A 144,179-nucleotide genomic window follows, 5' to 3' on the forward strand; every position below is an offset into this window, starting at 1 on the left:
GCACCGGATGTAACTTTGACGAGTCGGGTAATGGTAAATGCGCTACTGGCGATTGCGGTGGATTGAACTGCGCCGGGGGTGGCGCACCACCCGTTACACTGGTTGAATTCACCATCGGTACTAACGACAACGACAACAATAAGGATTTCTACGACGTCAGCCTGGTGGATGGCTACAATGTGGGTATGGGAGTACGGCCGTCGGGTGGGACGGGAGACTGCCAGTACGCCGGTTGCCTTACTGATCTCAACGGTAGCTGTCCGGCAGAACTGCAAGTAACGGACACGGGGAACAACGTGGTAGCATGCAAGAGCGCGTGTGCGGCGTTCAACACACCGGAGTTTTGCTGCACGGGAGACCACTCGACGCCACAGACGTGTTCACCCACCCAGTACTCGGAGATGTTCAAAAGTGCGTGTCCGACGGCGTACAGTTATGCATACGACGATGCGTCCAGCACGTGTACCTGCACGGGATCCGATTACTTGATCACCTTCTGCCCTACTACTGGATCATGACTCGATAGTCGATACTTTCCCCCTTCTTTCACTCTGTGGGTCATCCCATGCGAAATGGGAATGAATGATACATGCATGCATCTCACCTCTGGCTTGTTTTTGTCTTGTATCTTCATTTTCTTGATTAATTTTTTTTTTTATTTGATTGTGAAGGGTGGCGTTGGTGCCCGAATTTTATGACCGGAATCGGACATGGTTCATTGGTTGATGATCTCTTGTCTTGTGTAAAAATCGGATATGCTTCGCATCGCATTAATCCCTTCATCTTATGTTTCATTTGGAAGAACACTTGATAATAACTAAAATGAAATTGTTCAAGTTGGTCCTTGGTTGGGATTTAAGACACGTCCCTTTATTTTAGGTTGCGAAGATATACACATACATTCACGTAAAGAAATGAACTAGCAAGCAGCATCTCGTTTTGCCTTCCCTTTTCATTGTTTGATTCAATTCCAAGTATTCAACATTGGAAATGGAAAAACCAAATTAAGCAGTTGGGAACCATGAGAATTCAAGACAAGGGATGGGATTAAACATTAGATAGAGAGAGATCCAAGGCACATCCCTTGGGATAACCTATTTGTTATGTTAACCAATCCCATCGACCCGTACAATACCTTTCTTTGCTTTTCTTTCTTTTCCTTTTTCTACACTCAATTTTTTCTATACGTTTGGACTCCAAATTTGAAAGCCCGAACTTGGAAAACATACCACCCAATCCTTCTTCAAGGATTTCTTTCTGCTGGGTGGGTAAAGGAATACCTACGTGTGGTGATCATCGCACAACATGTGCCACCTTTGCTATCCCTAGAAAAATTAAAGAGGAATGAAAAAAAAAATAGAGGGCGATATGTTAAAACTACTCCCTCTGTGTTACTGTTGCTGCAAATAAAAGCTTCGGATGCGTCTTAGCCACCACGGTCGCATCTCGCCAAATCCTGTGCATTGCCCTTCACCTTCCTCCTCACTGCTGAAGAGGGTCTGATCTGAACAATCAAGGCATGCTCCACAGGCTACATTGTATGACCGGCATGCAGAATGGCACACCCTTAGCCTATTGTCGCCATCCTTGTCACACTTCTGTATGGAGATCTGGCATTTCACAAATTGCTGTAATTAATATTCTCGTTAGGGAGCAGTAATCAGTAAAGCATACCAAGTCCAATTATTTTGCAAAACTAGCACAATGGTAACTTGGCACCACCACGTAACATGTATCTAACCATCCAACAGAAGGAATTCCCTCAAGGCCATTCAAGATCCCACAAACCAATCCAATCAATTGGTGATAGTGAAGCTATACCCCACTCTGGGCAGCATACTTGTTAGATACATTCTGTAAATGGAGGTAGAGATGGGATGGCGGAACAAAAACCCCATTTAATTGTTCTAGATTTACAATTTCGCCAGAACAAATGGAGAATAGCATACAAGATTAAGAGGGCAAATTGAGGAGGCCAGAAAAGAAGCATGAAATGTGAGAAACTTACCCAACAGGCTAGCTGCTTGGCAGCTGCTAGACAGTAGCCATTATCAAAAATGCTAAATAGTGTCCGACTCCCTGGAATCAACCGGTTGTAGTTAGGCATGACCACAGCAGCTTCTAGCTGCTGCAATATGCTTGGTTCACTAGGTGCACAATGTTGCCCCATTGCATCCCTTGCCAGAACATCCCTACAAACAGACAGACTAGGAAGAAGCATGGAACTGTTCTGGCATGTATACCCCGCATAGTCAGAGCAGCGGAACTCGCAGATTCCATTATCACATACCCCACCATGGAGACTGCATTGCTCATCACAAACAGCTGCAATCATATAAAATCATGATTATCTTTTGATGTTCTTTCGATATATACATATCAATCATGGATAGATCTTTTCATACCACTACTTGCAAAAACAGACTAGGCCACCTAGGATGCATAATCAAACAGTATGTACTAAAGCCAATAATCCATCAAAGGTGGCCCGCCAGTTCAGAATGACAGATTCAGAAAATAGGAATTTTTGTTGGCCATAAAACTGAATTTTTGCTTCAAACAAGGGGTAAAAGGCATCAATTATTTGCTCTGTTCATATGTGCAAATAATATGAACTTAAAAAATCCAGTGGCTGGTAAAAAAGTTTTCTAGCAAGAAAAAAGCAACAAGTACTTTAAGAAGACACCAACACAATTTTAGGATGAAAGATATTACCTGTTGAACAGTCAATCCCTGTATGTCCATTTTCACATTTACATATTCCATTAGGAAGGCACCTTCCATGTCCATTGCAATCACTTGGGCAAGAACCTGCAAAAGAATTCATTTCAGATCTAAAACAACAATATTGTAATGGAGTCATTGATCCCCAAAAATTAAAAAAAAAAAAAGGAAAAAAACAATAATGGAGCCTGGGCATGTAAAATCTGAATGACAGAGAGGAATGAATGGGGCAAAGCAATAATCTTTTCGTGTAAATTTTTATTTGAAAAATTGTTCTGGAAATTTGAGGCATTGAGCTATCTCTTTAACTATATTATCAGAATTCATAACTTAGAAATAATATTAAAAGCTCCATCATTCAAAATTTTCTTTAGGTGAGCTGGGACAAAGCCAATGACCATATGGTTGTAACATAAAATGTCTGGACACGTGGTTGTGGGATAAGATGTTTATGAAAGCAACAAGTAATGATCAGTGCTCACGTTTAATGCAGTCGTGACCATGAAACCCTAAAAAGCAGTGGCACTTTCCCTCAATACAGTCTCCATTGAAATTACAAGAACTGGGGCATTGGCCAGAGATGGGTGCTGGCATGGTGTTACATAATTCATGATAAGCTGGACATATGAGTTCCCCTGCACACATTTAGACCAAAAACCTTATTTGAGAATGAAAATAACAAGTGAACTGAATACAGATTTCAACAGTAGGCTGCATAGTTACCATTAAATCCAGGGAACTGAACTGGTCCTCCAGCTTCTGGACATTCTTTCCACAAGCCATCAACAGCAACCTATATAATACATGAATCACATCATATTATAAAGGAGAAGCATGGATCCAAAAAGAATCAAAATTTAGGAAGTAAGAGGCCATTAAGTGTGTGGTGAGAGCAAAAAGTCTTGAAGAGAACTGAATACAGTACTTTAATATCTTTCTTTTTGCAAGCATGCACTCAAGTGTGTTTGTACAGTTTAACTTTTCATATTTAGGAAACCTACCCAGACATCAACAAGAGTGCCATACCTGTAAAGTGTTGTTTACACATCGCTGTTGATAACAACCATTCCCCTGGGCCATGGATCCTCGGACAAATCCAGTACGGACTAAAGATGAACTCATGCACCTATAGTTACAAACAATGTTCAGAGAACCGGACCGAGCATAGAATCGGAGAAGGGAGAGGTTCACGGGTCAGAGGTTCGACCAGGGTCAAGCCAGAGGTCGAACCATGATGATGTGGCATACACATATATATACTATGGGTCATATAAATACTATATATAAGCCTTTTAACTTACACTTTCTTTAAAATACATGCATAATAATGTAATATATATATATAAATATATATATATATAATAAATAGCCATTAATTAGCATAAGTAAAGAGGTGGATTAGTGGTAATTAAGTAATCTGTGAAAATAAGAGGTCTTGAGTTCAAATCTTGTTAACAACATTTTAAAATTTCACTTATGTATGGACCTGGGCAGTTTCATGAAATCGGGACCGGTTCACCGGTTTTCAGCGGGTTTTGAGAAAGTCTGGTTATTGGGGTATGACCGAACTGGTCAGGGCCCGGTCGTGGTTCAACCACTCGGTCCAGTCCGGTTTTCTAAACAATGGTTAAAAATACAGAAATGTTATCAGCCCATACCAGACAGAGGTTGAATCATGTTATGAATGGCAAAAAAATATTCATGTAGCTGACCCCATATAACTACAAATACAGAAATGTCATTAGCCCATGCCAGAGGTTGAGTCATGTTATGAATGGCGAAACAGGATTCATGTAGCTGACCCCCCATATGATGCTGATGATAATGGTGACGATTACTCACCGGGAACTACTTCCTCGCACTTCACCCAACATTCTGTCAGGTGCCCGAGCACTGCTTGTGTCTGTGCATGACCCATCAGAATAAGCTACAAAATAGGTGCAATAATCAGCCAATGATGATTGTCCACCTGCATTGATCAGAGTTTGGTTAATAAACATCATGACCATCTTGACTATATAAGTTAATGATTTGTTAATAGTATTTTTATGTGTTTTCTATATGCTTCAAAACACAAAAATATGGCAATTCTATACATTTGAATGCTATGAACAGTAGAATTTTCAATGAGAAAAGCAGGTCTAAGGAGGAGCTTTTGGAAGCTATCACAGTGAGAGCTGCTTAATGGGTAAACATTGCAGATGTTCTAAGTCTTTTCAGTTAATGACATTATTAGAACTTGGTCTTAAGTTGCACAAACAGACAGACACACTGAAGAGGTGAGAATGGACTGGAAGCTCCCGACTGTAAATAAACTGAAACTAAACATTGATGGTAGCTCTAAGGGCAACCTGGGAAAAGCAGGCATTAGGAAAGTTATTAGAAACCATCAAGGTTCGATGATGGTTTTGTTTTCAGGTCCAATTGGCCTAGGAGATTCAATAAAGTCAGAAATATTTGGCACTTTTACAAGGGGTGCAAATGGATCAGATCATGATCCGATCCGAAATCTGATCCTATTTTGTCATATTCAGATATCCCTATTTCGGATTTGGATCCGATTAAAAATCAGATCGGATTTATATATATATATATATTCAGCTGGGGTGAGAAGGTCTGCAAATGGGGTAGGAGATGTATTAGCTAAACAGGGAGTTGACAGGCCAAATCTTTTCTGGCCAAACTTGTAAAACTGTTACTTACCAAATGGTGTTTGAATCTCCAACAAGTGTATTAATTTTTAATCTTCATCTTTCCTTTTGCTGATCAAAAAAAAACAGTAGCCACTAGCTCCAAATAGAATATTAAGAACCACAACCCTCATTGAGGTTGGACATGCTATTGACAAGTCCCACAAAGAAGAGTTCCTAGTTCAGTAATCAATGGATACAGGATGGTGACCACCATCTGATTAAAGGGCCTTTTTCTGCAGGAGTAAACCAAATTCCAAGACAATGCTATAGTTCCAGCAGTTGAAGTTATTTCAACAAAGATTATTTGCATCCTGGAAGATGTCTTCCATAGAATCCATCAACAGGAGAAGCATGTATATGCAGGGCCAAGCCACAAAACAAAATATTAAAAAGCACTGGTAGGATTATTGTGGCCGGAATTTAAAAATTTCATCTAAAATTTTGAGATTTCAAATTTCAGCCACATTGCTCAAAACTTTTGGCATAATATTAAATAATAAAAATCATAAAAAATATTGACAAAACAGAATTTGAATTTTCCATTTCGTATCAAGGGTCAAAAATGGCCTTTTTTTCAAATTTTTCAAAATTTAAAACCTTGAGCAGGACAGTTACAAGTCTTATGACACAGTTTCCACCTTGAGTCATCATATGTAAAATCAAAATCAACAATTGCATTCAGATTTAACAAGATTAACCCTCAAACTGCATAATTGTGGTACCAAGACAATAGGGATGGACGGATCCAGATTCCTTGACAAGAAAAAAATAGGTAAATAAAAGAGCATTGGATTTCCACCTTCAAAAGTTAAAGTGGAAAAATAGAAGCACAAAGACATGGAATGGGATCTGCTCCTCACACATGGACGCCTCACAGGAACATCCACCATGCATTGGGAACATCTCCCGCGAATAATAACTTAAGTACGGGAGATGTTCCCAATGCATGGTAGGATGTGCGTGTGAGGTCGGTGTGAGGCACCCTGTGTGAGGAGCAGATCCGGTCTCCAAAGACATACCTTTGTTGGACTGCGGAAAGTAACGGGCCCATTGGGGGAGGTCCCTATTATAACTTACAATCGGACAATACCCTTCTGCTTCCCTGTTATATGTACAGCCTGACAATTGCGTTGTGTTGCAACGGTATGCTCCCTTCCAAAGACTGCAAGGGTAGGTGACAAACTCTGTCCCTTGGTTGTGGCCCCAATCAAGATGGTCTGCAATACTATAATTAACCTTGTACCATCCACTATCCTCTAGTAAAGCCAGTGTCATTTTTGAAACTACTGATCTTGTATCCACTGATCCTGTCATAATCTCATTCATCAGAAGCCTCTTCTCCCAGTGAGATCCTGTGAGCAAATTGCAAGTCATTGATTATTAACAACAGATTTTCTGAGTAAAAGAACTTAAAACTGACGAATTGAAGCTGTAGATAATGGGAAAAACTGCATAAGGTCAGTTTTAGAAGATAAAAATAGTAAATGGTGTGATTATTATTGTCCAGTTATGGTCACACAATAAAGTGCGCCATTTATTTTCTTCTATCTTCTACATTATTTCCAATAACACTTCAGAATTTCATGGAAAAAGTTAACAAATAACACTATCAACAAATGTTTACAGCAGTCACTTTTTAATAAAAAAGGAACCAAAGGTTAGGATTTCTATCCAGTCCACCCCTCCCAAGACCCCAGATATTTGGGACCAACATTGGGTAAGGGTAATGGATCTTTCATCAACAAATCTCCAAAGATCTCTGTCTTATACAAATATGTAACATTTAAGAGGTATCTGCCATTATGAGCTCCAATAATATGATTCTATGTTTCAAAGCAAGCTCTAACCCAGTATATGAGAGAGAGAGAGAGAGGACCTGAAGTGCCACGTCCTCCCCCATCTTCTAGCTCTAACCCAGTAAAATTCTCAGAGAAAGCCTGCAGTTAAAGAATTTATCAAGTGTTTATTTTTATAGGTAAATGATCATAAAGAGAAAAAAACAAAAACTTGCATGCTAGACCACTCCAACCCTTCCTCCCACACACACACACACCCACCAAAAAAAAATTCATAATCCAGAAGTGCTTGACTAACCCCATAATGATATCTTGCATGCATGACAACACGTGGAAGCACCACACGGGTCACCATCCGCCCAAGCTTCTCATCCATGGCTTGTACAGTAACCTGAAAATAGAAAGGGTAAGCATAACTGGAAATTTGAATTTGTATGTTTAGAAAAAAAAGGATATGTTCCAAGTTCAAATGAATGACAATTTTGACTTAACCAGCCCTATCATTGGTTCTCCAAATAGTGGCACATCAATTGAGTTCTGCTGTTTTAAAGATGGTAGAGATGCTGAGAAGACCTGCCACTATAGATGGCAGGTGGGATAAAGCATGAAGTTTTCTTATTGCGTCAAATCATCTCATGCAAGGGTGGCAAGTTGCATTCTTTGTTCAGTGCATAGAGAGATGAACTTGCTGATTTCTCAGTGGATGATACTATGTGTGGTTGACATAAGATTTCAAGAGATTCTAATGCAATGTTCTATTTTTATTCAGGCATAATCAGTCATGGGATTGACAGTAGATTAGCCTTGTTGCACTGATTGAAATTAGTGTACTCTTTGAATTTTCGGAGGCTGGAAGTGGATGAATATTCTCACAGGTTATCAGCTGGATGAATGGAAAAAAGGACCTTGGCAGTTACAATGTTAAATCAGAGAGCTCCTGCGTCTAGAGTGAAAATCTAATTCACTTGGACTAGAATTGCAGAAGTATAATTTTGTTTTCTGGAGTGTCCACTTAACATGATAAATATATTTACCTGATTCCGCCTTCTCTTTCTTTCATCCCGAAAATGTGCAAAAGCATGTGGATCAAAACCAAGAACATGCATGACCTGGACGAAATTCAATTTCTGATTAGATTAAGGAAAGTGTGATGGTAAAATCTCAGGACGGCAGGAATTAGAATGCAATAAGGTTCATATACGGTTCAACACTCCCAATACCCCAGATAGCTTGGACCAGCATGGGGTCGTTGACTTCTAGATTAAGTTTATGCCCACTACACTTTTCGTTTGTTTACTTAACAACCAACCTCATGTATGAGAGTAGCAGAAAGTAATTTCTCTGCTTCAGCTGTCAAATGCCGAGGAGCAACATTCACATGTCCTACAAAAGTATACATACAATGATACAATAGTGTCATTAGTTATTATCCATTTAGATATGTCCCACACTGATATGATAAAAGACTGCTCAAAGAATACATCTAGAAGACTACCAGCAATTGCACGACCCCACTGGTCGCGTTCACATGCCACTGCCCATGCAAGAGTATTTCCTGTAGTAGGTCTTGTGGTTACCAAAAGAACTAAATCTGCATCAGCAACACCTTCTGCAAAGAGGATGTAATTGGTTACTTATGGAAACCAACTTAGCATGATTAAATAAAATAAAAACAAAAGACAAGCATGTGTCAAGGCAAGACTACCTTCGACATAATCACGTGGAAGCTGCACACCACCATCCTGTCCACAAGCAGAATATCCACTCAATCGCAAGTTCCCTTTCACAGGATCAACAGCTAAGGCTCTTCTGAACCAGTCAGCTGTCTTCCCTAAAGCCTGCACAAGATTGCTTTTGATAATTATAAGGTATATCTGACTAAGGTGTGGAATCATTCCCTAAGCTAATAGGAAGCTCTAATACAATAAAGATTGCATGATAAAATAATGCCTTCTCCATAAGGAAAATGCAAACAAACACACAATTGGGGGACTATTCTTGGTCCATTTGGAGGGAAAGAAAATTACATTTTTTTGAAGAGGAGAAAATTACATATTTTTCTCCAACATGAAATGGTCTGTTAAGGTGTTGATTGATCTGATCTTCATCAGAGTGGCCCATATTCATGTATGGGGGAGGAGTTCAATGACTGTTCTTTCAATCACATGGTTTGAGGTTGGTGTGATGTTTCCAGATTTTCCATCGTCATGCAGGTTATTCCAAACAACTTCCTCAAGGAATAGGGCCAATAGGCAAGTAGCAAAACTCAATTTTGACCAACTCCTTGTGGTGCTTTTTTGGAGGGAGTGTTAAGACACACCATGGGAGACTGTGGCTTCTATTAGAGGGTGCCATGGTGGAGGTAGGGGGATTCTCATATTGTTATTATGTGGTTTAGAGATTGGCTAACTCAGAGATGGCATCGAGGGGCCTTTGTATTTCTAAGCAAGTGGCGTAACATAAAAGAGACTAGAGTTCTGGCGTCCAGAATGGACATCTTGTTCAGATGGATATGGAGATTGGCTGATTCTTTGTAGACTGTCTAGGAATGGGGAGGAAGGAGCAGAATTGTTCTGATATTGATAATAACCCTTCCTCAGTTTCTTCTTTATCATTGTTAAGATTGACCGTCTTATCTTATTGATCTATATCTGGCTTTCCTGGGTACACAAGATTGCACTACTCTATTTCTTTTTTCTAATTATAAAATTTATATAATCTTGCAACTGATAAAAATTACAATTGATAGGAATAAGAAGATAATTGTAGTAATAAAAACAAAATGTTAAACAATACATTTACACTATTACAGTGTAAGTATAAAACATAATTATATTAAGTACTAATAAATGAAACTAGGGTGACACTAAGTCATTTCAGTGGTCCACTGGAAGCATCAAATGCAACAGGTATCTAGTGATACTTGGACCTACATTGTCATTCCTGTAAATCAAACTTACACACTTTTTATAGTGTAGCTATTGAGGGAGAAATCAATATACTTCAGGACATGTTTGTCAAAATTTAAGGGCTATTCCTTGCTAGTACTGATGAAAATATGCATTATGCTGAAAATCTTTCCTGGATTTAAAAAGAAAATTAAGAAAAAGGATTAGACTGAAAATCTAAACCTTACGAAGGCGATGCCTCTTGTCCTCCCCAGAAATATCATCCAAAGTGCAATTATACCAGCAGTCGCCAAAAATCGGTGGATCTCCATGAGGATTGCAAGCAGGTATACTTGGAAGAGAAGTAACAGGAGGCTCCCCGACCTGGAAATGAAGGGGTGGGGGAGAAAGAAATACAAAGCAGATGTAAATGAATTTCTACAGCTCTATACCAGTAGCATGCTATAAATGATTAGAATACCCACCTTCACAATGTCGCCAACATTTTGGCAATCTCTATCAGAGGAGTGCCCTACAGCATCATAATTTAGATATATTCTAATAGGTTGTCTTACATCCGTCTGTGACTCTGACAATGGGGAAATTTCAAGCAATGACCTTCCCTTATGGAGAAGAGGTCTCAAGATATCAGACTCTTTGTAGACTTGTGGAGTAACAGAATACTCCTTGTGGCCAGGTCGCCTCCTCTGTTCAAGCAGCTGATCATGAATGCAAGAATGTGAGAGGACGCCCTTACCCCCTTCTACAAGACCTTGCCACTGCAGTTGGTTTTCTTGGGATGCGCCATTAGCAATGTCAACTGAGACCAGGATAAATATAACCTAAAGGCGAGAGAGAACACAAACATTAAAAGCACAATGACAAACAAAATGAAAGAAGCTATTATAGGCTTTTCTCCAAATAGAAACAAGCCTCTGATTCCAAAGAAAATTCAAGGAAAGAAAAGCCTGGTGGATAATAGGCAAAATCCACTCCCATGCTATGAACTCATACGCCTTGGTGCATACAGATACTATGAGGAAGCCCGAAATCTCCCCTTCAATTGTATGGGAAAAATGCACGTGACAAACGAATCATTAACATAGTAAGTAATAAATCCAAACACGACCCAAGTCGTAATTCTTACTCGAATTACAGGATTTCTTGCTAATTTTCAAATGTTGGTGAAGTTTTGGCTTTAGGAGTTCTGAAATTTCGATGAACTGATGGGCGAAGGTTCAAATGTTTCAGTAGAGTTTGAAAACCCAACTTACAATAAATACAAACTAAAATTAGAGATGAAATAACTAGCTGTAATCCAAATACCAAGACTTTCTCTTACGAATTCCCTTTGAAAAGCCTCAAAACTCTGAGCAATCCAGAAGTATCAGGGTACTTGGCAAATGTCTCCAAAATGGTCCAGTGAAAAAAAAAAGTTCCAAATAAACCAACGACGTATGTCCCTGACGCTGGGGAAGAATCCACATGAAAATTTTAAAGATGGTCTCAGCTGTTTAAGTGTTTATAACCCTCCAAAACCAAAATTTTATACCATGACAGTCGCAAATGCGCTTAAAAAAATGAAAAACCAAAAAATCGGAATATCTCAAAACAGACATAGTAAGCCAGGATATACCTACTAAAAACCCTACATTTCCTTCTGCCATTTAGCATGGAGAGGAAAAGGCGAAGACGTAAATCTCCAGTTTTAAACTTAAACGTAAGGAAAGAAATGGAGGAAAAGCAAAAAAGGAAAGAAGTTAATAGCAGCGAAAATGCTACCTGAAAAACAAGGGCTGCAAATAGAACAGAACTCCGAAACCTCAATACAGAAGCAGCCAGACATCGACTCAAGACCTTCACCTCCATCAAATAACACGTGAGTTAAATGGAATCCCCTCACTGCCCCTTCCATCAAACCAGCAGCAATTTCCCGATCAGCTCCCACACCCGAAAAAATAGCTGGCTTCTAAGCATTTCAAACCTCTGTCACGACTAAACACGAATAAAAATCCTCCCTGTCGTAAGCCGTTCCCCTTTTCTACCAGAATCAAAGGAAAGAGAGCACAATGGTACAAAAACCAATCAATGCCTCTTTCAGTTCTCCCACGGGAATCTTGTAAACTGATTATTAAGTATTTCTTTCTTTCTCTCTTTCTTTGAGACTGAGGGAGAACGACGATGACGACGGGAAGGGAAAAAAACAGTCCAAGTGAAGTGAAGAAGAAGAACAAGAGGAAGAAGAAGAAGAAGAAGATGAAGAAAATCAGAAAAATTATAAAAAGCGATCGGTACCTTGTCTGTGTACAGTACGACTCTAACCGTAGTGGGGTGGGACCGTGGGAGTGAGTGTAAATTTTGCACTTTTGCAAATAGGAAAATGTATATAATTTCAAAGATTATTATTCATAATAATAATTTAGGATAAATTCACATTTTCACAATATGGATGCGAATATTGTTTTTCAGTTTTGATTGGTAATAAAATTAAAAGCATGAAAAATTCATCCATCTTTTTTCATTTATTTCTATTCCCAATTTAAACTCTGAAATTACTTGTGATGATAATGAAGAACATTTGAATCCATTTGAATATAGCACGGCATCACAAGAAATGCATTTTGGGATGTTTGGATGATGTGAGATCTATGCAGGAATTTATCCTGTGGAGGAGGAGTCGTGCTTCTGCATGCAAAAGCGTTTTTTTTTTTTTGAATTTTGATTGAACAAGGAGGGTACCTCCACGTGTGAGCAGTTGCTTTAAAAGTAAAAAAATAAAAAAGTAAAAAGCTATAGGACTAGAGGCACCACAAATCTGTCTACATCTATTTCATATATCATAAATTCATTATACAAAAGTTGCACCACAAATTGGAATCAACCAATTTAGCCCCAAAATTTTATATGGGTTAGATTTGGATTTTCAATCATTAGGTTAGGTTTGAGTTCAAGATTTTAGGTTTTTTTTTTATTATTTTTTAATTTTTGGGTTCGACCTAAGCCTAACCTCTTAACTCTTAACTAGCATGAACCCAGCTTGAGCCTGAGGATTATATATATTTATATATACATCTATAGATATGTATTTATTTATATAAATATATATATATATATTTGTATAAATACAAGTGTAACTGTGTAATTTTAGAGTAGGTTTATTAAAGAATTTAACTTGACCTAGGCCCGAATCCAATTCAAGTGCATCAAATTTTAATATGAGCTGAGTTCAGATTAGAAAAATCATGCTTGATCTAGAAGTCTATTGGGATTCAAGCCTTAAACCTAAATCTTAGGCTTGGATCTAGATTGACCATAAACCCAGTCCAACCTATCTGATTTACACCCCTAGCCTCTTGAGTTCACATCTCCACCCCACAATACCCCACAGCACATCCCTGCCATATATTGTGAACATCTTCTGATGATAGTATCAGTTGCAGTGATGTCATTATCAGGAGATGTTTCGAATATAGGCAGAAATGTGCTGTAGGGCGGCCCCATTTACTGTACAAGTCTCACTAACTAGGTACTACACTATATATATATATATACATATATATATATATATATATATATATATATATTCAATGAAATTCTTTGATGAATGCAATCCACCACAATGATATTAAGAAATTTGGACAAATATTGGTAAAACCATGATAGAGATGGTTGGGGCTCCAAAATTGCCGTCGATAGAAGGACAAAAAACAAAAGCAGCAGCTCTTTGTCCTTTCATTCTCCCGTTCTTTTCTTTTTGTACAAAGTGAGAAAAAAAAGAATAGAAGAATCATAATTCACAACCCACTTTCATAACTTTGCATCCATGAGACCATGACCATGACCTACTTGTTCAAGAAGATTTTCCAAGAAAAATAGAGTGGGTAGATGCCATTATAATACTCATCCTCAGTCCCATCACCAATCAATATTTATTAATTACCTGTGCTGTGACTGTGAGTGGTTCATCATCTAATTAAGCAATAATCTTATCTCTATTCAAAGCAGGGACCATTCTTTTATAAAAATGTTAGTTAAAATGCAATCAATTTCACAGCCTAATCTTTGGGTGTGTATTTTGTTCAATCAATTCAACTTCTGCCATGTGATTGATACACCTGACTTGTAACCCACTTGATGTGCACATGATGGTAAGCAGCATTATTTACTGTATTGGTCATGATGCTTCTCTTTCAAGACTAGACTCTACAGAGAGAGAGAGAGAGCCTTTGTTTGAATTTGAGGAAGACCACACTGTAAATTCTTCAAATTAGGGACAGGATTTGCACATCTCTGCTCTTTCGTATAGGCTGTGTTTGGTTGCATTGCAAATAAATTTGCACTGATACAAAAGTTGTAACAGTGAAAATGATTTAAGTGTAAATTCTGACCTATTTTTGTCACAAATTGTAATTTATTTTATTTGACTGCAATACAAATGAATTTAATTGAGAGATGAAGCAGAATAAAATAAAATCCAAAACAAAATTAAACAAGGATTTGCATTTTCTACATTTGCACTCCCATGCATTTGTATTAGTGCATATAGATGTATACTGCAACCAAACACAGCCTTTGTTTCTGATTCCTATGAAACATGAAAGATATTTTTTGTGTTCCAGTTTCTTCCTTTTTTTATTATTATTATAAGTGCTTTTCTCGATGAAGACTTTTCCCCTTGGTTTCAAAATTAAAAATCCTTGTGACCATTCCAACATCAATGACCATACTATAACTTGACGTGAAAGGGTTTGGTATTTTATTTTTGCTTGGGAAAGAAAGGAAGCTTGAGCAGTGGTCTCGCCCTTTTGATTTTATTTCCACATGTGTTATTATATTTATAATTTTTAATATATATATATATATTATATTTCTGAAAAAAAAAATTCGTAAGGCAGTTTTTAAGAGATGCATCAAAATAATGGAGCAATTAAGAAGATAAGAAAGCCCCACATAAACCTTAAAATGTATTAATAACAGAATTTCTAAATCTTGATTGTATAAAAACATGAAAAATACATGGTTTACAGTTTATGTGAAATATTTAATACATGGCAACAATCAAAAATATCGGACACGAACCAATTATATTTTGCAACATTATTCATTTGTATGCAGAACACGTACATGAACCCAAGTACCCAACACATAATTTATAAACTTGGAAAAATTTATACAATTATACCATACAAAAGATAGTTTACATAAATTGCTCATGCATTAACTCAAAATGCTACGCATAAAAATTTAATTTCAGCCTGCCTATTGTGTTTACGAATCGAAATTTGTTATTCTGATTCTAACTTTTTGGTCGGGCAGAATCAGAATTCTATTTCCATTCCTGGTGGAATGTCATTGTCCCATTTGAGGGAATGACCATTTTTTTATTTTTTTTTTGGGAATGAAATCTCATTCTTGTTGATTCCAATTTTCATTCCCACTCCTGTCTGAACCAAATAACTATGGGAATAGATAATTCTAATTCCAATTCTGACTGTGAATGAAATGGACCCTATAATTTAAACCTAAAAGCTTCCAATACTAAAAAAATTAAGTTTCAAATAGTATGTCAATCCAATTGAGTTGAGTCGGCCATGTTGTTAATTATACAAATAAATGTTGTAAGGCAAACATAATATTCCCTTGTGGGTAATCGACAGTTGTCTGTCTACTAAGAATTCCCACCAAGCTGGACAATTATATTCAATGTTGATAGGCAACAGAGTAGAACATTGATTTGTTTCCTCACAGAAGATTTTGGGCTCTCATTGTAACCCATACACGCACTCACCGAGTTGGATCAACTACTCCATAATATCTATCTTCCCACATCAGCATAATTTATGTATATATTTTTGGGAAATTCCTGATTAGTATCTTATACTTTGGCTCGAGTGACAATTTGGTTCCCAAACTTTAAAATGTGGTAATTCAGTACTCAAACTTTCAATTTGTGACAATCCAATACCTAGCGTTAACTCACCATCAGTCAACGTATAAAAAGACATAAAGACCCATCAATAACCAAGTTTGAGTCATTTTCAAAATGACAAAAATGATCACTACAATAACCTCTCTCTGCGAGTTTGAGTCATTGCTCTAACTTTCCAAAGAGAACAGTTCTCTATGCTGGTGCTGATAATCGGAATATGCCACTAGAAAAGCTGAAATCAAGGGGAAAACATCGTCGGAGAGCATCATACGAAGACTTTCACCATTTTATTGGAAAAATATCACCAGAACACACACACACACACATAGAGAGAGAGAGAGAGGAGAACTGATCAGGTTTCTAATAAAAAACAAAACTGATAAGGGGAGAGAGAACAAATCAAGTTCAGATTAGAAAACTATAACTGATCAGAAATCTGATTAGTTACTGTTTTTTAATTGGGGGGAGGGGATAGGGATAGAGAAAGAGAGAGAAGGGAGAGAACCAATAGGGGGAGGGGGACAGGGGAAGGGGAGAGAGAGAGATAGGGGAGAACAGTTGTTCTCCTTTGTCATTCCTTCAATGAGGAAAAGATAGAGAGAGAGAGAGAGGAAGGGGGAGAGAACATATTAGGTTTCTGATTAGAAAACTGTAACTGATCAAGAAGAAACCTGTTTAGTTACAGTTTTATGATCAAGGGGGAGGGGGATAGGCGAGAGAGAGAGAGAGAGAGAGAGAGAGAGAGAGAGCTCAGTAGCCTCAAGAGGCACTCCTCTAGACACCCTAGCTGCTGCCCGAGCGGCTCTGACATAGTTGGAAAGCAAAGTTAGTAACTCAGTACCATATCCTTAGCCACCATCATCTCCTTTAACATCATCTTTTGCTCAATCAGGTAATCGGGCCTCAGCTTGTCATGCTTCAGCTCCAGGTAATACAGAACATTCTTGGATGATAGATTTAGGAGCATCCGACCATATGACTGGCTTGCCATCACTTTTTTCTACCTATCATTTATCTTCTGGTAAAGACAAAGTGTCTATTGTTGATGGATCCCTTGTTCCTATTTCTGGCAAATGAGACATCAAGTTGTTTGATGCCATTTTCCTATCCTCCGTCTTACATATTCCTAAGCTTAATACTAACTTGCTTTCAGTTAATAGCATTACAAAAAAAAAAAAAAAAAAACAGAACTATTCAATAACCTTTTTTCCTTATCGATGCGTTTTTCAAGATCTGGAGACAAGGAAGGTGATTGGGACTGGCCATGAGACGAATGAATCTACCTACTTGGAGGAAGTGCTCATCAGGAAGATAGTGAAACTAAAAAGTCCTTTGCTTCTCAATCTGTTTATCAGGTGATGCCTTGGCATAATAGAATGGATCATTTATCCTTTCAGGTCTTAAAAAGTTTATTTCCTAGTTTATTTGAATTTGTCCAGATGTCTAGTTTGAAATGTGAGAGTTGTGAGCTTGCAAAACATTGTAGGACAACCTTTCACCAAATGATTTTAACCCAATTTGGGGTCAAAATTAAAATTTTTAGATCCGATAATGCAAAAGAGTATTTTGCAAACCCATTAGCCTCCTACCTACTTGACCATGGGATTATCCATCAGAGTATATGCCCATATACACCATAGCAGAATGGGATTGCTGAAAGAAAGAATAGATACATATTGGAGATAGCCAGGGGCATTATTTTTACCTCAAATGTGCCTATACGTTTCTGGGGGGATGTTGTTCTTATAATAGTATATCTCATCAACCGGATTCCCTCACGGGTTCTTGACATGAAATCTCCATTTACCCTTCTATACCTTGATAAAGAATTGTTCACCATTCCACTTATAACCTTTGGTTGCACTTGCTTCGTTCAAATCATTGGTCCTCGTTGTTCCAAATTTGATCCTAAGGCTTCCAAATGTATTTTCCTTGGTTATGCACAAACTCAAAAATGATATTGTTGTTATGAACCCACTTCTGAAAAAAAAATTGTCTCAATGGATGTCACCTTTTTTGAGGATAAACCCTATTATCCATGGGTTTCTCCTCAGGGGGATAATAGTGAGGATGGGATTAGCACATTAAAAGTTCCTTTACCAATTCATTTAAGTGAAGAAGGGTGCAGTGGGGAAGGTTGTCAAAGGTGCAGGGATATGAGAATTTATCACAAACAATGGAGACAGGTTGATTTCGGACATTAGCAGTACAGGCCAGTCCCAACCCCCTCTGTAGATCCAAATCTTGGTACCATAGTAGCCCCATTTCCTTCTACAGGTCTAGATCTAGGTACCACAGATACTACAGATGAAAGACATCCTGCCATGGAGCATTCACCTTCACTAGATGATCTTGACCTTCTCATAGTAGTCCGTAAAGGCAAGTGTCGTTGCACCATATCCACAACTCACTGCATTTCTCAATTCTTGTCCTATGATCATTTGTTTTCTTCTTACAAGTATTTTCTTGCATCCATTGCAGATATTCCCATTTCTAGAATAATACAGGAAGCATTGGCAGTACTAGAATGGAAAGACGCAATAAAAGTAGAAATTGATGCCCTCATCAGAAATAATACCTGGGAAATAGTTGATCGGCCCAAAGGAAAAAAACCGGTTGGATGTAGATGGGTATTCATTGTAAAATATAATGCTGATGGTTCTGTTGAAAGGTATAAGGCCCAATTAGTTGCAAAAGGATTTACTCAGACATATGGTATTGACTACTTAGAAACTTTTGCACCAGTAGCAAAGATGACCACTATCAGAGTCCTATTATCTCTTGCAGCTAGTTACTCTTGGTCATTGAATCAGATGGATGTTAAAAATGCCTTCCTCAACGGAGACTTGCAAGAAGAAGTTTACATGTAGTTGTCTCCTGGACTTTATGGTACGGAGATAGAAAAAATGTTTGTCGATTGAACAAAGCCCTATATGGACTAAAACAGTCCCCTAGAGCTTGGTTTGACAAATTTATACGAGCCCTTGAAAGGTTTAGATATGTGCAGGCCCAGTCAGACCACACCTTGTTTATTAAAAGAGTGGCTTCTTCCGTAACTTTGCTTGTTGTGTATGTGGACGATATTGTAGTGATAGGAAGTGATGCTAGTGAAATTGAGTCTCTTAAGCAATTCCTTCATCAAGAGTTTGAGGTAAAAGATCTGGGAGAACTATGATACTTCTTGGGCATTGAAGTAGCTAGATCCAACCATGGGATTTTTGTCTCTCAATGAAAGTATGTTCTTGATCTACTAAAAGAAACAGGAAAGTTGGGAGTTAAGCCTGCAGACACACATATTGAATAGAACAACAGGATCAGTGCAGAAGGAGGAGAGCCTCTTGAAGATAAAGCTATGTTCCAACGATTAGTTGGAAAACTTCTCTACCTTTGCCTCACACAACCAGACATCAGTTGTGCAGTTAGTGTACTTAGTCAGTATATGCACTCTCCTAGAACTACTCATCTCCTTGCAGTTGAGAGGATATTAACATATCTGAAGGGGTCCCCAAGCAAAGGCATTTTGTTCAAGAATAATGACCACATGAAGATAGAAGTCTACACAGATGCTAATTGGGCTGGGTGTGTTGATGATCGAAGATCTACCTCTAGATATTGTACCTTTGTAGGAGGTAATCTGGTCTCTTAGAAGAGTAAGAAACAAAGTGTTGTTTCTCGCTCCAGTGCTGAAGCTGAATATAGGTCCATGGCAAATGGTGTGGCTGAGATTCTATGGTTAAGATCATTACTTGAGGAATTGGGTATTGTTTATGAAAAACCTCTAATGTTGTATTGTGATAATCAGACTGCCATTAATATATCTCATAATTCAATACAATACGACAGAACTAAGCATATTGAAGTGGACCGGCACTTTATTAGAGAAAATGTTACATCTCAAGAAGTATGCCTTCCCTACATCACCTTTGACATGTAGCTTGCAGACCTTCTCACCAAGGCTGTTTCAAGGAAGTAGTTAGAGGAAGATCTATGCAAGTTGAGAATGACAAACATCTACTCCCAACTTGAGGAGTGTAGGAAACAGTGGACCCCACATTAATGTACTCGTGGGACAGCATAGATTTAATTAAGTTTTAATTAGGATTAGCTTTCCTAGTAGGATTAGTTTTAATTTTATCTTATCTTATCTTGCCATGTAAACATTAAGTCCTATTACAATTATGAAAGCATGTATATAAATTCAAAGGGTGAGGCGGCTGTTTATGGCAACCAACCACTCTCTTCTCCTAAAACCCTTCCACGAGTTCTTCTTCTCCATCTCTCTTTTTCTCTTCTTCTCTTCTCCTCTTCTCTTCTAATTTTCTTTTATTTTTTGTTATCAATGTTAATAGCCATATTGGCATTTTCCCTTTTTTTTTGAGTTTTATTGGAACCAGATCTTAATGTAACTCCCAATAAGTGTCTTTAGTGTGTTTAAGTTTCTTGCAATGCTTACACACTAGGTCCTTCTTAGCCTCTTTCTTCATATCCCTTTCCTTATCTCTCCCAAACTTGGGTTTAACTACTGCTAGAGCAAATTCGAAAGGTTGTTGCTGCAACATAACCTTTCTCCTAGTCTCCTCACTATGCACTAGGGAATAGGCTTGAGACAGAGTCACACCCTCTCTTGTCAACAGCTGTTGTCTTATAATATCATACTCAAAATTTAGACTAGCCAGGAACTTAAATACTCTATTAGTTTCAACTTGTCTTTTGTAAGTTTGTGCATCTCTCTGATTTTCCCATTCTATTGTCTCAAGATGGTCAATTTCATGCCATAGAGATTTTAGGGTTGAAAAATGAATAGAGACATGTTTCTCTCCTTATCTGAGATTTCTAACTTCTCATTTCAGCTCATAAGCCTTAGCAACATTAAAAGGTTGAGAGTAGGTTTCTTTCACAACATCACATATTTCTTTAGTTGTTTTTGCCCATAAGTAATGTTGGCTGATGTGTGGCTGTATGGAGTTGCACAGCCATGTCATCACCAAATAATTTTCTTAAATCCACCTAACATAAGTGGGATCCTTCTTAATTGGTTCCTTCACATCCCCCAACAAGTAGTTCAGCTTACCTCTTCCCCCAATGGCCATCATGGCTGATTGGGCCTACTCTAAGTAGTTTGAACCATCAAACTTTACAGTTGTAATCTGGAAGGTGTTTTCAGATGTGCTACCTGAACCAGTCCCAAAAACACCCTCCCCTTGGCTTTTAAACTCCATTAATGATTAGTAAAAAAACTTCCTAATTATTGTACCAGTTGGCCTACTAGGTCTGCAGCAGGTAATAGTAGTAAAAGAAGCCCTAATTTTTGTGACAGTCGGCCTATTGAGACTAATAGCAGTAAAAAAAAAAAAAAACAGTTCGGTTGTAATAGTCCTGCTGAAACAGCTCTATTGGATCTTCCAAAGAGCAAAGAAATCGAGGGAGACAAGTCCTAAAGCAATAACAATCCTGATACTTGAGGGTTTTCTCTTAAACCCTAAAAAGGACAACATAAATCTTTTGGAGTTTTTTTTCGTACCTCTTATATCAAAGTATTCTTGCTGCCGATCTTAAGAAAGATTGAAAAACTTACCAGAAAATTCTGAAAAGCTCTGATCTTGATGAAAAACTTCTAGGATTTTGATTGTCTCTCTCAATCTTGAAGAGAAAAAACTTATCTTGAACCATAAATCTTCTGAAATTCTGATTGCCACCTCTAGTCTTAATCAAGAACTGATCTTGATCCTCTAATCTTGAAGGGGAAATTCTGATCTTGAACAAAAATCCTCTGAAATTCTGATCACAACCTCTAGTACTGATCGAATAGAAATCCTTTGAAATTCTGATTGCCACCTCCAGTGCTGATCAATGATTGATCTTGATCTTTTTCTCTTCCTCTGATTCTTCCTGGTTATCAAAGATACGATCCAATCTTTGGACTGCTGCTGTAGATAACCTCCAAGAATCAGCCGAAGAGAGCTTTCTCTATTCTTCTAGCCCTAGGCAACTCTCATGTGGTTGGCTGGATCAAACTCACATAAGAATCCCTAATCCAAGCTCTGATACCAAGTAGTCGTACAAGACTACAAATTTGAACTAAAAAAAAAATTAGAAGAGAAGAAGAGAAGCGAAGAAGAACTCGTGGAAGGGTTTTAGGAGAAGAGAGTGGTTGGTTGTCATAAACAGCTACCCCACCCTTTGAATTTATATACATGCTTTCATAATTGTAATAGGACTTAATGTTTATATGGCAAGATAAGATAAGATTAAAACTAATCCTACTAGGAAAGCTAATCCTAATCAAGACTTAATTAAATCTATGCTGTCCCACAAGTACATTAATGTGGGGTCCATAGTTTCCTACAAGAGAGAGAGAGAGGGGGGTGGGGAGAACAGTTGTTCTCCTCCTTCAACCTGCACGTGCTTGGAATGAATAACAATCGTTCCTTTAACCTCTATCATTCCTTCAACCCAGTTTCAAGAGAAAGGGACGGAATGGGGTAAGCTTATTAATAAACGGTTGGAGTACCTTCTTACCACCTCTATGTGCTCTGAATGAATAACGGTTGGTCAGTTAATGCCACCTTTCCTTTGTCGTTCCTTCAACCCAGATTGAAGAGAAAGGGGAATAGGGTAAAAAGAAAGGAAAAGGGTAAAATGGTTTGAATATTATCATAAATGTTAATTTTGGTATTATAAAATTATTTAAGTTGCACCTGATCTCACGTGATGGCCCTGACTGATGGTGAGTTAATGCTAGGTACCAGATTGTCATAAATTGAAAATCCGGATATTGAACCATCGCATTTTAAAGTTCAGGGGACCAAATTATCACTCGAGCCAAAATACAAGGTAATAACTGGTATAAAAGCTTGCAATTGAGTGTCCATTTGCAAGGGCTTCTTTTGTGAAAATTTGGGAGGCTTTCTCGGGGCTTCTAGTCCGAATTGGATTCCACATGAAAATGTTAAAAGTCGTATTTGGTGAAAATGCAGAAAGCGTGTCACTGCATATAGAACGCGAAAAACATACAAAGCTACTCTAGAAAGTTTCTTGAAAACATAGGTATCCAACCATTATTTGTGCTTGTGGGTTGGGTTGAGAGGGTGAGGTTTGTGTGTTTTTTGTATTTGGGTTTCGGGGGAAGGCAGGCTACGTCTTCCCCTCAGTTAATCTTTTTTTTTTTTTTTTCTTACAATAATTAATTAATAAATTTTAAGGTAACCACCCCTCCACCACCGTCAACTACCACGGCAATTCACCTCTAACACAGAAAGTCCTACCAAATGGGCTCTGATTTATAGATTTGGAACGAAATTGAAAACTTTTTTTTTCTTAATAAACTCTACCCAAAACACCCTAATTAACATAGTTTGTCATATATGTCGGCTCCATGGAGGCAAGGGAAGGTGAGTTGGGGCCATTGGGATTTAACAAAAAGGGGACATTAATTAATTCGGTTCAACGAGCAATATTGTATTTGTCACTTTCTTTTGGAAAGTCATGACCAGCGTGCCAGCATCTTATGACAGGTTGATAGAGAAACGTGTTGACGTGGAATTACGCTTGGTTCTTAAGATTATATATGTTTTAATTTGAAAGAGTGTGAATGCTGGTTATTTGATAATAATGCATTTATGCATCGATAATGACAGAAAATACAGATTTCAAGTCATATTTGCATTCAAAATGTTAAAAATGATATAAATTTTTGTAAAGATATATTTCAATCTTAGGATTCGTATTTATATCCATTACAACTAAAACACATTTAGCAAGAAAGTAATAAATTTATCAATGTCAAATTAAACCAACTTTACATTTGTATGGGCTATAATGCAGCACTCTACAATCTACATATTTGTATTTATAGTTTATACTCTATTTGCACTCTTCCCAAACAGAGTCTAAAGCTAGTTACTTCAATCGTTTCAAATGGCTAATGCTTTCTGATTTACAATGTTAGCTAAGGCTCAGTTTAGAAATAATATAAATACAACAATTTGCAGTGCAAATGCATATAAAATAATACAAAATATAAACTTCCAAACTGAACTGAGAGTATAAATATAAGTACATACAACATAATATAAAATACAAGGTTTTGAACTCTACATATTTGCATCGATGGATGAAAATTGAGACTGGATTGTATTCATGTCAAGGAAAAGCTCTAAATATTTACTCTTTAAGTTTACTTGTCAAAAAAAATATTTACTGTTCAACAATTAATTTTGACTCATTGACCTAGTAGTCGTAGCTTCATATATGTTTCCTATGTGTAAGTTAGGTTTGGTTTCACTTAATATGCAATATTGGCCTTCAGATTTGTCTACAGTCTACCACCATTAATATAACATCTTTTTTTTTTCATTTATTTTAAAGGGTTGGAGCTTAGCTTGTGTGGTCTTACTTTCACAGTAATAGTCTTTTCCATGGTTCATGTACAGAGAACAGTCTAGCTTAATTAGTAATTGTATGGCCAGGTTTAATTTGTTTGCCCTGATTTATAGTATTCATAAAATTAATTAGCCATCTGTTATAATGCCCACACCATCTTTGAGAAAACCATTTGCATGTTGATTTCCTAAAGAAAAAGGCCATTCCTGTTTTCAACAACATGTAAACCAAAAATGAAAACAGAACGCGGTTTGAAGGCTGAACTCTCCAAATCAACAGTTTCTAGGATTTGGTTTGGCGTTGACCTGATCCAATGTAGGGTTCAAATATTAGGACTTCAATTTGATTGTTAATGATCTGCTACGTGGCCATGAATTTGGGCATATCATGATCATTCATCAAAGGGTGATCGCCTCGGTGCGTTGGATGAATTATCCCACTGGTAGTGTGCAGTTTCGTATCCCACTATTATTATCTCTGTAAGGCTGTTGATGTGATATTGTATTATTCATTTAAAAGAGTAAATGATTCCTATGGGGTGCGAGGCAGTAATTAATACGACAAAAAAATAAATAAATAACAATCTCTGGCTCTAGCCTTAGAGGTGTTAATCAAGTAAGAATCTCTAGTTGTAGCCCTAGAAATGCTAAAAATAAGTCATTTTAGACTTTGTTCATTTGTCATTTGTCATTTGTCAGTATTTAAACTTAAGTTGGTCAACTGGTAAATTGATGATGATCTCTGTGTTTATTTGCCACAATATTAGGTCCCATGGCAACCGAAGTATCAATTGTCTGGTAATTGATACTTTCTTGCAAAGTGGACAAGTAATTTACCCAAATAATGCTCTCTCCCTCCTGCCTCTCGTTTTACCCAAATAATTTGTATCACACAATAACGATAAAACCTCACTTACCCGTCATATTTTTATCTGAAAAACACTTGCCCGGATGATCTAAAATGAGTAAAAATGCGTGCCTTAGCATAATCTAAAATGAGAGCTTATCTCTTGTCTGTCTTGTAGGCTAAGAATTAAAAGAAAAAAACACATGAATATAGAGAGACTGTACTTTAAGGGAAGCAATTATAGGAAAGGATTTCCTTTTTTAATCAAACATAAATATTTGAATAAAAGCAAAAGTAAGAAACAATACATTCTTCATGTAAAAAAAAAAATATTAGAGAGTTGGTGAGAGAAAAAAAAATATAGTTAAATATATGAGAGAAGACTCAAAGAGTAACCACCGACACTGACTCAGGTGTTGGTTCTGGCTGTCGGTGATCATTGTCAAGGATGATGAGACTTCTGTCTTATCGTAACACACCACAGTTGACTGTAATACTACCATTCCTTAGTATTTCCTAAGGCTCAGTTCGAAGGAGTATAAATATGAATATGTAAATTACAAAATATTCTAATTTGTATTATTTTGTATGTATTTGTATTATATATTAGTATTTATATTTTTTGCAAACTGACCCTAAATGATTAATTACTACAAATTAATCATCAGGTTCTAAAAATTAAAACATGTAAATTAATTTATTTATAAACAAAATTAAAGCTGAGGTTGAAAGTTTTGTTTTTCTAAAAACTAAAACATGCAAATTTATATATAAACAAAATTGAAGCTGAAGTTGGAAGATTTTCTTCTTATTTTTTAGCAAAATAAGAAGCGGTTTAGTCATTGAAAGATAACTTCCCTACATGACACATATCTCACCATCCCCACGAACCTAATCCTCATATAGATTATCTCCATAGACCTTTGGAGCACAATTAATGCACTAAATTAAATCTATTTTAAAGAAATATATTTATGGAAAAATTCCCGATTAGTACCTTATACTTTGGGCCTAGTGCCACTTTGGTCCCCGAATTTTAAATTGTGATGATTCAATACTCGAATTTTCAGAATGTGTCAATCCAATATCAATTGTTAACCAACTGTTAATTAGCCGTTAAGTGACATTTGAAAAAGATACAAATGTCCTTTGAGTGTCATTTAATTTTCTTTATCAATCATGCTAATGTTGACAAAAAATGAACAATCCCAAATCTTTGCTTCTTCTATTTAAGAAAGTTGAGGTCATGTCTCATTGGGAATTCTATTGACCCCAACTTTCTTGAATAGAAGAGTTAAAGATTTGAGACTGTTCATTTTTTGTCAATGTTTTGAGGGTTGATAAAGAAAATTAAATGACATTCGAAGGACATTTGTGTCTTTTTCAAATGCCACTTAACGGCTGGTTAATGACAAGTACTGAATTGATACATTTTGAAAGTTTGGATACTAAATTGTTACATTTTAAAGTTCATGGATCAAAATGACATTAGGCCCAAAGTACAAGGTATTAATCGAAAATTTTCCTTATATTCATCTAAAGCAACGACAAATTATGAACATGGGATTCCTCCTTATTTATGAAGATAAGTTGGATTCCAACTTCTGTGCCCATACAGTATGGGCCATACTCAAGCTAGTTGTGTATTCCATGCCTAAATTGAAGTTAGGAAAAAACTACATACATTTGATTAAATCTATTTGGAAAATCACTGATGGACGATGATACGAGTGGTGTACGTTTTGTCAATCGTTCAATTTACTGGACCCCATCCAGTAGAAAGCCCATTTGGAAAATCAATCCAATCCAGCTCAACGATGTGAGCTGAACCATTCGAATAACTTCTCGAGACCATTGAGATTAGTTCATGGACTGATCGGAGCCGAACCTTGCTTCTTATATTTGTAAGTGTAGCATTCCCCATTCAAATAAACACTGCTTCAAGTTTCAACTGGTAGCAATCACTTGTTGAGGAACAATTGAACAAAACAAGGCAGGTTTATAGTCGGTGAGTCAATTGGACCAGATTCGGTCCAATCCGATCCAGTTCAATAGGAGTCCATTACAGATGAGCTAAGTTCAATTTAAATACTTTGGATCATTTTAGATCCATCCAATTCAATGTGCAGACCATCTAATCTGTTCAAATTAGTATTAATTTAAATTGATTCCAACTCAAACCTGATCTATTGATCCTAATGTTCATTTCAATAAGACACGGACAACCATTCTATTGGCTATATTTGGCTAATTATGTTTTTTGTATAAAAAAAGTGTTAAGTGTATTTTTGGAATAAAAAATCATGGGCCTAATGGCAAAACAAACACTCTTTAGTGAAAGGTTGATTAAGTAAATAAGTTATAAAATATATGAGATATTTTAATGAAATAAAAACTATAATGTATGTTTAAATAAATATGTAAAATTATAAAATGTGTTCTATTAAATGACCCTAATTGAGTCACATAAGAGTATACAATTGTTTTATATTTTCAACTTTTTAAATAATTAATAATTATTCATATTTTATATACTACTTTTATTAAATTTTTATAATACAAAAATAACAATAATTAATTTCAATTAGGTTTATTCATCAAACTGATGAAACCGACCAACCCGATCAACTCAACCTGAGTTGGTCAGTTTTCTAGTATTTTAGGTTGGGCTTTGGATAAAAAACTTCCCAATTCAACCAAGTTGGATCAATTTCACTTTGGCCATTTGTAAACCAACCAAATCGAACGACCTACCCATGGATATATATTAATATTTTATATTTTAAATATAATTTTTAATATGAAAAAGTGAGAAATTTTCCATATTTCTTAGTCTAAAATGTTTTATTTTATAAATTATTTTTTTAATAATTGCATTGAAATTTTTGAAATTAAATTAAAATTTTAAGTTTAAATCTTTTGAACCGACTGACATATAGTGAAAACCGACCCAAACCGATACAACTTGATTGGGTCGGTTTTCACAAAAGGTCAATCGATTTCAGCTAACCAAATTTTAATCTCCAATAATTATTGAAAGTTTTCTATTAAATAACAAAACAAAATAAATTTATACATAATCATTGAAAATACATATATCACAAAAAACAATAAATAATTACTGAAATACAATAAATATTAATTTTAGTATATATAATTATATAATAAATACAAATTAAGAGTGTATATACATATATATAATTTTAGAATATATATATATAATTATTAATAAATATTAATTTTTTTGAAAGTTATTTCCTCGAATTATTACATGATATAAGTAAAATTAGTTATTTACAATATTATGTAAAAATATTAAATTATTATTAATTTCAATATTATGTTATAATTAATTTTCTACTTTTCATAATTTTTTAAATTTATTACATAATTTCTTTATTTTAACTATTTAAAAACTAGTTATGTTAAATATTTTGTTATTTAAATTCTTAAGTAGTATGTAAAATATTTAAACTTTAAAATATTAATTATTTATTGAATTTAATTATCCATAAAATAATAATTTATACTATTATTACATAATTTCATTATTAGTTTTGTAATATATTAAATTATTATTAATTTCAATATTATATTATAATTATTTTTCTACTTTGAAGAAATTTTTTAAATTTATTACATAATTATGTTATTTTAACTATTTAAAATCTAGTTATGATAAATATTTAAATAATCTATAAAATATTTAAATTTTTTTGTTATTTGAATTTTATTTATTTAAATCTATTATATATTATTAAATATTTGAAAAACATTTAAATTTATAATCTGGAAAAACATAATTTATATTGTTAGTACATAATTTCATGATATATTTTGTAAAAATATAAAATTATTTTTTGTGTTTTTAATAAGTATTTTAAAGTTATTATATAATTTTGTTAGAATATTTAATTCTCAAAATTTTTAATCCAAATGTTCTTTAGATATATATAGATAAATAGTAGGGGAGAGGATAAATAGGAATTAGTAGACCTGGTAGTTGGATTTGGTCAAGGTACTTCGGGTTGATTTTCGGGTTGGGTTGTCAAATGCTAGACCCTAACCCTAAATGTTCGGGTTAGGGTTGACCCATGGGTCAATTCGGGTCATCCCAAAAAATAATTGAACTTAAAAAAAATAAAGAAAAATTACATGAAAAATGTCAAAATTAAAAGAATTAACCTTAAAATTCCAAATATAAAATAAAAAACTTGAACATTTAACAATTTAAAGAGTAAACAATAAAAGCAAAGACTAAATAGAAAAAATTAAAGAGTGGAAACTTCTAACAATGAATAAATAATCCCAATTAGACTTGACAATCGAGTCAGCGGGTTGACTAATGACCCAACCCAACCCAACCCAGTTTTTTTCGGGTTGGGTCAGGTCGGGTCATTTTCACATTCGGGTAGCTAAATATGAGACCCTAACCCTGCTTTTTTGAGTTGGGTTGGGTCTGGTTCGTAGGTTGGGTCAACTTTTTGATAGGTCTAGGAATTAGAGATAATTTAGGAGAGAAACTCTCTACTAAATTAGAGATAATTTTGGAGATAAATAGGAATTAGAGATAATTTAGAAGATAAATAGGAATTAGAAATAATTTTGGAGAAAGTGGGGGAGGTAGTTTAAGAGAAATTTTAGGAGAAGAGATTATTTAGGTTATGGGAAAGTGCATCTCATTGGTTGTTTCAAAAATGACATGGAATAAAAAAATATAAAATTCAAAAAAAGGAGAAAATTTCTTGACCGCTTTGTTTTAATATATATATATAAACAGTCCACATCACCATTCCTCGCTCCATACCTCCCTTCCTAATTTCCTGTTTTTTTTTGAATTTTTTATTTTTTAATTTCGCATAATTACACATTAAACCAATAAGTAAATAATATAGGCTTAACTATTTCTAACAACCATAAAGAAAGAGGGATTTGCTTTTCTAATGTTTAGCCAATTGGCACCACTTTCCCTTGCTTTCTTCTAAATTCTCTCTAATTCCTATTCATCTCCTAAATTATCTCTAACTCCTATTTATCTCTTAAATTATCTCTATTTTAGTCTAGAGATTCCCTCCTAAACTATCTATAATTCCTATTTATCCTCTCCCCCACTTTTTATCTACATCCATCTAAAGAAAATTACAATTAAAAATTTCATAATTATTTAAATATTATAACAAAATTATATACTAATATTAAAATATTTATTCAAAACACAAAAATTAATTATAATATATTTAATAATATTCATATTATTAACAACTCTATATTTTTACAAAATTCATCATGAAATTATGTAGTAACAATATAAATTATAATTTTACAAATTATTCAAGTTAAATATTTCAATATAAATTATAACATCAAAAAATAAAACATTATCTAAATATTTCAATAGCTAAATATCTTAAATAAAAAAACACTAAAAATAGCTAAATAAGTATATAACAAAATATTTAATATTACATAATCACATTAAAATAAATAAAATTCAAATATTGAAAATTTTTAAATATTTTACATATTATTTAAAAATTTAAATAACAAAATATAACAGGACTTAAATTTTAAATAATTAAAATAACGAAATTATGTAATAAATTTTAAAAAGTTCTTAAAAGTAGAAAAATAATTATAATAGATTTCATAATTTTCATATTAATAATAATTTATTACTTTACAAAATTAATGGTGAATTATGTAATAGTAGTACTAATTATAATTTTATAGATTATTAAATTTAATAAATAATTAATATTTTCAAAATTTAAATAAAATATTATTTAGATAACTAAATAATATTATAAATAACTAATTTCACTTTTATCAATTAATAATTATAGAAAATAACTTTCAAAAGAATAATATTTATTAGTAATAATTTTACAATAATATTGTACATTCATTATATATTAATATATATACTAAAAGTAATTGTTATTTTATTTTCAGTTATTATTTATTGTATTTTTTATAAATATGTTTTCAATAATTATTTATAAATCTAATTTTGTTTTTTTATTTAACAGTAAATTATCAATAATTATTGGATATTAAACAACTATTATTTAACGTTTGAAATTTAATTTATCATATTTATGGTATTTTTGTTATAAATTTATTTTGATAATTATGTATTTTTTATAATTTATCAATTAATATTTATTAGAGATTAAACTATTATTTGAGATTACACTATCGATTAATCAGTAATTATTGTATTTTCATTATAAATTTATTTTTAATAATTATATATTTTTGCTATAAATTTTCAATAATTATAGGAGATTAAACTATTATTATTTATTAGATATTAGACTATCAATTTAGTTGAAATTATGAGTGTTCAATGATTGATTCAATTCGGTTGTAGGCTGTTTTGCAACCAAATTGACTTGATTAGGTTGGGAGTTTGTCACCCAAAACAATTGACCATTAGTGAAAACATGCCAACTTGAGTTGTATCAGTTTGGTTTGTTTGTTCAAAAGATTTATGTTGAAAAAATAAATTTAAATTTAATAAATTACAATGGTATTGTTAACAAAATTAAATTTATGATATAAAATATTTTAAACTAAGAAATATGAGAATTCTTCACTTTTCTGTATTAAAAAATTATATTAGTAATGTAAAATATTAATATGTCTATGGTCGAGTCAGTTCAGTTTTGATCAACTTAGTAATGGCCAAATCGAAACTGACCTAACTTAGTCGAATTACAAAATTGTTAAACTAAATCCGGGACAAGATTATGTTTTGTGACTTTTGCCTCTGCCCAAGTCTATGCAGTTGTTCGATGTAATTATCAACAGATGAGTTGTTCCTCCATACTGAACACACACAAACAAAAAATCAGCCATTAGCTTTCTCAAAATCAAAAGCCAGTTGTTGGCCTGCAATAGAAATTTGTTGACTATAGGCTATGGCAAAGAAAGCTTCTACCCAGAAAGGCTTAAAGTGGAAGCAACCCCAGACGACTGGATATTCCAATTAATTATATAGAGATAAAGATTTGAGACTACTGTCAAACAATTTGTTCCAATCAGGAAATAGAATTGAATTTGGTGCCTTTAGCCTTTTAGGTGAGGTCGGCCCCATGGAATGCTTTTTTCTTTTTTTTCTTTTCCTTTCTTTTCTGGGTCACAATTTGTTGTATGTGATGATGTTGCTTAAGGAGGATGCAAGAAAAATGGTGCTGACTGGTCGCTTTCAAATTTCAATGAAGGGAGACAAATCATTAACATGGATATTTTACTTTTAAGAAGAAATTAAGATAATGGATAACTTGTACAAGAACATAGTTAGCAATGTTTTAAAAATTATTATATCGGGTGATGAATGATGAGTAAACTAAAATAATGTATAAATATGTTTTAGATATGTTATATATATATATATATATATATATATATATTTTAAATTTTAATTTATGTTTTAATTTTTTATTTATAAAAAATATTAAAGATTATAATTTGAGATAAAAAAAGGGTTTTTTTTTCACGAAATTAGCGGAGTAGGCACCTTGGGATACATAGATCTCGAAAAGTTACCAGAATAAAAAAATAAAATCACTCAAATTGGACATCGGAATGCAACATTATGTCCTCTGAAAGTTTTGCATGCATTGAATGTGTAACCCACATCCCAGTCATCGGGTCAAACGGATCAACAGTCAAACTGGCCAGGTCGAATAGTTCTTGACCATATCAACAATTTTGACCGTCTGACGGGTCTTGACTGAACTGAACCTGAAATCCTGACCGGATGATAATTCGAACAGCTCAACCAACTAGATCAACGACAGGTTGAAAACATTGGAGCAAGCTGTTCAACCATTCCAACATTGAATGCATCAAATTAATAGATCATAATGAAATAATAAAAATGTAGAAATTTTGAAAATAATACAAAAGATGGGACATATCTCTAATATTATATGTTGATCGTATCAAATAAAATTAAGCAATATAAATAAGAATTCTTTTTATTAATGCAGATATGCATAAGATTATTATGATGGGTTCACCTTCCTTATTAGTGAACATGAAAGTGGGGGATTCGACTCACTTGTAATATATTATAAAATTAAATAAAGGAGTTTAACTGTTTAACAACCTGGAATGTAAAATTACTTCCGTCTCTTAAACTGAAATTTCATTATTTTTGCCCATTAAATAACACAACAAGGTTCAAACAACTACCATTAAAACCCGTTATTTTTTTTTTATAAATTATTCAAAAATTTTGATTGAAATAAATATACTATATCCGCAAAATTTTTAGTTTAACATTTTGGTATGACTTGTTGAAATTAACATTTCATGGAATTTTATTGAAATTCAAAGCTATGGCTTTAATTACTCAAAGAAGTTACCTGCAAGGAATCTCATATATATCTATTAAAGGGATACGGGTGGTCTCCCCTGTTGGTTTCGGGTCGATGGTTTCACCGTCCGGTTTGAACGAATGGTCCATTCTAATAACAAAAATTATAAGTAAAAATTTATGAAATTGTTCTGGCCACCAGTTTTTGGGTTGACGGTTCGATCGTCTGGTTAGAATAGATTGCCTGTTCTGACAATAAAAATTACAGGGAAAAAATTGAATGTGAGGTCCATTAAGCAGTATCATATATGTTATGTCACTCGAGTGCATGACTCATACGACCCAAAAACGGAACCGTTCTGGCCACTGGTTTTTGGGTCGACGGTTCAACTGCCCAGTTTGAACGTACAACTTGTTTTGACAACAAAAATAAAAATAAAAAATAAAAAAAGGGCAACAAACCATTGAATGGGTCAATGGGTCAATGGGTCGTTGACTGATTCAATGGTTTTTGGCCAAGGACTAGGATTGGGGTAAAACGGAACCAGCTGCTTGGACGGTTCCCAATTAAAAAAATAAAAAATGGCGGTTTGACAACCCGGTTCGAATGGATGGTCCATTATGACAACAAAAATTAACAGGCAAAAAATTGAGTGTGTGTGGTCCATTAAGCAGTATCATACGTGTTATGTTATTCGAGCGTGTGACTCATACAACCTGAAAACGGAACCGTTTTGGCCACTGGTTTTCGAGTTGACGGTTCGACTGTCTGGTTTGAACAGGCGACCCATTCTGACAACAAAAATAAAATAAAAAATAAAAAACAGCCAAAAACCATAGAACGAGTCAATGGGTCGATGGTTTGACCGCCCGAGTCAATGGGTCATTAACCGATTCAATGCTTTTTGGCCAGAGACCAAGATTGGGATAAAACGGAACTGGTTGCCTAGACAGTTCCCAATTAAAAAATAAAAAAATGGTCAAAACCATTGAGTGGGTCAACGGGTCGACAATTCGACCGCTTAGGTCAATGGGTCGTTAATCGATTCAACGGTTTTTGGCCAGGGACCGGGATTGGGGTAAAACGGAACCGGTTGCCTGGATGGTTCCTGGGCTGAAATGTCCGTTTGTCCGAGTCAACGGTAGTTCAAAAACCATGGTTTTTTATGCTTTTGGATTTTTACTATTCAAAGGTTTCTTCTACTGTTGGCTTTATTCGACCGTGTGCGATATATTCCTTTTTTTTCATTTTCTGCTTTTGTTTTGTTTTTTTTTTTGGTGTTTGGTCTTCTTCTTCAACAAAAATTACAGGCAAAAAATTGAGTGTGTGAGGTCCAAGCAGTATCATACGTGTTATGTCATTCAAATGTGTGACTCATACGACCCGAAAACGGAATCATTCTGGCCACTGGTTTTCAGATCAATGGTTCAACCATTTGGTTTGAACGGACAACCCGTTCTAACAACAAAAATTAAAAAATAAAAAAAGGCCTAAAACCATTGAATGGGTCAACGGGTCGAAGGTTTGACCACTCGGGTCAAAGGGTCATTGACTGATTCAATGGTTTTTGGCCAGGGACCGGGATTAGGATAAAATGGAACCGGTTGCCTGGACGGTTCCCAATTATAAAAAAAAGAACAGTCAAAAATCATTGAACGGGTCAATAGGTCAACAGTTTGACCGCCCGGATCAATGGGCCGTTGCTCGATTCAACGGTTTTTTGCTAGGAACAGGGATTGAGGTAAAACGGAACCGATTGCTTGGATGGTTCCTGGGCCGAAATGTCCATCTGTCTAGGTCAACAACAGTTTGAAAACCATGGTTTTTTATGCTTTTGGATTTTCACTATTCAAATGTTTCTTCCATTGTTGGTTTTATTCAAGCGTGTACAATTTAGGGTTTACCACCATTTTATTTATTCTCTTTTGTTTTTTCTTTGGGTTTTCTTGTGTAATGTTTTTTTTTCTTACAAGACGATTTGCTTTGTCTCTTTCTTTGATTGCATGTATGTTTAGCTCTGTCTCAAATCGAAACTTTGGACTCGATTTTCTGATTGTTTTTTCCTTGGCTTTTCTAGTTTGGCGGATTTAGCGCCAATTTTTTCTGTGTTTAAGGTCACTTTGGATTTATCTTTCAAGGTTTCAGAATCCCTTGCAATGTCCACCCTTCCCATGACTATGACTACAAAGTTATTTCATCTAATTATTGACATCTAGAAAAAATGACCTCAAAACAGAACCGTTCTGGCCACCGGTTTCCAAGTTAATGGTTCGACCGTCCAGTTCGAACGTGATGAAGGGAAATTTGGCCCGGCCTCGCGGTCGCCCGACACGTGGCAAAGGCAAGCAGCTCGGGACAGTAGAGCACCCAAAGTGAACATCGGAAGCAAGTCCAAACTCACTACTGAGCCCGAACTCCAGACCGCTGTACTTAATCCGAGCTCCTTGTTAAGAGCAAGCTCCCTGTCAAAGGTCCGAGCTCCCTAAAACCCGAGCTCCCTAAGTCCGAGCTCGGCACTAGGAGCCCGAGCTCCCTAAGTCCGAGCTCGGTACTAGGAGCCCGAGCTCCCTGTCAAAGGTCCGAGCTCCCCAAGTCCGAGCTCGGTACTAGGAGCCCGAGCTCCCTAAAAACCCGAGCTCCCTACTAGGAGCCTGAGCCCCCTGTTAAGAGCGAGCTCCCTACTAAGAACCCGAGCTCCCTGCAAGGAGCACGAACTATACTGGGCCCCAAGCCTCACAAAGCTGACCCGAGCTGACCCGTGACAGCTCGGAACACTCCAAACCGAACTCAAGGCACCTCGCTCGCCACTCCAACACTTCACTTCCAAAGCACCAGGCCAGCCAAACATACCCGACACCAAGGACGTCTTTATCCAAGGGCGACGTACCTGACTGATTTGGGATCTGACGCCTGACAGCCGCATTTCAAACGGCTTCCTGCCACCGCCACCTGCAACCGTCGTCACTAGCCGCAGAGACGGCTCCGACAAAAGGAACAGTGGCGGTTCTGTCCGACTAGAGGAAATGACACCCGAACTGGCAGGAGTTCAGAAGTAATCATGCCCGACCTGACGGAGGCCTAGAAGTGAGTGCGCGAGGTGGTTATAAAAGGCTTCTACCCCCCAGGGACGAGGTATGCTAACTTCCGCGCTATCTGGTTATTCTTGCCTTTGAAGGATTCTAACTTGAGCTTCGGAGCCCTTACGCCGGGTTCTCCCCGGAGCTTCTCTTCTCCTCCCGTTTCAGGTCCCTGTTACCCATTTCAGAGGCAAGGTCATCAACAGCTAAGACCGGCCAGATCGTGCATCATCAATTGGCGCCGTCTGTGGGAAACGCTTCAAAAAGCCTCCCTCCAAAATTTTCATACCCTTTCCTTCTTCTCTAAAGAACTCATTACTTATGGCCTCATCCAGCAACGCCGGACGCGGCACAGAGACAAACACCACCGGGGAACAGCTCCAAGTCCCCGTAGTGTGTGTTGGGCAGTTCACCATCCCCCTCACGGTGGATGGAATCCCCAACCTGACTACGCCACAAACGGTGGCACCTATAAGCCTGCCCTCCGCAAACATCTCCTTCCCTCTTCCCATCGAGACTACCTTCTCCGAACCGACCGCCGTCCCCTTGGCAGCTAGCCAGAATCGGTTGGACGACTTAATGCAATGCATGCAGGCAATGCAAGCCCAGATGCAGCAGTTCCAGCAACACCAGCTTCACCAACACCAAGTGTTGCACAACCTCTCCCAATACCACTATCAGCAGCAGTTTCCCCAACTGACACCGAACCAACTGCCGCTTCCACCTCGCCACCCTGCCCCGAAGCCAGTAAAGGCCTCTCCGCAGGATGGGCGCCTTCACCAAGGAAAGGCCTCCAGGCCCCAGAATCCCCCAAACAGCCAGGCCTCATCCCCACGCCGGAGAGAAAGAAAAGTCATCCCCGCCTCGCGGCTCGCAGGCGGATCAGGAACCTCGCCCGCGAGGTCAGCACCTCGGGTCTCAAAACCGGAGTCCCCACTGGTGGGAAACTGATTCGGCGCGCTGACAGCAGCAGACTACCGGAACTCCGAGCCCATCGAGCTCGGCAACACGGAGGCCAGCAGCGCCAGCACAAGGCCCACTCAGCAGCGGAGACGCCGTCGAAGTCGACGAACCGCCACCCGCGTCTTATCCGAGCTCAGAGGCAAAGGCGAGACGAGCTCGGACGAGGTAGGAATCGCCCCGATTCTCTCAGTTCCTTCCCCCCTCGCCTCAGAACTCCTGGCAGTCCCCTTGCCTAAAGATTTCAAGCTCCCGCCCCTAGACAAGTACGACGGATCCTTCGACCCCAACGACCACGTGGACGCTTTCCAGTCTCAAATGCACCTCGCCAGGGCCAGCGAATCATGCATGTGCGTGGCCTTCACCACCACCCTCAAGGGGGTAGCCTGCACTTGGTACAGGAACCTGGCCCCCGAATCGATAAAGTGCTGGGCTCAGTTCGTATAGGTCTTCATGGCGCACTTTGTTACCAGCAAACGGTGCCCCAGAGCAGAGGAAAGCATCTTCGGAGTAGTCCAAAGAGAAGGAGAACCCATACGGGGCTACATCAAACGATTCAACGAGGCATGCTTACAGATACCTCGGTTGGACCCCGCGGTACAGCTCGCCGTAGCAAAAAGAGGGGTGACGCACAAGGAATTCAAGTGGCACATGGTAGCTAACCAGCCCGCGACCGTGGCCGATTTCCTCAAGCTCACGGACAAGTTCATGAGGACGGAGGAAGAGGAAATCAACCAAAGAACCGAGGGCGGAAACGAGAAAAGAAAGAGGGACGGCGAGCCCTCTAGCTCGGCCGACCGGAAAAACCCGGCCCGGGACCCGAAACCAAACCAGTCATTCCGAGCTCCCCTCCCACCTCGGACAGATTACACGCCACTGAACACAAGGCGGACCGAGATCCTAATGACGATCAAGGACGCCCCCTTCGTGAAATGGCCACCTCGCCTAAAGGGAAATCCGAACGAAAGAAACAAGAATTTGTATTGTAGTTTCCATAGGGACCACGGTCACAGTACCGAGCTATGTAATAACCTCCGAGACGAGATAGAGGGGCTCATCCGTCGCGGTTACGTAAGAAACTTTGTACAGCACAACAATAATAGCAATAAAGCGGATCAGCCGGGCGAACACTTAAAAGACGCCCCGGAGACTAGCAGCAGGCCCGCCAAACCGATGCAGTGACAGCCTCCGGCAGAAAGGCCAATTCGGGGAACCATCCATGTAATTGTAGGAGGTTCGGTGGTGGCGGGATGCACATCAGCGGCAGCTCGGACCTCAGTTCGCGAAGCGGTCCTCGAGGAGCGGAACCCCCCAAAGAGGCTGAAGACCGAGGAGCCGATCCTCTTCACAGAAGACGACGCGCGGGGAGTTCGCTACCCTCATGACGACGCACTCATCATTAAACTCAGGATCAGCGACTTCGAAGTTAGGCGCGTGCTCGTAGATTCAGGCAGCTCGGCGGACATCCTATTCAAGTCGGCATTTGATCGGCTACAACTGCCAAGGAGCGACCTAAAACCTGCAAGCACTCCCCTGGTAGGCTTCAGCGGGGAGGAAGTCAGACCCCTTGGAAAGATAACGGTGCCCGTAGAGGTCGGCACGTGGCCTTGTGCGGTCAGACTCAACCACGATTTTCTGGTGGTCGCGACCCCCTCCCCATACAACGCCATAATAGGACGGCCACTCACGCATATCCTGCGGGCGGTAGTCTCTACCTATTATTTGGCAATGAAGTTCCCTACAGACTTCGGTGTGGGGGTAGTGCGGGGCGACCAGCTCGAGTCCCGCAAGTGCTACGTCGCCGCCCTAAAGGGCAAGTCCAAGCCGGCCGGCGACCTCGACCTGGAGCGGCCTACGGAGCAAGGCGAAGAACGAGCCTCTTCGACAGAAGAGACAGTCGCGATCCCGACCTTACCTACGGACCCATCTCGCGCACTCCAGATTGGTGCTTCTGTCAAGGAACCCCTACGGGCCGAACTGGTAAGTTTTTTACTCCAAAATTTAGATATTTTTGCATGGTCCGCGGCCGAAATGCCCGGCATTGACCCTAATCTTATAACTTACAAACTTAACACTGACCCTTTAGTCAGACCCGTTAGACAGAAGAAACGGAACTTAGCCCCGGAGCGCTGGAAAGCAGTCGACGAGGAAGTCGAAAAGCTCCTCGCGGCAGACTTCGTAAGGGAAGTCCATTACCCGAGCTGGGTGGCCAACCCTGTGCTGGTGAAAAAGGCGAACGACAAGTGGAGCATGTGCATCGACTACACCGACCTGAACCGAGCTTGCCCGAAAGACTGCTTCCCCCTTCCTAGGATCGACCGTCTAGTGGACGCGACCTCGGGACACGAATTGCTAAGTTTCCTGGATGCCTACTCAGGCTACAACCAAATCCGGATGGACCAGTCCGACGAGGAAAAAACCAGCTTCATAACCGAATTCGGTATATACTGTTACAAGGTCATGCCCTTCGGGTTAAAAAACGCCGGGGCGACCTTCCAAAGACTTGTAAATAAGCTGTTTCGGCCCCTGATCGGCACAAAGGTAGAGTGCTATGTAGACGACATGGTCGTCAAAACACAGTTTTCGCAAGAATTAATACAAGACTTAGATTCTGTCTTCCAAATCCTGCGTCAGTATAACATGAAATTAAACCCCCACAAATGTGTCTTTGGCGTCACCTCGGGCAAGTTCCTGGGCTACGTTGTTAATCGACGTGGCATCGAGGCCAACCCGGACAAAATACAAGCCATCCTAGATATGAGACCACCTCGGAAAATAAAAGAAGTCCAAAGGCTAAACGGCCGCATAGGCGCCCTAAGCCGCTTCATGTCCAAATCGGCAGACTGTTGCCTACCCTTCTTCAAAGCGATCAAAGGCAAAGGGTTCGAATGGACCCAAGACTGTCAGCTCGCGTTTGACGAGCTAAAAGGGTACCTCGCCAAAGTACCAACCTTAGCTCGGCCCGAGGAAGGCGAAGTCTTAGAGCTATACCTCTCAGCCAGCGACGAGGTAGTCAGTTCGGTACTAGTAAAGGAGGCAGACCGGGTCCAGCGACCCATATATTATGTTAGTAAAATCTTGCAGGGAGCAGAAACAAGGTACCCGCAGATAGAAAAGCTAGCATATGCCCTGGTGATAGCAGCACGGAAACTCCGCCCGTACTTCCAGGCCCACACCATCATCGTCCTGACCGACAAACCTCTGAGGCAAGTCTTACTCAAACCCGAGATTTCCGGCCGACTGACGAAGTGGTCCATCGAGCTCAGCGAGTACGATCTCCAGTACAAGCCAAGAACTGCCATCAAGGCCCAAGCCTTGGCAGATTTTATCGCGGAGTGCACATTCAACCCCGGAGCCCCTGAACTGGTCAAGCCCGAGGTCCCCAGTTCGGGCGAACTCGGAGCTCTCAAGCCAAACGAGTCTGAGCCTTGTGAAGTAGCAGCCAGCGTGGCTTCCCTCCTGGTTAGACCAAGCGCGAATTGGGATGAGGAGCCCTGGATCCTTCATGTGGATGGCTCCTCGAACCAACAAGGCAGCGGGGCTGGAATAGTGTTACGCGGCCCAGGCGGAACAAAACTGGAATACGCACTACGCTTTGAGTTCGCGGCATCCAACAACGAGGCAGAGTACGAGGCACTGATAGCCGGGCTAAACCTAGCGCGCAAGGTCGGGGCAAAGCACGTGGTTATCTGCAGTGATTCCCAGCTCGTGGTCAACCAAATTACAGGCGAGTACGAAGCACGCGAACTCACTAAATTGCGTACTTGGCAAAAGTAAAGGAAGCTCTGCTCAACTTCCAATCACACTTCATCAAGCACATCCCGAGGTCCGAGAACGCTGAGGCCGACGCCCTGTCCCGACTGGCTAGAACGAGCCACAACGCCAGGAGAACCGTGTACGTAGAGGACTTGCCTCGGCCCAGCATTCTCGGGGGGGCAGAAGAGGTCGCTCCCGTCACCGAAGCAGAGCTGAGCTGGATCGACCCACTCGCAAGCTTCTTGTTAGACGGAACCCTCCCCGCGAACCGCAACACAGCTAAGAGGGTGCAGCGCCAGGCAGCCAAATACGTCAGGATAGACGAACGGTTGTACCGACGATCCTACACGCTCCCCTATCTGCGATGCTTGCGCCCAACCGAAGCCGAGCTGGTACTCCGCGACATCCATGAAGGCTTGTGCGGCGGACACCTGGGGGGCAGAGCCCTCGCCCAAAAGGCACTTCGACAAGGATACTACTGGCCAACGATGAAGACAGAGGCAATCGAGCTCGTCAGAAAATGCGGCAAGTGTCAGAAGCACGCCAGCATCCACCATCAGCCCGCGGCCGACCTCAAGTACCTCACCAGTCCATGGCCCTTCGCCCAATGGGGCATCGACCTCCTGGGGCCATTCCCACCAGCGACAGGCGGGAGAAAATTCTTAGTGGTGGCAGTAGATTATTTCACAAAATGGATAGAAGCCGAACCCCTGGCAATAGTTACGGCCCGAAACATACAAAACTTCTTTTGGAAGAACATCGTATGTCGCTTCGGGCTACCTCGGGTACTGATCTCCGACAATGGCAAACAGTTCGAAGACATCAAGTTCCAAGAATGGTGCCGAAGTATGGGAATTAGTCAGAACTTCACATCGGTCGCACACCCACAGGAAAATGGCCAAACAGAAGTAATGAACAGAGCCATCCTCCGCGGACTAAAAGCGCGATTGGACCGAGCCAAAGGTTTGTGGGCAGACGAATTACCAAGTGTTTTATGGGCACACCGAACCACGAAAAAGACCGCCACGGGTGAGACCCCCTTTAACCTCACCTATGGCACCGAAGTAGTGATCCCGGCGGAAATCGAAGTGCCTACGTTACGACTAGAAGCGTACGACGAACGGACAAACGAGGGCGAGTTGCGCACCAACCTCAACCTACTGGACGAAGTGAGAGACCTCGCGCACATCCGAACCGCGGCTTACCAACAAAAGGTAGCTCGGTACTACAACGCGCGAGTCAGAAAGAGGGACTTCCGCGTCGGCGACCTGGTTCTCCGTAAGGTCATGGTGCCCGAACCCGGCGTAGGGAAACTTGGGCCGAACTGGGAAGGACCCTACAGAGTAATAAAAACACTCGGGGGGGGGAGCGTACGAGCTCGGAACCCTGGAGGGTAAACAAGTACCCCGAGCATGGAACGTTGTCAACTTGAGAAGGTACTATCTGTAGGCCACCAAAGCAAGTATGCCGAAGTCATTTCATAAAACAAACTGAGGGACCGAAATGGTCAGTTCGGCACAAAACATAGCTCGAAGACACCAGTACATGAACAAAAAGACTTTTCATTTCAAAACAGATGTGTACATTTCATTTCATTTCATTTCACAAGCCCGGGGCTACTTCATCGTTATCAGAAGCCTCTCCGACAACGCCCGAAGGACCTGCCTCCCCCTCGGAGTCTGGTTCGGCATCCGTGGCATTTGCCATCTCCGGAGTGATGCGCGAAGTGGATATGGCGCTGGTATCGAGGTCGGGGTACGTATTCCGGATCATCCACCGACTCAGCTTGAAACCCCTCCTGTAGGAGTCTACCATCAGGTCATCGAAATCCGGCGAAGCAATGTAATCGCTGACAGCCTTCTTCCTCGCGTCTTTGATGCCTTGAGAGAAGATCTGAGTCCTCTCCCTGATATCCTCCTGAAGATATTCGACCTGGTACTCCAGGTCCAGCTTCATTTCCGCCATACGCTGCACCACCACCCCCATGGCCTCGGCATCCCTCTGGGACCTCGCCTGCCTAGACCGCGCACGGCGATCAGCAGCACGAGCATTTTCCTCGGTAGTCCGAGCGGCCTCCTCGGCAGCTCGCGCCTGCCGCGAGCACTTCTCCACCTGGTTCGCCAAGGCGTGAATGGAGGAGTTCACCTATCAAAGGAAAACGAGGTCAGAGAAACGAATGTAAAAATAGAAGCCAAGCTCTGAAGAAGGGATCACTTACCACCATGGCATGAGTAACGGCACGGCAGGCCACTTGGTGCAGAGGGAGTTCAGTCCACGCTGCGACTTCCTCAGGAAACATCGCCTCCTTACTCCGTTGAAGAGCATGCACAGGCGACAGCACGCTCCTGAAATCCCCCGGGGCCTCCGAGCCCGACGGCCTAGCTCGCATATGAGCGGACTCGGAATAGGCGGGAGCCCCCGTGTGTGTGGTTTCTGCATAAGGACCCCTCGTGTGTGTGGTTTCGGCATAAGGAGCCCCCGCCGGCCCCTGCATAGGAGGAACCACCTCAGGCCCCTCTGCCGGACAGTCTGGCACCTCAGGCTCCGCAGCTCGGGATGGCTCGGCGCGAGCTCGCTTGGCCACCCGCTTTCTCCTCTTCATCCCCTCGAACAAGTGCGCACCTCGTGACCCTCGAGAATCCATTGTACCTGCGAAAATGAGTTCGGCGTCAATAAGACGTAAGCGAAGAACAAGACAAGATCACTAGGAAAAGAACCTACCCGAACTCAAGCCCGCAGCAATAAGCTTGGCCTCCGTCAGATACCATTGGCAATCCAGCCCAAGCCGCGCCCATTGCCGGAGGCCCTTCGCCGTCTCCTCATCAAGTGTGATGCCAGAATCAGGAGCGGCCACTCCCCAGCCGGTCTAAAACGGCCACCCCATCGCACTTCGCACCCCGAAATAGTCCCGCTTCCACGCCGGGACCTTATTGGGGAGTCCGTGTAAGAGCTTGAAGCCCGGGCGAGGGGACAGGTAGTATGCCCGCCTACGCCCAGGAAGGGGACCCACTTGCTTTTTCAACATTAAGATAGAAGAAAAAATCTCCAGATCCAGAGGGAAGTTTTCGTCGCAAAATAAAGAGATCGTTCCCACTAAGTTCCTAATAGAGTTCGGGTGAAGCTGGCCAACCGTCACACCGAAGTGGTTTAGGACCTCGACAAGAAGAGGGTGGAAGGGCAGTCGCAGCCCCGCGGCGAGCTGTTCCCGGAAAATCACCATCTCATCGGGGCCATGTTCCCAAGGAAAGCTCCCCGTAGGGATAAAATAACCGTACTCACTGGGCAAATTATAGTAGTCTACGAGGGTTTGAAGTTCCTCAAGCGTCATGGTCGAAGGGCCGAACTGATCTACAACCCGGCCACGGCGGGAGGTGGATGCCGACCTACCCGAAGCACCTCGGGTGGTAGGATCGACCCCTCCCTCAGGACCTACATCGGGCTCGCTTGAACTACCGTGGGACGCAAACTGGTTCGTAGAACCCACATCAGACCCGCTTGAACAGTCTGAAACCTCCAAACCAGACATCGTGAAACGGAACAGGATTCCAAGAAATACTCACCCAGGAAGAAGACAAGCAGACCGCGAGAACTCGAACAAGCAAGACCTGGGACGCGAACTGAAAAGCCTGGACGCGAGCTGAAACTTAAGGCGCGAGCTCAAGATATACGACAATAGCAAGGACGCCCCCCCCCCCTGCGCACTATTTATATCCACAGCGTACGAAAAGCGACGGCCCAGATCAAAGCCAATCCAACGGCCCACAACCGCGCTAAGACGCACGTCTTCCAAAACCAATCGGCGCACGTCTTGTCAGAGGACAGGTGTCGGCACGCGTCTTCCCGAAACTGACGAAGCAACGGCACACGTCCCCTCGCAATAAAAGCGTCTGCAGCGTAACTCCCGAATAACTGACGTCACGACTTCCGAACGCGTGCCCCTTTTTGAAAATCAAATTGGAGCGAGCGCGCTCAGTACGGACCAAAACCCTCCCACTACCTTGCAAACTCCCTGCGCCAAGACGGAACCGTTGTCACACGGAGTGGGGGGCAATTGATGAAGGGAAATTTGGCCCGGCCTCGCGATCGCCCGACACGTGGCAAAGGCAAGCAGCTCGGGACAGTAGAGCACCCAAAGCGAACATCGGAAGCAAGTCCAAACTCACTACCGAGCCCGAACTCCAGACCGCTGTACTTAGTCCGAGCTCCTTGTTAAGAGCGAGCTCCCTGTCAAAGGTCCGAGCTCCCTAAAACCCGAGCTCCCTAAGTCCGAGCTCGGTACTAGGAGCCCGAGCTCCCTGATTAAGAGCGAGCTCCCTGTCAAAGGTCCGAGCTCCCCAAGTCCGAGCTCGGTACTAGGAGCCCGAGCTCCCTAAAAACCCGAGCTCCCTACTAGGAGCCTGAGCCCCCTGTTAAGAGCGAGCTCCCTACAAGGAGCACGAACTATACTGGGCCCCAAGCCTCACAAAGCTGACCCGAGCTGACCCGTGACAGCTCGGAACACTCCAAACCGAACTCAAGGCACCTCGCTCGCCACTCCAACACTTCACTTCCAAAGCACCAGGCCAGCCAAACGTACCCGACACCAAGGACGTCTTTATCCAAGGGCGACGTACCTGACTGATTTGGGATCTGACGCCTGACAGCCGCATTTCAAACGGCTTCCTGCCACCGCCACCTGCAACCGTCGTCACTAGCCGCAGAGACGGCTCCGACAAAAGGAACAGTGGCGGTTCTGTCCGACTAGAGGAAATGACACCCGAACTGGCAGGAGTTCAGAAGTAATCATGCCCGACCTGACGGAGGCCTGGAAGTGAGTGCGCGAGGTGGTTATAAAAGGCTTCTACCCCCCAGGGACGAGGTATGCTAACTTCCGCGCTATCTGGTTATTCTTGCCTTTGAAGGATTCTAACTTGAGCTTCGGAGCCCTTACGCCGGGTTCTCCCCGGAGCTTCTCTTCTCCTCCCGTTTCAGGTCCCTGTTACCCATTTCAGAGGCAAGGTCATCAACAGCTAAGACCGGCCAGATCGTGCATCATTAGAACGAATGGCCCATTCTGACAACAAAAATTAAAAAATAAAAAATGGACAAAAACTGTTGAACGGATCAATGGGTTGATGGTTCGACCGTTCGGGTCAATGGGTCGTTGATTGATTCAACGCTTTTTTTCCAGGGGCCGGGTTTGGAGTAAAACCGAACCGGTTGCCTGGACGGTTCTCGGGCCGAACGGTCCTACTATTTGGGTCAACTAGTATCTCAATGTGAAACAAAGGACAGCTATGAAGTAGAACTAAGAACTATCACTGTATGATCGTATTCTTTTATATGAGATGCTTTTGAAGCAATATTTAAAAAACGAGCACATGATGATCTTTTTTAAGTCTTTATATGAGTTTCAAGACTTGATTACTTATAATTGCAAGTTTCTTATTAAGAAACCATTGTCTTTTTTAATGTAACAAATAGCAAAGTTGCAATTCCATTCCAACCCCTGTGAAGCAGGGTCCCCTCCGCTAGTTATATAGGAAAGGAAAACAATTTGTGAGTGCAAAGCGTCAAGGATCTTCTTCAAGCATTCTTAATCCATGATATTTAGGGGGAATTTATTTTTTGAATTTTGAGAGGGAAAAAAGTTGGTCAATGGGATTGATGAAGAAACTTATGTTCTTTTTTCAGATTTATGTGGGGACCAGGAAAAGTTTGTTTTCCTAGGTATCATTTACCTGGAGGTGGGTAAATAACTTTTCCACTTGGGAGAAAGTTGTCAATACTTTGATGGAACAAAAGATGCCCATTTTAATAATGGATTTTTTTTTGGATAAAATGGTCATTGGATTATTTACTTGGGAAATAAAACAACATGGGTAAATGCACTCACCCGGGTAAGTAACTTATTGAAAAAAGAAAGAAGCCTTAACATTACAAAGAAGGAAGGAAAGTCAAAGGCTACGAGCAAAGTAATTAGGTAGATCCAAGGATTGAAATATCGATACAATACATCTGATACGGGATGTATCATATCGGTATCAGTAGCATCCAGCACGGGATATGCTATATATGGAAGTGTATCCTACCAGTTGTGTGTATCGGACCGATACAGATATGTATCGATCTTTGTCGCATTGTATCAACCAATACATATCAATACAGACCAATACTTCACATCGCCATGTATAAGACGCGAATGCACGTGCAACACTGAGGTGATTTGAACTTGGGCCAATAACCATTACATGCCTAACACACTCACTCTTAAGCCATGAAGCTATCCCACCACTTATGTTAATATGTAAAATAAAATAAGTGTTATTGTTATTGTCGAAAGGCAATCCAAATAAATATTAAATATTTATGTTTAACTCCAACTAACAATAAAAAAAATAATATTCAAATTTAGTATTTTATAAAATGATTGAATAAATAATATATCAAATCCACATTTGTTTCAAGAGATTATTTCAATTTCAAGAAATTTATAAAAATATAATATTAATAATAGAAGAAATATTTTAGTACTTAAAATTTATAAATTTGCACAGAATATGTATTTTACTTATTTTTGTATAATTTTAAATTATTAATTTTTTTTAATTTACATTAAATTACAATATATTTATTATTTACAAAAATGAAATTTGTTTATAAATTATTCAAGAATATAATATTAAATTGAATCTATCAAGTCTACTAATCTACATTTATATAAAAAAAGATTTTTAATTTTAGAAATTTATAGAAATAAAAGTGTTAATAATGAAATAATGATTTTAGTAGTTAAAAATTGTGAATTTGCATATGATATGTATCTTAGAAATTTTAATACATTTGATATAATTTAGGTTGAGATTATATTTTCATAAATTATTAATTGAATTTTAATTTACATTTGATAATTTAATATTCAGTTGACTTCTTTGTTAATGTAAAAATGTAAAAAATAGTAAAATACAAAATAACTGATATAATAATTAAAATATAATAGGAGCATATTTTTTGCATTTTGGATTCTTGATTGATACATTATCAATAAAATTGTTTGGTATCTATGCATCTTATTATATTAATTATAATATATTCTTTCATATACATCATCAAAATATACATTTTATATGTATTTATACATTATTCATTGTTATTTTACCTTAAATTTAATATTATTAATATATTTATGAAATTTGTATATGTTTTCCTATCACATCTAAGCATTTTCATATTTTTCATCCGTATTCATGTGTTTTCAAAGTGTATGTGTATGTGTATCCATATCCGTATTCAAGTTGTTTAATACAATATCCGATATCAATACTGTAATCCTTGGGTAGATCTACATAGTGTATGGGCTTTTCGAAGTAGCTTCTAAATGTTTGGTGTAACATTTTAAATGGGCATTTTCTTTATAAAAATTGCTTATCCAAAAAGTAATAAGCAATATGTTGAAATTTATGGTTTTTTTCTGAATGGCTTTTTGGGTGAAAAAGTGCTTTTTTGGGTGCTTCAAGAATCTAATAAGCAATAAGCAAAATAAGTGCTAAAAGAAGCACTCCAAAACATGGGCTTAAACTTCTACTATGACATGGAAAAGATATGATATCTAAAAAACTTCAGACCAGGAGTCATAAATATGATAGCCAATCAGGTGTTATTTATCAAAATTCATTGGTGGGTTTTGATTGGTCAAAACTCTTCCCATACCATATCTTTTCTGCATCATAGATTTTCCCTCTACATATTGGTATATTACTTTTTCTTTTTCTTTTTTTTTTTTTTTTAACTTCGCTTACCGCTAAGAGATTAAACTTCTACATATTGGTATATTACTTTTTCTTTTTCTTTTTTTAACTTCGCTTACCGCTAAGAGATGTTCTCTCCATAATTGGTGAAGGTTGTGTTTTTCGGTATTCCTTTCTGCCCAACTGCCCATTGCTCAGCCTGGCCACCGGGCTTGAAATACACCTCTGGGAAGCCTTTTATTAGGGGTGCAAGTTGGGCTGGGTTTATGGTCAATCCAGTCCCAACCTTAAAATTTGGACTTAAGGCTCGAGCCTAGATTGAGCCCAAGGTCAAGTCTGATTTTCCTAACTTGAGCCTAGCCCGCATTGTAATTTGATGCATTTGGGTTGGGTTCGGGTCCGGGCTGGCTTGGTCAATGAACCCACTCTAAAATTATATATATATATATATGTATTATGAATGTATATAGTTGGACTGGACTCGGGCTGGGTTTTGGCTACCTAAGGGCTAGCTAGGCCCAGACTCGACTCAAAAAAATAAAAACCCCAATTTCTTAGACCCGAGGCCAGCCCAAGGACCAAAAACCCAAGCCTAACCTGTGTAAAATTTTGAATTGGATCGATTTGGACTCGGGCTGGGCCTGCCCAAATTAAACCCCTACCTTTTATAATTATGCATACACTATACGTAATATTAGATTCTGTTTTCTCTACAGAGATCGTCCATACCCCATTTCGTTATTAGTATATATATAGATTCCAAATGAGATTTGTTTGAGAGAAAGACAAGGGAAATGCGATGGAAATGGACACAAGTTTATTTAGTACGTTGGTATGAGCCCATCAAATAAAAACTAGGCCCATCACGACCAAAGATTGGGTTGGGCGGGCGAGAATCGCGAGACTGCTCTTCACAATCACAACGACATAGAGCTGCCCCTCAGACAGTCAGACCTTAGTCCTTCCTGCTTCCTTCCCAGTTCCCCTGGCCTGACCTGGTGCATCTGTCAATTTTAGAGGCTCCACGCTTTCCATGGACCGGTTATGTACATGTATTGGGCTTCTCCAGTGGGCTACCTCTGTGTTTTGGGCTCTCCTACATCCTACTTGGAGATTAACTATCCGACTGATTAACACCTTCCATGCAAATGGCCCTTTCTTGCAGAATAGATGGGGATCCGGTTCCATGAATCTTGTTTTGCTGGTCTGTGTCATATTCATTATTGAATTATTAAGTTATTAGCGTTTAAAATTATTTTTTGTTATTAGGGATTTTTAGACTGCACTCAACCTCAGAATTCTGATTTGAACTGCAGACCTACAACCATTTATAATTTAAAACAACTCCACCTATAACACTCAAACCTGTTCTTGAATTGACATCAATTTCAAGCTGGAACCTACCCCAAATGTACGTTGGAGTTAAGATTTATGGAGATGGACTGAACTATAAAAACCCCTTTTTATTACTTTCATCCAAATCCTTGACTCTGCCCCTAGCTCTTTAGCTAGGTCTGTCAATGGTACCAGATACCCCCACCTATAAGGCTATAACATCAACACCTGCCTGTGTATTGGCATCAATTCGGAGCTAGCACCTATCCCAATTGTACGGTAGAGTTAAGATTTATTGGGGGTGGACTGAACAATAAAAGCCCCTTTTGAATTTGGATGATGTGCTTATATAATTCGATCATGTTCGGATTTTGCAAACTGCATCTAATTAATAATCAAATTAGATTTGGATTTGATTCCATCCGATCTTATTAAAAGCAGAATCGAATTATATTATAATATTTATTGATTTTAATATATAGAATTTATATAATTATATTTAAAATTATAGAAATATATTTGTATATATTATATTATATATGGATTTATATATAATAAATTCAGTTATACTTACATTAATTTATTATATATAAAAGTTAAAAAATAATTAACTTTTTTAATTTTTAATATTTTAAAAAATTAAAACAGAATTGGATAAAATCCTAATTTGTTAGGATTTGAATTCAAATCCAAGGACTTCAAATCCTATCAGATTTTGGATTGGTTTTGGAGGTAAATAATCGGATTTTTGAATCCAATCCAAATTCGATCCATTTGCAGCCATATTTGTAACCTTTCATTTGGATCAGCTTTGAATGGTATAAATAAATTCTTAACAAAAGAAATGAAACTTGCATAAAACAGATTTATTACTTTGAAGAGTCTCAAACCAAAAGATTTTTATTAAAAAACAATGAGGGCCTGAACTAACTCTACTAATAAATATATATGTTAACTCAAATGTAGCTGATCCAGACCACATATATAGAGAACCTCCCGGGATGACCTATTCACGTATATGCTCCACGTCAGTTCATCTCATGGTTTTTAAAACCGACCCTAAGATTGAACCGGTCATGGTTCGGTTACTGGGTTGAACGGTCTAATCATTCGAATCGAACGGTCGGCCTGTTTTGACAAAAAAATAAAAAATAAAAAATAGTTAAACCGTTTGAACTGTTCGAATGGTTAACCACCTGAGTCAGCAGTTTGCTGACCAAAATCAACGGTTTTTGGAGAAAATCCAGTTTTGGGGAAAAACAGAACTTGTCACCTGACCGGTTCCAGTTTTTCTGGTCCGGTTTTGAAAACCATGGTTCATCTATTAAACATCTAGCATTTGTTTGGCATCGATGCCATTGTTATAGAAAACAACGACACATCAGCACCACGTTGGAAAAAAACGGTGCTCCAGGAAATGCCTGTTTGTTTGGAACCTGTTCTTTAAGCCACACTTTGGAAATCGGGAAGGCATGGCTTAGAGAACGCCAAATTTGACATTTCCTGGAGCTGCAGCTCGTTGCTGCCAACAGGGACATGAGGTGGCAGTGACAGGGACATGATTTGGCACTGGATAATATGTACCAGTGCTAAAAACGTTTCTTGGAGCATTGATGCCAAACAGAAAACATTGTTGTTGTTCCAGGAAATGTCCTACTTGGCAGCAACGTTTCCAAACAAAAAAAAGACACCATTTTCTCAGAAAATGATACTTCCAATCCATACATCAACAGCACCATGTATCTGCAGCATCGATGCCAAACATATACCTAGTATTTCAGAAATGTTTTAATTTTTATAATTATTATTAACATATGGCAAATCTTTTCTGATAAAGTTTATTCCATAGATATCATGAAAATGATGCAGAGAACGGTAGGGTGTAGGGCACCCCAAAGTAAAGAAAGTTGCCACGTGGAAATTTCTTTTCCCTACACTATATAATAGTAGACCTGAAAATTGGGTTGGGTGGTTTGGGTTTGGGTTGAGTCAAGATACTTTGGGTTGATTTTGGGTAAGGTCGGCAAAATGCTATACTTTAATCCAAACATTTAGGGTTAGGGTTGACCCACTGGTCAATTTGAATTATTCTTAAAAAATAAAAAAAAAAATACATAAAAATGTCATAATTCCTTAAAATTCCAAGCATAAGAAAAAAAGATTGAGAACATTCAACAATTGAAAGAGTAATCGAGAAAGAGTAGTAAAGCCTAAAGAGTAGAAACTTTTTTTCTGATAAAAGGGAGAAAAAGATTACACAAGACGAGGGAATGCTCTCCTGGCCAGATCTAGGAAGGAGATGAACCGAAGATCCCAGGGGAAGTCTCGACAAAAATCCTTGAACCTCTGCTGACCCTTGCTTGCTAACCAGTCTGTAGTGCAGTTTCCTTCATGATAGGTGTGAACATATTTGACTCCTCAGGGAAGGCTCCCGACGATGGTCTTACAGTCGTCTTGCATCGCCAGGGGGGAATGGAGCTTTGTTGAAGAACTCCAATCCTTGTAAGAGAATCCCCTTCTATTGTTATTGTTATTGGGCATAGTTGAAGAATTGGGCTATTTTGTGGGCTTCGAAAGCAGCCCATATTTCTGTTACTGTGATTAAAGTTTGCCAAATGGAAACTTCTAGCAATAGCAAATAGCAATACATAAATAGTCTTAATTACACTTACTAATTGGGTCAACGGGTTAACTCATAACCCAACATAATCCAGTTTTTTTGGGTTGGATTGGGTCGGGTTATCCTCTCATTCATATAGTTAAATATGAGACCCTAATTCTATTTTTCAGGTTAGGGAGGTCTAAATTCAATAGCAGAGGGAGGGTCGGGTTGAATTGTTAAATTTCGAACTTAAGCTGGGTCTGGTGCAGTGGAAAATCTTCAACCCGGGTGCTTGAGTGTGCACGAGGACATGATTTTCACTTCTCAGTCCCCTCAATTTAAGGGTTCCAATCCAACCATTTGGGAGTGCTTCTTCAATGGGTATCTTTGTTCTTCCTTTTACTTTGGGAAAGCCAAAAAACCAATTGAAGGACGGGAAGGCTCGACCCCTGATCGTGCTGTTTAGTTCGATATTCCAAAAGCTCATTGGAAAAAGGCCTCATCCGGCCAATCTTCAGGGCATCTAAAACGTATCTGTTAAAAATGGGCAGAAATACTTTTCACTATTCTTCCTGTGTTGATATCTCCATTTTTTTGGTAATTAAAATAGACTAAAATACAAAAATCTCTCCTGAAGTTTCTGACAATCATAAAATCTTTCCTATAGTTTTCTTTTAGTAAAAACCTCCTCTTTATTTTTTATAAAATTAACAAATAGGGAGTCAATTACCAAGATGGAAAATGTTAAAAGAGATGATATTTTTTAAAATACCTATTTTGCCCTTTCTCAAACATTGTTCTTCTTCTCCGTTCGAACCCAAAAGCAGAAGCAACGGCGGCACCCCTCTAAATCCGATCTCTTCCTCTTCTCTCATCTTCTTCGGCTTCTTGTTCTTTTCTGTTCTTCTTCTTCTTTTGGCATTGTCTCCTTCCATTGCCCCTATTTTCTACCACCACCACTGCAACTCTCAGCAGTGGCGGTGCTTCATGCGAAACCTCTCCCTTTCCGCCATTCTCTCCCTCTCAATCTCTCTTTCCTATTGCCCCTCTCTCCCTCAACATAATCAATTGAAAAGGCACTATTCATCCCCTTCCTCGTTTGAACCCAGAAGCAAAGCAGCGGCGGCGACACCCCCTTTCAGCCACTCCCTTCCTCCCTCTCTCCCTTTCTCTCACTTTCTTTTTCTTCTTCTAGTCAGTTGGAAATACCCCCCGTTCTTTCCAACAACGTAATTTCAAGCGCATTACTGGAGACAATCGGAGGGTTGAAGAACCTTGAGTTTCTTAACCTTTCTGCTAATGCCTTGGTGGGAAAGATTCCTCAGAACCTCACTGCTCTTCAAAATCTTACTATCGTTTCCTTGAGCAACAATTACTTCTCTGGCGGTGCTCCAAGTGTGTTCGAAGCTGTTCAAGTTTTAGATCTGTCTTCCAATCTGATTAACGGGTCGTTGCTGCCAGATTTCGCTGGAGTCAGCCTCCGTTACTTGAATCTCTCGTACAATAGGCTCGTCGGAAGGATTCCACCAGAATTTGGGAAGCAAATCCCGGGGAATGTCACGCTTGGCCTCTCGTTCAATAATCTCACAGGAGAAATCCTAGAAAACGTAGCTTTTCTCAATCAAAAAACGGAATCATTCGCTGGCAACCCAGATCTATGTGGGAAGCCACTGAAGAACCTGTCTGTCATGACTTCCGTTCTTTCTACTCCACCCAATGTCTCTGAAATTACTTCTCCTCCTGCATTTGCAGCTATTCCGAACACCATAGACTCGACACCTGTAACTGGGTCATCTGGAACGATGAATGGGACTCAACAACAAAGGCAGAGGGGTCTCAGACCAGGAACAATTGCAGGCATCATCTTTGGGGATTTGGCTGGTATCAAAGTTCTAGCTATGATATTCTGTTATGTTTACCAAATAAGGAAGAGAAGGAAGAAGGTGGTAACTGGTCAGTAGTATAGGATGCGCAGAGAAGAAAGACGAAATGGACGGGAAAGATATCTGGCCTTTGTCATCAACGGAACTGAAAGGGCCGGCATGCTGGTGCCTGGGAAAGAAAAATGACGATGGTGAAGAGACGTCCAAGACAACGAGCACTGATAGTGATGAAGACAAAGAGGAAAAGGTGGGTGGTGAACAACAGAAAAAGCAGCAAGAACAGAAGGGAGGGTCTCTTGTAACTGTAGAGGAGAAACGGAGTTGGAGCTGGAGACTCTGCTGAAAGCATCAACTTATATATTGGGAGCGACTAGTTCGAGCATAGCATACAAGGCCGTGCTGGAAAACGGGACGACGCTGGCGGTGTGAAGGATCGGTGAGAGTGGTATAGAGAGATACAGAGATTTCGAGAATCAGGTCAAGCTTATAGCTAAATTGCGCCATCCCAATCCGGTGCGCATACGAGGGTTCTACTAGGGTTCCGAGGAGAAACTCATCATCTATGATTACGTCCCTTGTGGCAGCCTTGCCAACTTCAGTTACAGTAAGTTCCTTCTCTTTCTCTCCTCGTTGTCTGATTGTCTCTCTCTGTCTGTTTGGTGCATAGTAGCAAAAACTAGTAAGGTTGTACTAAAATGCACGGTAATGCTGGTTTCGCTGTGTAAAGGTGCAACCGTGGAACTGAGAAGTTATTCTCAATGCCCAGAAAGCCAATTGTCCATGGTAGGCCGTTGGCCAGGCTTTGCAAAGCCCTCTGCGGCTAACGATGCGAAAAGTTTATGATTGTCAGAAAATAAAATGCAATATCGCCCATTACAAGATAATCTGGGCTGATTGGTAATCTGTTCTGTTTTCATTGGAAATGCATTGCTCTTTCTCATGTCCTAGTCTGAACCACCATACTGCTGTCACCGGTGCCGTCGCTCCCTCTGCTTTTGGGTTCGAATGGAGGAGAAGATGAGTAGTGTTAGAGAAAGGGTAAAATAGGTATTTCAAAAAAATAATCATCTCTTTAAGGTTTTTTGTCTGAAGTTAAATATTTGTTAATTTTATAAAAAATAGAAGAAAAGTTTTTGCTAAAATAAAATTATAAGGGAGGTTTTTATGATTGTCAGAAACTTCAAGAAAAATTTTTGTATTTTACCCATTAAAATAAAATAAGAATTACAGAAGAGGAAAAAAACATTGCATGTGGAAGTGATGTGGTGGTACTTGTAAAGTGTCAATTGTTATGTTAACAAATTAACAATTGTTAATAGCAGAAGCTTCAATGTTGAAGCAAGCTTGAGGCATGATCCAATTATTCGACAAAGTGTTGAAATTTGGTAATATTGAAATGGTTAGAAAGTACGTGTGCTAAAGACGTACTTTCATATATGTGGTGGGCTCAAGTTAAAGAGGGACCATTCGGGATTTTGATTCGCGTATATGCTGCTCCAAGCACTGAAAATATGGTTGACAAGAAAAAGTACAAGAGGATAATATTATTCCACTCCATATCCATATCAGGGAGAGGGAGTGGACTATTAATTAGTTTGAGGCCATGAGGAGCCTTCCTTCTAAGGTTCCATAGTTTATTTAGGGCTGTCAACTGGTCGGATTTAGGTAGAATTAGTTTCCAACCAATTATTAATTAGGATAAAATTATAGATTATTAACTGTACTGATTAATCAGTATAGTCTAGGGTTAGACCTCATTATATTGAAAATTATATTTGTTTATATAACTTAAAATTTAAATTTTGATAATATAATATGATGTAACCGGTTCTAGTCATGTATCATTTTTTTTTTATTTTTTTGGCTAAGTACCTTATCATTTGACTTGGTCCTAGGTGACCTATGACTCAGAGGATGGTGGTACTCCCTGGTGGCGAACTACCTGGGGGAGAGCTATGCCGAGCTCCCTGGTGGTGAGTTACCTTGGTGGACTCGTCATTTGCCCTGCTCCTAGGCAGTCTGTGACTCAGAGAATGGTGGAGCTCCTTGGTGTAGCGCAACCCGACTGCCCTCTGCATGAGGTGATCTTCTCTCCTTTGTAGGCGGCGGGAGCTGAGGGACCTGCGAGAACTCCATCTTTTCCTCCTCTTTGTAGGCGGCGGGAGCTGAGGAACCTACGAGAACTCCATCTTTTCCTCTTCTTTGTAGGCGACGGGAGCTAAGGAACCTGCGAGAACTGAATCAGAGGACCCGGGGGTCTTTGCCCGGCGGGGACTCTCCGATGCTTAAGTTAGCACTCTGATTGTAGAGAGCTTGAAGATGATATTGGAGAAATGAGAGAGCCAGAGAGCAGAGAGTACCTCCATTTTTTTCCCTCTCTTTGTCTTTAGGGGTCGGAGCCCTTATATAGTGTGTCTTGTCAAATCAGGTGTAACAGCCTCTGTCAAGTCAGGCATAACCGCCTCTGTCTCTCTGCCGCAGCCGTTACTGCCAGAGTTGAAGTGGTGGGTGTAGGCAACTGTTGCAGAGTACGGCTCTGCCAAGCAAGGGACAGCTCTCAGGGCTGGCAGGCACGGCGCCGCCTGGCGAGAGACGTGGGTGCAGGTCTTCGGATCTGTCAGGTATGATTATCAGGCAGGAGATCTTCCTGCGATATGCCGAACTGCTCTTCTGTACCGAGCTACCCTGCAAGTGGCGAGCTGCCTGGGGGGGGGAGCTATGCCGAGCTGCTTGTGGCGAGCTATGCCAAGCTGCCTGTGGCGAGCTGTGGCAAGCTCTGCCGAGATGCCTGTGGCGAGCTATGGTAGGCTCTGCCAAACTGCTTGTGGCGAGCTATGTCGAGCTGCCTAGTTGTCAAGAGGCTGCACTTGACTTGCATAAGATGCCAGGTGTCACAATTTCACTGGAAGGCCAAATCCACCCTTATCATAATATAATCTTAATAAAAAAGATAGAAAATTATTAAATTATTTATATAATAATAAATTAAATATTTTAATTAATATTATTATCTATCAATTATTAATTTAAGACAAAATCATTATAATTGATTCGATCTCATAGTAATGCCAAACCTCTAGTAGATGGAAACCAAAAGGGAATAAAAAAAGAAGGAAATTAATTAAGACAACTTAAAACGAATATGTGGTCTGCATCGGGTGTTCAGTTGGAGCTGATGCTTGTCATCTTTTCCCAGAAATTATAATTGTCAAAGGCAAAAGCAAGAGCTAGGGCATATAATTAAGTAGATTCGTCCCGCGTCTACAGCCTGTTATCTTGTTTATTTTTATTTTATTTCCTTTTCGGTTGGACCTGACACATTGTCTCAAATCTCAAAGTTTTTAATTAATTGCGTGCCTCCTCATAACCCGTGCTTAATTAAATAAGTTTGTAGCCCGCAATTATAACTGAGTGGCTTTGCTTCTTTGAGTAGGCTTCCACTGCAGTTCAAAGTTCAAACTTAAACATGATCGATTCCAGTTGTTACTTCAATCGAGTAAAGTCATCTTCTTTACTTGGAATCTCATCTCATATTTTCTCAATTTGTATAATAAGAAAAGATGGGGATGATATTGGTTTGGGAAAAAGATGGACGATTCATAACAATGAAACCGGTACAAAGTATTTTTAGAGTTTCTTGGTAGGAGCAAAGATAAAGATATTGTCCGAATAGGCAAAGTATGAAAATCAATTTTTTGGATTGCTCTAAAATTTAGCATTATTAAAATAAATTTTGATGTCTCGTAATAGCGATGGAAAATGTTTTGTGACTAGTATTGTTAGTGATCATCTTGGTCGGGTGCTAGCGGTTAAAGCATATAAACTTGGTACATGTACCATCAACCAAGTGGAAGCATGGACTGTATGAGAAGCACATACTCAAACAACAAATTGTAGGGAACATCCTATTATAATAAAGGGTGATTCATTATTGGTCATCTCGTGCCTCAACAAAAAGGTGGAAGTTCCTTGAAATTTGAAGGGTAGTATCTCTTGTTGCTTGAGGAAGAGAGTTATGTTCAAGGGAGGTCTTCAGTATGAGCATATTTTCAGAGAAGCTAACTAGGTGACAGATTGGCTTGTTCATGAAGCTCTTTCTTCTTCTACCCCTTTCCTAGATTTTTGTATCAACTCTCTTCCCCCTTCCCTTCTGTCAAAATGCTGTGACATTTTCTATAGTAGCACTTGCCCACTTGGATGTCAATGTCATGGGAGGTCCTTGATCCATTCTAATTGTTTATTATTCATTAAAACACAAACCAAGAGTTAATACAAGACAGAGATACAAAAACAAAATGTCTGTTGGCCATGGTGGGAAAAAAGAGAAAAGCTCTCCGTTTTCTACCAGAAAGAAGGCACATTTGTTTTTGCCCTATTTTCAATCAACCGCTTTTTTATTTTTTAAATTTATTTATCAGAATGGGCCATCCATTTAAATAGGATGGTCGAACCATCAACCTAAAAATCAATGGCTAGAACGATTCTATTTTCGGATCATTTTTTAAAACCATACTTTTAATAAAAAAAAAAAAAAAAACTCTGGAAATGGCTAGCGTGCATATTTGTTTTTGGACAAATGTTTTCTTGTGGAAGACAAGGGTATGGGGCTTTACTAGGGATGCAGTAGCTCCCTCCCCAATAACGCACCCAACCCAAAAATGGTTGAATGTTGATTGCTCTTTGGAGTAACATATCTTGTTATCTTTTGTGGTTGCCCACACCACACCAGACTCCACCAGAGAACAACCCGAAATAAAGTGAGCAGACCTGACCCAGTAAATCAAACCTGACCCAGAAATAAACTGAGCAGGTTACACCTAACCCAGTAAAGCCCCGGGCAGGATAACTCGGGCAGCTGGTTGGTTGGTCTAGTCATCTACAAGTCCACAACTACCACATTTATTCATTGAAGGCGATTTCAGTCGGACACCCAAATTGGAATGTTCATTACTGGTGCTGTGGTGAAAGAATACTGACTCTCTGATCTCTGTGTTTTCTTTTGGTAAGCTATAAAAAAACCACGTGATGAGTCAGTTCAACACACATTTTCGAAAAAAAAAAAGTCAGTTCAACACAAAATAATATTAGAATGACGACGACGACGACGACGACCCATTTAACGGTCACCGGCTGATTATCTTTGTCTTTTCTTCGCCTCACACATTAGCCTCCAAACATGGAAATTAGAAAAGAAGCGATCGCATACTAATAAGTAATCAATAGTGATACGAAATCGCTCCCCTCCTTCCTCGAGATATGCTCTGTTCCAATTAAGATATCCAGTTTTGGATTTTTTGTTAATAGTTTATTATTAGATTGAAAATAAAAATAAAAAAATAGATAGAACATCTCATTCACATCTATTATATATAAATATAATAAATATGGATTGAATTGGCTTCACGAGGCAAGCAGCAGTGTTGTTCATATATATCCATCCCCACAAGAAAGCTGAAGATGACTGTGAATGAGTAGATGAGGATGAGGATTGGTCTGAGTCTGACTAGAAGAAGCTAAAGATTTTAAGTAAGAAACGGACCAAACGCTAAGTTCTCATCATTTGTTTGTTAAATAATCATAATCCGCGCCATCGCTCCGCCGCGTTACCACCTAACATTAATTAATTAATTCCTGATGTGGTATCAAAGAGGATGTTAATCCTCATTCATACATGGTGAGAATGGGATAGGTTATAGGTAGGCGTTGGACTCGGAAACTCTTAACAGTAAACCCAATTATAATAAAATAATAAATTTGGTTAAATGGCCGATCTGGTTAGCTCCATTCTCATTTCTTGAATTGTGCCCTTGCTGCATGCAAATTGCAATCCTTTAGCAGAGTCTGAATTTGCTGGAGACAATCATGCACACCGGGCTGGGCAATAATACATCAGTATTGCAGTGTTGCCTATTCATAAGATGTGGGTCACACGTGGATACCTTGTATATGGCACACTAGTGAGTTCACTCGTGATAGATTAATTGCCCAGCCCGGTGTGCGTGATTTTGTTTGTAATCCATCCATGTGCCCATTACAACTCTTCTAGACCTGTAAACACATTGAATTCAGCCAGATATATCCAAATTTCATTGATTATATATTCACATATTATATGTTATTAATAAATTAAACTAAAAAAAATCAAAATATTATATTATTAATACAATGAATTAAAAAAATAGAAATTTTATATTTCATGATCAAAATAAATTGAAATTTGTTTGAGTGACACTTGAAAGTCTAATTAAAGTGCTTAGCAAATAAATAAAAAAAAAAATCAATCACATTAAAAATCATCTCACACACTATTTACTTTAACTTGGGTGAAAGACTTAAGCATATCCTAATTTTTTCAAATAGATTTATATATATCTTATGACATGATCTCATTGGACTTAACTCTTAAGCATACCCTCATTTGTTCTCCCGTTTTATATAACTTCTTTTAACATTTTAAAATTGCTATTTTACCCTTTGAAAAGATGGCCTTACTGTTCATCTTCTTCTATTCTTCCTACCCAACTAAGAACCAGCTGCATTGGTTCAAGAAGGTCCTTTATGAGATGTTGTGGGGGGTGGTGTAGAAGGTGATTGTTACTTTGGTTTGGTCTCTTTGGTGGTATTCATTGGGGCCTAGGTCTTTTTGGTTTTTTTTTTTTTTGAAAATTTGGAGACTGATGAAGGGTGAAAAGTCCTTTTAAGGTCATAAGGAATATTTAAGTTTATTTAAAAAACTCAGGGTATGTTTAAGTCAATTTATAAACTCATGGTATGTAGTAAGTCTTTTTCCCTTTTAAATTGATTCATGCTTAAGTGCTTCACAAGGTGTACTTAACATTAAAGACTTTAACAATGTAATGTTACTTGTGAATCTCAATTTATCACAAGTATACTTTTTTTTTGCTTCATGGGCGCGTCTTCCAACCCATAACAGGCTGATTCAACCCCAAGTCTTCACTACAATCAGCTAAAGAACTTACCAACTAGCTAGTTGGTACCTTGCTTTTTATTGCCTAAACTTGAACATATGATAATTTAGTTTTTTTTTTCTTTTTTTCTGGAAAGCTAATTAGACTGTGTCTATTCACCAATTCATGAAAATGCACACACCCCTCAAACTTATAGATTCTGGGAAAAAGGGAAATGAACCTAACTAACCAATCTAGAACACTTTAAAAGCATCTCTAGCTAAGAGTTACAACAATAAGACCAACTTTACTATGATATTATATAAACTTTTAACTATATTAGTAAGCATGCACATGCTTTTCACGTACCAATTTTATATGATGATAATGATAGTAATAATGTATCAAAAAATTTATATTAATATGTATTTTTATTTTTTGTTTTTTTGTTTTTATATTTTAATTATTAATAGATTGCAGATTGCAAAATCCAAATCTGATTACATAAAAAACCCCATCCAAATATCATTGGATTAAGTTTGGAGCTTTACATATCATTGATAGGCCTACCTACTTGGTTGGATTCTTTTTTTTTTTTTGTAATGTTTTATCTTTTTGGTGTATCTTATTTTTTATTCATTTATCAAAGAAATGTAAGATTTAAATAGAGATAATTGAATGAGGTGAATGATATTGTTTGATCCAAGGTGTCAAGCTGAACATACAATAGATAGTCCTGCCAATTGGACGAGGTCGAGGTGGAAGGACGAGGTTGTGCACCGTAGTCTACAAGCATAGAGAGAATCAAGGGCCTGAGGAATTTATCCCTAGTTAGGCACTTCGACGCTCAAGTTAGTAATAAAGAGAGAGAGAGAGATCAGTTGGGCTGAGCAAGTAGACAACTGGTCCAAGCTGAGGAGAGTAATATGTGCTAGATCCCAGTAAGCTTACCTTGAGGTGTAGATGCCTTTATATGGACCGAACACCCATGTTGTAGTCGGATGAGATTCGTGGGGTTGTCGGGATAAGGTCACCACCGAGGTTCTTAGGAGGTCCTACTCTCCCTGGCGGGCTACGTCTCTTTGTCCGTGCGAGACTCTGCTTCCTCATGAGGCCTCTTCATGACACAGTTATGATGGCACATGCTGACGTGGTCCAAAGTCACTAGCCACGGAGGTAGATCACGTGATAGCTTTGGCCAGCTAAGGTATCACCCAAACAATGAAAAAGTAGTAGTAAGGGTGTCAATGGACTGGTTTTGGACTGAACCCTATCCAATTCAAAATCTATTTTGATTAGACAGACCAACAAGACATATTGGATTGGACCAATCCGGTCCAAAATATTTATTAGATTGGATTGGACCTAGTCCATCTGTAATAAATTCATATTGGATTGGGTTGGATTAAGTCAATATCTGGTCCATTGATATAAGATAAGAATATAGGTGCCAATGGACTAGGTTTGGGTTGAAACAAATCTAAATTAAAACAAATTTGAGTAGATTGGATAGTCTAAACATTAAATTGAACAGGTCCAAAATATTTACGGTATCCAATTAGACCAAATCCAATTCAATTGACACCTCTAAGTAATAGTTCAATTTACAATTTAAACACCACAATTAAATAGAGACTTAATTCAAAATTGAGTATTTTAGTTAAAAGAATGTTTAACAATCTTCTTATTCATATTTTTAATAGTAGTGTAATATAGAATTATAGGTGTGTTCAATTTTTTTTTATAATTTTTTTTGTATTTCCATGTGTAAAAAATAACTTTGATATGTCACATTTACTTCTTGTTTAATATTATAATTATATGATATTGTACATGTGCCTGAATGTTTTTTTTTTGTAAAATTTGTTCATTTTTTTTCATTTTGTATTTTTATATTTTATTAATTTTTATTGATTTATTTATGACATTAAACACTTACAAATTTGACCTAAAAGTTGAACTATTGATCTTTGCCAAATAGTAAAATAATTTCATTTTTGCTTAATTCTAAGTTATGTATTTAATTTTCATTATCAATAAAAAATATTCTTGTTTATTACACTTATTTGTTAATTTCATAATAAAATATCATAAATGTATCTAATTTTGTTTCTATATTTTGTTTTTTATATTTACTTATATTTTAAAAATTTTATTACCCATGACTATATAGGTTGATCAATTTTACTCGGATGGTTGAATTTCTTAGATACTACTTTGATAAAGAATGGATTGGTTATTAAGTTAGTTTTAAAACATATGGGTTTATAGTGTTAAAAATATTGGCATAGATCTAATTAGTATCATTTATTAGTGAGAAATAATTTGATATATGTTTTAATAAGAGAAAATTGGAGTTAATACTTTAAATTATAAGACTTAATGAGAGGAGATTAAATGAGATGAAAAGTAATAATTGAAATTACATTTTCAACCTTTACAATTAAAGATGCACTAAATAGACAAATATGAGCATTTTAGTAGTAATTAAAATTGAGATTAAAATTATAATAAAATAACTTTTATACCATTTTTCAAACAATGAAATAGAAAATAATTTTAGTCCAAAACTTTGCATTTCCACTTTTATATTATATATATATATATATGAGGTTATATTTTTTTTATATCGAATCAAATGATGTTCTATATCGGCTTGGGGGGGCATCCTTATCTGAAATCAAAAGATCAAATTCTGATCTTGCAGCCCTAAATTCGATTCTTCCAGGTTGCAGTATATAACTTTCATTTTCTTGTGTCTCTGCAATCCTGATCTGCTAGAAACAGAAAAGTGTCAGACATCGATATTGTTATCAGATCAAAATATTTGGCAATTATACATGCCTGCCTCCTCGCTTTTTTGTGTGTGTGTTTGAGGAGATTAAACTGGATGTGGCTTATGTTAAGAAATTAAAATTAAATCAGAGGGTTTAGATTATGCTCTTCCTTCCTTTCTTCTCTGTTTATTTTTTTCTGAAATTTGTTTATTTGAGTGGTGGAAACAACAAATTTATAAAAGCTCCAAAAAGCTACCGACAGTGAGCGTATATCAGGTGGTCAAAAGTCATCCCATCAATCTTACTTTTGTCTTTAGTTCCAGCAGGGTCCTTTCTTGCCGCATCCTCCAAGTTTATGATCCATAAAGATGCTAAACCGTCCATTGTGTTTCCCCCTGCACTTCCACACTTGATTTGAAGTGATTTGAGTGTCAGGATTCACTTTTAACCAAATGATCAGGCGTTCGGTGCTCTTCCCCTGTTCTGGTCTCAATTCTCATATTTGGTGTTCTAAATCATGCCACCCTGTGAAAGCAAAATTTTTATCTTCTTGGTAACCCCAAAATTAAGTTAATCTCCCATGGGATCTTTTAATAGTCCCAGATTAAGCAATGTTATGCATTCAATAGTAAGACATGATTAGGATGGATGAGCGATGGGCTAATAACCCAAATTTTGCTAAGTCTATTAAAAAAAAGTAAACAAAATTTCTTTTCTTTTATAGCATCTCTTCTTTCTTTCAAAAGATATTATTATGATGAATGATGGAAGACACCCAATAACGTTCTTCCAGAATTGTCAAACGATGAAACCGGCTCTGAAGAGAAGGATGAGGAAGGATAACACAGTCTCCTGAGCTGCTTAAATCTTTCCATATCGAAATTCTTTCTCTCCATTAGCCGCTTCTGCTTCGCACTGAAACGGCTCGCATAGAATCCTTCGAAGGAAGGATCTCTTGATGTCCTAAGGAAGAATGCATAGCCCGCCATACAATAGATCGACGTGACATAGAAGCAAATGGGCTCCATCACGTCCCAAGATAGCTCCCAGAAAGTAAGCCTCATGAACCCCGCTGTCTGGACTATGAGAAAGCCCAGCCCAGCCCACAGCTCTCTCCGAACCTGCGCCTCTGCTTTTTCATCGATCTCCATTTTCTCCTTCTCCATTCGTTCGAGCTCTTTTCTTCTTGGGTCGTTCTGGTCAACCATCGACAGAGGAATTATGCTCTCGATCGCTTTTGTCACCTGTAATAAAAAATGTGGAAAAAAATCTAAACTTTGGGTAACTCCACCAAATGAATTACTTTTGGTCATCAGACCGATTTTTTTATCGGCTCCCAAATAAAGTTACATGGAAAAGGTCCAAACCCAAACCAAACAGGGCCTATCATTGATGCGAGGCAGTCTTCTGGTTATTTTTTTGGTGGGTAAATTCTTTTGTTTTTCTCGCCGAGTGACCAAAGCGGCGGTGGGAAACTAGAATATGCATTGGGCATTCCTTTTTTGAAAATTTAAAGTTCTCCATTTTCCGAGAGAAAAAAGAAATAAATTTTATTTTTTAAGGTATTTATTTAGTTGGAAGACAGGGAAGAACTTGAGCCAGCCAATAGCAGACGAGGCATCCACGTATCTCTCTGGACAAAACTTGTTAGAGGCAACCAGGATTTATTCACTGTGCCAATCCTGCTAAAGGAGGTTTAAGGCTTTTATGGTCTTTTCACCTAAGGTTAAAATTGGGTATCAAACATGTAACCTTTGTACACGTTTTTCTAGATCTGGCGACTTCAGGTTTCCTGTTGAAAAGAAGACATAAAAAATAATAAAAGAAATATCAGACTTAATCACAAAGAAGAAAAAGAAAATCTGAAAAAGAAAAAGAAAAAGAAAAAAATTACGTGTTGCTGAGGTTTCTGGTCTAGAGGTTCATGAACAGATTGAACTCAATCCTGTAAAAGAATATTAACCTAAAAGAGAAAATAAAGAAGAAAAATAAAGAAGAAAAATAAAGAAAAAGAATATTCACCTCTTCTGGCCGGAGGAAGACGCAGTCACCTAGAACAATAACGGTTCCAGATTGATCCAACATCTTCGCAAACTCCACACCTTGATCGGAATTAGAGCAACCTTCCATACAGATCTGAACAAATTCCGAATATGGAATAGAACTCTTTGGGATCTGTCTCAGTTTCGACTTTAACATTTCCAACTGCGATAGCCTAAGCAATTTACGCGCGTCTTCGACCGAAATCCCATCCCTAGAATCCGTCTGCGTCACTGGAGGAATCAAACCGTCTAATCGAAGACGGTCTTTGTTTACGCCCATTCCTCTCAGCTTCTCCATTAACTTATCTCCGATTGGCAGAGAACGAAGCTCTGACGACATTGCTGGTTGAACTAGCGGTCTCTTATGAAGGAATCTCCGGAAGAAGCCACTCTCGCCGGAATCCGTTGAGGTGAGGAAGTCGCGTCGGAAGGTTGGGGTGGCGGGATTTGTGGGGACAATGTTTTCAAACGACTGAGAAGAGACAGGGGAGTGTGTTAATATTAGATTTGGGGAGGAGATTTTGGTTACATTGAAAAGACGGTGAACTAGGGTTTTTCTCAACGCCATTGATTTACAGAAGAACAGAACCAAAAAGAAAAAAATCTATATACAGAAACAGAAGAGGGAGAGGTGGAATGGGTTTCCTGTTTGGAGCTCCAGTTTTCGAGGATGTATTTGTTTGAACTGCATGAACAAAGGAGGCGTTGGGACTTGTTTATATAGGTCCCAAGGCGAAGGAAGTTTTAAAGGAGAAGAAGAGAGTATTTTATTAGGAGATTGAAAATTGGAAATAGTATACAATATTTTGAGTTAAAACCAAATACCCAATATTCTTCTTTTCCAAAGAAAATATAAGTAATATATATCATATTCCAAGGGAATTATGCTTCCTAACTATTTCAATTTATCGTATCTCGCGATAAAGAAAATAAATCGTTACATATATATAGAAAGATTTCGTCATTGGGGAAAAGAAAATTAATTTTCTTTTCTTTTTTTTTTAAGATGAGATTGTCTCTACGTGGTTTGGTTGGGTCCACGGCCACGAGGCACGAGCGAAAGACGGGGAGCTTGAAAAATCTGTTGAGCTGTTGAGAACCTCCTACACACAAACAAACCGTTTCCGGCAAGTCATCAGAATGGGATAGTGTTACGCGATTCACGTGAACCGGTGATCCAAGGCATTGGCACCGTTTGTTTTTTTTAAGTGGTTATATCAGAATAGTTGGGGATGGAGATGAGTCAGATGACTATCAGAAAATCGGTGGTTGGGATCAGACAGCTATGGCATATGATATGAGTTATGAGTTGTGAGTATGAGGAGATGATGGTCAACGATATCTGGATTGAGTGGAGGATGGGTGTACATGTCTATCATGCGGTAAAAGAAAGGAATAGATAAGTCGGGATTTACGTTATAAAACCAGTGAGGCATTGGCTGAAATTTGACGTGTCGCCACATAAGCGGTCTGATTTGTGAACTGAGCACATCCTTAAGCCTTAAGCAACAATTTTTTTTCTTTTAAAGCCCTAGGCCAAATCGATTCTTCAACATGATGCAAATACATTGTACGGATATTAAATGAGAAATCTATTACTGATAATCTGGGATATCTCATTCTTATTTATCATCAACGGTGAATGAAGAAATAATCAAATAGAAAAGAAAAAAGTAGGGATTGAAACTTGGGAGTAGGACCGTAGGACGGTAGGATGGGGTAGAATTGTAGAAACTAGAATTCTCCAGAAATGTTTAGAAAAATGAGTAATGAGAGCGCTGAACGCCTCCACTTGTCTCTGCTCCATCAGCCGCTTTTCAGCTTTCACTCGGTAATTCAGATTTCACTCGTGACTCAGAGCCATCTCAGTGATCTCTCAAGGCTCCACACTCGTTTCGTTTGTTCTTATCTTCGTTTCTCTGCCACAAATAAAATATCCTTCCCTCTAACTTGCTACACGGTCTATCCAGGCGGATCATGTCTAGCATTGATTAATAATAATAATAATAATAATAAGTTCGGCTAAGATTATGAGTTTGGACCATAAATTAGGAATGAAAGAATAATTTCTTTGTCATGTATTCAAATAAAAGGGGTATAAGTTGATTTTTATAATGGAGCAAATGTTATAGTGGCAAATGCTGTAAGACTTGGGATCAAATCCCAAGCCACCGTTGATTCATGGTCAAATTATGATCTTGAAAACTCTTCAAGAGCTAAAAAGGAGATGAGATAAGGGTTTTTATTTTTGGTGTAATCGAGTCTAGTTGAGTATCAAGCTATTCGAGCCCAAGCTCGACTAAAAAACATAGAGTTTGAAAATCAACTCGAGCTCGACTCAATTCGAGCTGTTTATAAATAAATTAATATTATAAATAAAAATCTATTTTGAAAATCAATTATAAATGTATTTATTTATATTATAGATAAGTTAATATCAAAAGATTAATATTTATTTATATTATAAATACAAATATATTAAGAAAATATTATTTTATTATTAGTTCGATTAGGCTCGCGAGCCACTCGAGTCAGTTATTGTGAATTTCAAACTCGAACTCAAACTTGACTTGACTTGAACTTGAACTTGATTACTCCAAGTCAAGTTTGAGTATTTAGTGAACCGAGCCCGAACAACTCGCGAATAGACCAGATTCGCTTACACCCTATCTTGAATTAGGCTGTTTAAAGATCAATGTAGATGGAGTCTTGAATAAAGAAAAGGCTTCTATGGTTTTGTAGTTCTTAATGCTGGTGGTTGTTGTTGGGGAGCTGGCTTTAGGCAGACTACTGTTAATTCTACATTTTTGGTTGCATCTAATGCTCTATTGGAAGCAGTTGTTTTCGTGATTGATAATGATTTGCAAAGGGTGATCTTTGAATTAGACTATGCTGTTTTAGTGGACAGCTTATCAGGAAATAGTTCTTGTGCACCTAATGATCTATTGTTTTGTGGGGAAGATGTTAAGGCCCCTTTAGCGGGAAGAAATTTCAGCTTTGTTAAAGTTTTTAGGGAAGCTAACTCTGCTGCCTGTGTTGTGGCAAAGTGTGGCTTCAATTACAATTTCAGATCTAGCATTGCGATCCCTTTTTGTCTGTCATTATCTTTAAGTTCAGACTTTGTAGGTTCTAGCTAGTTTTCTCTCTATCTTTGTTTTTGTGTAGTTTTTGTTTTCTGTCTTCTGCTTTGTGCCCTGTTGTTTTTCTTAATGCAAATACTTTCATATCAAAAAAAAAAACTCAATCTGTCACCAGTCACCACAGCCAAGTACATGCTTCTCTAATTTAAATAACAAAGGGAACAGCAAAAGATTAAACCAGCCTGTAACCTCATAGATTTGGAAAAGTACCCCCCATAAATTTTATTTTTCTTTTTGTGATTCAGATGCTTATAGCCTGTAAAACATGTTGCAGGTATGGGGGACTGAGAAACACATGAAGCGGGGATGAGTTAGGAGACCCCATAATTTGCCTCTGTTACTTGTTTCTGGACTATGATCCACTAATCACCATAACATTTTGCTCCAGGATTTTTTCTTAGGAGGGGCCAAAAGTTGGTAAACATGGGTTAAGGGACCAAATATATGGATGAGAGCCAAAATATAAGTGGAAAATAAATGGGGATAATGGGAATTTTTAATAAATATGGATGACAGCCAAAATATATGTATTATTTTATATTTTTTATTACAGTTTTTAATCGTTAGACTCTTGATTGTTGTTTTCTTACTTATGAACATGGTAAATTCTTTTGTTTTAGGTGTATACCTTTTTAAAAGTATTATGACTTCTTAAACTAATACTTGACAGGTGTAGGATTGAACAATGGTCGCTCTAGTTTTAGATGGTTTTGTGGATTGTTTGTTAAATAGTGATGGATGGTTTTATGAATATATAGTTTGGTACTTGTTTTTTAAATGCTATTGTATAGATTGATCATGTGAATGGTATTAGCGGTTCAGGTACACCTTACTTCCAATAAATTAATGAGAATGCCTGGAATCCTTCTTATATTGACAATTTAACTAAGAGGGTAGTGTTGAATGATGATAAATGTCCTTATTGCAATGGAACTTGAGAGGAAAGAGGAAATGTATCTCTCCAAGACACCTTATCATGATAACATTTTGACTGAGTTAGAGTATTTGAAGAATGTCATTTGCAATGAAGGTAGTACGTGCTTGGAAATGTTTAGAATGACTCTATAAATGTTAATTAGCCTACTAGGTGGATTGAGGCAATGAGGGTGATGAAAGATAGTAGATATGTATTAGGTGATGAATAGGTTGAAATTCTTTTAAAGGTCATAGGACACGCCAAATCAAATTAATATATTGCATACCATTTTATGCCAAGGAGTACTTTAATTATGTTCGTTATTCATTGAAGAATGTCATAGAATGTTGCTTCGATGTTCTAAAGGCAGGATTTTTAATACTAAAGTTGATGCCACCTTGTTTGCTTTATAAGCAAATTATAATTGTGTTTACTTGTGTGTTGCATAATTTGATAAAATTATCAAGAAGAATAGTTTCCTTCAAGATGGTGTTCCTGTTGAAGGAGAGGGAAGAATGTTTCATGGTGTAGCACTGACAACTATTGAAGTAGAATCTCAAGCATCTAGACAGATGGAACAAGTTTGAGATGAAATTATATTCAAATGACTGATTATTACAACTTACATGTAGGGGTGAAAATGGATCAGATCATGATCCAATCCGATCCTATTTGGTCAAATTCGGATAACCCCTATTCGGATCTTTGAATCGGGTCGGGTAATATGATTCGAGTAGAATCGAATCGGATTCAGATCACCCTTATCCGATCCAATACATATTACATATATATATATATATATATATATGTTATTTATTTATTTATAAATATATTTTTTGTATTATATTTGTATGAATTTGTTATATTATTTATTATTTTTATAAAAAACATATATATATATGATGAAAATAGTTAAAAAATACTTGTATTTTTTGTTTTTACTTTATTTAAATTAGTATATTTTAATTTTCTTTTAATAATTTATTAATTTTTAAATAAAACAAGTCGGATCGAATCAGATCTGAAGATCCGACTTACCGATAGGATTTGAATTCAAATCAAGTCCTATCAAATCTGATCGGATCGGATCCAACATGAATAGTGTTGGATTGGATTCAAATATACCTTGATTCGAATCTAATCCAATCCGTTTGCATCCCTACTTACGTGTTAATCAAACCTGTCTAAGAAGTAATTAGAGGAGGTAATCCAATTAGTTAGGGATTTGAAAGAATTCTTAAACAATTAATGCTTGTGTATTTTAAGTATAAGATTGTAACATTTGGTGTGTATTTGAGTGAAAGTCATGTGCTTATATTTTCAAAAATAATTTGTTAAGACATCTAAACTATTTTATTGTGATATGATGTTCAAATGTTTTGTTATTTAGTTATGGTTTTATAAATGTCTAACTGGCGAGATATTAATCTAATACATAAAGAAACTTATTTATCAATATTTGTGCCTAACATGGATTGAGAAATATTAGCACCAAAAATTTCTTCTAACCACATGAATATGACTTCGCCTGGGCATAGAACTACACCCCAGAATAACCTGAAATCCACATCATTGAACAACAAAATATTGCTCATGGCCATGCAAACATATATATGGGGTCCACTGTGGAAAATATGTGGAGTCCACAATATGGGGTATGCATAGATGGACTTACATGTGGGGTCCATTTGTGATAATTGCATGTGGGGCCTACAAGTGTGATATGCCCATATGGACATGTATGTGGGTTCCACATGTGTTAAATGAAAGGTTAGTTGGTCCACATGCAATATTTCATGTATATGTAACACATATTTTCATCACATTACCAAACAATCTTTAGCTTTTATGGTCTTTCATAAGATCTATGAAAAATATTTTAGCCAAACAATCTTTGGTCTTTCAAGATCTATTTGCAAAAGCTCATCATGTCTTTTAATTGTCAGCTCTAGCTATAGATCTTCCGAAAAAAGACTTGCCAAAGGGGTACTAAGCCTTGTCTCCTACCTCCATTTTATTTCATGGAAGGTGGGGATGTCGTATTACTTCTTACAAACAAATAAGACATAATCAAATTTAAAGCAAAAGTAAACCATCATTTGCATTCAAGGTTCAAAATATCACAATGTATCTATATTTAATACCGAGTCTCTCATTAGTGTCGTTTATTTAAGTCTAATTTCTCTTTCATTAATTAGTCAATTACTCTAAGAAAAATATAAATTTAAATTTGAATTTTAGTGCCTAATTCAAATTCTCTCATTAATTTCTGTAATTAATGATCCCCTATCATTAATTTCATTTTATTAGTGTAAAAACTTCAAATTTTAGCTATATAAAGATTTAAACCTTGGTCACTTGACTTTAGTAACCACAAGTTCATCAATGAGCCACACATATTTGTTTATTATGATTATATGTATTATTAATTTTAAGTAAATTTTCACTTTTCTTAATGAGTGACAAGTTTTTATTAATAAATGATAGAATTAATTATTAAAATTTATATACTAATAAATATTAAGATTATTATATTGGTTTTTGAAAATTGACATCCACATTTTATTTTTTTAAGATTTATTTGAATTTTTTACCATATTTATGCATATCTTGATTTTTCGTCCATATCCATACGTATCCAAAGTGTATCCCGATACGTCTCTTAAAATTATCTTTCCAATACACCTTGCATTTCCGATACTTTGAACCTTGTTTGCATTTCCAAATAAAAGGAAGCAAAATAAATTTGAAAACAAAAAATGAACCAAAATTTGCATTCCTCCTATCGATCCCCAAATTAAATAGTCTTGATCCAGTATGACAAGATAGGTTTAGTTGACTTAATTAATATCTCTTTAACAAGCTCTGGAACTAATAATAAGGCTCCACACCAGTCATAAAATACATGAAACATACACATATTTGACCTCTCACTGAGGGTCCTATATATTTTATCATTGGCGTGTAATTATCATTGATTCCATAGCCTATTACACAATTAAAGCGTTCAAGTCGAAAAAAAGAGAAGAAAAAAAACCACTGAGTTGACTTTCTGAAGGGAAAATCAACACTTCTTCTAAACTTAAGCAACAAAGCTAGTTGAAAAAAAATGGCGAAGCTAGTCATGGGTTGGCAGTTGACACAAACCCTTGCTGCAATTTTGGTAAATTGCCTACTCCTTTAGATTTGCACTTAATTAAGGGGACTAAGGACCTTGTTTGCAATTGACATCAACTTCTGGAAACTGTTTTTGATCGTTTTTCCAAGATTATATCACACAATAATATACATTTTAGTAATTATACCTGATGAGGGATGATTTTCCCCTCTAATTGTATTCTACATGTGGTGACGGAAATACTTTATGGCACCTCGATAGCAAACAAGATTTCCTACTCGCTTTTCCTACCCACTCTCTACCCGCCATGAATTGCAGCCACACATCTGTTTTATGTATTGAGAGATGTGTGACTACAAGTCACACCGGGTAGAGAGTGGGTAGGAAAAGTGAGTAGGAAATCTAGTTTGCCTTAGTGGCATATGTGACAGGACCTTGCTTGAGCGCACCTTGATAAATCGGCTTATGAAACCCGAGTAAACTCCAACCTCGCTTAAGAGCATCTCAGCAAATTGGCCTATCGACCTGGGGGACATGTCTGATTTAACTACACCACACTTCTAACCTACTTGTTTGACCTGGGCAGGTCGTGACTTGAGGGACCTCTCCGATCTTGGAATGCCTCTGACCTACATGGCACACACTCTCTCTCTTCTTTGTCTGCATAGGATAGCTAACCCAAGACGTATGCGAGCACGATACTTAGTTGGCAATAATAAGCCAGCTTGCCCTCGCTTTGCGAGGAAGTGGATAAGGACATGCACACTGTCGTGCGGGCGCATCCTGGAAGTAACAGACGAATAGCCATCAACAACCTAAACATGTTGGACACGTCTGAACCAAGCCTCGAGGCCCATATAAGGGTGAGCCTTCACCCTTAGAAGATATGTTTAAACACATACACACATTCATTCTCTGATTCCTGCTCACTTATTTGTTCACTACATCGGAGAGCTCGACCAATATTGACTTAAGCATTGGAGACCCTTGCTCGGGACATCCACCAGGCTCTATAACATCATTTTCTTACAAATCAACCATCACAGTTAGGGTTGGATTCGAGCCGAGTCGAGCTGAATATCTGTCTATTCGAGCTCGACTCACTAATAAAATACCAAGCTCGAGCTTGATTCGAGCTAAAGACTTGAGCTTGAATTCGACTCGAGTTAAAAGCTTGGAAGTTCAATCTCGATTGTGAATTAAATGTTCTATAAAAATAAAAATATACATATAAAAAATTATTTTTATTTGACATACGAAAAGTTAAGAATTACAAAAAATTAATTAAGATTATAAATAAAAATTAAAATTTTATATATAATATTTTATATTTATTATTTTTATATGTATATATATGCATATATATATATATATAATATATGCATAATATAATATTTTTATATGTATAATATAATATTATATATATATATATATATATATATATATATATGTAAAAGATCGATTAAGCTCGCGAGCCTCTCGAGCCAAGCTTTATTAGGCTCGAGCTTGACTTGATTAGTGGACAAGCTTATATACTAGGCTCGAATTCATCTCAAAGCTTGATTTAGACTGAGCCGAGCCGAGCTTTTCATGAGTCAAATTCGAATAGATCATGAAAAGCTCGGTTCGTGGCCACCCCTAAATTCACAGTTTGCATCCGAGCTCCAAGGTCATCTCTACCAGTAGGGATCGTAATTTTCTAAGTCCATCAACACCACTTTATCCAATTGGATTGATTATCGTATTGGCCTCAGATTTACCTAGATTTGATCCAATTCCGTTTGAAATGTACCCATAATTTTCGACATGTGAAGTGTGCATGAAGCATGAATTATTTATAGCAAACACAACTGTGGTGTGGAATTCAGGCCTAAATAATGGAAGGAGAAACACCACTTTTATGCTTTGAAAAATTGTAGCAATTGAAGCGGTCTCTCACCAGACATGAAGCTGTTTAGTATAGCCCTCTTGCACAAAACCACATTTGCTACGATAAGATTTTAGATATGAGTCCAAATCTTCTATACAAGGTTGCAAGTTTCGATACGATGCGCCTGATACAGGGGGTATCGTATCGTATCTTTAAAAGTTCAATACGAGATACGAGGGAAAATCAGCGGTATCATCTTTTTTCCACCGTATTGGGGCATATTAGAGGCATATTAGGGTGTGTTTAGTCGTATCGACCAATACACTACAAAAAATATACGACCAAAAAATGAAAAAAAAATAAAGGGGGAAAGAAAGCTTATTTCCCTTAAAATAAGCATTCTTTTACCCCCAAACAACTCTAAAACTCCAAACCTCATTCATAAAGTGCTAGATATGCAAAAATTTGCAAGAAACAATCATGAATTATTAATTTTTTAAGATTTTTCAAAATTAAAAAAAATATAGAAAAAATATGTAATTTTTTCAATCTTTTATAATATCTTGTGATTTTTTTTCTTAAATGTTTAAGTGTATGTTGATCTACATTTTTTACATTCAAAATCATAATTTTTCTTTTTGTGTTATGACTAGATATATGGAAGTTTCATGAAGATATTTGGGAAAAATATAAATTAACAAAAAATTTGAAAACATAATATTTTCTCTACCTATAAAGACTTAATATGGTTTAGATCTACGGATTTATCCCTCATATCCATAGAGCAATTGAAATTTCTTCTTTATTTTTTTTATTTTTTATATTTTTAGAATTAAAAAATAATAATTAATTATATTTTATCATTTGATCACAATGATTAAATATATTATAATTCTATGGATGATCTATCATATCCATAGAGTAATTAAAATTTTTCTTTAATAATTATTTTTTTTGTTTTATATTTTTAGAATTAAAAATAAGTAATAATTAATTATCTTTTATCATTTGATCACAAAGATTGAATATATTATAATTCTATGGAAGATCTATCATATCCACAAAGCAATTGAAATTTCTTCTTTAATAACTATTTTTTGAATATATTGCATAATGTTTATTTATTTTTATTTTTATAATTTTTAAAAATAGAAGTAAATAATAAATATTTATTAATTATATTTTCACTTAGAAGTTGTTCCCTTGTATGTTTTATGATTGGATAGGGCAGTTGGGTCTTTCCTATCCCATAAAACTTAAGAATTTTAATTTATAAATTATAGTTAAACATAGATTTTTTAATGAAATTATAATTAACTACTGTGTATTTCTTCATAATACCATTAAAATATATTTATTTAATATATATGCACCTCATTAAAGTCTTATATTTAATGTTATTAATGTATTTTTGTGATTTATTAAAGTATTTATAGTATTTTCATATATATCTTAATTTTTCTCCCATACACATGCATATCTAAAACATATCCTATTTATGTCTCTTAAAATTAATTTTCAGATACAACGTCACCCACTCACACCTACATTTTGAGAGAACCTGACCAATCAAAATCATCCCGTGAATTTTGCCAAATTCTGGTTACTTAGTGAAGTCTAAGAGATCCGCAATTCACGGTTTTTTACACGTGACTAAAACCGCACCGTAGGAAAGAAGAAGATGATCTAAATGGACGGGTAACGGACAAGTGTAGTCGTCTAGGTCTACCTTCACGGGATGATGATCGGTAGAAATATAGTTGGATTGTCAGCTTCAGCCTTCAAAGTCTCCAATACAAGTGTCCGGTCCGGTGTCCCTTCTTCAGCCTTTCCTGTTGTCTACCGGTACCCTATCTCACCCGCAACACTTAAAATATCAAATATAGAAAAATCTATGATGCCGGAGAGAAAAATACCTTTACTTGCAACACCGATACAATTATGCGTCCGAAGGTAGACGACACACTCAAAGGCAAAATAAATAAATAAAACTAGTTTTTTTTTTTTTAATTAATAGAGAATGCTCCCTCTGCTTTGACAGTACTGGTTGTGTCAGCTCACTCTAGCTGTCTGATTAAAATCAAATGGCTGCAGTCTCTTTATTTGGGTGCAGATTTATTTTGTTAGAAATCGCTTTATTTGTTACATCTTTCTTCGAAATTTTGTTAATATAATATTTGGGGACGCAAGGTTGTGAAGAGAGCAGTACAGACAGACATTTCACACGCACCTAATATACATTATAGCACAGCACATGTTATCTTCTTGGATTGTTATAAAAATAAAAACATCAATGACTATTATTATATAAAATGCTAAAGATAACCCTCAAACTTAATATTCATATTTATTTTATTAATTTTTCTTATTTTAAATACTTTTTCTAGATTATCCTCATTATCGCCTCCCCACCTTCCAAAAGCAAGGAAGAGAGAGAGAGAGGGAAGACCGCTTGTCATGTATTCATGGTTCCGTACTCTGTTCATACCTAATCGCATCTCTGATGTATGCTTTAACTTAATTGTTTTTATAATTAAGAAAATATTCTTGTAGATTAACGGCCTCTCTCTCCGTACGTCTGCGGTTAACCATGCCATGACTTAATTAAGATTGGCTCGACGGTTCCACAAGCGGGTCGGAGTAACGAGGAAAATGGATCAATATATAATTCCGACCAGGAAAGTCATGAATTACAGATGTCGGATCCAAACTCATAATCAATCAGCTGGTTGATAATGATAAATGATAATGCCAACCCAATGATCGATCCGAAAGAGGATTAAGCTTAATTTCAAGATTTTTTGTTTTAATTGCTCCTTAATTTGACAATAATCATTTTGTCAATCGTCATCCATTTGTTCTGTCCACATCATATAAAATCCTATCAATCTATCATCATAGATATAGTAGTAACTAGTAAGTAGTTCATACGCAAAGAACATCAGTAATAAATTTGTGATAATTAATTGGTAGCAGGTAGCACTGTGGTGTGGGAGAGGTAGACACGGAAGAGGGGTCGGTCCCTCTTTGAGTCATGATCAAGATTCATGTTGTCATCCAAACAGTAATCCTTGTTGGTTTAATTAATGTCGCAACACAATTAAGTAAAGAGATCCTAATAGCCAAAATTCAAGGAATCTAAGAAGGAAAAGGGATTCTGCTCTGGTAAGAGAATCTCAGAAGACACTAGTGGAATGTCTACTACTCCCATTTCCCGTCATCTATGGAATGTGGAGCCCCAAGTCGGGTCACGGTCTGATGTTAATTAGCTATGTGTCCTATTACGTCAAGACCACTTGCTTGACATTTAACAGACAGAAGCCCATTGGAGAATTAGTAAGACACTCTGTGCGTGCAGACGCAATAAGCACCATTAAGCAGGCATTTTCCAAAGTTGGGGAGAAAGGAGGGGCGCTGGGGTATCCTATTTTAATGGAACACTCTGGCAGGCATACTCTGGACGCTTGATCCATCACTACTTATTTCGTAGCCTTGAGTTCTTGTAATTAGGTTGGTGGAGTTGGTGGGGAATGGAGATTCATCTTCATGAAATTGGATTAGCTATAAACAATTTGGCTGTGGAACTAATGATTAGCTTCAATGTCAGTCAAAGCGTTCAGCTAAATCTTGCTCCATCTTCATGCCCAACTTCTGCCTCGAGCCACAACCTCAACAGGATGTTTAGTTTTCCTTTTATCATTGGAACAAACCCAAGACTGAAAATAATTGGCAAAGAAAAATAGACAAAAGCAAGAAAAAAAACATAAATAGAGAAATTCAAAAATAAATACAAATTTATATGGTTCACCTTATAAGCTATATATCCAATGATAAAGGAGAAAATAAAATCCACTATGAAAACACCAATGGAAAAATATAAAAATATTATACAAAACACAATCTCTCCTTAAAACCCTAAACCTCACAATGCATTTAATCTCTCTCTCTCTAACACTTGCTCTCTATCTTTTTGCACAAGTCAAAGATACATAAAAGTAAAAAAAGCCCCAATAAATAACAATATAATGTATTAACCAATTTATTTAATTTCACCACAAATCACAATAAAATTTTACCTTTTATATAATTTTTCTCCACACAAAACAATACAATAAAACAGTAAGGTGGCGTTTGATTGCATTTTTCAGAGGTTTGAATCTGAAAATGCTACATTTTAGACCTCACCCCTTGTTTGGTTTTACCTCTTAAAATTGGTCTGAATTTTATTTTCAGATTTGAAAATAATAGACCTTGGGTCAGCTCTTAACGCGCTCAGATGCGTTTCAGAGCCGGTGCATAGTCCAAAATATCCTTACAATATTTTGGAAATGATGCGAGTTACCCCTAATAACCCCAAACCCAGAAAACCTAAACATTTGACTTCTCTCTCTCTCTCTCTCTCTCTCTCTCCCTCCCCTATCTTCCCACCACCGCCACCGCTACTACAAGTTCCCGCAGCGACTCTCTCTCTCCCCCTATCTTCTCTCTCGCTCTCGCCCCCTGTCTTCTCTCTCTCTCTCTCTCTCCCCCTATCTTCTCACCATTGCCACTGCCGTTGTAACATGTAGTAGCGATGGTTCGATGAATAATAATAATATTTTTATTAATTATTAATTAAAAGTATTTTTACTAATTATTAAATATTTTAATATTTGTATTAAACATTAATTATTTTTATTAAATTTACTTGTGTTATTTATTAATTATTGATTAATTTTATTAACTAGTACATTTTAATTATTTCATTAATTTTTAAAAATTATTTTAATTTTTATTTGTGTAAATTATTAATTATTTTAATATTTTTAGAGTCATTAATTATTTTTTAATTTTAATCGTTTCATTTATTACTTAGTAATTATTAATTTTTTATTTTGTATTTGTATTGTTTCAATATTATTTTGAGGTTGAAAATTAATTTTTATGAGATAATGCAAATTGAATTCAACATTTTCAAATAGTATGTTTTAGGGGTAAAATAATAAAATCAGTAAATTTTAGATGGTAAAGAGTTGATCCAATACAAATAAACTTATGGATTCAGACCCTTTAAAAAATAGAAAAGCATTTATGTTTCTTTTCAGATTTCAGACATTTAATATTTTTTTAATTTTTCAGATCTAAATTTTCAGATTTATCAAACACCACCTAATTCTGCTGAGCTAATTCAACGAAAAGCCTAGTTGATCAATGTGGACAGCGTGGTCGCAAAAGGATGTAAAACGTAAGCCCATTAAGTGAGAAATGGTTAGATTTTAAGAAAGTAAAGAGCGACTGACACGTCAACGATGGCCAAATACAAACTTTTTAGATTGAGGTCCATTTCTAACCCATTTAAGTGTAGGTGACGACAACAGGTCCAGTCCCACGTGGAATCACCAAGTGTGAAATTTACACCCTGACCCTAGCTAAATTGGTTTTTATGTGTGACTACATCATCCAAAGCTCCTATTATTCACCTTTTCTTCCCGTATCCGTATCCTAGTTAAAGAAAGTCGATGATTGCGACAGACATTGAATATAATTCAAGGATGGTGGAATTCTTGCTCAATTATACGAATCATTGCACCTTAGTGCAATCCTAATATACATGATATAAACTTTACAATTTAAAATAAGTGGAGTGTTCATGCAGATGAAACCTTTTTGGATGACGCTGCCCTCCTCGTCTATACAGTTTATGCAACTGCATCATTATTAATTATTTCTCTGTTTCTTTAAACTGAAGCATTTTTCTCATCTTTTAGTTTTATCCCATTTGCTTTTTTATTTTTAATTACCATTCGGTCTGAACCTTTTTTTAATTTTTTCGTCTGCTTTACCAATTTAAGGGAAACAAATCAAGCTCCAATGAACCCTAAACATGCATGAATGACAAAAATCAAGTATGAAAGATGTTTTTAAACATGGCTGAAAGTATCAAGGTTGGTGTGAGATCGATGCATTCTGTGAAGACCAAATATTCAGATTCCATTTGACATTCTGGCTCAATTTGAAAAGAGTATAAATGCAAATATGTACAGTATAAATTCATACAAAATAATAAATAATACAAGGATTTGAACTCTACATATTTGTATTTGCACTCCTTCCAAACTGAGCTTCTGTGCTGATTAGTATATAAATACAAACATGAAACAGATGTAAGTTGGAGCCACCTAAACATAGAGTGGACCATGACGCTTATTTAGGTCAATATCAAGATTTCCACAACTTACTTCCAATGCAACAGGAACACCCATTACTTTTCCACTATGGTGTGGAGCATCTTGCAAATAAATATATGGAGCAATTGGATAGGAAGAAAATGCCTAAAATGGAAAGAAATGATGGAAACCACACAACTTTCTAATTTGTTTCTTTTTTTGAATTTCCTAGTCTTAGTAGAGTTTTTATTATTTGTTTGTTTTCTTTTACATTATTAGTTAGGAAGGGTGTAGGAGTTGCTTCCTTTCCTATTTGTTTCTTTAGGAATTGGTTTCCTAGTTTGAGTAAGTTTGTAATTCAAGGCCTATAAAAGGGATCCTAAGCCTTTGTTTATAGGCAGTGAATTTTAAATACAAATTTTTCAGAGAATTTCTCTTATTTTTTGGTGTATTACCAAAGTTTCAACCAAGTGGATTCTAGGTCTTTTCTTATCAACGTGTAATTTATACGATATCATGCTTAACTACGGTTTCTGTCCTACATCACACTCTCGGCCATTTAGCTTTAATTTATGTGATGCAAGAATGTCACCATATCCATTAGTTTGCAATGGTGGGCCCTCAGTCCAATTTTAGTATTGGTGTCACCATATCGGCAAATATGGGGGAAGAAATAGGATGACATCACCAATAATTCACAAACACAAACCAATGTTTTGAAAATCGTAATCGTATCGTATATTATAGAGAAAATTGAATCGAATCGAATCGTGAATTGTATCATAAATTGTAAGATAATTTCTATTTTTTACAAAATTGTCAAAAAATTAAATATAGATGTATTAAAATGCTAACTATATATAGAAAATTGACTTCATCTTAATCTATATCTACAATATATGTACTTGAAACAATAGAATTGACCACGTATACAATAGAAGCCTAAAATGATATCATCAAGTTTGACTTAAAAATCAAATAAATCTACATACAATGGCCCTTTAACTTACTTATGGTAGAAAATAACCTCAATTTCTAGTCTTGAATAACGTAAACAAATTTTTTAGTAAGGGCTTTAAAAAATGTCTCTTATGGAAAACTAAATACAAAAAAAAAAAAACAAAAATAAAATAGAGAACTAATTCTTAATTGAACTTATTTGAATCGTAATAAATCATATAAATCATAAGATTTATGAATCAAATCATAAAATTCAAACAAAAAGCATAAGATTTTTGCAAAAAAAAGGATTCAGGCATTCAGACCCTTGAAATTTATGATTCAAATCGTAAATCACAAGATGTTGACAACATTGAAACATAGACAAACAAAAAAGAGAGAGATTTGTGTAAGGTTGACATTTTCTGCTGTCAAGATTGAGGGAGAATCAACCATAAAAGCAGGTAACCAAAGGGATTATCATCGTTTAATTTGTCATCTCCCCGTGCTAATTAGAAGAGGTAATGACGCAGCATCGGATTTGGGGGATTATTGCGAGATCCAATTAAATTCGGGACCCCCTGTTAGTTGGACCAAGACTAAAGCAAAGAAAGTAGGTGTGGGACGGATGGTGCATGTAAGCAAAATTGGACTTTTTATACCCGCAATATAGATGTTGTAATCCACGTAAATATTCGGGAGCTTTACAAATTCTAATTTGCTTATAGTAATAGGGGATGTTGACCCTTTAGACTCTGAATTCTGGAGTTTGGAGGAGGAGATGCAATCCAAAGGCTGACCTCTCGACAACACACCTTGTGAGGAAATGGCTATTAGTTTTGCTTTTTGGAACAATTCTTTTATTAATAATATATAGAATAAGATGAGCCTCAACTTTTTTATTTTCTTCATGGGGCACAACCCATTATACAATAATATTGATTTCAAGATATTTATGCAAAATTTTGTGCTATTGGTCCACTGGCAAGTCATTCTCTAATGGGGGTGACTGCGTGGACTTGCATCTATTATTCCATATTAGATCTGTTCTTCATAGAGCGCGCCTCACATAGACCTAACAGTACGCTTCAGCCGTTCTATGTTTCAGATGTTAAAGTTTTTAAAATCGAAACCGGATAATGGACCGGTCAGAGGTTCATTTTTGGGTTAAATGGTTCGATCATTCAAACTAAATGAACCGCCTGTTTTAACAAAAAAATAAAAATAAATAAATGTCAAACTGTTGAACGGTTTGATTTGCTTTTGAAAATCATGTCAGATAAACCATCCCGTCCGATTTGCTTTTGAAAATCATGTCAGATGCACAGTTAAACGTTCTGTAAGGTCGGTGGTGTAAGACATGCTCTGTGAGGAGCACATACGAACTCCTATTATTCATTCTATGGCAATCGACAGACAGTTACAGAGTTGAGCCCCATTTTGATACATTAAAGTAAAGAAAGAAAAGCAATGAATCATTCTTGTTGAAATTTTGGGATAAATAAACTGCACTCTACCTCAGAATTTTAAATTTAACTGTAAATTTATAATAATTTAAAATTATAAATACCTCCACCTATAACAGTCATATCGACCTGTAAATTGACATCAATTCCTAACTGGCACCTATACCAACTATACAGTGGAATTAAAATTTTTGGGATGAATTGAACAGTAAAACCCCCTAGAATTTTTTTTAACAACTTTTTCAGACTTGAAGCCTGAATTGATGCAAGCAACTGTCAACACTCAACATCTGGACGGGAACAAGCTCCTCACACTTGGCGCCTCACATGCACATCCACCATGCATTAACAGTTATGATATGGCCACCGGCGAATCTGGATCTGCTCTTCACACGGACCTCACAGCCCCATCCCATCTTGTATTGGAAACATTTATTATCCTTTGTATTTTTATTCATGGGGAAATATTTACAATATATGATGGATGGGGCTGTGAGGTCTGTGTGAGATAAACTCTGTGAGGAGCAGATCCTGATTTGCCACTGGCATGACGTTTGGCGGGGTACCATGTGCAGCAAAAAGGTGGAAGTAAAATTTCATAATCTAACATTAATAAGGTTGAAAAAAAATCAGAAATAAAATTTCATGTAATATGTGGTGGAAGTAAGGCGATATATAATTATACTGCTAATATGGTTTTAAAAAATGACTCGGAAATGGAATTATTCTGGTCACCAATTTTTGGATTGACGGTTTGATTGTCCGAGTCAACGGGTCGTTGACTGATTTAATGGTTTTTGGCCAATGACCGGGTTTGGGGTAAAACGGAATCAATTGCTTGAATGACTCTCGGGCCGAACGACCCGACCGTCCGAGTCAATAACGGTTCAAAAACCACACTGCTAATGGAATTACAGTTTAGTTAGTTGCGCTTGGACATTCCAATGGCAAAAAGGTGGATATGGCAAATTGTATGATATCACAAACATGTGAGTATTGCATTGTAGGTCAGATGGAATCACAAGTCATCCGGACTCTCAATAGTTTGATATAGTAGCCTGAACTTGTTAGTTGGACTTGCAATCTGGTTCTTGATATTTTTGTGGGGCCAACCCAATTTAGGGTCTTTTCATAGAAACTAGCAGGGCTTGTGATGGGGCACTGCTCCTTGTCCCTTGCCCCTGTAGTCAAGACACTCTATCTCATTTCTGTTTTATCCTCGGTGGTGGGCGCGAGTTGGAGACGAGGCACACATTTCTTGTCAGGGATGAGGAAATCCCTAAATTTTCCCCACCCCTAGGCAACCACCTAAATATAATATAATTTGTGGATATTTTACAAAAAAAAAGGATTATGGGAACTTGGGGGTATTTTAAGAATTGGATTATAATAATTTCTGGGTATTTTATAAATGAAATTCTAGGATCCTACGATTATAAGAATATGAGGAAAACTTAGAGATATTTTAAAAATCAATATTAAATCTACTCATATTTTACTAATTTACCATCGGGTTTGGAGAATTATATGCAAACCCCGTCCCTTCCCCATCTCCACCCTGTCTCTTCACTATCCCTATTTAAAATTCGAGAAAACTTGCCCCATTCGAGGTAGGGCAGGGTAAGGCTCTAGTTTTACAAGGAAAATTGCCATCCCTACAATTCTAATAATTTTCTATAACTAATCAGCTAATAGTAAATTAAATAACAATAAGTTACAATCTTTTATTATAATTTCAAAAAATTATTGAAATTGTTGTTGGTTAGCAAACATGTATAGTAAATTAGTTATTTACAATAATAATAAATTAATGTGAATTAATGTAAATTATTTACTTTTAACCCTAAATTGTTTACTATTAATCAATGTGATATAATTATAGTATATTAATGTAATTATGATAATTCATTAATTTTAATTAAAAAGTAAATTATTTGTTGTTAATTAATGTAAAGCCAAGAGTGGTTGAAGTCAACCAAGTGGTCTAGACTGGTGTGGATAGATTTAATAATTTTCCTAAATTATTTCATAATTATTTATTAAAATAATAATAATAATAATAATAATAATAATGGATTGTTATTTAAATAAATATATAACAATTTCTGATAGATTAATTTCTTAATTTAATTTTCCTAAATTTTTTAATAATTATTTAGTTGAATAGTAATAATGGACTATTATTTAAATAATTTTGGAGAATATTTTTTTGTAGATTAATTTCCTAATTTCCTAATTATTATTTATTTAAAAATTATGGATTATTAGTTAAAGAGTTTCCCTGAATTATTTGGTAATTGTTAACTATAATTATTGATTTTATAGAAATTAGTAAATTACACCAATTACTAATATCTTTTATGAATAAATAATTGTTGTAAAAATTTAATGAAAATTCATTAAATTACAATGATGAATTTAAATTACATCGAACATTAAAAATTTGAACATTTATTAATTAACCAATGGTTAGTTTTCACTAATGGTTGGCTAGTTTCGAGTAACCAACTCCCTAACCCCGACCAGATCAGTTTGGCTAGCCAAACAATCTCCAAACAAATTGAATTTCTTAGTGAACACTCTTAATTTTAGCTAAATTAATATTCTAATCTCTAACAAATAACATTAGTTTAAACTCCAATAATTATTGAAAATTTATAGCGAAAATACACAATTGCTGAAAATATATTTTTAACAAAAATACAATAAATGACTAATAAAAAACTTTAATTCCTCCAAGTTATTTAATCTACTTCCACTATTTTAATAATATTTATTTTTCATTTATTTATATTTTATATTCTTATTAAAGTTACAACAGAATTTTGTAATTTGATCTATTTTTTTTGTTTTTAAATAATGTTTAAAATATGATTTAGTACTCAATTTTTTTTATATTGAAAGCATTTAAAATTTATTTAAAAATAGTATATAAAACATAAGTCATTTTTAAAAAATAGTATATAAAACATAAATAATATCCTGCCCCACCCTAAACAAGAAAAGTTTTCTCAAATCTTAAATAGGGATGGGGAAGAGACAGGGTGGGGATGGGGAAAATATTTTTGCTCCAAATTAGGGTCAGGGAAGGGACGAGGTTTGCATATAATTCCCTAAACCTGATGATAAATTAGTATAATATCAATAGATTTAATATTGACTTTTAAAATATCTGTAAGTTTTCCCTCATATTCTTATAATCTTAGGATCCCACAATTCCATTTATAAAATAGCCCCAAATTGTCATGATCCAATTCCTAAAATACCCAAAATTTCCATAATCCTATTTGTAAAATATACACAAATTATATTATTTTTAGGGAGTTGCCTTGGGGTGGGGAAAATTTGAGGATTCTCCATCCCCAACGGGGAATGGGTGCCTTACCTCCAACCCACCCCACCACCAAGATGGGGCAGGGATGGGGTAGAGTGTCTTGACTATGGGGGCAAGGGACAGGAAGGGGTGCCACATCCCTACATCACATGGGCCCCCGCTAGTTATAATTACTTTTGTGATTTTGATCATTTTCTAAAGTTATAACATAACTTTGTTATTTAATCTATTTTTATTTTTGAAATAAAAAATAATATATAAGATATGGTTTAGTTATTAATATTATAATTATTTAATTGATACCATTATTTAAAATGTTTAAATATTAATTATTTATTAAATTTAATAATCCATGACATTATAATTAATACTATTATTAGATAATTTAGTTATTAATTTTGTAAAATATAAAATTCTTATTCATTCAAAAAAAGTTATGAAATCTATTATAATTATTATTCTACTCTTAAAAACATTTCTTAAATTTTTTAAAATTTATTACATAATTTCATTATTTTAACTATTTAAAATTTAGTTATGTTAAATATTTCATTATTTAAATATGCAAAATAATATGCAAAATATTTAATATTTTTTATTTAAGTTTTATTTCTTTAAAGTTATTATGTAATTTTAAATATTATGTTACACAATTATTTATTTATTTTTAATATTTTGTAATTTAAATAATTTTTTATTTATGTTTTTAAAATACTATTTAGTTATTAAATTGACTAATCCACAAAATTATGTTTTATTTATTCATTATGAATTTCATAAAAATATAAAATTATTAATAATATGAATATTATTAAACCTATTGGATTTTTTTTGTGTTTTTAATAAATATTTTAAAAGTTACTAACATAATTTCATTATAATATTTAAATAATTGTTAAATATTTTAATTGAAATTTTCTTTAGATAGGATAAATAGGAATTAGGGAGAGATGGAGATAATTTAGGAGAAAGTGGGGGATAGTTAGTTTCCTAATAAAAAGGAGGGAAAAAAAAAGAAGATAAGTCATATTAAGTGGCAACTCATAGTGCTTTTAGAAGGAATCTTGCACCCCCTCTAGAATTGCTCGATTTGGGTAATGGAGCAAAGAGAGGTCTGCTCACATGGCAAGCTCTACTTTAGTATATATATATATATATATATATATATATATAGATAGATATAGATATAGATATATAGATAGATAGCTTTGTATATTGCAAATTAAGAAATGCATCTTGTATCTTGGGAGCCAAAAGAAGAGGGCAAGAGAGTGTGTGAGAAACAAGCGAGAAGGAACTTTAGATGTTTTGGGAGCTAGGGTTGAGAAACTATGAATATTATAAATGAAAGGGAAAATTTCCGATTAGTACCCTTTACTTTGGGCCTAATGTCACTTTGGTCCCCAAATTTTCAAAATGTGTCAATTTAGTATCTACCGTTAACTAATTGTTAATTAGTCATTAAGTGGCATTTGAAAAGACACAAATGCCCTTTGAGTGTTATCTAATTTTCTTTATCAACCATCCAAACATTGGCAAAAAATGAACAGTCCAAAATCCTTGCCTTTTTTATTCAAGAAAATTGGGGTCATGTCTTATTCCAAGTTTTGTTAACATAACAACATTTTCTTTCTGCCCTACCCATGCCTTACACTTTCTTCAAGGCTTTTAAAACCAGACCGAACAAGGAACCGTTCTGGGGTCCGGTTCTTGGGCCGAATGGCCCGACTGCCCAGTTTGAACGGAAAACCCACTCTAACAAAAAAAAATTAAAAAAATGGCCAAAAACCATTGTCTGAATCGACGGTTCAACTGTCCAAGTCAACGGTTCACTAACTAAATCAAGGGTCTGGTTTGGTCTGGTTTTGAAAATACTTTTTTTAAGACAATGAAACACATGAACTGTATATTTGACCCGAACTGTGATGAATAAGTGTACTCATGTTGAAGCTTGAAGCATTTAATCACGCAATCAATCGATTCCCAAGGTACACTTGGGCACAATTACGACAGTGAACTCTTGGATTCATTGGAGATGCTGCACTTGTTTGTGCTAAATTTATGCTGCACTTATATACAATTTTCCATGTAACAAGAAGTGGGCACAATTTGGCCATGGATTCACAATGATTCAGTCGAGATGCTGCACTTGTTTGCAGTGAACTTATGCTGCATTTATGTACTCATGTTGAAAGCTGGAAACATTTAAGATGGGGTTCTATAACATGGAAAAGAAATTGGTGGATGTGAAATGGTCTATATCACATTAATGTCTAAAATTGTTCTGAACTACGAACAAAATTGTGTAAGAAAAAATTATCCACACCCACAAGGGCATTACACCTGTTGATTCCATACATCTCACATACAGTTTTTGAGACATCGTTGATCATGAATTGAAAAAAAAACATAATTTAATTTAAAAATAATTTAGAATAATAATATAAAATAATAATGAATAAAATAAAATACCAATACATAATTACTAATAAATATATTTGTCATTTATATCAATTATTAGAAGATAAACGTATATATTATGAATTTATGCAATAGTACAAAACCATTTTAATGAACAAAAAATGGTGATAAAATTAATTAATAATGGTTTAATGTTTAGAAAAATCATTTTAATATTATTATCAAAAATAAAGAATTTAAAAATGAATTTAATTATAAATGAAAAAATGTTAAAAGATTAACAAAAATGAGGGTGATTACGCCCGTGGAGTACAAGTGCATTACACCAAATCCTTCCCATAAATTGTCTACATCATGGTGTGCTCCATCTGCATTAAAATGCTGTTGCCAATAAATTAGGTATGGCTCATCCCTATCTACACTATTTTGTAGATGGGGGCGGTCCACATGAAACCAAACACCCCATTTTATTGTTGGTCCCATCCACAATATAGTAGTCAATGATTCCCACACATCCACGCAACAAGAAGTGGGCACAATAAGGACAGTGAACTCTTGGATTCAGTCGAGATGCTGCACTTGGTTGTGCTGAACTTATTGTGCACCTGCGCTCATTCCTGCCATAGATTGAATGCAAGTGCAGGATAAGTGCTCTCCAAATAAAAGTGTAATAAATCCGGATTCATTTCAAATGGCATTAAGGTAAAAGTCTAAAAGACTTAAAACTCCCCTACTGTTTATTATAAAATCTAAATACTAAGACGGTAAGACCTTCCCTGCTCTCTTTTCAAGTCGGACTTAAACCTCCTGGGAAATTATGAGAAAGAGACCTCCCCTCCCTTACTAGTCTGTCAAGATCCATTTATACATGATATCTCTTACAATTGATTTTTTTTTTTAATCTCAAATTTGCCCTCTTATGGTCCTTTTACCTTCTTGACTAGAAAAAACACTCGAAATCCTGGAAGGTCTGTTATGACAATTCTTATTTGAAAGAGGTCTGGGTTTAAGAATCATTTTCTTGCCACTCACGATCATCAGTATTAGTATTTATAGAGTGAGTCCACTGAACTAATGAATTCTCTCTGTTTTCTCTCCCAAGACCTCCGCCTATGATTCACTACTCCCTTCAATTTTAGTTCACTACAAATTGTATTAATGGGTGGACTGAACAATAAAAAACCCTTTATTTTTAATTTCAAAGTTAGAGGAAGAAACAAGATAACTCCACAGAATTCTTCTTTTATGTTCAGATCAACATTGAAACTTTCAACCTGCATTTGTTAGTGGGCATCAATCAAATCTAGCCGTGACATATGGCTTATTAAACTGCTCACTTTCTTCTTTTTTTTTTTTTAATTAAAATGTGACCTTTCAAATCGATCAACTTGATTGAATCTTCATCTGCAGAGTACTGAAACTGGAATTTTTCCGTGAATCAAGAACCCAATTGGATTCCCATTAATTTCAAAACTATATATTAGTTGTCATAAAAAATTTAATGACATCCCAGAACTTTTCTGAAAAAATTGATATCAAAAATCTTGAAAAAGCAAAACAAAAAATGGGCTGAAAGAAGGGACTAACCAGAGAGGAAATAATGAGCTCTCTCTCAAGTATACAAATAAAAGCTTTTGAAATTAAAAAGAAGGATTTTGTTTCACTTGATCATTATGTCCTTGTACAAGGCATATGATCTGGGATGATTGGCAGCACATTGATTTTTCTCTGGACTAGGCGTTGGACAAACTGAAATAAAGAGGTATTCCTTCTCAATGGAGGTCTGAAATGGTGCATCTCCTTTTTCATTTAGAATTTTCACTTTTTTTTTTTAGTACGAATGCTCATCTTTTATTTCTTAACTTGTGCTTGAGAATAAATATCCGTTGATATCCAAAACTCTCTTGTGACAGTTTTCAAAATTTAAAAATTTGAAGAATCAACAAGGACAAAAGAGATATTTTAGTTACTCTGTTAAACATAACTTTAATAGGGGAAGTCTTCCAATTTAAAATGAGAGAAGGTTTCAGTATTTAAGAGAAACCAAAGGAGATGTTGAAGTCTTTTACCCATGTCATTACTATTCTCAAACTCCACTAAGAGATAGGCCCAACAAAGCATTCTGAACGCACCCGTAAAACGAACAAACCCCTACAAAAGCTAAAAAGTTGAGGAAAGAAAGAGATGAGAGGAACGAACAAAAAAAGTAACGAGAGCTATTGTGTAATAGGCAACAGTGACGTTTAGACCTTTTTTCTCTCTCTGTAAGCAAGATTCAGTTAAAAGAAATCAAGAAACACACATCACAAAAACTGACCAATCCTCCTTCCTTACACTATCTCTTAGCCATGGTGGGATTTCTGTCTGGGAGCTGTCATTTGGAATTGAAATACTAAACATTCAGCGAGAAATCATTTTTTTTTTTTTTTTTACTCAGAAGGTAAAATATTCATTAAATCAAGGACATTACATGCATTGTAGCATTTGTTTGGTTGCTCCAATTTTCTACTATCCTATTATATTTACATGCATTGTAAGCCATTCAGCGAGAAATCTTTACAAAGTCGTCTATGGCTTTGTTTATTTTGATAGGAAAAAAAACAGAAAATTATTAATTCCTTGAGGAATAATCTCATATACCTATATGGCTAGCTGAGCACCCTTATTGGTTCATCCCAGTTAACATCTCCTTCCTCCATTGGTGTTTGTATTAAAAATGTAATGCATTCTAGATGATGATGATGTCAAAAGGCATGCTTCTGTGGTACAACCAAACTGACTTTCATATCAAATAAAAAAGACCCTAAACTCAAACTGATTAGAAATCTCTTTACCACCTTTTTCAATGTAGTGGACTATGACAAAATTATCCAACAGCTGTATTTCTTGGTTATGGTGATGGCAAATGTCACACTAACAGTTAAATATCAACTCCTTTTCATGTGAAAATTTATTTATTTTTAATAATTTCCTGGTGAGTTTTACATCTTCCTTGTGATGTCCAAGCAGAAAACTAAAAAGAATATTTAACAAAAAATTGAAAACAATAATCAGGCAAATTTTGTGGTGCATCAACTGCACGGTGCAACTAAAAATGTGTATCAGTGATAAATCGACATGTTACAATTGACATATTTAATATTGTTACAGTCTTGGCTACATCTTATAAAATGTGAATCAATGAAATACAGGTAAACTTTATGACATCTTTACTGTAATTGGTTGAAATATTGACTTAATGTTGCAAAGATTAGTGAATGCACCTGTTTATTTTTATGACTTTATATCAAATATCCAATTCCATATTTATGTAATCTAATGGATTTCAAAATCAGTAAGACCTATTTAACTATAGTTATAATGGGCCCATTCTCTAAATTGTCAATGGCATGAATTGAACGTTACAGGTTTACCCAAAAAAAAAAAAAAAAACATGAACGTTACAGTGTGCTGGGGTTTAATCTTTGAGAAAATGGGATTTTAGCTAATTAACCAATCTGGCAAGGTACAGAGCTGCCATTTCTTCCTTGAAGGTAGTTCCAAGGAGGATGAAATGTGAAAGATATGGGCTCACATTAAGGATTTAGAAATGAATGTTTGACCAAAGATGCTCACCTTTTGGCTTTTTGAGTCGGAACATTCATTCAATTATACACCTTTGCTATTACTTGGTGAAAAGAATGCCTAATGGGATTCAAAAAAGTCGTATGGGTGGAGTGCAGCGTGGAAGAAAAAGGACGGACCATAGACGTTCAGAATACAACAAAGAACCAACTAAAATAATGATGATGACATAGTGAGAGGGTGTTGAATTTATTGTCCAATAGAAGAGAAAAGACGATTAATAGAAAGGATTCAGATGGATGTGGATGAAAAAAAGGACGGCTCCGGGGTGTTTTAGACGTTCAGAAACACAATAAACCTGTACGATGACAAGAGTGCATAGACAGGGTTAAGACTCAATGAAGCATGAACTTACCCCCATCTCTTTTGTCTATTTTATGTTTTTCTTTTCTCTTTTGAGCAAATGGCAGAAAGCCAAAAATAAATTATTTTTTACTCGTATCACTTGCAAAGTGCTATCTTACACCACACCATAGATATGGACGCAGAACGCCAAAAAAAAAATTTATTTTTTAAGGTTTGTTTCTCCTTTTTTTTTATTACAGGCTGAAGATTAACCTGATAACGTGTTCATCAGTGGAATGCTCGGAAGGATGCTTGCATCCTTCATTCAAGGAGCAGAAATAAACCCCACATGCTTATCAAGTTAAGTTAGCATCTCTCTCTCTCTCCGCCCCCGCACTTCTAACCTTTAGTTGGAACTTGGAACTTAGAACCGAAAATTTAGTCCAACAAAGGTACTAACACAAATTACCGTACGGATAGGGTTACACAAATTTGATCAAACTATATTCAGATCTAGGTTATGATCTGAATAAGATCCATAGGAACTATATTAAAGCTCGTATCAATGACATTTTGCCCAGGCAATTGGCTTACCCAAAACCTTTAATGATTACATCAACCCCCAATTCAACTAGAATGTGACATTGGATTGGGTTGGACTCGGGTCAAGTTCAACCTGACCCACTTTCTTCAGTTTCTTATTTGCTTTTCTATTTTTTTAACAAAATGTAATTATATTTATTTCTCAGACTTGGGCTATTGGATATTTGGATCAACTTCTACGTTCGTGCATATACGAGGACTAAGGTTACAATCCCTGGGAACCAAAAACTTTTTGGCTCAACATAGAGTTGGTTGTGCATATACAATGCATAATTGGCATACATATGATACATACAGACATGTGAGCTTTGAGTTGGCTTACATTGCCTGAATCCTCAACCCTGACCCAACCCACAGTTCCATCAGATTCATAGTTTTCAAACCAGAGTACCTGACCCTAACATTACCTTCAAACCAACTCAACCCAACCCTACAACCCAACCCAATTTTGTAGGGTTGGGTTCAGGCTAATCTGACCCAAGTTGCACTCCTACATGCATTACTTTCTGAAACCAGATTTGGAGTTTTTTGACTAGCACAGAACAATCTGTTTCGTGGTGGTCATATATGTTAATAGGGATTGCTCTAGATTTGCAGCCCCATTACCTAGGGCTGTCAATTGGACTGGATTTGGTCCAATCCAGTCCAGTCCAACATTGGTCCTTACAAATGGACTGGATCAAATCCAGTCCAAACCCATACAAACCGGACCCAGTCCAGTCCAATTGAAATGCAAATGGACCGGATTGGACCCAATCCGGTCCAAATTAAATGTTTTCCTCAGAAAATGTTTTCCCTAGAAATATTTTGGTTGCAACTAAAATAATGAAGGGAAACAAAATGTTTTCCTCAGAAAATAAACAAAATGGTTTCCATCTCCATCTGCAATCAAACACCAAAAAAATAATCATTTCCTAAAGAAATTGTTCATATCAAGAGGACCACATCCCGGTGCAACACTTGGTGGGCTCCACCAACTTAATATCTAGTCAATTGACTAGATGTTAAGCCAACTGTTTCTGCATTCTGTAAAAGGATGCTGTAGACAGTTTGACCATCTGAATCATTCTGCAATACTCCAAATATCCTAAAGAAGTTTGTTATCGGCATCAACAACTCATCAATAATCCAAAATAGAAACAAGTACAGAAGAATTGTGCTGCACTCTGTCGCATGCTTAGCACTATGTATTACAGAAGAAACAAATACAGATGAAAGTCTGTTTACTGAGCATAAAGAGACTGATCCAAGGAGTACTCATCAACACTATGGCCATTTCTGGCTAAAGCAATCTTGGTGACTAGGCTATACAGTGGAATTCATGGAGTGGAACTCAATCAGTGAGGCACCAAATTTACAATGTCCAAACTTTTGAAATAATATATGTTATTTTAAGAAAATAACATATCTATTGAAGGATAACAGGTATACATGATTTGAAGTACACAAAGTATTAAAAAATGTAAAATATTCATCCTCAAAAATAATGGAGGGATAGAAATTATAGGACTGGATCTCTGATATCATTTAGAAAAGTAGCAAGTCTCCAAGGACAGGATCCTGCTCTCCATGCCCATTTGACGGCATTTGCTGAATCTCCAAGAACTAAGATTGAAGGACATCTCATTCTTTTAGCAATTCTTGAGCCACTAAGAGGACCCAAACTTCAGCTTTAGTGGCATCATCCACAATAGGCCGCCCACCAAAGTATCAGAAAAAATCTGCCTTCCAAATCTGGAAATTCCCTTCCAACCCCAGGCAAGACCACAATTTCCTTCAGAGCTGCCATTGAAAAAGAAGATGATCTGCCCTCCCAGAACAGGCATCAGAAGTGAAGCATCACAAAGAGTTATCCCCTTCAAGATCAAAGATTTTAGATTCAAGATACGGAGTTCATTTCAAAGTGACTTCTGCAGAGTGATTCCTTTAAAATCTCAACCCAAACAGGTTATATATGTAAGCATGACATTCTTCTATTTCTCATACAGCTTCAGAGGATTTTTGGACCATTGCTTATTTGCAGATGAGCACACAATGGAGATCAATGCAATCAAGATTACCCAGCTTCAGAGGTACTATGTACCATTTCTTCTGGAGAGCTTTTCTTTTATTCTTGTTCTTGCAAAGGGGTAATGGGTACATGTGTATATACAAGGGGAAGTTGGGAGAGCATGGTTTTTAAATGTATTCACTCCAAATATGATCATCACCAAAGACAGGTTCTGACAGTAAGAAAATAATAAAGATGGTTTAAAATACAAATGCAAACTCGAATCTCTACAACTTCGTTTATTCATCAAAAAAAAATACAAATGCAAACAAAAGTGAACCTCTCATTATACAGTTAACAGTTAACATAACACTGGGGTATGTATGTAATAAAGACTTAAGAGGACAAAAGGCACAACTCTGAAATAGGTCCTAATGATTTCCACTAGGAGATTACTCTTGGGATACAAATCATACAATGACACAAGTATATAAACAAAGTTGGGAGAAAACATGAATATGTAAACCATTGAATTGAAAGATAACATGAGGTAAAATAAAGAATCACCTTTTTCTACAGAAACACGAACCATTGGGTTGAAATCTCTTAAAGAATCACAACAAAGTTCAGCAAGAGAGTTTCCATTAAATGCATTTTCATCAAGAGGAATTAAGAAGTTTGCAGAAAGTAGTTCTTCTGTGACCAGACGATCATCCATCAGGGTCAAACTACCAATCCCTGCTAGAACAATGTTCTTGCAGAACTGCAGCAAAAAACAAAGGCCATGATAACCATATGATATATGCTGTTCTGAGAGAAATTAGCAGAAAGAACTAGTAATCTATGTAAAACTTTTGAAATAGAAATGGTTCAATATCAAGGCCCATAACAAGATGTTAATCTGAAAATATGAATTGCTATTCATTAGTCAAAATCACCATATGGACCCAAACAAAAAGTTTAATAAAAATAAGAAAAATTTATTTTGATACAAGGCTAACTTTCTTATTAGGGACCATTACTTGGCCACAAAGCTAACTTTTCTTATTAGGGACCATATCGTATTGTAAATCATAAAGAAAGTTGTACTTAAAAAATAGAATTTACCCTATCTTTTGTTAGACAGTTTTGTATGCCCTTAGCTTCAATCAGAATGATGTACTTTATGAGTTTATTGTAAATGAACAAAGATACATATTTGATTCATGTTCCCTTGGTATGTTTCTGTGTAATACCCTTAAACTGGACACTTAATGAGACTCGTGTTAGTTTAGAATGTTCATAGCCAGTGGGTCGGTCTGGGGAGACCTATCCTGACAAGGCTGACACTGTAGTGCCACCAAGTCGGTTGGGGTGGCTTGTCTCAGCTGCCAGGGTGAGACCCTAGGCACATACAGTGTAGGATTAATTGAATCTTTGAACTGGACCAGATTTCTAGTATTGCCCTGGACCTTGGAGATTGATGGGCAAAATTGGAAAGTTACACCCGACCCCTAGACTCGATTATGATACTACACTAGGTGTCGGATTGGGCTGTCTTTGATGTACCAATCAGTGAGATCCTTAGAGGGGGTCAAAACCTGGGTATGTTGGGACAGTCCGAGAATTCATCTGAGTGGGTGATCATAGTGACAGGATCAGCCCCTTTGTCGGACAAAGGTAATGATCGGGGATGCACTCTCACTGATGGAAACCAAGACTGTCGGCAGCCGATTTCAACCGTTGAGATTTGTTTTGCAAAATATATTTTATAAGATATAAAAGTATATATGTATGGTTTCTAAATTATTTGCAAGAAGGTTTTAATTCCCGGGATCCATATAAGTGGAGAGTGCAACACTGTTCCTTGCAGCCGAGGGAGAGGTCCTCTCTTGTCGGGCAGTGTATGATCATTATGGGCTGAGAGGTTAAGTGTAAGACCATTGAGGATAATACCTGATGGGCTAATCTTGCATCTGCCCACAGTCCCTGGGTGTTACAAGGTGGCTTGGCCCAGGGACCACTTAGTGTAAGTGTTGGGCCCATAGAGCCCATTTGATGGGTTTCAGGGGGTGCACTGTCATTAACAGTGTATTCGGCCAGGCCTTGTAACAAAGGCTGGGCCGAACCCATGTAGCTGATGTGTAGATCAATGCTTGGGTCCCACGCCATACAAGGAAGCCCAACTGGGCAGCAATTTGGAAGCCTTTTGAGTACATAACCTTAAATGGGCCTTAAGCCCATTTTGAACTGGGCTGATTTGATCAGTCATTTAAAGGGGGCGAATTCTAAAGAGGGTCAGCTGAAAGGATTGGGCTTAGACCCTATCCACTCAGAGAGTCCAAGATCTAAATGGGATTTAGATCTGGAAACCTCCTAATTAGATTAGGAGACAGTTGATCTTATCTGCAGATAAGATAAGGGTTATCCCTTATCACTAAGGGACTTCTAACCCAAATATGATTTGGATTAGCAGCTCCTAATCTGATTAGGAGCTGATCCCTTTTGAGATTATAAAAGGGGAAGGGGGCGGCAGCCTACTACACAACAACATCCATAGCATTCTTCTCTTTGAAGAAAGAGAGATTGAGAGATTTCCTGCATACTGCGAATTCTCTCCTGCCGCCACCTTCCTGCTTTTGCCATTCCTTCAGTTCGATCTCCAGTTCTTGGGAGCAATCAAGATTGGATCTTGATTTCAATCTTTTGTGAAAAGATTGGTTGGAGCTGTACTCAAGTCGTCCAGTTGATCCTTACGAAGGATCAAGTTCTTTTGAAGAACGTTGCTGATTCTGCTCCACCCTGCACTGCGCCATCTTCAGTGGGAGCAGATTTTGGATCCTTCCTTGGGCGTGAACACATCCATTGGGAGATAGTATTTCTCCGTATCAGGTATAATCCTCTCCCACTCCTTTTGGTTCAGATCTGGTTCAGTTTATGGTTCAAGATTGATCCTTGAAAATATGATTTTCTAAATGGGGAATACGATTCCCAGTTGAAGGGAGAGATAAAATTTTTGAAATTCGCCCCTTATTCCGCAATCTTTGGGCGTCCATAGGATGGATCTCTCATCCCTTCATCTTTACTACTAAAAAATGAAAAAAATAGATAATACTAAAAAAATTAAATCTATAAAGTGATTTTACCCTATCTTTAATTCATTTCTACCATATATGTACTTAAAAAATAGAATTTAGAACATGTATACAAGAAGCCTAAAATGATAAAATTAAGTTTGACTTGAAAGTGAAAAAATCCACATACAATAGCTCTTTAATCTACACATGCTGGAAAATAAACTGTTAGATTTTCATTTGTATAATTATCCAATCCTAAAGAAACAAGTTGGGCTTGGACAAGGTAAATAAATGAAAGACAAAACGATGTGATGGAAGTTTAACTGTTAGATTTTCTCCTAGTTGCAGAAGGAATTGGGTAAAATTATAGTGAATCAGCTGAGATGGACTCAAATGTTACTATGATTTGCTCTAACTGATGAAACTGTACCAAGTGAAATCAGGTAATTCTAAGTTTTACAATGAAACTGGCAGTCCAGATTGTTGGAGGCACTTTAATACCCACCGCATTTACTCGGAAAGGCCTGCTGGCAATATAATTTGACTCCAAACATTCTGAGTGAACAAGGAAAAGCCCCCTGGCGAATGACCCAACCTATAAGAAATTTGAGTATCTAACCTACATGCCATGCATATTCCCTCCTTTTTTCAGCAACCAAATCATATAGAGTTAAAATATGAGGTGCATCCCCTATTTTCTGGACTTGAAACAGGGGAATACAGTGCCAAGAACCAACAAGCAAATCAATGGCTATGAAGGGAAAAGATCAACCTAAGCCTATTTCCCCCAAAACAAATTATTCTACTTGGCCTCTTCCAAAACTACCAGGTAAAGCAATGGCTGATCTTGAGATCTCTCTGAACCAGCTGTTCAGGCTATATGTTGTGATTTCTTAAAGCAGATGTTTATGTGAAGAAAAAAGCAAAGCATAGACAAAACAATTCTGAATCTTGGGAATGTTAGTAAGTGACAGGTTTGAAGTTGTACTATGAGTGACAGGGTTGAAGTTGCAAGAGATGATTAAAGGGCTCATAGTTTAATGAGTACCTAAGGTTAAAATTGAACCAGGTGAACATCCAAGGCTTTGGCCCAAAATAATAAAACAATCAGTATACACAAGCAACTCACTATCCTGAATCAAATGAAATATACATTGTCAAAACAAGCAAGAATATAATTCAAAAACATAATATCAGCTCATATTAAAGTAAAGAACCTAACTGTCCAATTTAATTGGGACCTCTATATTTTGTTGGGTATAAAAATGTCAAATATTTATAGGGATTAAAACCGAGCTCAAAGAGTTACCTCAACAACAAACTTGAAGCAGTGGCGACCGGAGACTTTTACACAGGCGACCGGCGATAAATCTCAAGCTTGAGAAGTCGTTTGACAATGGGGGGTGAGAAGGGTTTTAGAGTAGTTGGAAAATGGCGATCTGAGGTGACGATTGAAGCTAAATTTTTCAAGTTGGAAGAGGAATGGATCAAAGGAGGGTGTGTTATGAAAATCAGAGAGAATAACAAGGCGACAATATTGATACTGGAAGAGGTTATTGTATGGGTGAAGGGTTCTGTTGATGATGCTATTAACTCATGTAAGGAGGAAAGCTGGAAAAACTCCATGTCAGTTCCAGGCAAGACTTTTGTAGTTGAGCTAAAGAGGAATAACAAGGGATGGTTCATTACTGTGACTGAGCTATTTGGCAAAAATGGAAAACAAATGGTCTGTGTGCCTGAAGGAAAGAAGCAGATAGGGTGGCTGGTCTTTGTGGAGGAATTGCAGTCTTAACTTGTAGCTTCGGAAAGGAAGAAGACGGAGGGAGAGAAGGCATCTGGTCAGAAATCCAAAGGTCAGGGCCGAAAGGTTCAGGAGGAGGTGGGTGTGAATGAGACAACTGGGAACATAGAGGTGCAAGGTTCAACAATTCCTGGTTTGGTGGTTGCTTGCTCCTCTGGTCATCGCAGAATTTTGGTGGGAGCTGGAATGGATAAATGGAAAAAACGAATGGTGTTAATGGCTGATAAGAGAGTAAACGATGTATTGACGGTAGTAGCTAAGGAGTAGACCTTAAGATAGAAGTAAGTTTATTTCTGTTTGCAGAGATGAAGGCTGTTCTTGATGTAGGCAACCAGGAGCTAAGCTTCAACATAGTGGTTGTGGATGGAAGCTGATGTAACCGTTTTTGGTCACGTACCATTTTTTGGGATGTGTAAAATTTTTTTGGCTAAGTACCTCGTGTTTGACCTGGTGGTGACGTGCCTTGGTGATGAGCTACTTGGTGGCGAACTTCCCGGGGGAGAACAGCCTGGTGGCGAACTGCCTGGTGATGCTCCCTGGTGGCGAACTGCCCGGTGGCGAACTGCCTGGTGGCGAACTGCCCGGTGGCGAACTGCCTGATGGCGAACCGCCTGATGGCGAACTGCCTGATGGCGAACTGCCTGATGGCGAACTGCCTGGTGGCGCTGCCTGATGGTGAACTGCCTGGTGACGAACTACCTGATGGCGAACTGCCTGGTGGTAAACTGCCCGGCAATGCTCCCTGGTGGCGAACTGCCTGATGGCGAACTGCCTGGTGGCGCGGCCTGATGGCGAACTGCCTGGTGACGAACTGCTTGATGGCGAACTGCCTGGTGGTGAACTGCCCGGCAATGCTCCCTGGTGGCGAACTGCCTGATGGCGAACTGCCTGGTGACGAACTGCCTGATGGCGAACTGCCTGGTGGCGAACTGCCCGGCAGTGCTCCCTGGTGGCGAACTGCCCGGTGGCGAACTGCCTGATGGCGAACTGCCTGGTGGCGAACTGCCTAGTGGCGAACTGCCCGGTGGCGAACTACCTGGTGGCGAACTGCCTGGTGGCGAACTGTCCGGTGGCGAACTGCCTGATGGCGAACTGCCTGGTGGCGCTGCCTGATGGCGAACTACCTGGTGGCGCTGCCTGATGGCGAACTACCTGGTAGTGCTCCCTGATGGCGAACTCGTCACTTGACTTGCTCCTAGGCGGTCTGCAACTCTGAGGATGGTGGAGCTCCCTGGTGCAGCGCTACCCGACTACCCCCCGCGTGAGGTGATTTTCTCTCCTTTGTAGACGGCGGGAGCTGAGGGACCTGCGGGAACTGAATCAGAGGACCCGGGGGTATTTTCCCGGCGGGGACTCTCCGATGCCTAAGTTAGCATTCTGATTACAGAGGGCTTGGAGAGAAATGAGAGAGCTAGAGAGCGGGGGTTACCATACTCTTTTTTTCCCCCCTTGGCTTTGGGGGTCGGAGTCCTTATATAGTGGTGCCCTCGCGGGTTAGGTGGGTAAAAAGCCTTCAAATGGTAAGACATCATATCCCGTCAGAACCGGGGTACGGTGATGAACTCCTCGAGGTTGTCAGGTTGGCGCCTGTCAGTCGACGGGTCAGTGTCTGGGCCAGGTTGCCAGGCTGGCGCCTGTGTCTGTCGGCGGGTCGGTGTCCGGGCCAGGTTGCCAGGTCGGCGCCTGTGTCAGTCGGCGGGTCGGTGTCCGGGCCAGGTTGCCAGGTTGCCAGGTCGACGCCTGTGTCAGTCGGCGGGTCGGTGTCCGGCCAGGTTGCCAGGTCGGCGCTTGTGTCCGGGTCAGGTCATCAGGTCGGCGCTTGTGTCCGGGTCATGTTGTCAGGTCGGCGCCTGTGTTCGGATCATGTTGTCAGGTCGGCGCCTGTGTCCGGGTCATGTTGTCAAGTCGGCGCCTGTGTCCGGGCTAGATTGCCAGGTCGGCGCCTGCGTCCAGGCCAAATTTCCAGGTCGGCGCCTGTGTCCGGGCCCGATCCGGCCAGGTCGCGCAAGTCGCGCCAGTTCGCGCGCAGGCCGCGCGCAGGTCGGTTTGCCAAGTCGGCAGGCCGCGCAGGTCGGCGCCTGCGTCCGGGCCAGATTGCCAGGTCGGCGCCTGTGTCCGGGCCCGATCCGGTCAGGTCGCGCCAGTTCGCGCGCAGGCCGCGCCAGGTCGCGCGCAGTTCACGCGCAGGCCGCGCCAGGTCGCGCGTAGGCCACGCCAGGCCAGCCAGACCGGTGCCCAGGGGGGGGGGGGACCAACTTGGTAAGTTGTTGCCTGGGGGCTTGCCTAGTTGTCACGAGGTGCCACGTGTCGCAATTTCACTGGAGGGCCAAATCTGCCCTCATCAATTGCCCCCACTCCCGAGCTGAGAGTAACTCAGCGAAGGGAGTAGATTTCTTTTGGCCCGTAAGTCGACGAGCTAGTAAGTTTTGATCCAATTCCTTAGGCTTTGGGAGCTGCCTGTATGTGGCGAGCTGCCAGTAAGACGAGGGGGTCTCCGCCGGTTTCAATAGTGTACCCCTTAGGCTCTGGGGCAACTTATAGTTCACTTTTGCTGATTTTGTTCCTGCTGAGAAAGCGATTGGATATTTAGCAATAGTGTGGCCCGCAGGCTTTGGGAGTGACTCATAGTCTACTCTTTTTGATTTTCGCCCGTGCCGGAGAGGCGACCGGGTCTTAAGCAGTAATGTGGCCCGTAGGCTTTTGGGAGTGACTCATAGTCTACTCTTTTTTGACTTTTGCCCGTGCCGGAGGGGCGACCGGGTCTTAAGCAGTGATGTGGCCCGTAGGCTTTTGGGAGTGACTCGTGGTCTACTCTTTTTTGACTTTGCCCGTGCCGGAGAGGCGACCGGGTCTTAAGCAGTAATGTGGCCCGTAGGCTTTTGGGAGTGACCCGTGGTCTACTCTTTTTTGACTTTGCCCGTGCAGGAGAGGCGACCGAGTCTTAAGCAGTAATGTGGCCCGTAGGCTTTGCCTGTGAGGTGTCGAGCTATGATTGCACTGCATCAGCTTCGTAATGCCGGTCACCCACTCCTACAAGAAGCTACTAGGGGCTCGACCTTCGGGGGCAGCACTACTAACTTTAGGTTGCCAGCTCACACGGGAGCCTTGGAAGGCTCGACCGGTAAGGGCGCCTATGTAGTCTGTTGGCCGTCAACTACCGCGGAAGCCACGAAGAGCTCATCTTTGTAGGGGGACCTTGCGGAGAGGACTGATGAGGCATCATCTGAATCGAAAGTAAGGTTGGTAGAGCTACTTAGTCTGTTAGCCCCCTGCATAGTTTTTGAGTTCATAAAAAATGTAAACTATAAAGTGATATCTTCAAAAAAGTGAGGACTTAGCTTTGGTAGGATGAGAACTTAGCTTTTGTAGGATGAGAACTTAGCTTTTCGTAGCGTGTTCCCATAGACGGCGCCAATTGATGTAACCGTTTTTGGTCACGTACCATTTTTTGGGATGTGTAAAATTTTTTTGGCTAAGTACCTCGTGTTTGACCTGGTGGTGACGTGCCTTGATGATGAGCTACTTGGTGGCGAACTTCCCGGGGGAGAACTGCCTGGTGGCGAACTGCCTAGTGATACTCCCTGGTGGCAAATTGCCTAGTGGCGAACTGCCTGGTGGCGAACTGCCCGGTGGCGAACTGCCTGGTGGCGAACCGCCCGGTGGCGAACCGCCTGATGGCGAACTGCCTGATGGCGAACTGCCTGATGGCGAATTGCCTGATGGTGAACTGCCTGATGGCGAACTGCCTGGTGGCGAACTGCCTGATGGCGAACTGCCTGGTGGCGCTGCCTGATGGCGAACTGCCTGGTGGCGCTGCCTGATGGCGAACTGCCTGGTGACGAACTGCCTAATGGCGAACTGCCTGGTGGTGAACTGCCCGGCAATGCTCCCTGGTAGCGAACTGCCTGATGGCGAACTGCCTGGTGGCACTGCCTGATGGCGAACTGCCTGGTGACGAACTGCCTGATGGCGAACTGCCTGGTGGTGAACTGCCCAGCAGTGCTCCCTGGTGGCGAACTGCCTGATGGCGAACTGCCTGGTGACGAACTGCCTGATGGCGAACTGCCTGGTGGCGAACTGCCCGATGGCGAACTGCCCGGTGGCGAACTGCCTGATGGCGAACTGCCTGGTGGTGAACTGCCCGGCAATGCTCCCTGGTGGCGAACTGCCTAGTGGCGAACTGCCTGGTGGCGAACTGTCCGGTGGCGAACTGCCTGATGGCGAACTGCCTGGTGGCGCTGCCTGATGGTGAACTACCTGGTAGTGCTCCCTGATGGCGAACTCGTCACTTGACTTGCTCCTAGGCGGTCTACAACTCTAAGGATGTTGGAGCTCCCTGGTGCAGCGCTACCCGACTACCCCCCGCGTGAGGTGATTTTATCTCCTTCGTAGACGGCGGGAGCTGAGGAACCTGCGGGAACTGAACCAGAGGACCCGGGGGTATTTTCCCGACGGGGACTCTCCGATGCCTAAGTTAGCATTCTGATTACAGAGGGCTTGGAGAGAAATGAGAGAGCTAGAGAGCGGGGGTTACCATACTCTTTTTTTCCCCCCTTGGCTTTGGGGGTCGGAGTCCTTATATAGTGGTGCCCTCGCGGGTTAGGTGGGTAAAAAGCCTTCAAATGGTAAGACGTCATATCCTGTCAGAACCGGGGGTACGGTGATGAACTCCTCGAGGTTGTCAGGTCGGCGCCTGTCAGTCGACGGGTCGGTGTCCGGGCCAGGTTGCCAGGCCGGCGCCTGTGTCTGTCGGTGGGTCGGTGTCCGGGCCAGGTTGCCAGGTCGGCGCCTGTGTCAGTCGGCGGGTCGATGTCCGGGCCAGGTTGCCAGGTCGACGCCTGTGTCAGTCGGCGGGTCGGTGTCCGGCCAAGTTGCCAGGTCGGCACCTGTGTCCGGGTCAGGTCATCAGGTCGGCGCCTGTGTCCGGGTCATGTTGTCAGGTCGGCGCCTGTGTCCGGGTCATGTTGTCAGGTCGGCGCCTGTGTCCGGGCCAGATTGCCAGGTCGGCGCCTGCGTCGGGGCCAGATTGCCAGGTCAGCGCCTATGTCCGGTCCCGATCCGGCCAGGTCGCGCAGGTCGCGTGCAGGCTGCGCCAGGTCAGCCAGACCGGTGCTCGGGGGGGGGGGGGACCAACTTGGTAAGTTGTTGCCTGGGGGCTTGCCTAGTTGTCACGAGGTGCCACGTGTCACAATTTCACTGGAGGGCCAAATCTGCCCTCATCAGAAGCCTTATACAGATTCATAACTGGAGCCCCACCTGTAACGAAGTTGAGGTTATAGATGGATGTACCCAGCTGAAGCTGTTAGGTCTTCCCTTCAATCTTTGGCGGGACTGTTCTCGAGCAGATTGTTAGAAGCTTAGGAGGGGTGTTGATGGAAGCTAATAAAAGAAATTTGGGGGCAGTTGAGCTTCAGGTTGTGGGAATCAAGCATGAGTACCTACCTAGGTTCTTCGAAATTTGTTTAGATGGTGCTTGGTACAGGGTGTGGGTGGCGTCAGAAGTCGAACAGTCGTGGTGGGGAAGAACTCCCAAGGCTGAATACAAAGATGAGATGGCAGGGTGGTGGACACGTGGAGGAAGGAGATTGGGTAAAGAAGATAAGTTGCAGGGGAAAGCCAAATTAGCAATTAATCAGTCGGCTGGGGTAAACCAAACGACAAGTCGCCTTTAAAGGAAATTAATTCAAACTTTTTTGAATCGAGTAAAATTAAAGTGGGTGACTTAACCTTTGCTGATATGGCAAAGAAATTAAGTGGACCAAGCCGTGAACACCGGATGGCCTGGTCTGAACCGGCTGGGGTTAAGGGTGGTTCGACTGCTAAACCGGGGTACAGGTTTAGCGACCCACGTGATAACTTAAAAGATCATGTGGGTTGGGGCAAGGAATTGGACGTAGGTCCGACACTAGACAGTTCCTACAGTCTATCTTCCTCTAAAATGGTGAGGTCCATTGGGGACAAGTTGTAGTGGCGGAAAACAGGCAGACAGGGTGACTTACGGTGGGTGATCTGCCAAGATCGAGCAGAACCTATCTCCTTGAGGCGCTCCACAAAGAGACCAAACCCTAGATTTGTAAGAGAGAGACGTGAAGAAAAGGTTGGGGTGGATGAAGGATGGGTTCACTGCAGTGAGAATGATGAAGACTCGGTTGATAGCTCAGGCGCCGGTACTAGCATTGGAAGTGTGAATGATGATGGAGGCTATGATGAAGGCGATATGGGTTTGTTGAACATTGCAGGCCTATTTCAGGGGGACATAGAGGAGCAACGGAGAAGCATTCTAGATGACCAGGAAGGTTCGATAGGCGATGAAAGAAGTCCTGGGGTTCATGAAGTGGGGATGAACTCTTACGGGAATAACCCATTTCCAAGACTTCAGATTGTGCAAGGCGCAAATAAAGGGGTAAATCAGGAGAACCTGAAGCAGAGTAGAAATACACCAACAAGGGGTAAACCACAAGGAGAGATGACAGATTGCCAGGTTGTCCAAAGGACAGAAATGCTTCACAACCAACTCAGGGAGACAGAAGTCACCAACTCTCTGAACAAGACATGAAGGTTGAGAACATTAACCCGAATCCACTTCCAACCCTCCAGTCAAACCCGGGTAATCAAGTGAATTTAGTTTTTGCTACTGATGCGTTTTCTGTGTCGTATGTTCCAGATTCCAATCCCATTCCAAGTTCAGCAGCCCTAGCATGCGAAGCCAACAAAGGTGGTGGGTGCTCTAAGCTTGTGGAGAGGGTGATGAAGGACCATGGGGAGGAGTTGGAAGGAAGGGATAAGAATGAGAAGGTGTGGGAAATTATTGAAAGAATATTTAGTGAAGTGGAACAAAATATGTTATGGAGGAAGGATATGAATGAGATAAGAGGGGAGGGGTCAATTGAGAGGAGAGAAGGAAAGGAGGGGAGAAATGAAGGGGAAGAGTTAGAAAGGACAGTGGTGGAGGGATCTAAGAGAGAGGATTTGATAGCAGAATTTGTGGGGAGGCTGGGATGTAGAATGGAAAACTTGAATGGTCAGCTGCTTCTTTCATTACCCCCTTATCTTCCATTTCTGGGTTTGGGTGGAATTTGGGCTTGAGGAGGGCTGTGAGAGACTCAGACCTTGATAGTATTTCGAGTCTCCTTGGACTCCTTGATAATGTTTTCTTAGACCCTGTTAAGTTGGATTCTAGAATCTGGACCCCCACCTCCACTGGCTCATTCTCTTGTGCCTCCTTTTTCAAAGTCTTAAGTCAGTCATCCAGTCCTATAGCCCTTCCCTTCCCGGTTAATGAGGTTTGGTGCAGACTAATTCCTCCTAGGGTTGGTAGTTTTTGCTAGGAAGCTTTTCTGGAAAGAATCAATACTGGTGATATGCTCCAAAAGAAGAGACCCAAGACATGTTTATCCCCTCACAGGTGTGTTCTTTGTAAAGCAGATGGGGAGACTGCAAAGTCTTTTTTCCCCTTTTGGTGTCATTCCAGTTTGCAAAGTCTATTTGGGAGTGGGCTTTCTCCCTCTTTGGGTGTAGATGGAATCCTCCACCAAACTTGCAAAGTCTTTTTTCCCCTTCTTTCTTCAGGTGGCATATGAAAAGGAGAAAGACCATGTGGAGATGTCTAAGGGCTGCGGTATGCTAGGCTTTGTGGGAGGAAAGAAACTACAGGATCTTCTTTGAAGTAGAGAGAGGTGCTAAAGAATTGAGAGAACTGATCCATATAAGGGTTGTATAGTGGCTGAAATCCTCAGAGCTGTTTACAGATTACAGAGTGGATGACATGTTGAGGAAGTGGGGTGAGATTGCTAATTGTACCCAGACCAAAACAGTAATGAGTGTGTCTTGGACCCCCCTCCCCCCACTTATTGGTTTCTTAAAACTAAACTTTGATGGTAGTAGTAGAGGGAGTCCTAGACACTCGGGGATTGGGGGTGTGTTTAGGGATGAGAATGGGTTTGTTTCAGCCCTGTTCTCAGGCCCAATTGGAGTGGGTAACTCTCTCAAGGCCGAGATCTATGCAATTATGGAAGGAGTCCAAAGAGCAAAGGAGATGAATATAAGAAATCTCATAATTGAAGGGGACTCGGTGGTGGTAGGGTGGCTGAATAAAGACAACAGCGGGTTATGGATGTACAGTAATGAGAGGAGGAAATTTAGGTGGCTGGTTCAAGAGATGGAAGTCAAGATCAGCTGGGTGAAAAGATCATCTAACTCTTTTGCTGATGGGTTAGCTACGCAAGGGGTTGAGAGGGAGCCAATGTTTTGGGCACAAGTGTAACTTTTTCTTTTTCTGTTCTCGAGGGCTCAAGCTTATCTTCCTCCTCGTAATTATTTCTGTGATTAATTAATGAAATGTTGTTATTGATCAAAAAAAATTAAAACAGAGCTCAAAACAAATCTCTGTACAGATCTCTAGGATTTCAGTAACAGAAGGATCTCTGGGATTGGATTGGATTAAAAAATTTCTTTCTTATTAAGGCAAACGTAAATCCATGGTAGTTAGTCAAAGTAAAGTAGACATGAATTCTCAATAAACAATAATTTTCTATAGAAGCACTCTTGAGGGAGCCCACAAGATCAAATGACTATAGGCAGGCTTCTCTAAAAGGTTTCAGTCATTCTATTCTTAAGTCTATCTTCTCTAAAAGGGAGGACCACAGATGACTACAAAAATAGTGAAGTTTACAAAGGTGATAAATAGATTAAAATTCATGGACATTCTGATTCAGAAAGCAGAATTTACATGCAACAATTTCAAAGAAAGCTTGATCCCAACAAAGCACTATAAGATTAGATGGGTGCTGTGGACCGGATTGGACTGGTCCAATCCAATCCACTGTCTTATTGGACTGTTCAACTCATTCAAATTGGTATTAATTCAATCCAGATTGTGTCCAACCCAAACATGGTCCATTGACAACCTCACAACCCCAATCTTCTTCTATCAATAGACTAGACATTGGTTCAACCCAACCCAATCCAATATAAACCATTATAAATGGACTAGGTCCAGTCCAATCCAAATTTTATAAGCAAATATTTTATAAAAAATATTATAAGAAAAAAAAATACCCGTGAAGCAAAAATGTCCAAACTAGATGCATGGCATATGCTCCAATATCCTGAAACAAATCATTTGCTTTGCCAAATTAGATAAATGCGAATATTTTGCAAGTCAAATAAACTAATTATAGACCATTTGCCATATCTTACATGTTCGATTAGTGTCAGTTGTAGAAGTCACACATATAGGAGAGGTAGCAATGGCTTCAAGATCCAATTCTAAAACATAATAATGCACAACCAAAAACACATATTAGAAACAAAACATTTAAATAAACAGAAACATATAGGAGAGACAAGTACGATATTGTAGTTGGAGCTTCTAACCAATCTTTCCCACAAACCAGAGCCTCCACCATTTCTAGAAGTAATGAAGTACGATATTGATCCACTATTCTACCCCCAGTACTGAATGTTCCCTCAGATGCTATAGTGGATGCTGGAATTGCCAAAATATAATGTTCCAATCTAGAGAGTTTCGGAAACTTAGGACCATCAATTCGCCAGAATCTCAAAATATCAAGCTTTTCACCTCTAGGAAATAGTTTTTCTTCAAGATAAAGATCCAACTCTGACTTTTGAGTCCCTAGACAACATTCCAGACACTCTTCAGTCAACCACCAATCAAAACCGCTCAAAAAATCTACAACACCACAAATCTTCAATGGCTAAGATGCAATACTAGAGCCTATAAGTGACTTATTCTCTATATCAAAACCCGCATACTCTAAATATAGGTCATTTAATGCCTCTCTAACTCTTGTAACATGCCTCTCAGCAGTGTCTCCGTAAATGAGATTGTAGTAATATGTAACAATCTCCATCTTAAACCTGGGATCAAGGACAACGACAACCGCAAGCACCAAAGAACATTCATCCCAATATTTATCAAATTTTTGCTTCATTCTATTTGCCATTAAACAAACATACTCATATTCACTATCTAGCATAGTATTCAAGGTGTCTAGGCGATTTTGGGCAACACTAGGGCACCTAGTCACTAGGCGGGCGCCTAGGCATCACCTAGGTGATAAAAATTTTATAATATAAAAATCTGACTTTTGGCTAGTTTCCTAGTTTTATATACCATTCAACATGTATGTTAAATGAAAAAATAGCAATTCTCTTTATTAAGAACATTAAATTTCCTCTAAAAATGTGGCAAATCATCACATCTAAAAGATAAAAATTTTTTACATATATTGATTTCATTATTTTCAAAAATAATACTACTATAATAAGTATTTATATTAATTAGCAGCTAAAGATGGTTATCAACTTTATATGATAAATATTCAAGATGAAAAGTAAAATAGAAAAAAAAACAAGGATTTTCTGTTTTATTTAATTAGAGAGAGAGAACAGAAAAAAATAACTTCATTATTCTATTCTTTCTTTCTTTCTTTCTTTTTCTCTTCTCAAAACCCTTTGATCTTTTAAATTTCAATAGTAAACATTAAAACAAAGTATAATTGATATATAGCATATAATAAAATGTATTAACGCATACATTAATAAGATACAACAATATAAATGATATTATAAAAGGCACCCGCCTTGTCATTTTTGTCGCCTAGGCGAGTGCTTAGTTGCCTAGAAGGGCACTAGTTGCTAAAAGTCAAGGCGTTTGGGCGAGGCGCCCAGCCAAGGGCGCCTAGTCGCCTAGGCGATGCCTTGACAACTATGCTATCTAGCCACTAAAGCAACAAAAGCTTGATTGTGCAAATATCGAGAAAAAATACATTTGAGGTTGGAGAAGTAGTACTTGAGAAACTTTTTGGGCAAATGTAAAAAATTTGCAAACAATTCCGTACCACTGCCCCCATCTCCCATTCCTCATCAGATGGAAGATTCTATAGTTGTGTCCAACATGTCATATGTCGAGTTCCATCGCGTTGGACAATCAACAGTCACCCCTCTCTTATGCTGTACTTTTGCTTGGCTACTTGCATTGTCAATGTTTTGCTTTTTATAGGGTGTCAGCCTTACATATTTAGCACTTTCTCAAATCTTATGTAACAATGGTGATACTTCTCTCAACCCATCTTGCACACTAAGGTTTAAGATGTGAGCAGTACATCTCACATGAAATAGGTCACCATGCAATGGGAGCAAACCCTTAACACAAAGCCGATTCCTGAGCTCCCTAACCATAACATCATTGTTAAAGGCATTGTCAACTGTTATAAAACATATTTTTTTATCAATGTTCCAAGTTAACAACCTCTCCATAACGACTTCATACAAAGTGTTTCCATCACGGGGACACTCAACTGCCACAAATGCAATAATTTTCATTTTCAGCTCCCACCCATCATCTATAAAGTGTGTTGTTAAACAACAATACTCCAAATTTTGTTCCGAAGTCCACATATTAGTACTTAAGCTAATCCTACAATCCAAACCATCAAAGTATTTGTACAACTTCTCCTTTTCATTCAAGTAAATCTTCATAACATCATTGTTTATTGTATTTCGAGAAACAAGCCTAAATGATGGTTGAAGATTATTGTCAAATATCTGAAAAAAAAAAAACAAAAAAACTCTTCTTCAACTATACTAAAAAGATGCCCATGCTTTATTATCATCCTTGCTAAGTCCATTCGGCTCCTATCTTGGTCAAATTTGAAGTTTTCTACAACTTGTTCACTCGTGCCCTTTTGTTTTAATTTAGGACATTTTGGTACATGCCCTAAAAGGTGGCTCATTCCTTTAGAACTTCCACCTATATACTATTTTCCGCAATGTTTACAAATAGCTCTATGCTCCCCAGAATCCAATTTTATTTTCTTAAAATGCTCCCATGCTTTGGACCTAACCCTCTTTCCAGTAGAGCTAGATGCCATAGATAATTCACTTGGGTTTTCAAGCACATTTGCATTTTCAACACTTGGTTCATCCATCCTTATTGCATTAAAAAAATAAAATAAATTAATTTTCACACTAACATGAACAACAAGAAAGTCTAATGAGATTCATATGATAACACTTATGACTTTATCACTAATAAGTAATAAATAGTAGGGGTGTCAATTGGACTAGATTTGGTCCAATCCGGTCCAGTCCAATGTGAGTCCATTATAAAAGGAACAGGTCCAGTCCAATCCAATGAATGTTTTGGACCAATTTGGACCGGTCCAATTCAATGTCTAGACCGTCCAATCTGTTCAAATTCATTTTGATTTAGATTGGTTTCAATCCAAACCCGGTCTATTGACACATATTCTTATTTCATACCAATGGACCAGATATTGGCTTAATCCAACCCAATCCAATATAAATTGTTATGGACGGACCAGGTCCAATCCAATCTAATAAATATTTTGGACCGGATTGGTCCAATCCAATATGTCTTGTTGGTCCATCCAATCCATCCAAATTGATTTTGGACTGGACGGGGTTCAATCCAAAACCGGTCCACTGACACCCTTAATAAATAGTAAATAAGCTCAGTTGTTCCCAATGAGTTTGAAAGAGATTAAACAAAACAAACAAATACAGTAATTGTGAAATAGTGATTCCATAAGACAATAAGATTGTTTACAAATAGGGATGTCAATGGATTGGATATTGGTCCAATCTGATCTGGTCCAATTCCAATATGAGTCCATTACAGATGGACCAAATCCATTAAGTCTGAACTGGTCCAATTCAACATTATCTTATTGGACTGTCCAACCCATCCAAATTGGTATTGATTTGGATAGGGTACAACCAAAACCATAAAAACACATTAGCCTCAACATCTCTTTATTGTCATAAAACTAGAGCTGCAGTTAAGCACTTAAGCCTACTAAACTAGAGCTAATTCTGTTTTGTCAACAGGAATGAGATTAGTAACCAGATCAACTGAACATTTTTTTATCATCTGAGAGACTAACTAAATGTAATCAAGCATAAGATCAGTAACCGGATTCCTATTATTAGTTACAAATTCTAAGAAAATGTCCAATTTAGTGTCTTATTCCATAATTAAAGAACAGAGAAATAAATGTGTTTGGAATATCTTATCCTGATGAAAATATCCTATTCTGATGTTGGCATTGGAAATTATATGAACATAGCAACTCTACAGTATAGAAAACAGAGCATCAAGAACTAGATTTGGTTCCATTGAAACCTGTTCAAGTTTCCCCAGTTTAGGAACAAAAGCTGAAACCAAAACCAAAAACAATACAAAAACTAAACTGTTTGGAATGACAGAGGAGAGAGGAAATACCTGAATGAGCAAGGAGTCTACTGCATACCGCTGTATAGAGAGAGAGATGAGATAGATAACCACAGGAGAGAGGAGAATGTCACCGGAAGTACAGTCAGAGTTCATGGAATACCACCAGAGAAAAACATTCTTTAGTTCTCCGTTCAATCGCCGGAGGGAGTGGTGGAACGGACCTTTTGATTCAGTGGCTTTGTCCAAATTTGGTCCGCATTATATATGGACCACTTAAATTTGGACTGGTCTGAGTCCATACAATTATTTAGACCGTCTGGTTCGTCCGCAACACCTTCGGATTGGAAGGGGTCCAACCCGAAACTGGTCCATTGACACCCCTACCATTACCTAGTTTAATCTTCATTGCTAGAGCTTCAACCATTTACTTTTGTCCCATGAATCGGCTACCCACTGGTTGAGGCATTTTCAATTAGTCCCTCAATTGCAATTAAGGCTTAGTTTGTGTTGTGAGGATTATTTAATTGTTATTTTACAGTTGCTGTTAGTGTGCTGTCAGCTTAAGATGCTGTCAGACAGTTAGTTTCTTTCTTTCTTATTAGCTTGTTACTAGGGAGTGCCACCAGGGGCATACTTGTAATTTCTCATTCCTTTATATTAAGTTAATGTAAATAAACAAACTGGCTGCCGCCAGATATAGTTTTGAGACTCTCAATCGTATCTTCCTCTTCTCCTCTCTCTCTCTCTCATCTCTCTCTCTGCATGAATGATTACATGGTATTAGAGCATCATTCTGGGCTATAAAAAAAAAAAAAAACTGTTTCTCTCATCTGAACCTAGCATCATTCTGGGCTATTCTCAGTTCCTTTTTTTACTTTGATTTCTTGGACGTGGAAGACAGAGAAACCTAACTGGACTGGTCAGGCCACTTGCGGCTACTTCCTTGGGGTTCTTCCTTGGTCATAACACCAAGGAAACCCTAGCAGAAGAAGGGCGATGCAGTAAAGACTCCCTTCTCTTTGTTCGATGCTGCAGAAATTAATTTCTGGGTTTGCACCTTCGTACAGGTGCTGGACAGGGTGTGTTCTTGTGTTTTTTCTGTGGCCAATGGTGTGAAGGCCTTATTTTTTGGTTTTACACCTTCGTTTAGATGCTGGACTGTTAGTAAGCATGTGCTGTAGTCGAACTGCTAGTATACTATTCTAACGGCTGGTTGCTGGACTGATTACTGGGCTGTTTTAATGGCTGAACCATTACTGGGTTGATTTCAGCAGCTTTTTCTTTTCTCTCATTCCAGAAGTAAATTTCTTTGGGGTTTAGTATTTTGATTGTGGCTGTTGTGTAGTTGTGTGAGATTTGGTCTGGTACACTTGTGATTCTGGTTCTTGTAGTGTAGATTTGGTCTGGTACACTTGTGATTCATCGAGGGTTACACCAACCCGTAGCACAACTGGTATGGGAGGTGAAAACATGATGTTTCCCATGCTCATTACCCTTTTAAATGGTCTAAACTACCTGGAGTGGGCTAAAAGTGTAAAACTTTATGTAACAGCAAGGGGAAAAGCTGGTTACATAAATGGAAGAGTGAAAGAACCCAAGAGTGAGACAACTGAACATGATAGGTGGGACCAAGAAAACAGTATGGTGATGTCTTGGCTCCTTGCAGCCATGGAACCTAATGTGAAGAAGAACTTTATGTGGGCAGATACTGCTAGTGAGATTTGGGAATAGGCCAAAACCACCTATTCTGAGCAAAGGCATTATGCCAAGATTTACCAGTTGCAAGCTGAATCCTCAACCTGTAAACAGGGGAGTCGTAGTTTGTCTGCCTATTATTCAGCCCTTACTTCAGTGTGGAAAGAATTGGATCACTATCAGGCTATAGAATGGAAACACAATGATGATGCTAAGGCCTCTAAGAAGCTGGTTTCTCAGCAGTGGGTTTTTGCATTCTTGTTGGGTCTAAACCTTGCTTATGAACCCTTGAGAGTTCAGATCTTAGGAAGTAAAGAGTTGCCTTCGGTTCAAGAGGTGTACGCCCTCGTTCAATTTGAGGAAAGTAGGCGGAGTGTGATGGTGTGGAAAAATAAAGAGGAAGAGAAGAAGAAAGGGAGAGAAAAAGAAATACTTATGTATTGATAGTGTGTTGATAAAACATGTTGAGCATACAACTTACATAAGAAAAGATAGGAGAGACAAACTCCTAGGATCTCTCTCAATTACTCCTATAATCTCTCTCAATTAGGGATTGATTAAATCTTTCCCTTAATCCTAGGATATGACTTTCCTAATTTTATTCAAATCTAATCTTTCCTAAATTTATTCAAATCTGTAATCAATCAAATCAAATCTTTCTAAATTTGCAGTAAATCATATCTTTCTTAATTTGCCGCAAATCATATCTTGTCGACACTCCCCCTCAAGTTGGTGCAAAGATACCTATCATGCCCAACTTGCTAACTTGAAGTTCAAATGGCTGTATCAACAAGCCCTTAGTCAAAACATCTACAACTTGCTGAGTGGTTGGTACAAACGGAGTGCAAATTATTCCTTCTTCAAGTTTCTCCTTTATAAAGTGTCTGTCAATCTCAACATGTTTAGTCCTGTCATGTAGAACCGGATTATGAGCAATGCTGATAGCTGCCTTGTTATCACAATATAGTTTCATAGGAAAACTCACTGGTCTCTTAAGATCTTCTAGCACCCTCTTTAGCCAAAGAACCTCACACACTCCTTGAGCCATTGATCTGAATTCAGCCTCAGCACTGCTTCTAGCAACTACACTTTGCTTCTTGCTTCTCCTAGTAACTAAACTGCCCCAAAAAAATGTGCAGTACCCCGAAGTTGACCTTCTATCAGTGATTGAGCCTGCCCAATCCGCATCTGTATACACTTCAACCCCTCTCTTATCACTTTTCTTGAAGAAGAGTCCTTTTCCTGATGTGCCTTTTAGATACTTAAGAATTCGATACACAGCTTCAAGATGTTCTTCATACGGGGAGTGCATAAATTGACTCACCATGCTCACAGCGAAGGCAATGTCAGGACGTGTATGTGACAAGTAAATCAATCTTCCTACCAGCCTTTGGTATCTACCTGCATCTACTGGAACCCCATCTTTAACTTCTCCGAGTTTAGCCTTAACTTCTATCGGAGTGTCTGAAGGTTTGCATCCACTCATTCCAGTTTCTTTCAAGAGGTCTAGAATATATTTTCGTTGAGAAACCACAATGCCCTTCTTTGATCTAGCCACTTCCATTCCAAGAAAGTACCTTATCTGGCCTAGTCTTTAATCTCGAATTCCTTGGCTAAGCTCTGCTTTAGTCTGTTCATCTCTTCAATATCATCTCCAGTCAAGATTATGTCATCAACATAGACAATCAGAACCAATACCTTGTCTTCAGTGCATCTTTTTGTGAAAAGAGTATGATCAGATTGTCCTTGACTATATCCTTGACTTTTAACGAACCTTGTGAATCTTTCAAACCAGGCTCTAGGAGACTGTTTAAGTCCATATAGAGACTTCTTTAGCTTGCATACCTTAGTTCCAAACTTCTCAGTGAAACCAGGTGGAGGCTCCATATATACTTCTTCTTCCAAGTCTCCATTCAAAAAGGCATTCTTCACATCCAGTTGATTCAGTGGCCAACCAAGGTTAGCTGCAACAGATAAGAGTACTCGAACTGTATTTAGTTTTGCCACTGGAGAAAAGGTCTCAAAGTAGTCCACTCCATACGTCTGAGTAAAGCCTTTAGCTACTAGGCGAGCCTTATATCTCTCCAAGGATTCATCTGAGTTGTACTTCAGAGTGAACACCCATTTACAACCAACAACTGTCTTTCCATCCGGCAGATCCACTTTCTCCCAAGTAGCATTCTTTTCCAAAGTTCTCATCTCCTCAAAAGCAGCTTCTTTCCACTCATTAACATTTAGAGCCTCCTAAATACTGTTAGGAATGGAAACACTAGACACTTGTGACATAAAGACACAATATGAAGGTGAAATATTTTTGTAAGATACAAAATTTGACAGAGGATGTTTTGTACAAGACCTAACACCTTTCCTAAGAGCAATGGAAAGATCAAGCTGACTGAAAGAATTAGAATTACTTGGAGGAATATTTTCAGGTATTTTTGGAGAATTATCATGAATTTCATGATCCACCCTCATATCAGATTCCCTTGAATATACAAGGCCTTTATACTGTTTCGCACACATCTCTGTTGTTTCAGCTTTTTTATTTTGAAATGGCATCATCAAAGGTTGCTCATTTTCAATATTTAATTCATTTGTTTCCACTGATTTTGTATTTTCTGCCTTACTTTCTTTCGGTGACTGGTTGTGAGGAACATCATTATGGACAAATTCAAACATTAAATCAGAACCAACTAAAAGACCATCTTCAGTGTTGCTCTCCCCCTGAAGATGGGAGTGTCTGTAGTAGGAGGTTCCTTCAAAGAATGTGACATCCATAGTCACAAACATCCTTTTCAAAACTGGATCAAAGCATTTGTAACCTCTCTGATTAGTGGGATAGCCTACAAAAATATATTTATGTGCTTTTGGATCAAGTTTTGAACGTTTAGGATCATGGTTATGAACAAAGGCCACACTTCCAAAGATTTTTAAGGGAATGTTTGTCACTAGCCGAGAGTTTGGAAAACAGCCAGTGAAAACCTGTATGGGTGTTTTAAAATCCAAAATTCGTGTAGGCAGTCTGTTAATCAAATAAGTGGCTGTTAAAACGGCTTCTCCCCAAAAATACTTAGGAATCTTAGTTTGAAAACTTAGGGCTCTAGCAACTTCAAGGAGATGTTTGTTTTTCCTTTCAGCCACCCCATTTTGTTGAGGTGTATTATTACACGAACTTTGGTGTACAATTCCTTTCTCAGCAAAAAAATTCCCTAACACATTGTTAAAAAATTCTTTTCCATTATCACTTCGAAAAATTTTAATCTGAGTCTGAAATTGTGTTTGAACCATGTTATAGAAAGTTTTAAACACAGTTTCAGCATCTGATTTCTCTTTTAAAAGGAAAACCCAAGTGACCCTAGTATGATCATCAATAAAAGTAATGAACCAACGCTTTCCAGAAAGAGTTGTTACTCTAGAAGGACCCCAAACATCACTGCGAATCATGGTAAATGGTTTTGATTTTTTATATGGTTAGGATGGAAAAACAGCACGATGATGTTTTGCTAATTCACAAGATTCACACTTAAAACACGAATGATTTTTATTCATGAATAACTTGGGAAATAGATGCTTTAAATATTGAAAGCTAGGATGTCCTAACCGATAATGCTATAACAAAACTTCACTGTCACTAGAAACCGAGATAGAGCTGAAACAAGTCTGCCGGTCTTGCCTTCCAAAGGTTGATCCTTTATTAAAGAGGTAGAGGCCACCATCCAGTTTAGCACCCCCAATCATCTTCCCCGAGGTTAAATCCTGAAATTCACAACAAGAAGACCAAAAATTAACCCGACAATCATGATCAAGGGTTAGTTTGCTGACAGATAAGAGATTGTATGATAAGTTAGGAACATGTAGAACATCTTTAAGATTTAGAGAAGGAGAAATAGACACAGTTCCTTTCCCAGCAACAGTAGCAAAGGAACCATCTGCAATTTTAACCTTTTGATTCCCTGCACAGGGTGTATATGAAGAGATAAATTGTGAAGTGCCGGTCATATGATCAATGGCACCTGAATCTAATATCCAGGAGCCATTAGATTTGGTACAAGCAATGGCTACAGTGAAAAAATTACCTGACTGGGCTAGAGAGCAGGATGGATTAGAGTTTCTTAACGATTGAGATTGAAACATTTTATACAAGTGCTCTATTTGTTCTTTTGTGAAAGGAAGAGACTCCGAGGATGATTGTTGCCCTGGATCCGAATTGCTTACTTGATCACTGTCTGATTTTTTCTTCCAACTTGTTGGTTTCCCGTGCAGCTTCCAGCAGGTTTCCCGAGTATGCCATGGCTTTTTACAGTGATCACACCAAGGTCTTTGCTTTCCTCCTCGTTTATCTCCGTCTACGTCTGCACCTCGGGCCACAAGAGCAGACCCTTCATTCTCGGTTTTTGTTTCATTAACATTCTTCAACATCACTTGCCGCCGTGCTTCTTCTCTACGTACTTCTAAAAAAACTTCTCTTATGGCAAGGGCTTTCGCCCTAAGATACGTCCCCGAACCCATTCTTCTTTTTCAAATAAATCCAGCTCCTGCCAAACAGCCATCATCTCATTATAATAAGCAGTTACGTCACGCTTACCTTGCTGCATCTTCCACATTCGGGTATTTAGTTCAAACAGTTGTGAATGATTGTCCAGATCTGAATAGGTTTCCCTGACAGCTTCCCACACATCACGAGTAGTCAGCAGAAACATGAATGGTTTTCCAACCACAGGATCCATAGAGTTGATCAGCCAGGCGGTAACCATAGAATTTTCATAACGTCACTGCCTGTACTTTGGATCATCAGTGGATGGCGGTTTTACTTCGCCATTCAAATAGCCAAGTTTCCCTTTGCCGTCGATCACCAACCGCACGGATTGAGACCACTCAAGATAATTCTTTCCATTCAATTTGTGAATGGTAATCTAAAGAGAATTCTTAGAGAGAGAGATGGTCGCTGACTAAATACCTCCCTCCAAAGATGTCACACCACTGGTAGCATCCGAAGAGGCTGAACCAGAGCCAACCATGGCGGCCTTAAAATTCATGATCGGACCCTAAAGCTCTGATACCATGTGGAAAAATAAAGAGGAAGAGAAGAAGAAAGGGAGAGAAAAAGAAATACTTCTGTATTGATAGTGTGTTGATAAAACATGTTGAGCATACAACTTAAATAAGAAAAGATAGGAGAGACAAACTCCTAGGATCTCTCTCAATTACTCCTATAATCTCTCTCAATTAGGGATTGATTAAATCTTTCCCTTAATTCTAGGATATGACTTTCCTAATTTTATTCAAATCTAATCTTTCCTAAATTTATTTAAATCTGTAATCAATCAAATCAAATCTTTCTAAATTTGCAGCAAATCATATCTTTCTTAATTTGCCGCAAATCATATCTTGTCGATAGATGGTTACAACTAAGGGGGAGCAACGGGTAGCATTGGTTGCAATAGGTAGTAACAATATGGGAAAGAAAAGTGACTCCAAGAAGGCTGATGATAAAGACAAGTTGTTTTGTACCCATTGTCGGCACTCGAGACATACACGTGAAACATGTTGGGAGATTCACGGGAAGCCCAAGTGAGCAGTGAAGAGCCAAGAACAGGGTAGAGTACAAGGTCAGAAGAAGCCGAATACAACACATAATGCAACACATGTGGCAACCCAAGATACTCAGTCTGTTGGTATTACTCAGGACCACTTTACTGATTTTGACCCCAAGGAAGATATCATGAATTCCTTCAGAGATCACTTGGAGTCATATGGTAGGGCTTTGCGGCAGATGGATAGTTCAGTTACTGGTACTCCTACTTCATTTGCATCTACATCAGGTAATGCGACTTCTGCATTCCATGTCACAACTACCACTGACTCCCCTTGGATCATTGACTCAGAGGCCTCTAACCACATGACTGGTAAGCCAAACTTGTTTCAGACTTATAGCCTTTTGTCAGGAAGGGATAAAGTGAGGCTTGCAGATGGATCATTCTCCTCCATTGCAGGTCAAGGATCAATATCTCTTCCCCATGGCCTTAACCTGAATTGTGTATTGTGTGTCCCTCAACTTCCTATACATTTGCTTTCAATCAGTAATATCACAGACTCTTTAAACTGTAGTGTAACCTTTTTTCCTGGTTCATGTGTTTTTCAGGATCTAACTTCTGGGAGGACGATTGGTAGAGGGAGCCTAGTGGATGGTCTCTACATTCTCGACAACAAAGTTGGTCTCTCGGTGTCGTCCTCAGAGTCATAGTCAATCAAATAAGAGTCAAAATTTTTTGTGGCATAGTCGGTTAGGTCATGTTTCTTTTGAAATAGTAAAGTCTTTGTTGCCAGTTTTATTTAAGTCATGTTCAGTGTCAGAGTTCCAATGTCAAACATGTCAGTTGAGCAAACAATGTAGAACGACTTTTCACTCAAATAATAAAAGATCAAGTTTTCTTTTTCATGTTGTGTATTCTGATGTATGGGGGCCTACTACTATAATCTTTGAGGGCGGGTATAAGTACATTATCACATTGATCGATGATTTCTCTCGCTATATACATGGGTATTCCCTATGCGTAGTAGAGACGAAGTTCCAAAGATTGTGAAAGGCTTCCAGAGGATGGTGTTTACGCAATTCCATGTTGAAATACAAATCTTTCAATCATACAATGCAAAGGAATATTCCATGGTGAGCTTAATGAGTTCTTTGCCTCCCATGGATCTATTCATAGGAGCTCATGCGCAAGAACACCACAACAAAATGGTGTTGCAAAAAGAAAAAATACACCTCCTTGAGGTAGCTCGAGGGATGATGTTACACATGAATGTTCCAAAAAGGTTTTGGATGGATGCTATACTTGTAGTTGCTTATGTCATCAATCGCATGCCCTCCAGAGTGTTGAACTACATGACCTCTCATCAGTTGCTGCTCCCTCAGTCCCCTTTATTTTCCATTCCCATGAGAGTTTTTGGTTGTCGTGCCTTTGTCCATGATCTGTCTCCGTCTCGGGGTAAGTTAGACCCTCGGTACATTCCTTGTATCTTTTTGGGGTATCCCTCCTCTCCAAAAGGGTAACGGTGTTTTGATCCCATTAGTCATAAGTTTTTTGTGTCTATAGATGTATCCTGCTTGGAGTCTGAACCGTTCTTCCCTGCTTCTCCTCAAGGGGAGAGTAGTGTGGAAGAGGAAAAGCAGGTTCAGGTCCGCCAAGTCTCTCTTCCTTCTATTCCAGACCTTGCTCCCTTTTGTGTCTTCCAATGTACACGCCGTAGAGATCAGCAATGTGATAAAGATGTGGAGCATCCAAACATTGAGCAACCGATACCGTTAGACTCCCAGGACCAAGAAATGTTGCAGAAGCCTTAAAATGCCCTGAATAGACAGATGCTATGAAGGAGGAGATTAATGCCCTCCATAAAAATCAAACTTGGGAATTGGTGGATCTTCTAAGGGGGAAAAACCCAGTGGGGTGTAAGTGGGTGTTTATAGTTAAACACAAGGCGGACGGGACAGTTGAAAGGTACAAAGCAAGATTAGTAGCCAAGGGGTACACTCAAGTGTACGGGGTTGACTATGATGAGACTTTTACTCCAGTAGCTAAGATGAACACAATTAGGGTCCTCCTATCATTAGCTGCTAACCTTGACTAGGAATTGCATCAACTGGACATAAAGAATGCTTTTTTAAATGGTGACCTAGAGGAGGAGGTGTACATGGTTCAACCCCCTGGATTCTGTGCCAAGGGAAGTGAAAATAAGGTATGCAAGCTGAGAAAGTCTATGGTTTAAAACAATCTCCCAGGGCTTGGTTCAATAAGTTTCACATGGCAGTTCAACAGGTAGGGTTCATGCCATATCAGTCTGATCACACACTCTTTGTGAAGAGATGTTAGGAACAGGTTGCTATATTGATAGTGTATGTGGATGATATCATCATTACAAGAAATTGGAGTTCAGAAATACTAAAATTGAAACAATTCCTTGCATATAAATTTGAAGTGAAAGATTTAGGTCCCCTGAAGTATTTTCTTGGAATTTAAGTCACCCGCTCAAAAAGGGGTATCTTCATTTCTCAAAGGAAGTACACCCTTGATCTGTTGCAAGACACAGGCAAGTTAGGTGCAAGGCCAGCAAATACTCCCATGGATGTTGATCACAAATTGGGTGACTGTGATGGTGAACCTCTAAAAGATGTGAAACAGTTCCAAAGGTTAGTGGGAAAGTTGATTTATTTGTCCGTGACCCATCCAGACATTGCCTATTCAGTTGGGGTCTTGAGCCAATTCATGCACTCTCCTAAGAAACCACACATGGAGGCAGTAAAGAGAGTTCTTAGATACTTAAAAAAATATACAGGAACAGGTCTACTATTCAGTAAAAATAATCACCTAAAGGTGGAAGTCTTTATAGATGCTGATTGGGCAGGTGTTGTGGATGATAGAAAGTCCACAAGTGGGTATTGCACATTTGTGGGAGGAAAACTAGTGACCTGGAAAAGCAAGAAACAAAGTGTGGTAACAAGGTCAAGTGCTGAAGCTGAATATAGAGCTATGGCACATGGGGTGGCTGAAGTCCTTTGGCTAAAACACCTTCTAGGGAAGCTTGGAGTTGTTGTTCATAATCCTCTGTCTCTTTACTGTGACAACAAGGCAGCCATAAACATCGCCAACAACCCTGTCCTACATGAGAGGACCAAGCACATTGAAGTGGACAAACACTTCATAAGGGAAAAATTGGAAAAAAGTGAAATTTGCATCCCTTATGTCAGTTCCAAGGAACAACTTGCTGATGTTCTCACAAAAGGACTTCCATACTCGCGGCACAATGAGTTATGTAACAAGCTGAGCATGATAGACATATTCAGCCCAACTTGAGGGGGAGTGTTGTGAGGATTATTTAATTGTTATTTTACAGTTGCTGTTAGTGTGCTGTCAGCTTAAGATGCTGTCAGCCAATTAGTTTCTTTTTTTCTTATTAGCTTGTTACTAGGGAGTGCCACCAGGGGCATACTTGTAATTTCTCATTCATTTATATTAAGTTAATGTAAATAAACAAACTGGCTGCCGCCAGATATAGTTTTGAGACTCTCAATCGTATCTTCCTCTTCTCCTCTCTTCTCTCTCTCTCGTCTCTCTCTCTCCATGAATAATTACAGTTTGGAAAGAGTACAAATACAAATATGTACAAAATAATACAATATGCAAGGTTTTGGACTTTACATATTTGTATTTGTACTCCTTCCAAACTGAGTCAGAGGATCCACTGGAAACACGTAGAATGCAGCTTATAGCAGCTTTTTTAGTTCTATTAATAGAATCCCACACTGTGGCATCAGTTACTTTACTAATGAGCTTTCAAGGTCAGTACAATTTATAGTCACTCAGGAAACAAAAGGAACAGAACAATAAACAAGAATCCTTCATAAGGAGAGAACATTGACTGTTCACAATTAGGTCAGATTCATATTTGTCAACTCCATACAAATGTCCTGTGATGATCAGATTTTGCCATTGCAGTATTGCACCTAGTGCGGTCATGTGATTCTAATTTCTAATGGCTTATTACAATGACAACATGTATTGGCATCAAGCACATAACTGATGATTTTCAAAGCAATTTAGCATTTCTTTTATCAATAACAAGCTATATGACACACCAGAACCATGTATACAAGTCCTTTTGGTGGACCAACACATGCAGATATCACAAGAAATTTTTGCCTGAGAAGGGGGAAACAGACTTACAATTCGTTATTTGCATATTCAATACTGCAAATCTGGTATAATCCATGTCTCAGCTAGAAAAGGAGGTGCTCAGCTATGTAATATCCAAATACATATGCAGGTATGCATGTGCATCCAACTTGAACGCCAACCCACAATTTTGGCCTACAAACTAGAGAGAAAAACCTTATCATCTCACTCCATGTTCATCATGTAGATACCTGATGCGGAGAAATCACAAAATTTCCACCTGCCCACATCTGTGAATACCACTCTGCCATTTTCTGACAGGTTAGATGGAATAAGGTGAATTAATTGAACATTGAGGTGGTTCTTTATGGTCCTGGAACTGCCAAATCATAAGATTAGACCCCTACCAAATAGGTCAATAAGACTTTCTTCTAAGGAACCAATCCTTCATGACTGGCCACCATGTTGTAGGGAGTTCATTTCTATGCTGCAAGCACCATTGTCCTCTTTTCTAGCAGGATCTATGATTAGTACACGAAGTCAATAACAGGAAGGGTGCTCAAGGTCCTATGACTGCTAGTCATGGGACCACAGTTCCAGCAAAGAGAAGGTCACAAAGTGTTTCTTCTAAAGAAACAACCCCCCGAAACTGTTGACCAAGTTGTAGGCTCTTCATTTCTTTCTTGCAAGTTTCTGCATCATAAACCCTACCAGCTTCCTTAAGACCAACTAATAATACTTCATATGTGCCTGATGATGCATGGATTCCTCTCCTTTTCATGATCCTGTAGATTTCAAGTCCTTTATCAACATCCCCTGAACTGAAGTAGGCACCCATTAAGGCAGTATAAGTGGCCAAGTTTTGATCATCAGGCAAAGAATAGAATATCTTTGCAGCAGAGTCAGCCATTTGGGCAGACCCAAACCTGTAAATCAAAAGTGAAACCAAATATGTTCCAAAAGGAACTCCTGCCTTTATCATTTGTTCAATAACCTCCATGACAACAGGAAATGAACCAACTCTGATGAATAAACCTATGAGAGAGAGGTAAGAAACTCTATCAATGTGCACACTCATTTTTACACTGTATTTGAAGGCTAGCAAAGCACCACTTAGTCTGTGGTTTTCACAGTTTACTTGAATGATAGTAGAAGCAAGCTCTGAATCCAATGGAATATTCTTATTGATCATCTCATTAATCAAGTATTCAATAGCAACAAAATTCCGTCTTTCTAGAAGATTTAATATGATGCCTCTGTCAATGATGGAATGTACATCAGATATGGCTGCTTTGGACTTGGGTTTTTCCTTGTTGATGTCTTCAAAGGAGACGTGGGGATTGACTTCCTTGAGGAGATCAGCAGTCTCACCAATGTTCTTCAAGATCTTAAGTGCTTCCATATAGACTGGGTGACGAAGGACAAGTGAATTCTCTCTCATGTAAAGAAGGATTTCTTTCATGACTGATGTCTCCCCTGCGTTACAACATTTATGTATTAAAATGTTACAAGTAGCTTTATCAGGTTGCACTCCAGTTTCTTGCATTTTGCTCAAAATTTCTAGAACGGCTTTGAATTTACCTAAAACAAATGAAAAAAAAAAAAAAAGTTAGAATGTAGAAAATACTAAGACTACTCTTCCAAGTCAATAAAGGATAACTGCAAGAAGGGCAACAAGAAAACCCTCAACAATGAGGATTGACACACATTGAGAATCTAGGAATAAATCATGATCAACAATTCAATTTGAAGACAAGGCTTTACCAATTTGATTTTTTTTTTTTTCTGAGAAGAGGTAAGTATTGATTCATTAAGAAAAAAGAGAAAAAGACCCATGTACAACTAGAGGCTATGGGAATACAAACAAACATTAGACCACTATCCATTTGTCATTACAAAAAGGTTTTCAAAATGAAAGAGAGAACTAAGGGGAACACTATTTCTTGATAGATGTGCAGATGACCAGGACAGCAGCTTCCCAACTTTTTTTTTGCCACACTTCCTCTTCTTGACAGCCTTTACTTCGAAAGAGCCTTGAGTTTCTTTCCTGCCAAATCGACCAGAAAACTGCTCCTGGGACCATTTGCCATAGAGTTTTCCCTCTTACTCAGACCATGTGTCTACCTGCCTTTTACAAAAGCTTCCACTGATGCAGGGCAGTAACTTTTAATGGTGAAAATTCTAAAGATTTTTTGTTTTTTATGAATGTGAAAATTCTAAAGATTTTCACCCATATGTTGTATGTAAAACTAAAATGTAGCAACAGGTGGTCATCTGACTCTTCTACTCCATTACATAATACACAAACAGGTGAGTCAATCACCATTCTCCTCCTGATCAGGTTGTCTTTTGCAAGTATCTTGTTCAGATAGGCAGACCAAACAAAGAAAGCCACCTTTGAAGGGATAAACTTACTCCAGATTACATGCCAAGGGAAATCCTGCTCATCCTCTTGGGTCAATTTATTATAAAAAGATTTTACTATGAACCCTTTCAATCTTCTGACCGCACCCTTCTGTCTTCTGAATTAAAATTGGCTTTACCAATTTGAATTTGTCATACTGGCTAGGTTTAGGTACTCGTAGCCATGAGATAAAACCCCCAACTACAACCCCCCCCCCCCCAGTGGCATGGGGAGCCAGCTGTTTCTTTTGGACTGAGATGCAATTGGGTTGCACAAGCATCCATCCCTAGAGAAAGCCACCTCCACCCGGGATGCTATGCACTAGCATATTGAAACCAGTAGCAGAAGAAAAGAAAGCTAATCAGAAAAGCATAGCAAGAAGAGCAATAGATCTCTACAAAAACCTAGGATTTTTTGGTAGCTCATGCACTGCACTAGGTAAAGAGGTGTAACTCTCCTTTCTATGGATAGAGGCAGTCGTATTTGGGAGTGCAATTGGAGGAAGGGATGGTATTAAAATTTTAGAAGTGTTCATGTTCCATTTAAGGTGTCATAGGCTCATAGCTAAGCATGTTACAAGAGAACAAGAGCTGCACTTTTAACCACCTTTATTTAAAAAAGAACCAGAACTTCCACAACTTTTATTTGGTAGGAAATACTGAGAAAAAATATCATCATCCAAGCCTTATCCCAACATCAAGAACATTAAGTTAAATTAATTGTGAATGGTTAGGCCTTCTTTGTATAAACTTATCCACTATCCGAATTACATTAGTGTACAATTTGGCCAACATATCTAATTAGGCCCTACCAGGTTTAAGCAACTGTTTGATGTTGATGGCTAATATTTTTCCACTTACAAGGAATAAAAGGTTCAATACACAATGCCAAGATTTGGCACTGATTTGTGTTTAACAAAACAAAAGAGAACAATATGGTAAGTTAATGGCAAGTTTTCCTAGTAGGATGCTGCCCAAGTTCCAGCTCAATGATGAAATACAAGCCAAACATCAGACTTCTCTTCTGGAGAAGGCAAGTTCATTAATTCATAGTTGTTTAATTTGTAAGTTCTAGATGCTCTTTTTAAATGTTTTAATATGCTCCATCCCTCATAGGATTGGAACAATTGTTAATATTGACAAGTAGGTCTGTAAAGATGAAAGAACACCATAGTAAGAAATATAGTTTGAAGAGACCGTCATTTATTGTCAGCATTTCCATCAATGGTCATAAATCTTCATGTTATTGATTTTGAAAATAAAACTTCAACCTACAATCCAATTGCTAGAATTTATGCATTCACCAGTAGCAGGAGCTCCAAACAATATATGGCTTGCCTTGAGAAAGGTTCACGAAAAGGAGAGATTGAGAACAAACAGATCCATAATCTAAAATCTAAATGTCGAGCACAATAAACTTTAAAAAAAAATAGAACAAAGTTGACCGGTTAAAAGTCTTTAAATTCCATCAAACTATTACATTAGATTACCACTGTGGAAATAGAAATAGAGACCTTTTCTAGATAGGATCCCAACACAAACCATCTCTAACAATCTTCAAAAGAACCGTACCACCACTATGCAAGGATTAGATTAATGAAATAAAAAACCTATTTAGATTTGGGTAGGTTTTTGTTATTCAATTTCGCTTTACCATGTAACACTAGTAAGTATGCATGTGCTTTGCACGTGGCAATTTTTTGTGATGATGATGATGATGATGTTAGTAAATAATATGCTTCCAAACTTTTTTATATTCTATATCTATAAAAAGTATTCTTATTTTTCACACTGATGAATATACGATATTAGAGATGTGCCCAAATGTTTTCTACAATCTTTTTTGTATTTTTTATACTTTTGTGTGTTTTCATCTTTTTTTTAATTTTTATTATTATTTAACTATGACATCAAAAGTTGACACATTTTGACCCAAAAGGTTGAATTGTTGACTCTCCACCAAATAAGAAAATAACTCCACTTTTGGGTTAGTTTTAAATTTGTGTTTGATTTCTATCACCAATAAAACAATTATTCTTTGCCATACTTATTTTTCTTTAATATGGTTAAATAATATAGGATTCAATGAAATAATGAGAGTTAATACCCTAATTATAAGACTTAATGAGAAGGAATTGAATGAGGAGAAATGTAGTAGTTCAAATTACATTTTGTTCCCTCACAATTAGAGTATAAAATTCAAAAATAGGGGTATTCTAGTCAACAATAAGATTAGTGAATGTAAATAGGAGTTAATACCTTAAATGTAAGACTTAATGAGAGGGATTTGAATGAGGAGAAAAGTGGTTATTCAAATTACATTTCTGTCCTTACAATTAGAGAGGGACCAAATTAAAAAATTGAGGTATTTTAGTCAAACAAAAGTTTTTCACTCTCATTCACACTTTTAATCGTAGTATAGATATAGATGGGGTCTTAAATTTTCTATTCATAAATGTTGTTCATTTGGTTTATTGTCTCAATTAAAGCTTTTTTTATTAAATACAAACTTACCCCATGATAGCTAAAGATCAAGGGGCAAATCCTGTCCAATGAAAATTCCAGAAAATAAGACCCATTCACACTTTTATAAGTAGTATAGATATTCAGAACACAATCTTCACTATACAATGCAATGGGCCTATTCATGGTAAATTTACATTTACATTCTAGCTGCATGTCAGGAAATGGAACCTAGAAAAAATGATCTCAAAGAAAATAAGAGGCAGATGTCTAAAAAGATGTATAATTTCTGAACAGCAGTGATATGGTAAACATGGATTTTGAAGCATCAAAAAACAATTCAGTTGATTGTATGGATAATGGTACAATATTAAAGGAAAAAGAATTTTACTATTTACCAAAAATATAGACATATGCAACAAAACAACCAGAGAAACCAAAAACAGGATACAATTAAAAAAGAGTATATGTGTAGACTGACCAATTCCAGCAAGATACTCCATTAAGACTGTATATGTGTAACAATTCGGAGAGCATCCTGATTCAAGCATTTCCTTGTAAACCTCAGTAGCCTCCTTAGGTCTATTACTATCAAAAAGAATCTTCATAAATGCAGTATACGAAACAACTGTTGGATGACAACCCTTAAATTTCATTTCTTCCCACATCTTCAGTGACCCCTCAATATCCCCACTTTTAGAAAGCCAATGCAATAGTGACGTATATGTCACTGTGTCAATCTTTATACCCTTCTCCTGCATCTTCTGAAATACATACATCATTGATGCAATTCTCCCAGCTTCTCCAAAGATATCCAGCATTGTGGTGTAAGTGAACTGGTCATGCTTAAACCCTTTTAAATGGGAAGTCCAATTGAAAAATAGCCAAGATTTCTCCATTGGTGGATGAGTCTTTAGAACCTGGTTGATTGTGTAAGAATCCCATTTCACCGGAAGCTTTCCCAACTGTTCTTGAGCAGAATCCCATGTTGAATACCTCAATATATTCAATATGCTTCCAATAGTATCCCTCATGTATACTTTGGAGACACTTTCTACCAACTTGGCACAAGGTTTGATAGATTTCCTGATCTTTTTCTTGATCGTTCTAACACATTTCCTATGTTTGAACTGATGAAGAAAATGTACACCCTTACCAAAGTTGAAGCGACCATAAACACAAATTTGGCAAAGTTGCACATAATTTCTGATAAATCCATTGATGCCATAAGTACTTAACATAAATGATTATCAGAATTCCGGCTTTCTTGTCTGGAAATCAGTTAAAAGCTATGGCCTTCTTGTTATCCTTGAAGGAATTCAAATGCAATCTGGAATCTTGAAGCCCTTGCTTGAGTGCAGCTAGGATTCAACCAGCCAAAATTGGAAAACTAGAAGATAACACCGCATCAGACTAAATCAGATCAAACGGCAGTATAGAAACGAACAATAATCGCATATAGAAAAGAATTTGGAATATTCAAAAAAAAAACCAAAATTTTATAGAAAAGAAAAGAAACAAAATTTAGAATTTTTCCTTTGAAAAAACTAACAAATAAGTGAATTCAGAGTTATTCAATTTTGCATTGCCAAGGGAGAAAGAGTGGCAAGAGGTTCTCAATTATTGTCCTGAATGCACCCTTCCAACTGTTAGGAATTAGAATATCTGGTTATCCCAACAGCTTCAAGGGGGTGTTCCCCAATATGCATGTTTTTGTTTTACCACGGCAGAAAACTTAAAGGTGACAGCTGTTTTTGACATGGCAGTTATAAAGGTGCATACTGTACAATTTCAAGAAGAAGAAGAAGAAGAGGATGATGATGAAGAAAAAGGAATCCAGTAAGGCATTTCAACGAACAGTATGTACACATATGAGTCAGCAGCTTATTTACCCAGCTGTGGGAGGTCGAGAGGAGTTAATTTACTACGCAAGCTGAGGTTGTGGAGGAGACGGCCGAAAGTAATATTTCCGTGTGAAGTAATTGAAATTTGTTCCGGCAATGAATTCTTGTATAACCTTGGCGATGTGGCACAGCTCAAACCCTGGTCTTTGTCTTATAATTAGGATTTAGGAAAGCATGAATAGGCAGTCCTCCGCCACTCCACCCAAGGCCAAGGAGAAGGATTGCTGCGTCACCCTGGTCTTTTAATTATTATTTGTTTGTGGCTTCAATTCAACGCTTGCAAGTGAATCAGAGAAATGGAAAAGAGTTTTCCAGAGTGGGTTGGCAGTTCGCTGCGCGGGTTTCCTAATTTCTCGAATAGAGAATCCTTATTTGAGAATATCTCTACACTCATGTACTTTTATTTCAGGGGAGATATTAGGTTGCGAGAGGTGTTGAGACGGTGTGAGTACGGTTTGCCCTGACCGAAGTCGATCTTTTCAGTTCCTAATAATAACCACGTGGATGGATGTCGTGGCTAATCAGAAGTTCAGACCCGACCATCAAATGGAAACGTCTAACTGTTTCACTTCCTCTGTTTATTATTGTGGTTTGCATGCAACCCGATGGTTTGTGGGTTTGTGGTAGAGGTGTAATTGTGTAAATAGGTCGGCATGGGGTTTCAGGTCCATCGGCCGGCACGGCCGTGTTGCCTATGGCTCATGTGTCAGTCTGCCCAGCACCAGCATACATATATATATATATATGATATCGGAAAAATAATTGATGAATAAACCAGAATCAATAAATATGGGAACATGGTGTTATTTCTCAAAATTCATGGGTGGGTTTTGATTGATCAAAACTCTTTTCATACCATATGTGAGGGTCAAAAAAATTGTTTACTTGGGTTGGAATTGGAGTCGCCATCCATAAAATAAATGAAAAGGAGGTTATAGGACCTTTGGGATTTATATCGGAAAACGTTTTTTATTTCTTAGTGACTTAAAAGTTCGGGGCACCCACTGACCAATCTGGATAAGACTCGGATGGAAGAGGAAAGGGATTAGAAATCCCTCTCCCGAATCCAATAAGTGTAGCCCACATGAAAATCCAAACGAGCACAAATACAAAGTGAAAATATTTAATCCAACAAAAACATGCTAACTACTTCTACGGTGTGTGGAAAGAAACTATCTTCTCAACATGTGAATTAGAGTGAAAGATAAACAAAACCAGATTTAACAGATCTATTACTCTAAGCATATATTATCAGACCGAATGGAACTAAATGTTAAGATACATAAAACTTAAACAAACTAAGGATTTTCATAAAAACAGAAATAAGAAATTGACTTATGCAAATCAACCCCTAACTATAACAAAGAAATTTAACACCATAAGAAGAATTAATCTGAGCAATGAGCATCCAACAATCACATAGACCAATCAACACCGGAGAGATAAGATTAATATCAGAGGAAAAGAAGAGGAAAAAGAAGAAAAAAAAAAATAGTGGCAGAGTCAGAAGGGAAAGAAACACTATAGAAGTTGGTTTCACCACCTCCATCGGCCTTCTTCCCTTTCCTCAGCCAGGACCAATGCAAGAGAAATAGACTAGAAACCAACTAAACAAAAAAGAAAACTAATTATAGGAGGAGGGGAAATACCTGTTGTGTCTAAACCCAAAGTCGACTAACAGAATTGAGAAAGAACTTCTACTGCTGCTGTTGTAGGTCACTTAGCTTTGAGCTTCACTAGGCCTGACCCAAAATGTTGATGAATGCAGAGAGGAGTAGGAGAATGGACTTCACCTAGTGATCGAGGGCAGGATCTCAGGTGACTGTGGTTCGGTTAACTCCACTAGCTATCAATGCAAAAAACGGAAGGGGTCCAACTTGCTTCGATCTCAGATACTTCGTCTTTGAGCAAACACGGCTCCGGTATCGGAGCAATCTACGTTATTGGGAACAACCAGTAATGGAGGGTCTGTTGGCTTGTCTAACAAGATTACTGCTGATGCTACGTCTAGTTCCTGTCCAAACGGGAAATCTGGAATGGAGAAGGAGCCAGGAGATGATGATAACAAGGAAACGAAGAGGATTAGTGAGGTTGGGATCAATGGTTTTATCAAGAGATATGATGGATCGAACGTGAACGGGGGAGTTCTACCATTGCAACTCCCAACTGAGAGGGTGATGAATAGTAGACTTATGATGAAACAAGGGAGAGAGTGAGAGAGAAAGAAATGAGAGGGAGAAAGTGAGAGAGGCCAGAGGAAAGAAAGAGTTACCCCACTGTTGGTTCAATTCAGTCGCAAGGAAGACTAAGTGAACAGTGTAAACACAATAGATTTTGGGAAAGAGAAATGGGAGAGGGAGAGGATGCGGAAATGCCGAAGAAAAAATGTGAGGGAGAATGAAGGGGGTGCCACTGTTGAGTTCGAATCTGCTGCTGCAACACTTGCAGCGACGGTGATGAAAACAAGAGAAGAGGAGGGAAATGCCGGGGAGGAGGAGGAGGAGGAGGAGGAGGAAGAAGAAGATATAGAGGGGAAGAGAGAGAAACAGACGAAGACCTACTACTGGTTTGCCGCCGCTGTCGAGAGGAAGGGGTGAGTGCACAGTGTCAAACAGTGTATTCCAATGGATCTGAGAAGAAGAAGAAGAAGAAGAAGATGTTAAATAGTATATGCCCTTAGCTCCAATCAGATTGATGTATAAATACATTTATTGTAAATGAATAAAAGTACATTATTGTCTCATGTTGATATTGGTATGTTTCTATGAAATTACCCCTTAAACTGGATACTTATGAGACTCGTGTTAGTTTAAAATGTTCTCAACTGTTGGATAGACGACTTGGGGAGTTTATCCTGCCAAGGCTAACATTGATGTGCTATCAAAGAAGTTGGGGTAACTTGTCTCAACTGCTAGGGTTACAATCAAATCACATGCAGTGTGTGTTTGGTTCAAACACTGAATCCGAACCATTTTACAGTTATTCCCTAGACTTTGGAGATTGATGGGTAAAACTAGAAAGTTACATAACCCCTAAACTTGATTATGGTATTGTACTAGGTGTTGGATTGGGTTGTCTTTGATGTGCCAATAAGTGAGATCCATTGAAGGTCAAAACATGGGTATGTTGGGGTAGTTTGATAATTCACTTAAGTGGGTGATCATAGTGATAGGATCGGCCCCTTTGTTGGACAAAGTGAATGATAGGGTTTACACTCTCTCTGGTGGAAAACTAAACTGTCGGCTGTGGATTTCAACTATGTTTGAGATTTGGTTTTGCAAAATATATTTATATGATAAATATAAATTATGTTTTATGAAAAATGTTTACAAAAGGTTTTCATTCCCGGGATCCATCTGAGCAGAGAGTGTGACACTACACCTTGCAGGCAGGGGAGAGGTCATTCCCTATCTGGTAGTGTTTAATCATTATAGGATGAGAGGTTAAGTGTAAGAGACCATTACAGGGCTGATTACCTGATGGGCTTTATCTTACTTAAGTCCATTATCCTTGGGTTTTCATAAGATGGCTAAATTCAATGATCATTTTAGTGTAAAATGTTGGGCCCATTTTGAACCTATAGTGATGTGCTCAGGGGTTCACTACGTTTAGCAGTGAATTTGGTCAGGCCTTTTCATAGAGGTTGGGCTGGACCAATGTGGATTTATGTGAGGTCATTGTGGGGTCCTACACCATACAAATCAGGCCTAAGTTGGCTATGTAACACTCTTGGGTCATAAACCTTATAGATGGTGGGCCTAAGGCCCATAATTAATATAATTAATTAAGATGTCACATGACAACTTTGGGTGATTCTGGGTTTGGAGCATCCATCCTCTTAAGAGGATAAGGCTTATCTTTTAATAGAGTCCAGATCCAAATTAGATTTGGATAATTTCCTAATTTGATTAGGAGATTGCTGAAAATTACGTTGTTGAACCGACTTCAAGAATATGCTGCGCCATCTTTAGTGGATGTTGGTTTAATGACTGATTTGGGCATGAACTTCCACCTTGGGATCTATGTTTGTGGTATCCATATCAGGTATGCATCTCCCTATTTGGTTGGATTCAAATATAGTCTGGTTCAGTGCAAGACCGGTCTTGAAAAATGTAGTTTTTCAAAACATAGGGAATTCGATTCCCGGAATGATTAGAAATTTTTTAAAATTTTGGCCAGCCATATGATGGATCCTAACCTTCCTTTAGTGGTATCTGTTAGATAGTGTATGCCCTTAGCTCCAATCGGCATGATGTACATTATGACATTTATTGTAAATGAATAAAGTACATATTTGATTCATGTTATTGTGGTGTGTTTCTGTGTAATACCCTTAAACTGGAGACATATGAGACTCATGTTAGTTTAGAATCTTTACAGCCGTTTGATAGATATGGGGAGATTTATCCTACCAAGGCTGACACTGATGTGCTACCAAGTTGGTTGGGGTGGCTTGTCTCAGCTACCAGGGTGAGACCCGAGGCACATGTAGTATGGATTTTCTTAAAACCCTGAACTGAACCAAATTTCAGTATTGTCCTGGACCTTGGAGATAGATGGGCAAAACTGGAATGTTACACCTAACCCCTAGACTCGATTATGGTACTGCACTAGGTGTTCGATTGGGCTATCTTTGATATGCCAATCAGTAAGATCCTTAGAGGGGGTCAAAACCTACGTATGTTGGGACAGTCCGAGAATTCATCTTAGTGGGTGATCATAATAATAGGATCAGCCCCTTTGCTGGACAAAGTGAATGATCGGAAAAATGCACTCTCTCTGATGGAAACCTAAACTGTCGGTATTGAATTTCAAATGTATTTGAAATTTGGTTTTGCAAAATATATTTATATATAGATATACTTATATATTGTGGTTTCACAAATTGTTTGCAAAAGGTTTTAATTCCTGAGATCCATGTGAGTAGAGAGTGCAGCACTGTACTTTGTAGTCGAGGGAGAGGTCCTCTCTTGTCGAGAAGTGTTTGATCATTAAGGGCTGAGAGGTTAAGTGTAAGACCATTGAGGGTTATATCTAATGGGCTAATCTTGCATCTGTCCACAGTCCTTGGGCCTTCATAAGATGGCTGGACCCAAGGACCATTTAATGTAAATGTTGGGCCCATTAAGAGCCCATAGTAATGGACTCAGGGGTTCACTGTATTCAACAATGAATTCAGCCAGGCCTTGTAACAGAGGCTAGGCTGAACCCATGTGGCTGATGTGTAGATCAATGTTAGGGTCCCATGCCATATAAAGAGAGCCAAGTTAGTCAGCATTAAAAGGAAGTGAGCCTGAAAGCTTAATGGGCCTAAAAGCCCATTTCGAACTGGGTTAATTGGATTAATTAAATAGGGGCAGATCTGGGTTTGAATCAGTAGATAAGGATAAGAGGATAACTCTTATCCATTTAAAGAGTCCAGATCAAATAAAGATTTGGATCAGGGAACTCCTAATTTGATTAGGAATAAGATGATCTTTATCTGTAGATAAGATAAACAATTATCCTTATCACTTAAAGAGTCCAGATCCAAATAAAGATTTGGAACAGGAAGACAACTCAGTTTGATTGTTTCTACCTTTAGTTCTTTTTCATCCTGCTCTTGCCGCCCTACCCTGTTTGATCTTCAATTCTTGGATCTGATCAAGATTTGATCTTGATATTGTTTCTTGCTAGAAGAAACAATTCTGAAGTTGTGCTCACTTCCCATTCGATTCTTGCTGAAGAATCAAAGGTTCTTGGTGAAGAACTACCTGTTGATCCTGCCTCATCCTTAGTTGTGTCTTCTTCAGTGGAGGGAGGATTTAGTATACTCTTTGGGCATGATCACCTACATTGGGAGGAGCATTCTTGTATGGATTCTGTATCAGGTATATCCCTCCCTAATCTTGGTTTCAGATTTGGTCTGGTTTGGTTACAAGAACGAACCTTGAAAATGCAGTTTACTAAAATCTTGGTGAATATATTCTGATATATTATAGAATTGTTCTATTATGTATTCTTGAATTCTTGGGCTAAAAGTGTGATGGAGATCGAAATCTTGATGGCGGCAAGTTTTTTGTACATGAAATTCATTATTTTGATTATGTGGTTTGTAATTAATCATTTTCTTTTTCTAGAAAGAGTGTATTAGGTTTTTCTGATGTAAGCAATAGAAAATAGGTTTTTTTCTATTTTTTTTACATTGGAGTAATCGCTGGATCGTGCGGAGAAGACAAAGCTTGCAAATTGCATTTTTCGTAGTGTTGCAGTTTTGTCCAGATTAGATTCGAACCATCACACTATCAACCCTAGCTATTTATTTGCTGTTTATTTGTTGTTTTAATTGGAATCATAACTGAAAATCATATCATTACCTATGTGAATTGATGCATGTTTTGGACACAAAACCCTATGGATTTGACTAGTTTTGGTCTAATCTTGTTGGGTCGAACCTATGGTTCTTTGAGGTCTAATCACAACCCTTTCCAAAATCAGTTTTAGGTCAGGGTTTTGATGGCCCATTGCATGGACCAATTCGGTCCATACTTGAAAACCCCTTTTTTTGTTAGATTAAAGCAAGACTAGCCCATTTCAGCATGGGCTGCTATATGGGCCGAACTACTTTTGCAGTTTAGCCCATATACCAAGATAAAATTATTAGATAATTTAGTCCATTGAACTTATGTGGGCTCTCTGCAAACATTGTGGCTGAATGCACATCATTGCCATGATACTCATAGATCATTGCATGATCTCCTTTTTCAATGGGCCCCCTAAATAGCTTCCTCCCCAAGAGGAACCTCGCGGAAACCCTAGCCCATTAAGGGTCCATTTGAATCTGACTTTGTGAAAGCTAGTGGAGCCACTATGGCATGACCTAAATTTGACCTAAGGACTGATATACATGTTCCCTCCTGATTAATATAAGTGCAATGAGATAGGAAATATCATAGGATGATTTCTCTAAAGGCCTTCTGTCATTAGCATGAAAATGGGCTGAATTAGTGGGTGGAGATGCACCATAAAATTGGGTTATCCATTACACTAAGGCAGTCGATGGGATTGAAAGCCATGAGAGATCCATCCTATGGACGCCCAAAGATTGCGGAATAAGGGGCGAATTTCAAAAAAATTATCTCTCCCTTCAACTGGGAATCGTATTCCCTATTTAGAAAATCATATTTTCAAGGATCAATCTTGAACCAAAAGGAGTGGGAGAGGATTATACCTGATACGGAGAAATACTATCTCCCAATGGATGTGTTCACGCCCAAGGAAGGATCCAAAATCTGCTCCCACTGAAGATGGCGCAGTGAAGGATGGAGCAGAATCAACAATGTTCTTCAAAAGAACTTGACCCTTCGCAAGAATCAACTAGTCGGCTTGTGAGTATAGCTCCAACCAATCTTTTCCCAAAAGATTGAGATCAAGATCAAATCTTGATTGCTCCCAAGAACTGGAGATCGAACTGAAGGAATGGCAATGGCAGGAAGGTGGCGGCAGGAGAGAATTCGCAGTATGCAGGAAATCTCTCAATCTCTCTTTCTTCAAAGAGAAGAATGCTGTTTTTTCTTATTTATTATTTAAAAGGTTGCCGCCCCCTTCCCCTTTTATAATCTCAAAGGGATCAACTCCTAATCAGATTAGGAGTTGCTAATCCAAATCATATTTGGGTTAGAAGTCCCTTAGTGATAAGGGATAATCCTTATCTTATCTGCAGATCAGATCAGCCATCTCCTAATATAATTAGGAGGTTTCCAGATCTAAATCTCATTTAGATCTTGGACTCTCTGAGTGGATAGGGTCTAAGCCCAATCCTTTTAGCTGACCCACTTCAGAATTCGCCCCCCTTTAAATGACTGATCAAATCAGCCTAGTTCGAAATGGGCTTAAGGCCCATTTAAGGTTATGTACACATAAAACCTTCCAAACTACTGCCCAGTTGGGCTTCCTTATATGGCATGGGACCCAAGCATTGATCTACACATCAGCCACATGGGTTCAGCCCAGCCTTTGTTACAAGGCCTAGCCGAATGCACTACTGAAGACAGTGTACCCCCTGAAACCCATCAAATGGGCTCTATGGGCCCAACACTTACACTAAGTGGTCCTTGGGCCAAGCCACCTTGTAACACCCAGGGACTGTCGACAGATGCAAGATTAGCCCATCAGGTGTTATCCTCAATGGTCTCACACTTAACCTCTCAGCCCATAATGATCATACACTACCCGACAAGAGAGGACCTCTCCCTCGGCTGCAAGGAACAGTGTTGCACTCTCCACTCATATGGATCCCGGGAATTAAAACCTTCTTGCAAACATTTTAGAAACCATAATATATATACTTTTATATCTTATATAAAATATATTTTGCAAAACAAATCTCAACGGTTGAAATCGGCTTCCGACAGTCTTGGTTTCCATCAGTGAGAGTGCATCCCCGATCATTACCTTTGTCCGACAAAGGGGCTGATCCTGTCACTATGATCACCCACTCAGATGAATTCTCGGACTGTCCCAACATACCCAGGTTTTGACCCCCGCTAAGGATCTCACTGATTGGTACATCAAAGATAGCCCAATCCGACACCTAGTGTAGTATCATAATCGAGTCTAGGGGTCGGGTGTAACTTTCCAGTTTTGCCCATCAATCTCCAAGGTCCAGGGCAATACTGGAAATTTGGTCCAGTTCAAAGATTCAATTAATCCTACACTGTATGTGCCTAGGGTCTCACCCTGGCAGCTGAGACAGGCTACCCCAACCGACTTGGTGGCACCACAGTGTCAGCCTTGTCAAGATAGGTCTCCCCAGACCGACCCACTGGCTGTGAACATTCTAAACTAACACGAGTCTCATTAAGTGTCCAGTTTAAGGGTATTACACAGAAACATACCAAGGGAACATGAATCAAATATGTATCTTTATTCATTTACAATAAACTCATAAAGTACATCATTCTGATTGAAGCTAAGGGCATACAAAACTGTATAACAACTCCCACTTGCACTTAGGTCCAATCAGGTACTAGCTGGAGTCCCATGCTTTCCACGTGTTTCTCAAACACTTTCTGTGATAGTGGCTTTGTCAATGGGTCTGCTACATTTTCCGCTGACGCTACCTTCTGAATCAGGACGTGCCCTCTACCAACAATCTCCCGCAGTACGTGGTACTTCCTCTCGATGTGCTTCGACTTCGAGTGGGCTCGTGGCTCCTTAGCCTGAGCAATGGCTCCATTGTTGTCACACAACAATGGGATGGGTGATGTGCTGGACGGAACAACTCCCAACTCGTGAACGAACTTCTTCATCCACACAGCTTCTTTGGCAGCCTCACTTGCGGCAATGTACTCGGCCTCGGTCGTGGAGTCTACAGTGGACCCCTGTTTGCTGCTTTTCCAGCAAATAGCACACGATCCTATCGTGAAAACATATCCAGATGTAGACTTTCTATCATCTGGGTCTGATTGGAAATCGGCATCTGTAAACCCCTGGATCTGTAGTGAGCTACCGTCGAACATCAGACAAAACTCTTTTGTCCTTTGAAGGTACTTAAGTATGTTTTTCACAGCAGTCCAATGCTCCTACCCTGGGTTGGCCTGAAATCTGCTTACTACACTCACTGCCTGAGCAATGTCAGGACGAGTGCACAGCATGGCATACATGATGCTCCCTACAGCAGAGGCATAGGGAACGTCTTTCATGCCATCAATCTCCTCAGAAGTCTTGGGAGACATCTTCTTGGAGAGAGTGACTCCGTGCCTGAAAGGAACATTTCCTTTCTTGGAGTTTTCCATGCTATATCTCTTGACTATTTTATCAATGTAAGCAGATTGGGATAATCCTATTATCCGCTTCGATCTATCTCTATAGAGTCGAAGACCCAGTATATAGGAGGCTTCTCCAAGATCTTTCATGGAGAATTGCTGTGAAAGCCATACTTTCACCGTAGTTAACATTCCTACATCATTCCCAATGAGTAGAATGTCATCTACATATAGAACCAAGAAGGTAACCTTATCTCCACTGAACTTCCTGTAGACACAGGGTTCATCCGAATTCTGCTCGAAGTCAAACGATTTGACAGCAGAGTCAAAACGGATGTTCCAACTTCTAGAAGCTTGCTTAAGTCCATAAATGGATCTATTAAGTTTACATACCATGTTTTCCTGACCTGCAGCAATGAAGCCTTGCGGCTGCTGCATATAGATATCTTCAGTAAGATCTCCATTCAGGAATGCAGTTTTGGCATCCATCTACCAAATCTCATAATCATGGTATGCTGCTACAGCTAGCAGGATCCTAATGGATTTAAGCATGGCCACAGGCGAAAAGGTTTCCTCATAATCGATGCCTTATTTCTGAGTGTACCCTTTCGCCACTAGACGAGCCTTGAAGGTCTCAATCCTGCCATCGGGGCCCTTCTTCCTCTTGTAAATCCATTTGCAACCGATTGCTTTTACCCTGGAGGGTGGATCTACTAGAGTTCAGACTCCAGTGGCCTCCATTGAGTCCATCTCTGCTCTCATGGCCTCCACCCACTTCTGGGAATCTATGTCCAACATAGCTTCCGCGTAAGTCACGGGATCCTCCTCACTAGTCAAGGTTTCCACTAGGTAACTATACTGATCATAACCATAACGGACTGGTGGCCTGGATGCCCAAGTGGATCTTCTAAGTTGGTCACTACCTGGAACTTGTGGGAGCTATATTGGACATAGACTCAATGAAGTGGGTAGTTGCCATGAAAGTCGAGATGGACTCAATGAAAACCAATAGAGTCTAGACTCTCATAGACCTACCCTTGGGGTGAAAGTAATCAGTTGAAAATAGATCTATAAGAGGAAGAAGGGCTCTGATGGAAAAGTTGAGACCTATAAAGCTCGACTTGTAGCAAAAGGTTACACTAAAAAAGAAGGAGTCAATCATGAGGAGACCTTTTCGCTAGTGGCTATGCTCAAATCCATAAGGATTCCGTTAGCCATAGTTGCACACTATGACTATGAAATATGGCATATGGATGTCAAAACTGCATTTCTGAATGGAGATCTTACTGAAAATATCTATATACAACAGGCGCAAAGCTTTATTGCCACGGGTCAGGAACACATGGTGTATAAATTAAACAAATCCATTTATGGGTTGAAGCAAGTTTCTAGAAGTCGGAACATCCGACTCAACAGTTAAATAGTTAGATTTTGAGCAAAATTCAGATGAACCTTATGTTTACAGAAAGATAGTGGGAAATAAGGTTATATTCATGATTCTATATGTAGATGACATTCTACTCATTGAGAATGATGTAGGAATGTTGATTACATTGAAGGCATGACTTTTGTGGCAATTCTCTATGAAAGATCATGGAGAAGCCTCCTATATCTTGGGACTTTGACTCTATAGAGGTAGATCGAAAAGGACAATAGGATTATCCCAATCTACTTACATTGACAAGATTGTCAACAAGTACAACATGCAGACTCTAAG

The 144,179-nt window shown here is 38.4% G+C and overlaps 4 protein-coding genes and 1 pseudogene across 21 annotated transcripts in view; 2 read left to right on the plus strand and 3 right to left on the minus strand.

The window, feature by feature from the left end:
• The window catches only part of LOC104590143 (pathogenesis-related thaumatin-like protein 3.5), a 1,285-nt gene extending 556 nt beyond the window's left edge, over positions 1–729 (plus strand). Inside the window, exon 2 of the mRNA XM_010248688.3 lies at positions 1–729. This exon is cut by the window's left edge and continues 177 nt beyond it. Within this exon, the coding sequence (XP_010246990.1) occupies positions 1–518 (518 nt within the window). The 3' untranslated portion in view covers positions 519–729.
• A 178-nt stretch (positions 730–907) lies between these two features.
• Positions 908–12,370, minus strand: LOC104590144 (uncharacterized). The gene is made up of 17 exons (XM_088892669.1): positions 11,884–12,370; positions 10,587–10,943; positions 10,345–10,485; positions 8,919–9,051; positions 8,709–8,822; positions 8,523–8,596; positions 8,248–8,322; positions 7,512–7,604; positions 7,294–7,354; positions 6,437–6,769; positions 4,567–4,693; positions 3,751–3,850; positions 3,448–3,517; positions 3,207–3,359; positions 2,716–2,811; positions 2,009–2,325; positions 908–1,610 (listed from the first exon to the last, which is right to left on the minus strand). Exons 1-17 carry the CDS (start codon positions 11,968–11,970, stop codon positions 1,392–1,394), a joined length of 2,550 nt encoding a protein of 849 aa, XP_088748795.1. The 5' UTR covers positions 11,971–12,370; the 3' UTR covers positions 908–1,391.
• A 5,660-nt stretch (positions 12,371–18,030) lies between these two features.
• On the plus strand, positions 18,031–55,862 carry LOC104590156 (putative LRR receptor-like serine/threonine-protein kinase At4g37250; annotated as a pseudogene).
• A 9,313-nt stretch (positions 55,863–65,175) lies between these two features.
• On the minus strand, positions 65,176–67,432 carry LOC104590145 (calcium uniporter protein 3, mitochondrial-like). Its single transcript, XM_010248690.3, has 2 exons — positions 66,633–67,432; positions 65,176–65,854 (listed from the first exon to the last, which is right to left on the minus strand). The coding sequence occupies exons 1-2, from the start codon at positions 67,218–67,220 to the stop codon at positions 65,363–65,365; spliced, it is 1,080 nt and encodes a 359-aa protein (XP_010246992.2). The 5' UTR covers positions 67,221–67,432; the 3' UTR covers positions 65,176–65,362.
• Positions 67,433–95,610: 28,178 nt separating this feature from the next.
• EMB3111 (Tetratricopeptide repeat (TPR)-like superfamily protein) lies at positions 95,611–133,405 on the minus strand. Of its 18 annotated transcripts, none has more exons than XR_016079281.1 (9): positions 132,705–133,405; positions 131,294–132,202; positions 125,998–127,527; positions 110,737–110,995; positions 110,560–110,628; positions 110,419–110,468; positions 102,486–109,680; positions 100,870–102,442; positions 95,611–97,267 (listed from the first exon to the last, which is right to left on the minus strand). XR_016079281.1 is itself a non-coding variant. In XM_010248692.3 (3 exons), the coding sequence occupies exons 2-3, from the start codon at positions 132,051–132,053 to the stop codon at positions 126,527–126,529; spliced, it is 1,761 nt and encodes a 586-aa protein (XP_010246994.1). In that variant the 5' UTR covers positions 132,054–132,202; positions 132,705–133,405; the 3' UTR covers positions 125,858–126,526. The 18 variants fall into 18 exon arrangements, 1 of the variants encoding a protein (XP_010246994.1); XR_016079295.1 differs by having other exon boundaries at positions 100,870–101,542; positions 101,631–109,680; XR_016079290.1 differs by having other exon boundaries at positions 95,611–96,370; positions 97,072–97,267; positions 100,870–109,680.
• Positions 133,406–144,179: the final 10,774 nt, after the last annotated feature.

The sequence above is a fragment of the Nelumbo nucifera genome, chromosome 1, assembly GCF_055504915.1.
Source record: "Nelumbo nucifera cultivar China Antique chromosome 1, China Antique-T2T, whole genome shotgun sequence".
Lineage (NCBI taxonomy): Eukaryota > Viridiplantae > Streptophyta > Magnoliopsida > Proteales > Nelumbonaceae > Nelumbo > Nelumbo nucifera.

Excerpts from the sequence above, each read along its gene's own strand:
- LOC104590144 (XM_088892669.1), bottom strand. The coding sequence starts at position 11,970 with ATGGAGGTGAAGGTCTTGAGTCGATGTCTGGCTGCTTCTGTATTGAGG. Across the intron at positions 8,597-8,708 it reads GTGGGGTCGTGCAATTGCTG|GACATGTGAATGTTGCTCCT; the intron begins GTAGTCTTCTAG and ends ATACTTTTGTAG. Across the intron at positions 7,355-7,511 it reads ATGCAAGATATCATTATGGG|GCTTTCTCTGAGAATTTTAC; the intron begins GTTAGTCAAGCA and ends CTTTAACTGCAG.
- LOC104590145 (XM_010248690.3), bottom strand. The coding sequence starts at position 67,220 with ATGGCGTTGAGAAAAACCCTAGTTCACCGTCTTTTCAATGTAACCAAA. Across the intron at positions 65,855-66,632 it reads TCTTCCTCCGGCCAGAAGAG|GTGACAAAAGCGATCGAGAG; the intron begins GTGAATATTCTT and ends TTTTTATTACAG.
- EMB3111 (XM_010248692.3), bottom strand. The coding sequence starts at position 132,053 with ATGTTAAGTACTTATGGCATCAATGGATTTATCAGAAATTATGTGCAA. Across the intron at positions 127,528-131,293 it reads GGAGTATCTTGCTGGAATTG|GTAAATTCAAAGCCGTTCTA; the intron begins GTCAGTCTACAC and ends CATTTGTTTTAG.